The sequence below is a fragment of the Colletotrichum lupini genome, chromosome 3, assembly GCF_023278565.1.
Source record: "Colletotrichum lupini chromosome 3, complete sequence".
Lineage (NCBI taxonomy): Eukaryota > Fungi > Ascomycota > Sordariomycetes > Glomerellales > Glomerellaceae > Colletotrichum > Colletotrichum lupini.
The window spans coordinates 113,953-243,519 of NC_064676.1; the positions used below are offsets into that span (position 1 = coordinate 113,953).

The 129,567-nt window shown below is 45.3% G+C and overlaps 33 protein-coding genes and 3 non-coding genes across 36 annotated transcripts; 24 read left to right on the forward strand and 12 right to left on the reverse strand.

Moving 5' to 3' along the window:
• Positions 1 to 4,459: 4,459 nt before the first annotated feature.
• Positions 4,460 to 4,687, forward strand: CLUP02_04764 (uncharacterized protein; the record flags this gene model as incomplete). The annotated part of the gene is made up of 1 exon (XM_049283775.1): positions 4,460 to 4,687. A coding segment is annotated over one exon (228 nt), but the record flags the coding sequence as incomplete, so codon positions are not given.
• Positions 4,688 to 15,260: 10,573 nt separating this feature from the next.
• Positions 15,261 to 19,972, forward strand: CLUP02_04765 (L-aminoadipate-semialdehyde dehydrogenase; the record flags this gene model as incomplete). Its single annotated transcript, XM_049283776.1, has 13 exons — positions 15,261 to 15,391; positions 15,455 to 15,608; positions 15,662 to 15,719; positions 15,767 to 15,830; positions 15,910 to 16,262; positions 16,318 to 17,521; positions 17,581 to 18,412; positions 18,466 to 19,168; positions 19,254 to 19,424; positions 19,507 to 19,652; positions 19,720 to 19,770; positions 19,825 to 19,862; positions 19,927 to 19,972. 13 exons carry the CDS (start codon positions 15,261 to 15,263, stop codon positions 19,970 to 19,972), a joined length of 3,951 nt encoding a protein of 1,316 aa, XP_049140919.1.
• A 1,131-nt stretch (positions 19,973 to 21,103) lies between these two features.
• On the forward strand, positions 21,104 to 22,852 carry CLUP02_04766 (major facilitator superfamily transporter; the record flags this gene model as incomplete). Its single annotated transcript, XM_049283777.1, has 1 exon — positions 21,104 to 22,852. One exon carries the CDS (start codon positions 21,104 to 21,106, stop codon positions 22,850 to 22,852), a length of 1,749 nt encoding a protein of 582 aa, XP_049140920.1.
• A 626-nt stretch (positions 22,853 to 23,478) lies between these two features.
• On the forward strand, positions 23,479 to 26,389 carry CLUP02_04767 (serine endopeptidase; the record flags this gene model as incomplete). Its single annotated transcript, XM_049283778.1, has 3 exons — positions 23,479 to 23,604; positions 23,668 to 24,427; positions 24,507 to 26,389. 3 exons carry the CDS (start codon positions 23,479 to 23,481, stop codon positions 26,387 to 26,389), a joined length of 2,769 nt encoding a protein of 922 aa, XP_049140921.1.
• Positions 26,390 to 26,880: 491 nt separating this feature from the next.
• On the reverse strand, positions 26,881 to 27,135 carry CLUP02_04768 (uncharacterized protein; the record flags this gene model as incomplete). Its single annotated transcript, XM_049283779.1, has 2 exons — positions 26,881 to 26,976; positions 27,040 to 27,135. The coding sequence occupies 2 exons, from the start codon at positions 27,133 to 27,135 to the stop codon at positions 26,881 to 26,883; spliced, it is 192 nt and encodes a 63-aa protein (XP_049140922.1).
• Positions 27,136 to 27,830: 695 nt separating this feature from the next.
• Positions 27,831 to 28,816, reverse strand: CLUP02_04769 (uncharacterized protein; the record flags this gene model as incomplete). Its single annotated transcript, XM_049283780.1, has 2 exons — positions 27,831 to 28,330; positions 28,417 to 28,816. 2 exons carry the CDS (start codon positions 28,814 to 28,816, stop codon positions 27,831 to 27,833), a joined length of 900 nt encoding a protein of 299 aa, XP_049140923.1.
• A 1,726-nt stretch (positions 28,817 to 30,542) lies between these two features.
• On the forward strand, positions 30,543 to 31,311 carry CLUP02_04770 (uncharacterized protein; the record flags this gene model as incomplete). The annotated part of the gene is made up of 3 exons (XM_049283781.1): positions 30,543 to 30,553; positions 30,759 to 30,873; positions 30,955 to 31,311. The coding sequence occupies 3 exons, from the start codon at positions 30,543 to 30,545 to the stop codon at positions 31,309 to 31,311; spliced, it is 483 nt and encodes a 160-aa protein (XP_049140924.1).
• A 565-nt stretch (positions 31,312 to 31,876) lies between these two features.
• Positions 31,877 to 32,795, forward strand: CLUP02_04771 (uncharacterized protein; the record flags this gene model as incomplete). The annotated part of the gene is made up of 4 exons (XM_049283782.1): positions 31,877 to 32,024; positions 32,142 to 32,240; positions 32,309 to 32,632; positions 32,695 to 32,795. 4 exons carry the CDS (start codon positions 31,877 to 31,879, stop codon positions 32,793 to 32,795), a joined length of 672 nt encoding a protein of 223 aa, XP_049140925.1.
• Positions 32,796 to 32,889: 94 nt separating this feature from the next.
• On the forward strand, positions 32,890 to 35,606 carry CLUP02_04772 (uncharacterized protein; the record flags this gene model as incomplete). Its single annotated transcript, XM_049283783.1, has 9 exons — positions 32,890 to 32,895; positions 32,952 to 33,787; positions 34,215 to 34,330; positions 34,390 to 34,634; positions 34,737 to 34,804; positions 34,861 to 34,971; positions 35,035 to 35,127; positions 35,194 to 35,466; positions 35,519 to 35,606. The coding sequence occupies 9 exons, from the start codon at positions 32,890 to 32,892 to the stop codon at positions 35,604 to 35,606; spliced, it is 1,836 nt and encodes a 611-aa protein (XP_049140926.1).
• On the forward strand, positions 33,146 to 33,240 carry CLUP02_tRNA071. The gene has a single exon. It is a non-coding gene; the product is annotated as a tRNA-Leu (tRNA).
• Positions 33,862 to 33,948, forward strand: CLUP02_tRNA072. Its single transcript has one exon. It is a non-coding gene; the product is annotated as a tRNA-Glu (tRNA).
• A 269-nt stretch (positions 35,607 to 35,875) lies between the features above and the next one.
• On the forward strand, positions 35,876 to 37,659 carry CLUP02_04773 (cytochrome P450; the record flags this gene model as incomplete). Its single annotated transcript, XM_049283784.1, has 3 exons — positions 35,876 to 35,980; positions 36,102 to 36,919; positions 36,978 to 37,659. 3 exons carry the CDS (start codon positions 35,876 to 35,878, stop codon positions 37,657 to 37,659), a joined length of 1,605 nt encoding a protein of 534 aa, XP_049140927.1.
• Positions 37,660 to 39,086: 1,427 nt separating this feature from the next.
• On the forward strand, positions 39,087 to 40,148 carry CLUP02_04774 (uncharacterized protein; the record flags this gene model as incomplete). Its single annotated transcript, XM_049283785.1, has 1 exon — positions 39,087 to 40,148. The coding sequence occupies one exon, from the start codon at positions 39,087 to 39,089 to the stop codon at positions 40,146 to 40,148; it is 1,062 nt and encodes a 353-aa protein (XP_049140928.1).
• Positions 40,149 to 40,480: 332 nt separating this feature from the next.
• Positions 40,481 to 56,357, reverse strand: CLUP02_04775 (uncharacterized protein; the record flags this gene model as incomplete). The annotated part of the gene is made up of 14 exons (XM_049283786.1): positions 40,481 to 41,908; positions 42,171 to 42,239; positions 42,324 to 45,141; positions 45,209 to 45,317; positions 52,269 to 52,673; positions 52,735 to 53,374; positions 53,443 to 54,067; positions 54,112 to 54,381; positions 54,441 to 54,634; positions 54,695 to 54,720; positions 54,777 to 55,438; positions 55,500 to 55,624; positions 55,711 to 55,994; positions 56,051 to 56,357. 14 exons carry the CDS (start codon positions 56,355 to 56,357, stop codon positions 40,481 to 40,483), a joined length of 7,962 nt encoding a protein of 2,653 aa, XP_049140929.1.
• Positions 56,358 to 56,918: 561 nt separating this feature from the next.
• CLUP02_04776 (cytochrome P450) lies at positions 56,919 to 58,763 on the forward strand (the record flags this gene model as incomplete). Its single annotated transcript, XM_049283787.1, has 4 exons — positions 56,919 to 57,135; positions 57,194 to 57,344; positions 57,421 to 58,669; positions 58,728 to 58,763. 4 exons carry the CDS (start codon positions 56,919 to 56,921, stop codon positions 58,761 to 58,763), a joined length of 1,653 nt encoding a protein of 550 aa, XP_049140930.1.
• A 264-nt stretch (positions 58,764 to 59,027) lies between these two features.
• CLUP02_04777 (uncharacterized protein) lies at positions 59,028 to 59,801 on the reverse strand (the record flags this gene model as incomplete). Its single annotated transcript, XM_049283788.1, has 1 exon — positions 59,028 to 59,801. The coding sequence occupies one exon, from the start codon at positions 59,799 to 59,801 to the stop codon at positions 59,028 to 59,030; it is 774 nt and encodes a 257-aa protein (XP_049140931.1).
• A 525-nt stretch (positions 59,802 to 60,326) lies between these two features.
• On the forward strand, positions 60,327 to 60,421 carry CLUP02_tRNA073. The gene has a single exon. It is a non-coding gene; the product is annotated as a tRNA-Ile (tRNA).
• Positions 60,422 to 61,436: 1,015 nt separating this feature from the next.
• Positions 61,437 to 61,679, reverse strand: CLUP02_04778 (uncharacterized protein; the record flags this gene model as incomplete). Its single annotated transcript, XM_049283789.1, has 1 exon — positions 61,437 to 61,679. One exon carries the CDS (start codon positions 61,677 to 61,679, stop codon positions 61,437 to 61,439), a length of 243 nt encoding a protein of 80 aa, XP_049140932.1.
• Positions 61,680 to 61,852: 173 nt separating this feature from the next.
• On the forward strand, positions 61,853 to 63,267 carry CLUP02_04779 (glycosyl hydrolase family 10; the record flags this gene model as incomplete). Its single annotated transcript, XM_049283790.1, has 4 exons — positions 61,853 to 62,107; positions 62,186 to 62,241; positions 62,297 to 62,545; positions 62,601 to 63,267. 4 exons carry the CDS (start codon positions 61,853 to 61,855, stop codon positions 63,265 to 63,267), a joined length of 1,227 nt encoding a protein of 408 aa, XP_049140933.1.
• A 1,562-nt stretch (positions 63,268 to 64,829) lies between these two features.
• CLUP02_04780 (zinc-binding dehydrogenase) lies at positions 64,830 to 66,210 on the forward strand (the record flags this gene model as incomplete). Its single annotated transcript, XM_049283791.1, has 3 exons — positions 64,830 to 64,853; positions 64,972 to 65,209; positions 65,309 to 66,210. 3 exons carry the CDS (start codon positions 64,830 to 64,832, stop codon positions 66,208 to 66,210), a joined length of 1,164 nt encoding a protein of 387 aa, XP_049140934.1.
• Positions 66,211 to 66,755: 545 nt separating this feature from the next.
• On the reverse strand, positions 66,756 to 68,192 carry CLUP02_04781 (oxidase; the record flags this gene model as incomplete). Its single annotated transcript, XM_049283792.1, has 3 exons — positions 66,756 to 67,086; positions 67,155 to 67,329; positions 67,382 to 68,192. 3 exons carry the CDS (start codon positions 68,190 to 68,192, stop codon positions 66,756 to 66,758), a joined length of 1,317 nt encoding a protein of 438 aa, XP_049140935.1.
• Positions 68,193 to 70,098: 1,906 nt separating this feature from the next.
• Positions 70,099 to 71,837, forward strand: CLUP02_04782 (CFEM domain-containing protein; the record flags this gene model as incomplete). Its single annotated transcript, XM_049283793.1, has 8 exons — positions 70,099 to 70,209; positions 70,266 to 70,404; positions 70,461 to 70,645; positions 70,702 to 70,738; positions 70,791 to 70,858; positions 70,909 to 71,291; positions 71,348 to 71,415; positions 71,470 to 71,837. The coding sequence occupies 8 exons, from the start codon at positions 70,099 to 70,101 to the stop codon at positions 71,835 to 71,837; spliced, it is 1,359 nt and encodes a 452-aa protein (XP_049140936.1).
• Positions 71,838 to 73,573: 1,736 nt separating this feature from the next.
• CLUP02_04783 (choline dehydrogenase) lies at positions 73,574 to 75,670 on the forward strand (the record flags this gene model as incomplete). The annotated part of the gene is made up of 4 exons (XM_049283794.1): positions 73,574 to 73,632; positions 73,691 to 73,958; positions 74,018 to 74,659; positions 74,726 to 75,670. 4 exons carry the CDS (start codon positions 73,574 to 73,576, stop codon positions 75,668 to 75,670), a joined length of 1,914 nt encoding a protein of 637 aa, XP_049140937.1.
• Positions 75,671 to 85,179: 9,509 nt separating this feature from the next.
• CLUP02_04784 (uncharacterized protein) lies at positions 85,180 to 88,045 on the reverse strand (the record flags this gene model as incomplete). The annotated part of the gene is made up of 17 exons (XM_049283795.1): positions 85,180 to 85,223; positions 85,286 to 85,325; positions 85,391 to 85,470; positions 85,555 to 85,694; positions 85,754 to 85,805; positions 85,877 to 85,886; positions 85,951 to 86,231; positions 86,289 to 86,394; positions 86,451 to 86,501; positions 86,604 to 86,692; positions 86,873 to 86,924; positions 87,008 to 87,072; positions 87,143 to 87,313; positions 87,415 to 87,615; positions 87,671 to 87,698; positions 87,769 to 87,846; positions 87,899 to 88,045. 17 exons carry the CDS (start codon positions 88,043 to 88,045, stop codon positions 85,180 to 85,182), a joined length of 1,635 nt encoding a protein of 544 aa, XP_049140938.1.
• Positions 88,046 to 88,807: 762 nt separating this feature from the next.
• CLUP02_04785 (glycosyl hydrolase family 3 N terminal domain-containing protein) lies at positions 88,808 to 91,360 on the forward strand (the record flags this gene model as incomplete). The annotated part of the gene is made up of 3 exons (XM_049283796.1): positions 88,808 to 88,976; positions 89,032 to 89,350; positions 89,404 to 91,360. 3 exons carry the CDS (start codon positions 88,808 to 88,810, stop codon positions 91,358 to 91,360), a joined length of 2,445 nt encoding a protein of 814 aa, XP_049140939.1.
• A 1,413-nt stretch (positions 91,361 to 92,773) lies between these two features.
• CLUP02_04786 (uncharacterized protein) lies at positions 92,774 to 93,447 on the forward strand (the record flags this gene model as incomplete). Its single annotated transcript, XM_049283797.1, has 3 exons — positions 92,774 to 92,893; positions 92,982 to 93,336; positions 93,401 to 93,447. The coding sequence occupies 3 exons, from the start codon at positions 92,774 to 92,776 to the stop codon at positions 93,445 to 93,447; spliced, it is 522 nt and encodes a 173-aa protein (XP_049140940.1).
• Positions 93,448 to 94,424: 977 nt separating this feature from the next.
• On the forward strand, positions 94,425 to 95,459 carry CLUP02_04787 (UbiA prenyltransferase; the record flags this gene model as incomplete). The annotated part of the gene is made up of 2 exons (XM_049283798.1): positions 94,425 to 94,517; positions 94,743 to 95,459. 2 exons carry the CDS (start codon positions 94,425 to 94,427, stop codon positions 95,457 to 95,459), a joined length of 810 nt encoding a protein of 269 aa, XP_049140941.1.
• A 468-nt stretch (positions 95,460 to 95,927) lies between these two features.
• Positions 95,928 to 96,342, reverse strand: CLUP02_04788 (uncharacterized protein; the record flags this gene model as incomplete). Its single annotated transcript, XM_049283799.1, has 2 exons — positions 95,928 to 96,268; positions 96,330 to 96,342. The coding sequence occupies 2 exons, from the start codon at positions 96,340 to 96,342 to the stop codon at positions 95,928 to 95,930; spliced, it is 354 nt and encodes a 117-aa protein (XP_049140942.1).
• A 1,124-nt stretch (positions 96,343 to 97,466) lies between these two features.
• CLUP02_04789 (uncharacterized protein) lies at positions 97,467 to 99,975 on the reverse strand (the record flags this gene model as incomplete). The annotated part of the gene is made up of 5 exons (XM_049283800.1): positions 97,467 to 98,555; positions 98,608 to 98,837; positions 98,898 to 99,234; positions 99,289 to 99,429; positions 99,508 to 99,975. 5 exons carry the CDS (start codon positions 99,973 to 99,975, stop codon positions 97,467 to 97,469), a joined length of 2,265 nt encoding a protein of 754 aa, XP_049140943.1.
• Positions 99,976 to 104,309: 4,334 nt separating this feature from the next.
• CLUP02_04790 (uncharacterized protein) lies at positions 104,310 to 106,362 on the forward strand (the record flags this gene model as incomplete). Its single annotated transcript, XM_049283801.1, has 7 exons — positions 104,310 to 104,374; positions 104,553 to 104,663; positions 104,766 to 105,108; positions 105,182 to 105,669; positions 105,729 to 105,793; positions 105,855 to 106,281; positions 106,329 to 106,362. Coding segments are annotated over 7 exons (1,533 nt in total), but the record flags the coding sequence as incomplete, so codon positions are not given.
• A 328-nt stretch (positions 106,363 to 106,690) lies between these two features.
• Positions 106,691 to 107,885, reverse strand: CLUP02_04791 (alpha/beta hydrolase fold-3 domain-containing protein; the record flags this gene model as incomplete). The annotated part of the gene is made up of 2 exons (XM_049283802.1): positions 106,691 to 107,732; positions 107,803 to 107,885. The coding sequence occupies 2 exons, from the start codon at positions 107,883 to 107,885 to the stop codon at positions 106,691 to 106,693; spliced, it is 1,125 nt and encodes a 374-aa protein (XP_049140945.1).
• Positions 107,886 to 109,085: 1,200 nt separating this feature from the next.
• Positions 109,086 to 109,349, forward strand: CLUP02_04792 (uncharacterized protein; the record flags this gene model as incomplete). The annotated part of the gene is made up of 1 exon (XM_049283803.1): positions 109,086 to 109,349. One exon carries the CDS (start codon positions 109,086 to 109,088, stop codon positions 109,347 to 109,349), a length of 264 nt encoding a protein of 87 aa, XP_049140946.1.
• Positions 109,350 to 109,795: 446 nt separating this feature from the next.
• Positions 109,796 to 110,787, reverse strand: CLUP02_04793 (GDSL-like Lipase/Acylhydrolase; the record flags this gene model as incomplete). Its single annotated transcript, XM_049283804.1, has 3 exons — positions 109,796 to 110,252; positions 110,321 to 110,402; positions 110,466 to 110,787. 3 exons carry the CDS (start codon positions 110,785 to 110,787, stop codon positions 109,796 to 109,798), a joined length of 861 nt encoding a protein of 286 aa, XP_049140947.1.
• Positions 110,788 to 113,349: 2,562 nt separating this feature from the next.
• On the forward strand, positions 113,350 to 115,496 carry CLUP02_04794 (uncharacterized protein; the record flags this gene model as incomplete). Its single annotated transcript, XM_049283805.1, has 3 exons — positions 113,350 to 113,966; positions 114,029 to 114,274; positions 114,338 to 115,496. The coding sequence occupies 3 exons, from the start codon at positions 113,350 to 113,352 to the stop codon at positions 115,494 to 115,496; spliced, it is 2,022 nt and encodes a 673-aa protein (XP_049140948.1).
• A 474-nt stretch (positions 115,497 to 115,970) lies between these two features.
• CLUP02_04795 (cation diffusion facilitator 1) lies at positions 115,971 to 117,951 on the forward strand (the record flags this gene model as incomplete). Its single annotated transcript, XM_049283806.1, has 4 exons — positions 115,971 to 116,135; positions 116,439 to 117,537; positions 117,598 to 117,812; positions 117,925 to 117,951. 4 exons carry the CDS (start codon positions 115,971 to 115,973, stop codon positions 117,949 to 117,951), a joined length of 1,506 nt encoding a protein of 501 aa, XP_049140949.1.
• Positions 117,952 to 118,313: 362 nt separating this feature from the next.
• Positions 118,314 to 119,308, reverse strand: CLUP02_04796 (uncharacterized protein; the record flags this gene model as incomplete). Its single annotated transcript, XM_049283807.1, has 3 exons — positions 118,314 to 118,664; positions 118,753 to 119,219; positions 119,269 to 119,308. 3 exons carry the CDS (start codon positions 119,306 to 119,308, stop codon positions 118,314 to 118,316), a joined length of 858 nt encoding a protein of 285 aa, XP_049140950.1.
• Between the last annotated feature and the right edge of the window lie 10,259 nt (positions 119,309 to 129,567).

Below are 129,567 nucleotides of genomic sequence, written 5' to 3' on the forward strand. Positions count from 1 at the left end.
AGGCTAAGGTACAATGAAACCGATATCATCATGCGATCTTCGTCAATTGCGATAGTTGCCACAGATCCGTATCTGATTGATAAGCTGAGCTTTAACTAGCACGACATTGTTCCGCAGCTGCCGTTACGTGGGCAGACTCTCTATTTCTGGCGCGGTCGAGGCTGACAAGCGAAGAGGGCAGAATTCAACTTGTGGCGTGTTGGAGAAGAACAGGGGCACTTCCGAAACCTACTACTTCTCTTGATTTCCTATTCCGATGCAGCTCATCGGGATCGAGGTAACAACGAAAGCGACCATTGTCTATCAATCTTAGTTGAGATGATTTCTACCATAATCATTCCTATCTCAAGGGCATATGCAACGTATCCGCGCCTCTTTTCACATTGTGACCAGAGCCTCACTCGCAGATGAAATGAAAGGCCCATTTCCTGTGGCTCACGGAGAGACTGACGGAGACGTGGTTCATCAGTTGTGTCATGTGAGCACACAAGTGACATGCTAGAAAGGAGTTCATGTAAGGTCAAGCATAACGGTAGACCAGACAGTACGGTGATGTCAATTGGGATCAGATGAGGATGCACAGACGAGTGTCAGAGTATTCCAATACAGCTCCCTTCTCAACCGTTGCGGTTGAGTGCACTCGTGACCTCTACCCATGAGCATTCCTCAGTTTTTATCACACGCCTGGTCTAACTCGAATTCCGAGCCTCGAGGGAACGGTTAAGACACGAGTTTCATGAAATCATCGTTACTATCCCCTGCGCACTGGCGTAGCAAAAATAGATATCCCATCAATTGCTAGGCCAGCACCGTACGTAGTATCTTAAGGTATGTTGACTAATTATGTCGGATTGGAAGTCTAATTTAACCGCGGCATACAGCCGACTGCGCAGGGGCTAATTAGGGGCCCTATTTACGATTATCGTAGCTAGCCTAACCTACGGTTAGAACCTCCTTTTTATACTTACTACGTAGATATTTATATAATTTAATTAATCTTTTTATTAACTACGGTTCGAACTAACTACTTTATAATAGGGATACTAATACTAATTAGTAATTAAATTCTATTATTATAAATTAGTAAAGTATCTCGCTATATAAAAGAGACGACCTCTTAATATTATATAGGATAAGAAATTCGTACTAATTAACCTTACGGAAGTAGACAAAAAAGGAAGCGATTTTTAAATACTATACGGAATTAAGTAATCGTAGCCCTTTACTACTTACGAGAAGTTAATATTTATTATATTAAACTACGTTAATTAACGGAACTACTTAAGCGACTAGCCTTTTACTATCGCCTTAAGTAGCTTTTTTACTAAACGACTTTTCTATAGCCGGCCCGTAATTAGAAATTAACTAGTTAAATTAGTAAAAGTATAGTATAAAAGAGTATTGCGTAATTAAAAAAAGGGATCTCTAAACGTAGACATTCTTATTTAGTAATAAAGGTAACCCTATAGGAGTTATTAAGCTAAGAGATTTATAGTATATAAGAAAGTTTATTATTACGAAGATTTTATAAATACGACCTTAAGCCCGTAATTTAAATAACCTCCTTATAGCTCCCTTAACTACCCCCTAGGTATTACTTAGGAATATAATATAAAGGATAGTTTAATAAAAGAGGAGGGGATTTAAAGGTCCTAATAATATTAAGCTAAGAATATTATAGATCTCGGAGATTAACTTAAAAAAAAGGCGGCTATTTTAAAATAGTCCTATAACTTCTTACTAAAGTTATTATTAGCTTAAGAAAAGGCTAAAAAGATAAGGATTTAAGAGAAAAAAAAAGAATCTTCTAAAGGGCTATTAAAAGGCTTCTTTTTTATACTAGCTCTTAGTACGAGATTACTAATTTTAAGAAATTAATAAAAAAAGCTATTTAGAGATTATAGAGAGTACGAGGCTTAAGAAGCTAGAAGTATATAGGATAACGGAATTCGGTAATTAGTAAAGATTCCGAGACTAATTACTATATCTTTTTATAATAATATAAATATTTATTATTATTATTATTAAAAAGAACTACTAAAACCTACTCTTTTATATTAAATAAAAAGGAGGATCTTAAAAAGTACGATAGTTAGCGATTTAAAAAAGTAGTAATAATCGTTAAAAATAATAAAAACGAGAGTAGTAGCGAGATAGTAAGAGGAAGCGGGAATCTCCTAAACCTTAATAAATTCGTTAAGTAGCGAAAGTATAGATTTATTACGATTAGCGCGCGGATTAAATATATCCTTATTAAAATTAAATATACTAGCGACTACTAAAACGGGTATAAACTAAAGTACGACCCTTAGCGAGTTAGGGTAAAGAAAAAAAGAACGAAACCTAATCCTAAATAGAATCCTAATCCCTTATAAATAAGTAAATATTAACCCGGATTATTAGGGGACGTAAATATATAGAATCGTAAATTAGCTTAATAATAAGTAAATTAACGCGGTATTAATCTATTTAACTAAGGTTTACGAAAAAAAGGGGCTATAGAGGTAACCCCTATTTTATAAAATCGCAAACGACTTTAGTTACTAACTAGATAAATAGTTCGTAAGCGTAAGCTTAAGAATCGTAAAAATAGTTAATAAATTCCTCTATAAGCGAGGGGTATTATTAGCGTAATTATAATTACGAGAGCTATATAAAATACTAATAGTAATAATTATAAAGGAGGAATTCGTATTATAAAACTAAATATAGGTTAATAAAGCGTATAATTACTTTAACGAATTTAGAAAAAGGGTAAACGACCTAGATTTCCTCCTTATAATTACTAACGGAAATCTATTATTATAAAAGGATATACCGGGGCAAAATATAGTACTAGAAGTACGATAATTAATAATTCTACTTATTTCGATTTATAACTTATTACCGCTATTAATACGAAATTCGGCGCCGATCGGCTAATAAAAAAGGAGGTAAACGACCCGAAGTTATTAATAATATATAGTAACGTAGGGTTCGTATATAAATACTAAAAATCTAGTAGCGAATACGAGGTAATTTATAAACCTTAAAAAGATCTTTTTAAAAAAGAAATTATACTCTAGGGGGAAGTATAAGGTCTTATAAAAAACCCTAACGATATTTTATAATTATTACGAAAAAGTCGGAATTAGGGAACACTAGTACTATTTAGTAATTAATATCATACTTATAAGCAAAGCCTTTAATTACTACTACGAAGTAGTATATAATCTCGATTAAAACGACTTTTTTAGTATAATTAACGTAATTTAAAGCCGCTTCGAGACCTACGATAGGAACCTAGAGCTCCTATCTAAGCTACGAGCGATTTCTTTCGTATTTATAACTAGGATAATAAAGGGTAAATCGTAAGTAAAGATCCTTAAAGAGCTTATTAATCGAATTAATAAGCTAGCGAAAACCTAGCTAAATAAGGGGATAAACGAGTAGAAAATTAAATATCTCTATACCGTAGTTTAGCGTATATTAAAAATAAAAATAACCTTATACTAAGTACTTAAAAACTACGAGACGCTCTACTTAAGGCTAAGATCTAACTTTAATATTAAAATAAGAATACTACGCTAAACCTACTTCTAAGTATATAATAGCCCTTATTAATAATATTAAGTTAATTAAATATATATAAAAAAAAAAAAGAGGCTAAATACGGTAATTGCTAGTAAAGAGGCCCAGATTCGTTAAATAGGTAGAGATTTAACTTACGGGTAGGGTAATAAAAAAAGTAATATTATATTTATAAAAAGGATAAATATTAGTTAAATAACTACTCTAAAGAAGAGCGTATTAAATCGTACGAATAGTATAAAAAGTCGAGGGTAATAAACGGCAAAACTAGCCCTCGTTAGTTTAACTAATTCTTTATTATATATAAGGGCAGATCCGGGGGTATAGAACCTAGCGACGGTAGCTAAAGTAGTAGCTTAAAATATATACCCCTTATAAAAATTCGGAAAATAAAGAAGATCTTACCCCCTATACTAACAAATTAAATTATAATAAAATTAACGATATTAACTACTCTTTTTTTGCCCCGTTAGCCTCTAGAGAATATACGAAGTTAAACGAATAAAAAGTAGTAAAAGCTCTTGATAAATAAGCTTTTATTTATAAATAGTAAGGGAAGGTCCCTTAGATAACGGATATAGAGGCGGCTAAAAAGGTAAATTTAATAAGGCTAAAGCCTATTTTCTTAATAATTAAAGAGAAGACGCTATTTTTTTTAATATTTAAAGAAAAGGAATATAATACTAAGTAAATCTAAAAGTAGCTAGAGGGGTCCTTTTTATATTACTTAGATCCCTCGAATACTAAGCTCGTATAAGTATTTTATATAAATAAAAAGTATAGCCTAGACGATTTTTATAAGATTATCCTAGATACTAGGGTATCGTAATAATTAACTAAAAGAAAAGGGCAATTCTAAGCGCTATAAAAGATCGTATTAATAATACTTAATACGTTAATAGCGAGTATTATAAAGATTAGTTTCGGCCTAAGTAAGGAAATCGTCGCCCTAGGTATAATAAAAGTAGAGATATACTTTAGAACGATAACTTTTTATATTTTACCTATTAATACCCTATTTCTTTTATATTTAAAAGATATAGATCGACTAAGTATTATATTTAATAATATAAAAAATAAAATCTCTAGCGGTAAGTACTTCGAAATAGTCGAATAACGATAGGGGTATATATTTATAAAGCTTACTAATAATACGAAGTTAATTAATTACTTAATAAAAAGTAAGCTTAAAAGACTATATTAGAGATTTGGGTACCCGTCGGTTACGAGGCTATATAACTTCCTAAAGTAATTAAGTAATAATAATATCGAAATAGGGGCGCTAGAGTAGTTAATAAAAGTATACTATTAATACTAAATAAATACGCAAAGCCCACGCAGATTTAAGTTTAAATTGCGTAATAAGCTTAACTTTAACTAAGAAATCGTCGTCGATATTTTTTATTTAAATAGTTAGCTAGTACTATATATAATTAACATAGCTATATCTTTTTAAGTAGGGCAATTCCTCTAGGATTTATAAATAAAAATAGTATAAGTAGCCCTATAAAAAAGCTAGATTAATATATACTAAGGACCGCTAGATAGTATTAAAACCGACGCTAGTACTAGCTTTAAATCGGTAGAATTTAAGGATAATACGACGGCTTATAGTATATAGCTAAAAATCGTACTTATTAAAGCGCACTATAATATTAAAAAAGTAAAAAGGGCACACTAATAGTTAAAAAGGGCGTTTAGAATTATTAAAGAGGAAAATCCGGATTTTACTAACGACGAATGCCTCTAAATAGTACTTAAATATTATAACGATACTATAAGGCCTAACGGACTTATATTAACGCTATTAATATTTAGAATATATCTAAGAACGACCTTAGCCTTATTACTATTACTAAGTATAAGCTAACGAGCCCAAGTAATTAAAAAAGTAATATAGGTATTACGCGAGGTAAGTATAAAAAAGTAAGTTAACGAGGTAATTACTATATATAATAAGCTTAATATAGAGGATAATTTAGATATACCGCTAAATTCGGATATATAAATATAATACGAAATTACTTAATAATAAACTAGGCTATATAAGTTAATTTTTATTAACGAGCGCTCTTATATAATTATAAGAGATTGCGACTAGCTACTTAAAGTATTAATTATAGTAGTTAGACCGTATTATATAGATCTTAACGAGGTAATTTCTAACCTATAAAAAGAAAAAGAGCTAGGGGAAACTATATAACTTATAATAGAGGCATAGGAAATTATCCTTAATAAAATCGTCGTAGTAGTATTAATAGATAATAAGGAAGAGGAAATTATTAAAAGGGCACTAATACTACTAGCGAGACGTTATAAAAGGCTATAATAATAAGCCCTAACGTAGCAATTTATTACTAGTAACGAGGTAATTAATACCTTTTATATAGTAAAAGAGAAAGCCGATTTCGAGTTAATAATTAAACTATATAAAAAAAGCGTAATTATAACTATTAAAAAGCTATATAAGGGATTAAATCTTATCGAAGTAAATACTCTTTATAATCGAGGGGTCTATTAATTTATTTTATACGACTTAGAAAAATATATAAACCTCTATATATTTAAATTATAAATAGTTCGTAAGATTAAAAAAAAGGAATACTTTAGCTATATAAGAAGTTTAAATACGTAATTTAGGGATATAGCGACGTTAAAAAGGCGACGCTACTTATATAATTACTTACTATATAGTACTATAGTTAACGATTAATAATAGTACTAATAGTATTGCTATAAAAAAAGGGATATGAGATTTAAAACCGTAATATTACCTAGGCCTATACCTAATTAGCCATAGGGCTCATAAGGAAAATCCTAGCCTATTTACCGAAGGAAATAGCTAGTAAGTACTTAGAAAGCACGATTATTAAAGTACTTAAGCTACTATATAGGCTCGCAAAATCGGGCACTTATTAATAGGCTACTTACTACGATTTTTATATTAATTAATTATTGTTACGAAGGTAACTTTGTTTACCTTATTATTCGCCTTATTATCAATATTACGTAAGCAAACTATATACCATATTAATCTACGATTTCTGTAGATTATTATAGGTATTGATTATGTAAGCAATACTGCTTATATAAGCTTACGTGAGCAGTGGAAAGTACTGGAAGATAACTGAATAATCTGGAATTTACTCGAGGCGGAATTACGTACTACGATTACGCATTCACTTACGTATATGCTTATTAATTATATCATAATTAATAAGCAATGGAATATTCTAGTAGGAGGTTTTTATGCCTATATGTAGGCGTGTATTTGCCTACCTAGACCTTTCGTTAAGCAAGCAACTTCTCATATAGTAATTCAACTATATTACTCTCTTTATTACAAAAACCTCTTTTATATACGCTTATTTCCCCTATATTCATATATTCTTGCTTCTATATGAATATTCACTTTTCATATTCTATATAAGAATATCCCGCATTACCTCGTTAAAGCTATACGTGCTAGAGGTTATGAGCCCAGTTATTATATAACTGAGGTTTTATTTACTTAAGTGAATATTATTCACTTATCCGAGCTCTTCTATTTTTATTTGCCTATATTATACCTATTATCATTTAGGTATATGCCTTTATCCGGTATATGCATATCCATATATCGAGATACCTTACTCCGCCCAAAATCACTTTTTCGAATTCGAAAATTCGAAATCGACCTTTATATTTAATAAAGGATTTATATATATAAAAAGGCAGACGAAGTGTAAGCCCTTTTTATACTATATACTTACTTTTATTAAATATCTATTTATAAGAAAAGGAAGTCAAAATAGACTTTTTCTTATATATATTTTTAGACTTGAAATAAGTCTATTTTCAAGCTTAAAAACAAGCTTGAATTCTAAGCTTAAAGTAAGCTTATTTATACTAGGAACAATACTAGTATATATTTATATTATATATATTCTAAAATATATATAATGGCGGATATTATTAAGGCAATTACAGGCTGCCTTATGCCTGAAAATCAACGCCTAAAAGGTAGTCAAAATTGGACTACTTGGCTTTCTACTCTTCATATTTATCTTCGACTTTTGAAATTAAATACCTATTTCGAAGTTGAAAACGAATATGAAAATATTACTGAAGAGCAAAAAACCCAATCCTTATTATTAATAAGGCAAAATATTCAACCTGAGCCTCTTTCACTTATTTTTGATCAAATTGATCCAAAAGAGGCTCTCAATACCCTTAAAGCATCCTATGAGGGTACAGGACCAGTTCTACGTCAACAATTATACCTCGAATTCCACGCTATTAGATTGGAGCATTTTAATAGCTTAAATGAGTTTATTAGCTCATTTAAAAGCTATATTTCCAAATTAAAAAGCGTAGGAGCTATTATTGAGGATATAGACCAAAAAACGGTCTTTATATCAGCCCTAACTAATATCTTTCCGATTTGGGCTGATCGTCAAAGGTCTAATTTAAGACTTAAAGAGCCCCCTACTTTAGAGGCTCTTATTACGGATATATTAGACGAAAATAGGAGAGAAATCGATACTCCTATGTCTAGTAATACTATTAAGAGTAATAAATACTCTCGAAATAAGTATAATAAGTCTAAGACTTATTATAAGCAAAATACCAACCCAAATACCAACCCAAATAAGCCCTCAAATTACCCAAATAAGCCCTCAAATAAGCCCTCATATCAACCCAAACCAAACCAACCCCGAAACCAGCCCCGAAACCAACCAAACCAGCCCAATCTTTTTACGAAAAACCAACGCCCACATGGAGATTTGAACCCTCAGCCCTTACAATCAAGGAATTATATGGTTAGTGGTTCCGACCACTATACCATAGACCCACTTGATGAAAATTATCAACCTTTTCTCCCTCATATATTACCCAACTCGACTCCAAATGATAATTTGGGCCTTTCGGGAGAAAATACCAATAATTCGGCTAATATGGGCACAAATACAACTGAAAGGTGGTTGTATGATACGGGTTCAACAGTCCATATTACTAATAGTATGGATTTATTCGAAAATTTCGATAATAGGGACAATTTACCCCCTATTCGAACCGGAGCTGGCCCAGTTTACCCACAGGGTATTGGGGACTTAATTTTACCTATCTATTTACGGGGTAAAATTATACCTATAAGGTTAAAAAATACCTTATATATTCCAGAATTCCCACTTAATATCTTTTCAGGTATATTACACTACAAAAATGGTGGATATATTGAAAAGAATTATTTAGTGGATTCTGAGGGCAATGTATTTGCTTATTTGGATTTCAAAAGGCATGGATTTTTCCTTAATATTGCTTGGAAAAATCGAAGGCCTACTACAGGGTACCAACAAAACGATTTGGACCCTAAAAATCAGTATTTGGATCTAAAAAATATTTTAGAATCCATTCAAAATTCTCTTCATAATATTACTATTAATAATAGTAATATAGAGAAAAATACTGATTATTTATCTGAAAATTCAGATAATCAGGCCTATTCAATCACCCAGGAATGGCACGAAAAATTAGGTCATCCTTCTTACCCTTATTTATTAAAAACTGCGAAAATAACTAAGGGAATTCCTTTAGACAAATTAAAGGAAAAAGACCTAAATTGCCCGAGCTGTACTACAGCTAAGTTAACTAGGCAACAGCCTAAAATTAACTATAATCGGGCATTATTTCCACTAGAAAGGGTCTGTATTGATACAGTTAAAATTACCCCTACTACTATTAGTGGAAATAATTACGCTATTCCGTTTACGGATGATTTTACTGGTTTTCGAGATGTTGAATTCTCAAAAACCAAAGAGAATATAATTAATATTCTCAAAAACAAACTGGAATTTTATTTTAACCAGTTTAATTCCTACCCTAAGTATATACGCTTAGATAATGGTACGGAATTCAATATAGGGGAATTATTACCCTATATTAACGAAAAAGGCATTATTTTAGAGCCTTCCACGCCCTATACGCCCGAGCAAAATGGTATAGCCGAAAGGACTAATAGGGCCCTTATCGAAAAGGCTAGAACTATTTTATTAGCAGAGAAATTACCCCTATATTTATGGGACGTAATTTTGAAAGAATTAACTAAATTAGTTAATTTTACCGCTAATATACGCCTTGAAAAGACCCCTATCGAGGCTTTTCTCGATTATTTCTTCCCAAAAAGAAATAATAAGCCGGATTTATCTAATCTAAGAAAAATCGGCTCTAGGGTACTTATTTATTACCCTACTCAAAAGCGAGTCACTTCGAATAAAATGTATACCTATACTCAAAATGGTATATATTTAGGAAAAGAAGGTAATAATATATATGTTATATATTGCCCTTCTAATCCTTTTCGATCTCGATTATTACGGACTTCGCATATTCGATTTATTCAAAATAATAGAATAGAGGGGGTAGAAAGCGTAAATCCTCCTTTATATTCTAAAATTTTGATAAAATCGAAGATATTCAGGAAATACCTTCTAAAATAGAGGTATTAATTCCCAAATTATCTGAGGAAGAAAAATCTAAATATAAAGATTTTACTCAGAGTATTACCCTACCTCCAGAGCCTAATACACTAAAACAGGCTCTAAATAGCTCAGAAAAATCAGAATGGTTAAAAGCTATATATTCTGAGCTAGAGGTTATTATTAAAAAGGGTACTTTATTAGCTATAGACCCAAATAAGGTCTATAAAGCTAATAAAAATCCACTATCTACTAGATGGGTCTTTAAACGAAAAATCAATATTAATACTGGTAATATTGATAAATATAAGGCCCGATTAGTAGTTAGAGGCTTCGAACAACAGTATGGAGTCGATTATTTCCAAACTTTTGCTTCTGGAAGTAATCCTACTACCTATAGGGTACTTATAGCCCTATCTGCCCCTTTAAACTGGCATATACACCAAATTGACGTTATTGGTGCCTTTTTAAATGGGGATTTATTAGAAGAGGTATATATAGACCCTTCTAATATACCTTTAACTGAATTTTTTGAAAAATACCCTAATTTAAATACTATAAATTGGGATAAATCAAAAAATCAGTTATTACAGCTTTTAAAAGCCTTATATGGGCTCAAACAAAGCCCTAGACAATGGCAACTAAAGCTGAAGTCTATTTTTAATAAAATAGGCTTTTTACCTCTAAAATCCGATGAGGCTACCTATTTCAACCAGGATTTCAAAAATCCTGCTTTTATTGTTACCCACGTCGATGATTTCCTTATATTTAATAAAAATATTAAATATATAGAGGAAATTAAGGGTAAAATATCGAAATATATCGATATTAAAGACCTAGGCGAAGCCTCGAATTTCCTAGGCGTCAAAATTACTAGAAATCGGTCTAATAAGACTATTTCTCTCTCTCAAAGTCATTATATTAAGGAAATTCTTAATAATAATGATTTTTCCAAAGCTAAAATCACTAATATACCTATAAATCCGGGTATATTAAATAGTGATTTAGGGAACGAAAAAGATGACTATTTACCTTCAAAAGAGCTATTAAAGACCTACCAGCACCTAGTAGGATCTTTAATGTACGCTATGGTTGTGACTAGGGCTGATTTAGCTTTTTCAGTCTCTTTCGTCTCCCAATACCTCCATAAGCCCACTATTTACCTACTTAAGGTAGTAAAAGGTATTTATAGATACCTTAGTGGCACTATTCACTATAATATTACCTATAATGGTAATATTGGGCCTGTAGAATTAGTAGGCTATACTGATTCTAACTGGGCCGGGTGTAAAAGTACTAGAAAATCAACTTCTGGGTACTTATTTACACTAAATGGAGGTCCGATTAGCTGGAAGTCTAAAAAACAGTCTACTATAGCACTTTCTACTACAGAGGCTGAATTTAATGGACTTCAGGAAGCTATTCGGGAAGCTATTTGGCTTCAGAATTTATTATCGGAAATAGGTTATCAAGTTAAACCTATTACTATTAAAACCGATAATAATGGGGCATTATCTCTTGCTTATAATCCTGAATATCACCAAAGGACTAAGCATACTGCCCTATATTATTATTATACTCGACAGGAAGTAGAAAAAGGGAATATTAAAGTAGAATATCTCCCTTCTACTATAATGCCTGCCGATGGGTTAACAAAACCCTTACCTCGGGTTAAACATAAGGAATTCGTTAAGCTAATAGGCTTAAACGATCCTAATAACCCTATTTAACCTATATTATACCCCTAATATAGGTATTTATTTTCCTTATATTTTTATGAATACTTTAAGGAAAATACTCTAGGGTACCAAAAGATTGTTCTAGGGTACCAAAAAACTATTCTAGGGTACTAGAAATCTACTCTAGGGTACTTGGTTAGCTATTTCAACATAGCTAATAAGGCAAAAGAGGGAGTGTTACGAAGGTAACTTTGTTTACCTTATTATTCGCCTTATTATCAATATTACGTAAGCAAACTATATACCATATTAATCTACGATTTCTGTAGATTATTATAGGTATTGATTATGTAAGCAATACTGCTTATATAAGCTTACGTGAGCAGTGGAAAGTACTGGAAGATAACTGAATAATCTGGAATTTACTCGAGGCGGAATTACGTACTACGATTACGCATTCACTTACGTATATGCTTATTAATTATATCATAATTAATAAGCAATGGAATATTCTAGTAGGAGGTTTTTATGCCTATATGTAGGCGTGTATTTGCCTACCTAGACCTTTCGTTAAGCAAGCAACTTCTCATATAGTAATTCAACTATATTACTCTCTTTATTACAAAAACCTCTTTTATATACGCTTATTTCCCCTATATTCATATATTCTTGCTTCTATATGAATATTCACTTTTCATATTCTATATAAGAATATCCCGCATTACCTCGTTAAAGCTATACGTGCTAGAATTATTAATAGTTACCTTTACGTATAACCCGTACTTATTAATTACGGAGTATAAAAGTAACTAATTTAGGATCGTTAAAATATAAACTAACGATATATTAGGCCTATTTAATATTAATTTTATAAAAAAAGAGGATAAAGAGCTCTAAAAAGCGGGCTTCGTAGCGAAGTTAAAAAAAGTCCTTATAATAAATACCCCCCTAGTATTTAACAGCGGGATTCTTATAATTAAAAAAAAAACCGTCGTTTTTTAATAAAAGGGGTAGGACGAGAAGATTAACCTCGTTAATCTAAACGTAACTAACGTTAAGAAATAATATAAAGCTAAGCTTATATAAGGGGTATATATTATAAGTATTTATTAGCTTAAAATAATTTTTAATTATATTAAGGTAGTATAAGCTATAGATCTAACTAAACGAGACGTCGAGGTACTTAATAAGTAGCTTAAGTAGTAATAAACGAATCTTAATTAAGGTCTCGTTTACTACCCGATCGACTTTATAATTAGTAAGCTTTACGTCTTTATTAATAAGTTATTTATAAATAATAACGACCTTACTTCGTAATTAGGGTATATTATTATCTTAGTTAACGAGAGTATAGGTAAGAGCGAATTTATTATATACGGTAATATAATCTATTATTCGTTAATTAAAAATAAGCGGGTAATAAGAAGTATATTAGTATTAGAGGTCTATAATATAGTTAACGGCGTTAATCTCTTTTATATAATTTTAACGACGCTAAGGAAAATTACTAATCGAATTAGCTTTTTACCTATTTTAATAGTTATTTATACTAATTCCTACTCGCTATACGAATGCCTTATTAAATTAGGAATAATAAAAGAAAAGAGGCTTATAATTAATATTATAGCCCTTAGGTAATTATATAAAAGGCGCAAGATACTTAAGATTCGTTAAATTAATAATAAAAATAACTTTATAGACGTTTTTATAAAAGTAGTACTAAATAAGGGATTTGAGTAATTCGTAAGTAGTAGAAAAGTTATTATATAAATAAAGGGATAGGTTATATAAAAAGAGTAGAGAAAAGGGGGAAAAGGAGACGACTTAGTAAACGGGCCCGAGGTTAAATTATACCTCTAACTATAATAGTTAAATTAATAAAAGAAAAAGAAAGTTAGTATTGAATTAAAAGTCTAATTCGACCGCGGTATATAGCCGATTATATAGGGGCTAATTAGGGGCCCTATTTACGATTATTATAGCTAGCTTAACCTATAGTTAGAACCTCCTTTTTATACTTACTACGTAAATATTTATATAGTTTAATTAATCTCTTCGTTAACTACGGTTCGAACTAACTACCCTGTAATAGGGATACTAACAAATTAGATATCGGCCCGGCCCTATTTCCCTTATATATGCCTATGACTAGTTTCGAAACAAAGTGGAATTTGGGAAAAGACTAAGAGATATATACTGACGCCTTTCAGCAGTTGATGCAATATGCTATCTGAACACCACGCAGTCACAGCATGTTGACACAGAGACACATAAGTGGAATAAATGACATCCTAGCTAGAAAGTTTTCGGACGTATCCATTATGTTCGATTGAAGCGCGCATATGAGTGACATACTTGTGCAGTTCATCGGAGCCTCCTCCGAACCGGTGGGCGTCTTTCCCCGCGATTCGTGTCCGGTGATCACCTTCGGATACAACGCGCAAATCACAGGCAAACCCTCGCGATTATCCTCGGGAGAAGTGATCGATATTTTGGGGCTGACTTGCTTTTATGAAGCCTCAGCCCTGCGCTGAAGATCTCACTCCATCGAACGAGTCCCGTGAGCAGATTGCTCGACTTCATGACGCGAGCTAGAACTCGGAGCCGTGCGAGACAGCGAAGTGAAATGTCAAAATGAAATTAGCGAGCAGTGATCGGCGGGACGGAGAATAAATCGCTATGGTATCCGCAACTTCCCGGTCAATGCTGAGGTGGTCTTTTACCAAGTCAATCAGTGTTGAGAAGAGAGCCTGAGCCACAAGGCCATGTGCCAAAATGGACGCCTTGAGCTTCTGTCGTCTGACGAGGTCGCAATATGCTATCGAGAGGTTTGAGCGAATCCGAGATTGTCACAAGCGATTGTAGCCGATATACTGAAAGAGTTTCGACGGCCTGGATACTCACCAAAAGATTTCCTTTTTCAGGCTGCATTTCATCATGACTTCGCAGCCCGTTGACTTGATCATCTGTTAAAACTAACCACATCAATCTCCTGCCATGGAATCATAATACCATACGCTATAGCTTGTGAATTGATGGCTTGATACGTCACATTGCTTTGATGATCCATGCTATTCCGTCACACTCATGACATCGTGATATTTGGTTACCAGAATGATTGATGGTCTGGATGAGTCAGCTTGGGTAGACGCGATGATGACTCAGATTGCCGAAGCCGGGCCAGCGGTTAATCCGGGTGACATCCCCCACCCCCGGCACTTGACGTCGCCCTATCAGAAGGCTCAACGATGAAAGCTGTTTAAGCTGACTCTGCATTTGATCCCTCAACATCGAAGCACCCAAGAGCTTGACCGCCTAGCGACTACCCCACTACCCCTCCTAAGTCGGAGTCAGTGGCAGAAATTCAATTGATTTGCGACATGACGCATCCAGGCCAAAAACTTTACTCTGTGATTTTTCAATTTTACGGCTTGGTGACCTGATTGAGTCACTGCAAACAATCTTTCCCGCTTTCAATTGACGCTTTCCAAGTCATTCACAGGTTGCCTTTCTCACACCGCGTTGAAGAACTCGAACCCCTCGAAACACCATCATGGTCGACCTCCCCGACCCCACCATCGACCTCGACTGGAGCGGCTACGTCGGCGCAATCCACGAGATATTCCACAAAAATGCCCAGTCGCATCCCGATCGACCCTGCGTGACCGAGACCAAGAGTCAGACGTAAGAAATTCTGAATTCGAGCGCTACTATACGTTGCCCTACGCTTGCTGACCTTTGGACAAGGACGCCAACGAGGACATTCACATACCGCCAAATCAGCGAGGCGTCCAACACGATTGCCAACCACTTGCACGATGCTGGAATTACCAACGGAGACGTTGTCATGATCTTTGCTCACCGCTCGGTTGAGCTGGTCTGCGCGTTCATGGGAACTCTTGTATGGCTCGCCAGTCTCCCGCTCAAGCTGCGCGCGCTGACTCACGTTGATAGGCTGCTGGAGCCACAGTAACAGTGCTTGATCCTCTCTACCCTCCTCAGAGACAACAGAGTAAGTACTCTGTCCAATGTCACAGGTGGTCTTGCTGACTTGATTAGTTTATCTGGAGGTTTCCCAACCCAAGGCTCTGATTTCCATTGGCAAGGCCGTAGACGAGAATGGGTACGTATCTGCCATTCCGCTGGCCGCCACGCAGCGTGTCTCGCTTTCATTTTGCATTTTACTGACCTATCATGTCTAGTCCTCTTGCTCCCGTAGTACAGAAATACATCGACGAGGAACTGTCCCTCAAGACACAGCTCCCGAATCTCCGCCTCAGTGACGCCGGCGTGCTGTCTAGTGGCGAGCAAAATACCGAAGATCTATTCGCCAGCGTAAGAGCCAAGGCCTCGTCTCTTCCCGACGTCATCGTCGGTCCCGACTCCAACCCCACCCTTAGTTATACGTCTGGTAGCGAAGGAAAGCCCAAGGCTGTGCTGGGACGTCATTACGGCTTGACAAGATACTTCCCCTGGATGGCAGAGCGTTTCAACCTCTCATCTGAGAGCGTCTTCGCCTGCCTGTCTGGTATCGCTCATGACCCCATTCAGCGAGGTAACAATGGACATTGGCCCCGGATCTTGACACTCATGCTGACTTGGTGGCTCAGACATCATGACGCCTCTGTTCCTTGGCGCTCAGCTTCTCATTCCTGCCAAGGAAGATATTCAGCATGAGAAGTTGAGCGAGTGGATGAACGCCTGGTCACCGACTGTAACTCATCTGACCCCTGCCATGGGACAGATTCTGGTTGGTGGAGCCACCGCCAAGTTCCCTTCCCTGAGGCACGTCTTCTTCGTTGGCGATATCCTCACCACTCGCGACTGCAAGGTGCTTCGCAAGCTGGGCCCCTCATGCGCCATCGTCAACATGTACGGCACCACCGAGACCAGCAGAGCGGTGTCTTACTTCGAGATTCCCTCCGCCGAGGCCGACCCGACAGCTCTCGACTCGCTTGGCGATGTTGTCCCCGCAGGTTGGGGAATGCACAATGTTCAAGTCCTTGTTGTTTCTCGGGATGACCACAACAAGATGTGCGGCGTCGGCGAGGTCGGCGAGCTGTACATCAGAGCGGCCGGCTTGGCAGAGGGTTATCTCGGCGAGCCAGAGAAGAACAAGGAGAAGTTCATTGATAACTGGTTCGTTGACAACGCCAAGTGGGTGGAAGCCGACAAGGCTAGCGCAAAGGGCGAGCCGTGGCGTCAATACTACAAGGGTCCCCGCGACAGATTGTATCGCACAGGAGACCTCGGTCAGTACCTCCCTTCGGGAGCTGTGCAGGTGTCTGGCCGTATCGATTCGCAAGTCAAGATCCGTGGGTTCCGTATCGAGCTGAACGAGATCGATGCCAACTTGGGAGGAAGCCCGCTCATCAGAGACTGCAAGACTCTTGTTCGCAGAGATCGTAACGAGGAGCCGAATCTTGTCAGCTACATTGTGCCTGAGATCGCGGAGTGGAAGCGCTGGTTGGAGGCTCAGAACCAGGAGGATGTCGAAGACGAGGGCGTTGAGATGGGATCGAGCGTGGTATACCTCAAGAGATTCCGCAGGATCCAGGCCGAGGTGCGAGACCACCTCAAGGCTCGTCTGCCAGTCTACGCGGTGCCCTCCACGTACATTGTGTTGCAGAAGCTCCCTCTCAACCCTAATGGTAAGGTGGATACCCCTGCTCTACCTTTCCCCGATACCACCGAGATGATGGAGGATGCCTCAGAAGAGGATCTCAAGAGCTGGGAAGCCCTGTCTGAGACGGAAAAGACTGTTGCCGCGCAGTGGGCTACTCTCATCAAGGGCCTGAACGAGAAGACGATCAAGTAAGTGGATCGAATGATCGACTACGTCGTAGAGAAAATCGAAGCTAATCCATTTCCAGGTCCGAGTCGGACTTCTTTGACTGCGGTGGGCACAGTCTTCTGGCTCAGCAGCTACTCCTCAACATCCGCAAGAACTTGGGCGTCGACATCACCATTGGTGTCCTTTATGCCAACCCTACCCTTAGCGCGTTGAGCACCCAGATTGACCGCCTCAAAAGCGGTCAGGCACCCACAGTGGACAAGGCCGCCGAAGCCGTGTACGCCAAGTCGCTTGACGAGCTTGTCAACACTCTTGATGCCAAGTACCAGAGCGCCGACCCTGCGGCCTTGAGCCCATCGGCTGGCGCGACGTTCTTCCTCACTGGTGCCACTGGTTTCTTGGGCGCGTACCTAGTCCAGGATATCCTTAGCAGACAAAATACCAAGCTCCTCGTGCACATCCGCGGCGTCAAGGATACTTCTGCCGCGAAGGAGCGCCTTACTAGATCACTCAAGGGCTACGCCTTGTGGCAGGATTCATGGGCCGACAGGATCGACTGTGTCCTTGGTGACCTGTCCAAGCCCCGTCTCGGCTTGGACGATGCCAGCTGGAAGCAAGTCGCCGATACTGCGGACGTGATTGTCCACAACGCGGCGTACGTGCACTGGATTGCGCGCTACGAGCAGATGATGCGCAGCAACGTCCTGTCTACCATTGACGCGATGAAACTTTGCAACGAAGGCAAGCCCAAGATCTTGTCCTTTGTGTCATCGACCTCGACGCTAGACACTGAGCACTACGTCAACCTTTCTGACAAGGAGACGGCAACTGGTCGCGGAGCGGTTCTTGAGGAGGATGACTTGCAGGGTAGCCGCACTGGTCTCGGTACTGGTTACGGCCAGACCAAATGGGTATGTTGATCTAACGTGATTGAATCGGCTAAATGAAGCTAACAATTCTGCAGGTCTCTGAGCAGCTGGTTCGCGAAGCTGGTAAGCGCGGCCTTCGCGGCGCTGTCATACGCCCAGGATACATCCTCGGTAGCCGCCATGGCGGTGTTTCCAACACGGATGATTTCCTCATCAGATTGTGCAAGGGTTGCGTCCAGCTTAAGGCCCGCCCTCGCATCGTCAACTCAGTCAATGCTGTGCCTGTAGACCACGTCGCCCGTGTCGTCATCGCTGCTGGACTCAACCCCCTTCCTGGCGTCAACGTCGTCCACGTGACGGCGCACCCGCGCCTCCGCATGAACGAGTTCCTCTCGACGCTGAGCTACTACGGTTACGACGTCCCCGAGGTCGACTATGAGGAGTGGAAGACGCAGCTCGAGGAGTTTGTGTCGGCTGGTGCGGTCGAGAAGGATCAGGAGCAGAGCGCGCTGATGCCGCTGTTCCACATGGCTACGTCTGACCTGCCCTCAACCACGCGCGCACCCGAGCTCGACGACAGGAATGCCGTTGCTGTGCTCAAGGCCGATGCTGAGCGCTGGACTGGGGTTGATGACAGTGCGGGTGAGGGTATTACCCGCGAGGATATTGGACGGTACCTGCGGTTCTTGGCCGAGACCAAGTTCATGCCACTGCCCACAGGCCGTGGACGCGAGCTGCCGCCGATTCCGGCGGGAGTTGCAGAGGCTCAGGCACAGTTTGGCGTTGGCGGTCGCGGCGGTGCGGCATAAGGGAGATTTGTAGAAGGATGCAGCTTAATTAAAATAGAGCAAAAGAAGTTCAGGTGCTCAACTGCCCATGATAGGATCTAGAACTGTGCTGGTCTTCCTGTCATCTCAACATTGCACTGTCGAGATACATAGTTCTGGAGTGCGGCCAAGGTTACAAGACAACATGCAGTTGAGAATCAAGCGTACCTACCGGATATCCGAGACAAACCAGACCCTGTTGTTCTTTGCGTCAAATCAGATCTGTCGTGTGCTCCCTTCTCACCACAGGCAAGGACTTGGCGTAGAGATTGGCAGGGGATAGGGCAGTATGCTGGGAGCTGCTTACAGAATCCAATGTCTGCTGCATCGCGGGCATCTCTAATCTATCTGAAGGGTACTTGCAGTATATTGTCCGGCCTCCAACTCACTGTACCTATCTGAGTACTTCTGATGGATGGACTGTGTATGTAGAACCACCTTCAAAGGATCTCATCGTGCGTAATAGCGTCGTTGCAGTTGTGGGCTTCGGGGCTTCGGGGCTTTGGGACAAAATCCAATTAGCGTAACGGCGGAGTCAAAGCGCCAATCAGCAGTGGGCGCGCAGATGTCTCGGTGCCATCCGAAGACCCCTAATGCTTGCTTCCCGCCCGTTGTGGGCATCTGGAGAAGGGAACACTTAAAGTTGGGTTTCTGTTCCTTTCTCGGTGAAGCTCGAGAGGTACCTGTTGCATCGTCTTCATGTAGAAAAGTCACCTCATTCACGTGCAGTATCATCATCCTGCCTGGAGCGCCATGTACACCGGATGACATGTAATGCTCTAGCTTCGCCGAGAGAGGTCGGGCTAAGGAGTCATGTGCCGAAAATCCGAGGTTCTGGCCGAGCTGACATTTTAGCGGGGCATCATGACGAATGACGAGTGAGTCTCAGCAGAGAAAGTGATACCCATTGCCCTGCTTTTGAGAGACACCGGTTTACTATCTGCAATGAGATACCACAGACATGGCGTTATCAAGTACTGATCTTTATAGAGACAACAAACACTCTTCGACTTTGACTTTGCGCCACTGTATGTTGTGTTCCAAGAATGCAGAAGGCCGCGGATTAAATCGGCGCTTACGGCGGGCAGCGGACGATCCCGAATTGCGTGATTGGCCACGGTGCTGGTGGGGCGCCTTCTTTATCAGATGATCTAATCTGATCGGTCACCTCAGGAAGGCACCAAAAGGTAAGGTAGGTAGGTGCAGCAGGTACCTAAAACCTGGAAGGAAGGAAGGAGGGACTTGTGTGTTGTCGCTTTTCCCGTCCACTTCAGGCTCCGGTCCTCGCCTGCCGTGCTGCCCACCCGCGACTGCCACGCCTGCATAGCCTGCTGACAGAGCATTCGTTGGTCCCCTGATCATGAGGCCCAGGGTGTCAGAATGCCAGCTGTGGGTGGTTGACTGAAATCCTTCCTGTTTGCCTGCACATCTTTTCACATCATGGCCGCCGGGTAGGGTTGCTGCCAAACGTCGCTTCTGCATCATTTCTCATGGACCTCTGCGGCCGAGTTGCCCATCTAGCTGCGAATCTCTGAACTCGCAAAGGTACGAAGACCTCGAACAACACGCACCTTTCTGAACTTACCTGTGTACTACCTACGCAAATAACCCCTGCTGACTGGACCCCCCCTGAGCAGGCGCTCGATACGGATACACAGCCGAGAAGAATCTTTCCTCCTATTCCCGCCGATGACTGCGTATGCTACGGTCGCGAGCTTCCATCCATCGTTGAACTCGGTGTGCTGCACGGGGACGTTTCGTTAACGAGACATCACGAAAAGAGGTTGCCCAGACCTCTAGTCCCTTACCTCATCTCCGCCCACGGCGCGCGTTCCAGAAGTACCGAGACATAAGGTTTTCGCCAAAAAAACGAAAAACGCAAGGGAGAACAAGAAGCGGCAGAGATATGTCGAAACTATGGTCGAAGCGCCGCCCTTCCCCGGGCGGCGAGACCTCGCCGCTCCTCGAGTCCGACCTCACCGTCGGAGCACCGAGCCAAGCCGACGCAACCCTCCACTCTCATGATGCGCCCTCAGGCGGCGTCGCACACTCCGATACCGTCGCGAACCAGATCAGCAGTGCCGAGCGCGTCTGGCTTTTTGTTGGGATCTTCCTGGTCGGCTACGCCTATGGCCTCGACAGCCAGGTGCGGGGAACATACCAGCCCTACGCCACGTCAAGCCTCAACCTACACTCATCCCACTCAACCATCAACGTGCTGCGGAGTGTTATCGCCGTGGCATCGCAGCCCACTGCGGCCAAGGTCGCCGATATTTACGGCCGCTTCGAAACCATCGCCGCCTCCATCCTCTTCTATGTTGTCGGTACCGCACTCGAGGCTAGTGCGTCTTCGGTGGAAGTCTTCTGCCTCGGTGCCGTTCTGTACCAGATTGGCTGGACATGCATCGTCCTCCTTCTAGAGGTCCTCGTGGCCGACTTCTCGTCGATGCGATCTCGAGTCTTCTTCAGTTATATCCCCGCTATCCCCTTCGTATTCAACACCTGGATCAGCGGCAACGTCACCTCGGCCGTCTTGCGAGTCACATCATGGCGTTGGGGCATTGGAATGTGGGCCATCATCCTGCCCATCTGTTCCATCCCGCTCCTCACTAGCCTCTACACCTTTGGCCAGCGCTCGGGAAAGGCTGATCGTCATGCCGAATCGAAGAAGGCCACCATTGACCTCTTCCATCAACTCGATGCCGTCGGCCTTGCTATTCTCATTGCCGCCTTCTCCTTCACCCTGGCACCTCTGACTCTGGCGGGAGGAACTGTGAGCCACTGGAAGAGCCCGGGAATCGTCGTTCCGCTCGCCTTTGGGCTGCTTTGCATTCCGGCCTTCATCTTCTGGGAGCGCCGCTACGCCCAAGTTCCACTCATCCCCTTCCGCCTCCTCAAAGATCGTGGTGTCTGGTCAGCCCTGGCCGTCCGCAGTCTTCTCAACTTTGCTTGGTCGACGCAAGGGAACTATCTATACACCGTTCTTGTCGTGGCCTTCGACTTTCCTATCGAGACGGCCACTCGCATCTTGTCATTCTTCTCCTTCTTTGGCGTTTTTAGCGGTGTCTTGATGGGCGTCGTCATTTATAGGATTCGAAGACTTAAGGGCATCATCATCACTGGCGCTTGCATTTTCACGGCCTCCTTTGGTCTTCTCATATTATACCCCGGAGGAGCTTCTTCTGCTTCACAGTCTGGTCTTATTGCCGGCCAAATCATTATGGGTCTGGCGGGTGGTCTGTTCGCGTACCCAACACAGGCCTCCATCCAAGCGTCGTCCGATCGGGAGCACGTTGCCGTCGTTACGAGTCTCTACCTCGCCATCTTCAACGTCGGAAGCGCCCTCGGAAACTGTCTGTCGGGAGCCATGTGGACGCAACTTCTCTACCCCTCTCTCGAGTCTAACCTCGAGTTCCAGCCGAACAAAACCCTGGCGGCGTTGGTCTACAACTCGCCATTCTCCACCATCGAAGATTACCCGGTCGGCGGAGAGATCAGAGACGCTATCATTGACAGCTATCGCGGTGTGCAAAGGCTTCTGTGCATTGCCGGACTGTGCATCTGCGTGCCTATGGTTGGCTTTGCTTTTGCGTTGAGAAACCCGAAGCTGTCGGAGGAGCGGGTCCAGCCAGAGGCTTCGGCCGAGTCGGACTGATCCATATGACTACAAGAAAGACGACATAGTGTCTGTCGTTACTGACTTCCTTTTGAGACTGATCCCATTTATCGAATGGGTTACGATACATACCTCAGGTATCAGGATTGTTGCTGCACAAAGAAATCGATAGAGCAAGCGTTGGATTTCTCCATTAGATCACTTTTCGGTTTACCACTTCATATTAAAGCGTAGCCTGCCAACGCCAAAGATTGGCACAAATATTATCTTTATCTATCATTGCTGCATCAAAGTTTTGGCTCAATATTATCACTCATATCCGCTGCTACGTAGTAGCCAATCCCCTGGTCACCCCCTGTAGTGTCCCACCTACATCCCTACTTAGACGGAGCCTTGAAAAGCCCGGATTATCGAGACACAATCTCTCGGGAGTGGCATATCCATGTTGCTTTCAATTAATCTTCTTCATAGAGTTTTGATGGTTTTCTCGGCAGTCAGGGGGTTCTACATAGCGTCCGCGGGACGCGTGGGGTATTTCTCGAGTCCGTCCTCACTCTACCCACGTCCTTCTATATCGAGCGAACTACAAAAGACAGCTTCATCGGCTACCTAATCTACAACGGGCTCTGCCTCTCTTCGTATTGTCTCAGTCACTCGTTCCGAATATGAGGTTCTTGGTCATCTTGCTTCACCTCGCGGTGGCCTTTGCGCTGGCCATCGTTGAGCAGACTACTATTACCAACGAGGTCCCGAGGATCGTTCTGGTAGAACTGACTGAACGCGCGCAACAGGTAAGATATCAAATGTATAATGCATCAACTTCCTTGTCTCACGAGACTCACCTGCCCTTCCAGAATCCAGACATTGTTTTCAACATCATAGAACAACGCTTATTCGAGCACGAATGCATATTTACACGCCGTCACACATTTAGCTCCTCATTCTTTCGCGGCTTCTCGTTCGGCTTGTCATGTGAGGGAGATAGAGAAATGATCCGGAGCGAAATACTGCCTATGATTCAATCCCTAGACGTTGTAAAGAAGGCTTCTTTCGCCTCGCGGAGTCATCAAACGCCTCAACGCGGACAGCAACGTCCCCAACAACAACATGGAGCTCTCCCAGGAGAAACATCACACATAGTCAAACGACAGGCCACCACAACCGCCAACAGCAGGTTGTACGAATCACCCACCCTCCCAACACACAACGGCACAGGTGTATCCCGCCTCCACGCCGAAGGCACCCTCGGGAACGGCATAAACATCGCAGTAATCGACACGGGCTTCGATCTTGCATCCCCCGGGCTCTCTCAGACACGAGTTACATATAACTACAACTACGTCGAGGATGCCTTCAACTTTACAGGTGATAATTGCATCAACTTCTTGCACGGGACGCATGTTCTGGGTATCATTGCCGCCGAGAGCGAGGAAAGAAAGTTTGGGGTCGTAGGCGTGGCGCCGAATGTGACGGTTGAACTGTATGGACTTGATCCGTGTGAAGGTGCTGCGCCGGGTGGGTTGGATGATTTGATGGCTGCCATTGAGAGTGCTAGTAGCAAGGGGGTTGATCTTATCATGATTGGGTATGGGATCGGGCTTGCTTTTGAAGAGGGTGAGTGCGCAGTGTTACACGGGAATCTGCCCAGATTCTGAGTGATGCCGAAGCTGACATTGTTCGGTTAATCTACTAGAACCCGTTGCTCGTTTGGTCAGCCAGGCTGTTGCAAATGGGACGGCGGTGACGGTTGCGTCTGGGAATGCCGGGCCGGGCTTGTTCACGGGCGGATCACCCGCCAACGCCCGTGGTGCTGCGGCGATCGGGTCGGCGGATAATTCTGCGACGCCGTATTACACGTGGCGAGCCAACTTCACATCTGGCGATGATGCCGGTTTTGTTCGTTACGCGCCACAGTTTCCTGCCAACTTTCCTGCTGGGAATAACCTCACTCTATGGAGTCCAGGCCCTGCGGAAGGGTTGCCAGAGGGGTGTAACCCCGCGCCGGGGGGCTTTGTTCCTCCCGCCGACCCTGCGCATACCATTATGCTCATTGAGGAAGATCATTGCTGGTTAAGTCCGGGGAATACGTCAACTCGGCTCGCGCTTGGGTTGGGGATTCCGTACGTGTTGCGGTATCAACCTGCGTCGGCTTCAGTCGTTGATGGAATGCAGTGGCGGCCTGGGTTTGCGGAGTATTCCAGGGATTACAAGGGCATTGCTCGGATCTCCAACGAGGATGGACTTTTCCTTGCAAGCCTACTTTCAAACGGCTCCTCTGTACGGATCTCCGTCCCCTCAAATATCTCCGAGGCGCATGAGGAGGTATTTTACAGAGACAATGATATTTCGGGTGGTTTCGTCTCCGGGTTCTCTAGCTGGGGTCCGACGCCCGAGGGCAAGAGTTACCCGTCCTTCATCGCGCCGGGGGAGAATATCCTCAGTACGTTCCTGCCGAGGTATGGCGGTGTAGCTGTTGTCAGCGGGACGAGCATGTCGAATCCGTTTGCCGTGGGCGTGTACGCCCTGGTGAAGGAACGGCACCCAGACTACGATCCGCAGCAAATCCTCGCGGTGGTGGCGTCGACTGCGAAGCCGGTGCGGTTCATTGATGATGCGAGGCAGAGGAAGGAGTTTCTGGCGCCGGTTTTTAGTCAGGGTGGTGGACTTGTTGATGCGTGGGATGCTGTTCACACCGCTTCGTTGGTAAATGTTTCGAGTTTAGACTTCAATGACACAGCGCATCGGCCCGAAGCCCTGACGTTGAGTTTGAAGAATACGGGGACGGAGACGTTGAAGTACGAGTTGAGACACCTGGGTGCGGCGTCGGGGTATATCCTGAGCGAGACGGATCCGTACGGCTTGTCTGGTGCGGAAGGGCATCCGGTGTATGCGGACGTGGATATCTCGCCGGCAGAGGTGGAGCTTGCCCCGGGCAGATCTATATCCATCTCTGTTTCTGTCCGGTCCAACCCATCGCTTCCAGCGACGTCTAGGGGTATCTTCTTTGGAGGCTACATAGAGATCGTGTCCTCTGCATCTGAGGCGAACACGCTCACGGTTCCATACACCGGCTTCGGCACGGCCTTGGTCGATATCCCAATGATCAACCCCAACGCATCGCATCTCGTCAAAGTCAATACCGACACACGAGTCGACACGGAAGTACCGCCCGATACCCTCTTCACATGCCTCTTCAACGGAACCATCCCGAAGCCAGCGTGGCCGGTCACCTGCGACCTCGGCTTCCCCGGGTTCCGGAAGGTGTTTGTCACGGCGAGCCGGGAGTATACCTACGACCTAGTCAGCGCCGAGACGGGCGAGGATGTATTGGCTGGGACGTTTAGGGGTAGTGCGGGGAATTGGGCTGCGCTGTCGAGTTGGTGGGTTTGGGATGGGTCAGAGGAGAATAGGAAGTATGTGCCGCCTGGTTGGTATTTTTGGAGGGTAACGGCTTTGAGGTTGAATGGGGATGCTGGGAGGGCGGGGGATTGGGATGTTTGGGAGAGTGGGCGGTGGAGGTTGGCTTATGATGGGCGGAGTGTTGGGCTTCCTGAGAACGCGACTGAATTGCCGTAGTAGGTTCAAGATACTTGAGATAGGCTAACGCCGTTTCGTGAGTTCACCATCCCGGTCCGAGGTCAGGAAGCACTGGTTTTTGTGTTGATGAACGATGTTGTCTGACAAGTCGAGATGGAAAGTGTCGGATTGGAAGTCCAATTCGACCGCGGCATACGGCCGACTGCGCAGGGGCCAATTGGGTGCCCTATTTACGATTATCGTAGCCAGCCCAACCTACGGTTGGAACCTCCTTTTTACACCAAGTACGCAGAAATTCATATAGTTCAATTGATCTCTTCGTCAAATACGGTTCGAACCAACTACCCTGTAATAGGGATACCAACAGAAAGACATCGCTTTGCGATGACAAGAGATCACTGTAATTTCACAGGCTTGACCATTCGTCGCGTGGGCAATCTACAACTACGTTCTAGCTAGAGATGGACCGACGGCAGTGTATACGAGCAGACCACATCTGTTGTCTCTCTCTTTCATTCAACTCGGAGAACCTAGCAAGGCACGTCGTTACAGCAAGTTCCAACATCAGTGTCGGTGCACCAATAGCCATTGCAGCAGGTGCCGTCGCAATGGCAGCGAGCCTCAATCTGTACCAGGTATAAATTAGCATTCATTGAGTTGGATTGTTCTATGGAGATGGGTATGCTTACGAGTGCTCTTTCGGCGTGCTGGTTCTCACTCATGGCAACGGCGTTGACGCCAGCGATGAGGGTAGCAAAAGCGGAGAGGATGATGGCGGCTTTCATTTTATTACTGCTATGGGCAGAATGTTGGCGGATGAGGCTACGTTTGGTCGATGAACGGAAGCGAGGGATTGGGTAGGCGATGTTGTGATTGACATCAATCAGCTCGGTGAGGTGAACAGCACATGGTTTTATATGAATCCCAGAACCTGCTTTCCTCAGACGCATCCTAGCTGTTGAAACTTGCGCCCATGCCAAGGAGTTCAACTTCATCCAGGCCCCCTATCTTTTCTCATCCTTCAAATCCTCCGCCAGAGCAGAATCAGAAGGACCCAAGGCCGTGGCTTGAATCCATCAAACCGTTTTGAAGAGAGGTTAAAGAGGAAGAAGGATCCGTAGAATCTTGGCTGTAAGCTGGCGACCAGACTAAGTCGGGATGGGGAAGGTGGCTACCCCGGCAGCGATCCGAAGGATCGGGAGACCCTGGTAGAGAGGTTGTCGGAGGATCGAGGAGGCAACATGAGGAATGTGATACGTGAGATCTCGGTGTGTAAGAGCTAAAGCCGAAAAGGCTTTTACGAACTTCCTGGGAACACGGGGGATGAATTCGGTAACGCTACCTCAAAGACGATTACCGAAGCTCATATACATCACTGCATGGGAGAATATCTCCCTGGGAGTGGTAAGAGAGTAGAGGGGACCCAAACAAGAGACGGCAGTGTCTTATGCTCGGTCATGCAATGGATTTCAACGAATACCTACAATCTCTTCTCAATCTTCTCCATTGCTGTGTAAGCATCGCCAGCATCCCTCCGCGCCCCCTCATCAAGCCCCTCAGCATCCCGAATAACCGCAAACCTCTCCTTCCACAGCTGCCACCGCTCGGCACAAAGCCCATCAGTCCCCTTGAACTTGCGCCTCAACTTCACAGCTTCCTTCTTATCGAGCTTCCACAGGGGTCCAGCTGTTGCCCCGCTCACCACCTCATCGCGCCCGTGTAAGAGGTGGCCGGCGTGGATCATCCAGGCTGCGGCGATACGTGTCTTGCGTGTGATATCCTCTACGGCGGCTGGATCCGAGTCGATCTCGTCTGGAGCGCCGCGAACGGGCTTGACGGTGCCTTCGAGAGCGTCTACGAGCGCCCAGATTGCGTTTGTTTCTAGGGGGACGAGGCCTAGGCCTGCGACGCGGGCTGCGTATGCTTGCAGGTTCACCTGGCGGTCTTTTCTTGCTTCTTCACTGGGAGCTCTTGAATCACCTGGCGGTCTCATTTCAGCAAGTGATCTATGGAGGGAGGGAATCTCAAGGGGCGTCGCGAGACCGGAATCGGGGGCGTGATCTTACCGTCGCTGAGCGTCTCGTTGAAGGTATTCGCGAAGATGGGTAGGCTCTTCCACACATCGACCGAGCTGTCACCTGCACCTCCCCATTCTTCGCCCAGAATGACGTTTTTGGTTGGAAGACCGGTGAGCGCCTTGATGACTGCTGCCAGCTGATCTTGCTCACGCCGGTCGTAGGGGATCTGGCGGGCTAGATCGTGCATGAGGTCCCAGAACCACCAGAGGAAAGAACCTGCTGTGCCATGTTCTTCGTAATCTGAAATGAAGAGTGAGTTTATTGCCGCCGCGGCCTTTTCCGCTGAGGTAGTATTATTCGAGTCGAAGACCGAATTGAGTATCTCGACGACTCTGGCGGCGAAGGGAGGCGCACCGGGGTCTTCTAGTTGGACATGCACTGTCGACATTGTTGGTTGTGAGATAGGATGACTTTGCAATTGACCGTTTGTTACTTTCTGGATTGAAGTGCAGCTGTAAAGAAAGGTTTCTTCTTCCAGATATCGTTGAATCTACTGCTTGACAACGTGTCAACTGGGGCGTCGGGGTGACAGACAGTTGCATCGACTTTTGGTAGTTCAAGTAAAGCTGCCGTCATCCGGCGAACACTTTCAATTAGAGTTCACCCCCTAGCCCATAAATAAAAGCCCGGCTTCTGGAAAGAGAAAGTCGCCAGGCCTCTTCAGGCCCCAGGGATGGCGCCTCCAGGCCGCAGTGCGTGCCAGGATGGGCGACCGTGTTTCGGGGCCCGGCGTCCCCGTCGGCGCCCTGCACAGCCCTACAAGGGGGTCCCCGCCTTTTCCCCTCAAACGGCGCCATGCCGTCAACCCGTGCCGGGGCGCCGGTGCACCATGAACTTCAGACGCCCAGAGCTCGTTTTCTGCTAGGCAACCAAAGTTTAGCAAAGTCTAAAGACGTGATTTGTTTGGGGTATGTTAGCTATACTTGGTCGTCCTATGAACCTTGCTGTCAATAAAAGGGGTGATGGCAATGCCCGGTCCCGTGCCAAGCATGATGTTCGAATCGTCTGAAGGAGGAGATATCTAGGCAGAAGAATGAGGTCGTTCGATTTTTCTGCCTTTCTTAGAATCATGATCTACAGATACCCCGGCTTTCTAGTCTATCTGGAGTTTGTTACCAAGCTGGCGTTGAAGTTTGAGCTATTTGACATGCTATTACGTTGGCAACATACCTAGAAGCAATATCAACACTTAGACTTCCGCTCGTTCCGGATTTCAGGCGAGCCCTGGAGTGCTCTATTACGGCTGATGAGATGATGACTTGTAGCTTGGCATACTTGGATAACAGAGACGGTGTTTGTTGTTTTAGACTCAGAGAACGCATCTTCCAGGCCGGCTATGGAGGCATGAACCCGCTCGCTGCAAGGTTACATTTTGTGGAGATAGCCATGAACACTCGGCGAACATACAGTTCCATGATTGGCAATGTCAAAGTCTCATAAAAATGGACCTGGTGCTGACCGGCGGAGTCATCACACACGCTCGTTCGGCACGTCTAGCCGATGTATTATGGCGAAGGATTAGGGTAACTCACTTTTCAGTCATTCAGGATCTGTCACGAATGACCTTGTTGTATTTCACTCACATATTGATGCTTTGAAGGTGTAAGTCGGCTCGTCAGGGAATATGTAGGCCCGAATTGAGATGGCTGAATGCTACTTTGGGATCCTTCACTCCTTCGATGTTGCAAAAGAACTTCGGCCCCACTGCATGCCGGCATCTAGCCATCAAAGATTGAGATGCACGCAAGTATCAACTTGTCTTCAATGCCAGCATATATTTGAGCAATTTCCTAACACCGTATGGAGAGTTTATGACTTATCATGTATGTCTGGTAACAAGAGATGCGAAGAGTCGTGTTCATGTCTAGTTGTGAAAGTAATTTGGCATAGTCTGTTGAAGAGTTGAGTATATTAAGCCTAGGCAATAACGTGATAGAGTTCATGGTCTACATGATACATCGAAGCTCATCTTATTCTGTCCCGACTGTAGCCAAAGTTGGGTAAGAATATAATTAGGTCTCTGAGACATACCTAAGCAGATCATATTGGCGGCCGTACATTGATGCGTCACTGACTCGCAACGAAGTGTATGTTCACTCGGCTAGACCGGGAACATGGCCGACAAGTTCCCTCGAGACATCTTGGAGGCCTAGAAGAGAAGAAACAACAAGTGCTCAACTTCATGGGATAAATAGCGTCGTCTTGCACCGTCAAAATGATGAAATCTCAAGCTCGCTCCTCATCCAACGGTACTTCAAAGCCTCTTACACTCTTTTACAACTTGAAAACATTCAACCGTTTCTCACACTCACTTCGCAAATCACTTTCAGTAACATCAATCCGTCAAGATGGTTTCCTACACTTACATCCTCACTCTTCTTGCTGCCACCGCCAGCATCGCCAGCCCGACCCCCCTCTTGGGCGAAGACGGCACCATCGAGACTCGTCAGTCCGGCCAGGAAATTACTCCATAGTCTTCCTGCCAACCATCTCTAAATCGCATCAAAACTAATCATCTCTCAATAGTCCTACACCTGCAAGGCAGGAGCCAAGAACGACGGCGCCCTGTACGGAACAGTCAAATACGACACATCCATCGGATACCTCCGCGAAGCCAAGACCACCGCAGGCTCCAGCGGATACCCCAAGCCGTTTGACAACAGGGGCAATGTGATGACATTTGCCTCGGGATGCTCCGGCACCGTCTACGAGCTCCCTGTCCTGGCAGACGGCAAGCGCTACGACTTCAACGCCAAGAAGGGGACTACCAACCGCCCTGGTCCCATGCGTGTGTACTACACCAAGGATCTCAAGTTCTGCGGTATTGGAGCCAAGGAGAAGGCTGACGGTACTGGCAACCCTCACAACTGCGCCGCCAACTAAGGAGCTCTTTTTTTTTTTGGCTTGGGGTATTGGTTTGATAGATGTTTCTTCTATGGTGGAAGAAAGCGACTCATGTTGTTTATGTATAAAGATTGAAACAGATGGCACATAGACAAATATCCAAGTACAATCTTTGAACTTGTCGCACAGGCATCGATATGACAGCTGGTCCCCTCTGAACTGTTCGATTTCAGCCAATGCAGCGCGCTGTAACGAGAATGGCTTCGCCCACGTTTTGGTCGATCAGAGGACTAGGGATGGCATAGAAAGCTCATGGATTCCGAATTGCGGAATCACCTCTAGGTGCTTAGTATTAGGCCGTACATCCAACGAGCTCTGAGTCGCTGGATTCCTAACTTGCTATCCCCCGAGAACGATCGCTGGATGCATGATACAGCTCTATATCACTGACAACCGGGAACGATGCATACCGTACGATGTGGAAAAAAACATGAAGTGATTGAGGTGCTCGGGGCTCCAGGCCGTACAAACGCCTCCTCCCTTTCTTAGCATGCCCTGGATGAGGAGACAGGGGCACGTGGGTAAAAGGTGGCTTGAATGCGTGATGACGGCAGCCACAAGCGAGAGACAATATCGGTTCCCTTCCCCTTTCCTTCCCGCCCGGACGAACCCCTCCGCTCTAGGTATCCTCCTTCCTGTGGCAGGTATGGTGCGCGGAGTACGTATCTGCTCCTGCTGCCCAATTGTTACTGGTGAGAATGGCACGAATGGGAAGGTGCGTGGCTGGAACAACGTTGTGTGATTGCCTGTGTGGCTGGTGACGTCACGATGCCGACGTCACGGGCGACAATTCTCACCACACATGGCAGTCACTGGCGTCGGCTCCTGCCTGCGCCAACCCGCCGCTTTGGTTCGCTTGGGGTTAGCCAAGTCTCAGGCGGCAGCGCCCATCGCGTCACAAGGACGTTGTTTGTCGTCCGCGTGGGCTCCTTTCTTAAAGCTAACGGTGCGGCCAGTTTTCAATCGACCTCTTGAGCTGTTGGAGCTAAATCTGAAGCTCCCATTTATTCACCTTTGCCCATCGCATCCAGACTTCCAACCTCGTTCCCAAATCAGACACTCCAACAATACCAAAACCACAACACTATCACAACCGTCATCATGGCCGTCTCCAACGCAATCCAGGATCTGTTTAGTAGCATCTACGAGCTCCTCTCCTCCATCTTCAACGCCTTTTATCACGTTCTGCAGACCATCTTCAACACCATCATCGGCTTCTTCACCGGTCTCGTCAACCTCATTACCGACGTATTCCAAGGCGCAATCGATGTCGTTGGCGGACTCGGAAAGTTTGTCTTGAGTAAGTCCCACGTCACCAATACAGCTGTTCGTCGTCTTGTTGCTGATCTCCTTTGCCAACAGGCAACTTCGTCATCATTGGCGTCATCGCGGCCGGCGGCTATGCCTACGTCCGGTACACCTCGCAAGGTCGACAGGTCGCTACCGGCAAGAAGACTGCCTAAGCGGGTCGGTTGTACGCAACTCCTCGACATAGGTCCTACACACAAGTCCAATAAGGATAATACGGGAAGTTAAGCTTGGTGGGAGACACACGGGATGAACGTACAGGGATGGGCGTTGACGCAATATCGGAGGATCCGATGATACCACCATTCTAGCCGGTTTTGATTTCAACCAAGATACCTTTTAGCAACGCAATTCATTCGCTCTGTTTTCTCGAGTACTCGTCGTTTGCTCCCTTGTGCACTGCTAGTCACTGCTTACGGAGTCAGCTCCGCCGCGTCGTCTTGAGACCCTCTGGTCGGGCCCCACTCCGCAGCGGGTCCCAACCCGCTCCCGCAATTTGCTTCATGGCAAGATGGCCGAGCGGTCTAAGGCGCCAGCTTCAGGTTAAATCTGATCCTGCTGGTGTGGAAACACGCGCGAGTTCGAATCTCGTTCTTGTCATAATCCTTTTGTTTCGGGACGGACTTGTTGGTTTTTGTCCAATGAAAGTTTGGTCGAGTCGAACTACGGTCCATGGCGATGAGATGGGCGGCTTCGTGATGCGGATGGCGCCCACTTTGAACAGAGATGAGAACGCGATGCATGCTCAGCGAGGCAAAGCAGCCATACATGATGCATTTCTTGGCTACATCGAATGCTGCCTTGGCGTCCTCACATATGATCGAGGACGAAATGAACGGCACCTGGCGCGCACCGGTTGTCCGTTCAACACAATTTGCCCGGAGCCGATTGCGTGCGTTATTACGCCGCTTCTGTTGTACGTGAAGAAGATCTGGAGAGCTCCGTCTAGTAAGCTGTGCATCCACCTTGGGGCTCTGGCACGGAGGACAGCTAATTCTCGACCTTCTCTTTTCCTCGTCCTCGACTTGGTTTTCGTGTCCGGTCTCCATTTCCAACCTGAAAGAGAACATGACAGAGAAGACGATGCGGCTAGCCGCTTTCCTGACACGCCGTCACTGGCACTATCCTTGGGGGAAGGAGACCTAGGGTAAGCCCAGCACCAGCTCCACCCTCAGCACACAGAATACTCAAGCCTCAATCTTTGATCATCTAACATCAATATCCGATATGGTGTAGTGGCCAACATGATGCCCTCTCATTCTCTTGAGAGGTTAGGCATAGCCCCGAGGTCGATTCTCGGTTTCGGAACTTTTGCCTTTTGTTTAGACTAGTTGATGTCTTTTGATGGCTTACGAGTCTAAAGTTTTCGATTTCACATGGAACGTTGAGATTACGTAAGCAAGTACCTTATGTAATTGGGGTTTCACGGTAAATAGCTGACGTTTTGCCGTCAGTTACTAATGCATGAAGCAAGGTACCTACTTATCTACCAGGCTACCAACACAGTATTCACATGCGCCAGCCTGTTCCATCAGTGGAAATGCTCAACTTTGTTGGTGCTGTCAAGATCGTAGCCGCCCTGCCGCTGCCCTAGAAAGCTTAGCATCTGCTGAAGAAGCAGGGGTTCGTCTGAAGTGGTATTTTTTTCTCTTCTTCTTCTTCCCCATCTCAGCCCCTCCTCGCGCACCGAGTACGCATTCGCTTTTACTCCTCTGTGGGTCGCCCAAAGTTCATGCTGCAAGCAGCCAGAATCGCAAAAGATCGCTTTACAGTCGCGGGAAGATGCCGATGTTGGCCTACTTACTCTGTACGAAAATCTCGAATTGCTATGCATAGTAAGCGGTACAACTACTGAACTACAGCATGCATTCATTGGCTTTGAAGCTCGTGTTGACCCCCCGCTGACTCCCCGTCGCGATGGAGAAGACGCAATTCAGCAGCCCAGCCAAGGCCCTGTGGACCTATCCCACCGGCGGGATGTGGATTATGTGGTGGTGGATTGTCTCTGAGAGTGAGGTTCACAGAATTCTCCGTCATTGAGTCTGGCATCTAGCTTCATTGCCAGGCATTGAAGCTTCGGCACTCTTGAGTCTCAGTTGCGGTCGGATTTGAAAAGCTCCCTCCGTGAGGCCAGGAAGAAACCTGACCACGATACTTCAAGGAGGTTGATGAAAGCTAGGCGCACCATCTCACGGTCGAACCTTTTTCGAATCCTTGAAGGTTCCTCGGTCATCGGCCACGCATCGGCGGACTCCCACCCACATTCCGCCTAGCTCTCTGCACGCAAAAACATAATGGATACAACGTACCATTCAGCCAGCGTCAACATTAGTAACTGGCCGCGGAAGTGCAAAATCCAGCAACCGTAAAAGTCGATGAAGAAATCTTTTGCAGTGCTCTCGACATGGGCATATCATCACACGCATCTAGCAGCTTCAGGTGGCTGTATGAAGAGACGAAGCAACGCCGCATCGTCACTGAATCTCAGTGCCGATGAGCGGACCGGACCGTTGACAAAACAAAACTGAATCCTCCGCACGTTGACTGGTCGAGTCCGCCGCGAAAAGCTTGCAAACCCGCGCTAAACAACTTGAAGCCATTGAAACTGGGGCACACGGCGTTTCTGACCACCATCCACGCCCCCTCATTCATCACGACATGGAACCAATTCCGGGAACTTCCTGTAGTTCCTGAGTGGCCTTTTTACTCATCTCACGCCCTCCCCTTCCCACCCATGTCGGCCGTTCTGAATTCATCCAATCCGGGATCACTGATCTCTTTCAATCATCTTATCAGATCATCTAATCTGATCCTCTCGACCCCACCGTTCAACGTAGGATGCAACCATCTTCACGCATCGCACACCCCCTCCCCCCAGCAAGACGCGCTGGCGGGAGGACGATCACATCAAAAAGGACCAAACTTACAGACCCCCCCTTGCTGAAGAAAAAAAAAAGTCAGAGTGAGAGAGAGAGAGAGAGAGAGGCATTTTTCCTCTGGTTATTCTGCCCCGAATGTGACATTACGTAGAGCCTAGGATTGGTAGGTCGTAGATGAGAATTGACCCTAATACCCCGCCATCTCCTTCACTACGTAGGTTTTTTCTCTTCTTTTGTACTGCGCGTGTGGGCAGCAAGAGTTCTTTCGTCCCTTTTTTGTTTCGTTTTCTTCCCCTCCCTTTTGTCATCTTCTCGGGAAATAGCTTGGCGATACCCCCCAAGCTTTGAGGCTCACGATGTTTGGCGTTTCCAACTGGCTCATCGCGGCCAGCGTGGCTCTCGCCACGGCCGTGTACTGGGCTTTCAAGGCCGTGTACATGAGAACCAGATTCAGAGGATTGGTAAGAGCTTCATTCTCAACTCACTCCGTCACGTCCTGCGCCAGCGACCATGCAGACAGGCGCAAAGCATGCAGCTCACGAAAGCCACAATGCTGACTCTGTTGGTGTCTTCTCACGATAGCCTCAACCGCCAAAGCACTCATGGATCTGGGCGCACACAATCATCTGGGAAGAGCTGGCAGCCACCCTCCCGCTCTTCACCCACCCCCAGCACATCTATACCATCATGGCGCAAAAGTACAACCTCGGCGGAATCTTCTACGTCGACATGTGGCCCTTTGTCGAGTCCCAGGTCATCATCACCGACCCGGACGCCGCCCAGCTCGTCCTCACCACGAATCCCTACCCCAAGCACCCCACCATCGAGCAGTTCCTCCGCCCCTTCACCGGCAAGGACAGCATCGCCGCCTCCAACGGCGACCGCTGGAAGTACAACCACCGCATGGTCGGCTCCGGCTTCACGCCCACCTACGTCAAGCCCATGGCCGGCATGATTGCCGAGCAGGTCCTCATCTTCCACGAGCGCCTCCGCGCGTTTGCTGCCAAGGGCGAGTCGTTCAACATGGAGGAGGAGTCGGCTAAGACTATCTTTGACGTTGTCGGTAAGATTGTGTTTGGTGTCTCTCTCGAGGCCCAGAGGTCTGGTTCGCCACTGCTTGAGGATTTGCGAAACTCGATTAACCCCGCCACCACCTTCATCGGCACCCGCAACCCATGGAAGAAGCGTAAGGCGCAGCAGAAGTTGCAGGCGCTCAAGGATCGCGTTAGGGATACCTTGGCTAAGGAGATGAAGGGGAGGTTGCGCATCCTGCAGGACGAGAAGGAGTTGCCTTCGCGACGACAGGTCAAGAGTGTCTTGGACCGTATCGTCCTGGACAGAATCCAGAGCGGACCGGGCATGGGCCTCGACGACGAATTCATCGACACCGCTGTTACCAAGTTAGTCGATTCTTTTCTCACGCATCAGACGTTCATTCTTGCTAATAAACCAAACCAGCCTCAAGGCCCTCCTCCTCGGAGGCCACGGCACCACCACCGATACCTTCACCTGGGTCACAATGTTCCTCTCCCTCTACCCAGACGTCGTCGCCCGCCTCCGCGCCGAGCACGACGAGCACTTCTCCCCGGACCTCGACACCACCGTCGAGATGCTCACCGCGAACCCGCAAAAGACAAACGACATGGACTTCACCAACGCCGTCATCAAGGAGACGCTCCGCTTCTTCCCCATCGGCTTCACCATCCGCCAAGCCCCGCCCGGAACCACGCACCTCGAGTGGAACGGCCGCCGCTGGCCCGTCAAGAACCTCATGGTCATCCCCTGCGCCCACTCGACGCACATGGACCCGAAAGTCTGGGGCGAGGACAGCAAGAGCTTCCGGCCCGATCGGTTCCTAGGCGAGGACGCCAAGGATATGCACCGCTTTGCGTGGCGGCCGTTTGAGCGCGGGCCCAGGGCGTGTATTGCGCAGGATTTGGCCATGGATGAGCTGCGCATCATGTTGTTGCTCACGGTGCGGTGGTTCGATTTCGAGACGATTGTGAATGGGACTACGCAGAGGGTCGATTATATGGATATCGATCACAAGGTGGGCGATTTGGCTTTCCAGATGGTTGGTATGGAGGCTAGGCCGAGGCACGATATGAAGATGAAGGTGCACGTCAGGGAGAGGAAATGAGCGGCCGTCTCGGGCATGCCAGCCCCGACTAAGACGTGGTCTCTTGGAGCGAAATCTCTGTAGGCTCTGCGCTTGGGACCGCCGGCTGAGCGATCTGGGTGTTGAGGTGGTTTCGAGGTCAGCAATGATGCCTTCACCAGGAGAATAGTGTAGTGAGTCGAGGGCACCCAGTGGAGATCATGGTGTTGTACATAATTTGGACCATTGTCACACATTAATGTCATTGTCTCAGAGCTTAGCGGAAGCACCTTGAGGAAGCTTCAAGGTGATGGGCGATGACTGGATTTCTCTGCATACTGGGTTTGAGGGTTGACTAAAGCTAGGACAGCCTTTCAGCTGTGCCTCAGCTAAGTAATCTTACTTGAATCGGTGACAACATGAAGTCACTACCAGTATTGTTGGTATCGCGTGCCAAATGACTACTAATGGTAGGATGGGCGCTGTCCAGGCTGCGTTCGCCCTTGTCGTCTGTAAGCTCGCTTGTTGAGAGGAACACTCAATCTTACCCAAGTTCCCGCGAAGATTGTTATTAGGTAAAGACTTAATGCTAAGGTAGATGGTTTGAGGCAATTGATCATCCAAATACTTTTGCCAATGTGAGAACAGGAAATTTTCTTAAAGTTTGTCCTCTGTCGGAGTCCATTCCGAGCCAGCCGGTCCGTCACCATCGTATGAGAAGGCTACTAGATAAATCTCGTATCAGACATCCTCCCTTGACTCCTGACCACGACCTGTGACATTCAAGCGGGGGCGCATGCCATATGAAAAGTGTCAAGAGACACGGACGGTGACTCGCTAGCATGGATAAAACATTCCGGCCCGAGATGAACTCTGGGGTGAGACCAAAGTCCGATTGACGCACGATTGACGTTGTTGATTTGATAGCCATAGCCGAGATGGCGTACATTCCACTACCGTGGCGCCGACACTCACCCCCTTTCCCTCGCCTCTTCCCCAGGAAAATGGCTAAGACTTTGGCGTTTTAAGATTAAAATAGGCGCGGCAGGATGAAAGAACGCAGAAGAGCGTTAGTCGGTCGGCAGGCATGACGGGAAGAACGCTAGCAGAGATACGAGGGACTAGGAGCGAAGTTCCTGGGAAGAGAATACGAGACGCGACTAAGTGAATTCTTGCTGGAGAGCGAGGCACGACAAACACAACAGCACCGGAATGTAAAATGTCGTCCAGACCGGATCTGATCCGAGTTTTGCCAACAAACTACCCCTTGGCCATCGACGCTAGCTGAAATGTTTACGTTTAATTCGCCGTCTTGGCTTCAACTCGATGTCCTATAAATCATGATCAGAGTTCTCCTACAGACTCAACTTTCTTTCCATCTCAACCCACACACTCATTCACCACTTTGACATCAAGTCATACCACACTCTTTTACACCACACGGTCTTCACCACCCAAACCCCAACAACATGTCTTCTCACGTGGCTCCCCTCCTGGCCGGCCTGATCATCAGCGCCGCCCAGCTCACATCCGGCTCCCCCGTGGCCGACGCCCCCGTCGTCGCCGCCCCGGTCGCCGCCCTCCTCACCAACGGCACCTACACCCAGGTCGTCACCGCCATCACCACCTACTGCCCCGAGCCCACTGTCATCTACCACGGCAAGTTCACCTACACCATCAAGGAGCCCACCACCTTCACCATCACCGACTGCCCCTGCACCATCACCCACACCGGCCCCGTCTCCACCGGCGTCGCCCCTGGCCCCGAGTGCGCCGCAACCTGCGCCGCTGCCTACGACAAGTGCCGCGGCGCCCCCGACGCCAACCGCGCCACCTGCGCCGCAAACTACGCAGGCTGCCTCGGTTACAGCCCCTTCGGCCCCGACGGCTCCCTCGTGACTCCCACCGCCTGCTCCGGCACCGCCGTGGTCCCCACCGCCACTGCCGTCCCCCCCATCACTACCGGCATTGTCCCCCCCACCGGCCCCGAGTGCGCCGCCACCTGCGCCGCCGCCTACGACAAGTGCCGTTCTGCCCCCGACGCCAACCGCGCCACCTGCGCCGCAAACTACGCAGGCTGCCTCGGCTACAGCCCCTTCGGCCCCGACGGCTCCCTCGTCACCCCGACCGCCTGCTCCGGCACCGCTACCGCCGTCCCTCCCATCACCACCGTCGCCCCTCCCACCGGCACCGCCGTCCCTCCCATCGCCACCGGCGTCCTCCCCCCCGCGACCACCGGCGCCGGCTGCGTCGCCGGCTGCAACGACGCCTACAACAAGTGCCGCAGCGCGCCCGGCGCCAACATGTCTACCTGCGCTGCTCAGTACGCCGGATGCCTCGGCTACAGCCCCTTCGGACCTGACGGTTCGCTTGTTACGCCCACCGCTTGCTCTGGTTCTGCTACCGGTGCGGCGCCTACTGCTACTGCGAAGCCTTTGCCTTCTGTTGTGCAGGTTGCGTCTGCTGGGCGTGCGTCTTTCGGTGTCGCTGTCGCGGCTGTGTGTGGTCTTGCTGCCCTTGCGATGTTCTAAGATATGAAGGGGGTGGGAGTGTGTTGAGATTGCATCTCGGGGTTTGTGTATTGGATTCTGTGTATATAGTTGGCTTTAATATATTGTATTCATGAGACCGACCTTTAGACCACCTGACACCTACATGTCGTGAGGTAGAAGTTGCTCCATGATGAACAATATCTCGACGCTCAAGCATGGGCTTGAAAGTTATGGCTTCATTTCTGGTGCCTGGCCTGTTTGCAGTATGTCTCCAAGATAAGAGGTCGATTAAGAATGATGTTTGGGAGCGATTTCTGCTGCACTCCATGTTGCATGATTTACCTTAGTCTAGGTCCTGGTAAAGTACGCATCTATGTCTTATCAGCCACGAGCATCAGGTTCCGTGGCGATATTGCATAATCAAATATCGGCACAACATCGACATGTTGCCCCCCGTTCTCCGTCAGGAACAAATACCGATCTAGAGCAATTACGCTCTCGACAACCTTGCAGCACAGAACACTGAGCGTCCAAAGGATCGCCACTCTGCCTTCATATCCTCGATACCTTTCCTCGTAAGCTAAGAGATCAGCATCGCTGATTTTGCTCTCGTCAACGTTCAGGCATCCCATTGCTCTGCGTGCGAACGCATTAAAGCTGTCCATGTCTCCCTTTCGCACGCCCCACACTGGTCTATCCTCCTTATCGAGTTCTACCCCTTTATCGTGGAAAATCTTCTCCAATAAGGCTCGGTAGAAGCGACGTTTGGAGTACGTCGACTCTGCTTTGCTCGGATCCGCCCGTTCCCAGTTGTTCGGCGCCTGGCAGCCCGTCATGAGCGCCGTGGCACTCAGCGTGACGTTTCTGTCTCGCATCTTTGCACTGATGGGGAATCCATCAGGACAACTGGCGGAACGCGGGACGATGTGGTTGTAGCAGCATCCGACGGCGCCCAGACACACGATGAACGGGACCGTGGTGAAGTACCTCAGCATGTGCTCAGAGAGATTCCCGCACGCGTGGAGGCCGACCAGCATGCACTTCTCGTCTTCAGCCCAGGCCGCCATCTCGTCCGCCAAAGGTGGCGTGCCGTCGATGTAGCGCCGCATATGCTGGATTCTGCTTTCGGGAATACCGAGACTGGCTGCGCAGGCCTCTGAGGCCGCGATTTGGGACTCGCTGCCGTCGATAGCTAGTACGCGGAGCTCTGGGAAGAGGTAGGCTAGTGCGATGGAGAGGTACCCTTGGCCTGAGCCCATGTCGATGATGTGGGTTATGTTGTTTGTTTGGCAGACGTTGTGGATGTATGCGGCGGCGGTGGAGACCTCTGCAATCTTTTTGGTCTTCATGCGGCTTGTTAGGATCTCTGGGAGGGCGATAGTCTTGCCGGGGCGTTGGTCTCGTGGAAGAGCGAGCGACCGGATGCTCTCGAGCCACTTAGACAGCGAATCTGGCCTGTCTGGCAATTGTTGGTGTCGTTGGCTTTCATTTGCTTCCTCATTTGCCAGCGAGGAGGGTCCCAACTCTTCGATGCTGTCGATCAAGTCTTGTTGGGCTATGCGATGATCTGGGAATGATTTCCACCAGGATGTCCATTCCACGGGTAGAGCGTCCCAGGCATTGTAGATGAGTGAGTCGTTGACGTGGATGTCCCCAGTAATCTGGCGGACTAGGGGCGCTCCCATGAATTCGCTGAGATCTTTCGCGTATTCATCGATGCTATTATATGAATTCGGCAACGCAATCATACTTTGGTAAGTATGCGTTGCTTTGTTGATATTGTGTTGCGGAAGGGTGGACTGTCGTGTGAGAAGTAAACCGCGCGTGCTCTCCTTTCTTACGTGAAAGCGGTATGGGACGGCAGAATCCGAGGGTAGTTGGTTTTGAACAGGTCGGTTATAGTTTATGTATGATGAAATCATATACCAATTTCAAATTCTTCCAGGTAATCAACGTGAAAGATTAGAAATGGCAGGATTGGATCTTTGTTGTCATACCAGAAAACCACATGGATGTTTTAGTTGGCCCAGTTGTCCAAAGTCGTGATGGTACACTTCAAACCAGCAGCTTGCAAATGAGTCCAATGAATGATTTCTTTCGCTTTAGCGATATTGCAGTAGACTGTAGTAGCTAACATGATCATTTCAGTACCTTTTATGTGGCAGTACATGATCCTCATCAGAACGGAAATGGCTAGTCATTCTCCCCTTTTACCGCCTTGCCTTGACTCAATTTCAGCGTCTCTATCTCCCAAAACTTCCTGTAACGATCCACAGCGCCCTTCCCATCTTCACTGCCAATACTTTCCAGCCATTCCTCGTCGGGTTCGGAAAGATGATAAAAGTCTGGCTTGGCTCCAGCATCCAGCAGTATCTCGACCAGATCCCAATACCCTTTGAAGATGGCCGCATTGAGTGCGCTTCTGTACTTTCCGCCACGAATGTTGGTGTCGGCGCCCTTCTGAAGTAGCAGCTCAACGCCTTTTGTCTTGCCTTGGGACGTTGCTGCCTGTAAAGCCGTGCCAAATAATCCTCCTGTCATGTTGACGTTGATTTCGGGGCAGTTTTCGAGGAGGTAGATGAGGCCGTAGATGCTCACCTCATATCCATAAATACTAGGCGCTACGCACGCCGACTGCAACGGAAATCCATATTGACCGCTTCCTAAGTTGACATCAGCGCCGCGTTCGAGAAGAAGCCGGAGCCTGGGAACGAGGCTGTCGTGATGCCCCAAGATCTCAAGGGCAGCTTGCAGAGCAGTGCCATGTGGTCGGCCTATGCTGTCAATATCGATACCATGGTCGAGAAGGAGCCTCATCGTTTTGGTGTTATCACTCCAACCAGGATCTGTAGCAGCAGCATGCCAGGCGCTCCCGAAAAGGCCGCCTTGAACATGTACGTTGGCCCCATGTTCTATCAGTAGGCGCGCCATGCCGTAATAGTCCTTTCCCCAGAGCTGACCCGCGCAAGCCGCCTGAAGCGCAGTTCCGTATTTTCCGCCCTCAACATTTACATCTGCACCATGGGAAAGCAACAAGCGAATCGCTCCCATCTTGCCTCGGTCGCAAGCGCCTTGAAGTGCTGTGCCATAGATCCCTCCCTGCATGTTGACTTCTGCGCCTTTGCTGAGCAAAAAGGTTTCGACATCCTCACGCCCGCCCTTGAAAGAGTTTGAGCCGTCGTCTGAAGCTGCCGCTTGCAGCACGCTTCCGAATTTGCCACCGACAGCATTGATATCGACGCCCTGTTCGACCAGTTTCTTCACAATACCTAGCCGGTAGTCTAGGTTGTAGTTGGAACATGCCGCCTGCAAGACGCTTCCAAACTCCCCACCCTCTACCGCAGGGTCAGCACCTTTATCAAGCAAGAAGTTAACCAGCTCTGGGCCCGCTTTCGAGCAGGCGGCGTGTAATGCTGTCCCATAGCGTCCTCCCAGCTGGTTGATTTCCGCGCCTCTGTCGAGAAGCAGACTAATCACACTAGTGTGGCGATATCGTCCACAACATGCCACTTGTAATGCGTTACCGCACTCCCCACCCTGGCCATTCACGTCGGCCCCCATGTCTAGCAGGGCCTCAATCACTGCAATGCTTCGAGACGCGTTACCAGCACGTCTGCCCGTCAGTTTCGTGGGTGGGAGGCATGCCGCTTGGAGCGGGGTGCCATCTCGCCCATCATCCAATGTAATGTCGGCGCCGTGCCCTACAACAAAGTCAAAAAAGCTACGCGTTTTCTGACTTAACCACCTCTTGATTGCCTGATTCAGTGGGCTTCCGTGTCTTGCACACTTGCTGTTGATATCAGCACCGCCGTCGAGAAGAAGCTGCAAAACTTCAGTATTTTCCGGGACATTAATATAGTTCTCGTCATAAGCCGATATCCAGCACGACAAAAGACAACCTGCCGTGCGGACGTCAGCCCCGCGGCTCAGGAGTAACTGTAGTGCTGTCGACTGATTGCCCATGGCCGCGGCCTTCAAAGCCGACCCGAATTCGTCATCGTACGCATTGATATCTGCGCCACTGTCCAGCAAGAGGCTTATGATGGCCAAATGTCCTTGGTATGCCGCAGCCTGGAGCGGCCCGACAGTGATCGCGTCTCGTGCTTTGTCACCTGCACATAGGGCAAGAATAAATTGTACAATATCATGATAACCTGCCTTGGCAGCGACTCGGAGGGTCAAGTTGAGATCCTCCTGAACCGAGTACATGCTGGCTCTCGAAGCTCCACGAAGCAGGAGTTTGGTGAGATTCAGAGAGCCGAGCCCGGCGGTGTAGCAGTACGGCCGCTGCTGCATGTTGATCTGTTCCTTCCAGGTGCACCAATATGCCAGCTTCGTATCATAGGATAGTGGCATTTTCCATATAAGCAGGTTTAAGCTGTTACTGCAGGTGGACAGGGCACGCTCAGCGAGCCGGACAACCTCAGATGACCATTCATGGCGCGGAACTAGGTCTAAGTGCCGTACCCAATTATCGATTGCGTACCTTTTCAGAAGTAGCCCATCGTGATGCTCCTCGGCCTCGGCACTTTGGCTGACGTGATAAGACAGGCAGCAATGAGCGATGTGCAGGTGAGCATTCCTCTCCGTAAACCAGAACTGCTTTGCAGGGCTTTGTTCGATGCGATTGGATATCAAATACTCCTTGACTGTGAAGTGAGCGAGGCGGACACCTGTGGTTGTTTTCCGTCTTCCATTGTGATACCGCTCCTCTGGCTCGGTAGTGACGAGGCTTGAAAAATATCTCAAAACCCCTTCTGGGGCAAAAAGTCGCTCTTCCTTCAGGTCGATGACAGCCCCAGGACGGAAAATGAATATTTCGGCAAGTTCGGCGAGACACAGTGGTCTGCTTGAAAAAGCTAGCCACTTCAGCGAGTCTAGGATCTGAGGTTGAAAATTGGGGTCTAGGTCGAGAAGGAGCCTATTATATGTTGCGTCAAGTCCTGATGGCAAATTCCGAAGTTCTGAACGTATTTTCTCTCTCGAATTCAACTTTTGGAGAACTTCGAACTGGCTGACAAGGTATTGAAACCTAAATCCGTGTTAGTTGCAGTCTTTCGCCATGAAGTCGAGTGGTTCACTCCACTATCTTAACCTACATTCCATCCGCTTTCGCGAGCAATGATTCCTTGGCTTCGGTCTTGATCTCGGGAGGCCAAAGTTTATACGTTCCAGTAGCTAAGGTGGCGTCGATGTACAGACTTAGATCTGTCAGATTAGAAGTCCAATTCGACCGTGGCGTACGGCCGACTGCGCAGGGGCTAATTAGGGGCCCTATTTACGATTATCGTAGCCAGCCTAACCTATAGTTAGAACCTCCTTTTTATACCTACGCAGATATTTATATAGTTTAATTAATCTCTTTATTAACTACGGTTCGAACTAACTACTCTATAATAGGGATACTAATACTAATTAGTAGTTAAATTCTATTATTATAAATTAGTAAAGTATTTTATTACGTAGAAAAAACGACCTTTTAATACCGCACGGGATAGGAGATTCGTACTAATTAACTTTACGAAAGTAAACGAAAAAGGAGGCGATTTTTAAATACCGCACAGAATTAAGTAATTATAGCCCTTTACTACCTACGAGAGGTCGACGTTTATTACGTTAAACTATATTAATTAACGGAACTACTTAAGTAACTAGCCTTTTACTATTACCCCGAGCAGCTTTTTTACTAAACGACTTTTCTATAGCCGGCCCGTAATTAAAAATTAACTAGTTAAATTAGTAAAAAGAAATACTTACGTAACGACTACCTACTTAATTAATTAGTACGATAAACGAGCTTAATAATATAATATAAAAGAGTACTGCGCGATTAAAAAAAGGGATCTTTAAACGTAGACATTCTTACTTAGTAGCGAAGGTAACCTTATAGGAGTTATTAAGCTAAGAAATCTACGGTATATAGAAAAGTCTATTACTACGAGGATCTCACGGGTATAATATTAAGCCCGCGATCTAAACGACCTCCTCGTAGCTCCCTTAACTACCCCCCGGGTATTACTTAGGAATATAGTATAGGGGACGGTCTAACGAGGGAGGAGGGGATTTAGAGGTTATAAAGAGCACGAGGCTTAAGAGGCTAGAAGTATACGGGACAGCGGAAATTAGTAATTAGTAAAGATCCCGAGACTAATTACTATATCTTCTTACGGTAATATAAACGTCTGCCGCTACTATTATAAAAAGGAACTACTAAAACTTACTTTTTTATACTAAATAAAAAGGAGGATCTTAGTAAGTACGATAGCTAGCGATTTAGAAAGGTAGTAATAATCGTTAGAAATAGTAAAAACGAAAGTAGTAGCGAGACGGTAAGAAGAAACGGGAATCTCCTAAACTTTAATAAATTCGTTAAGTAGTAAAAGCACGGATTTATTATAACTAGCGCGCGAATTAAATATATCCCTATTAAGATTAAATACGCTAGTAACTACTAATATAGGCATAAGCTAGAGTACGACCCTTAGTAAGTTAGGGTAAGGAAGAAAAGGACGAAACCCGATCCTAAACGGAATCCTAATCCTTTATAAATAAGTAAATATTAACCCGGACTATTAGGGGACGTAGATATATAGAATCGCAGATTAGCTTAATAATAAATAAATTAACGCGGTATTAATCTATTTAACTAAGGTCTATAAAAAAAAGGGGCTATAGGGGCAACCCCTATTCTATAAGATCGTAAACGACCTTAGTTACTAACTAAATAAATAGTTCGCGAGCGCAAGCCTAAGAATTATAAAAGTAATTAATAAATTCCTCTACGGGCGAGGGGTATTACTAACGTAATTATAATCGTAAGAGCTATATAAAATACTAGTAGCGATAATTATAGAGGAGGAATTTATATTATAAAACTAGGTATAGGGCAATAGAGCGTATAATCGTTTTAATAAATTTAAAAAAAGGGTAAACGACCTAGATTTCCTCCTTATAATTACTAATAGAAATCTATCGTTATAAAAGGATATACTAGGGTAAAATATAGTACTAGAAGTACGATAATTAATAATTCTGCTTATTTCGATTTATAACTTATTATTATTATTAACGCAAAATTCGGCGCCGATCGGTTAATAAAAAAAGAGATAAACGACCCGAAGTTATTAATAATACGCAGCGACGTAGGGATCGTATATAGATACTAAAAATCTAGTAGCGAATACGAGGTAATTTATAAACCTTAAAAAGATCTTTTTAAAAGAGAAATTATACTCTAGGGGGAAGTATAAGGTCTTATAAAAAACCCTAACGATATTTTATAATTATTATAAAAAAGTCGGAATTAGGGAATACTAGTACTATTTAGTAATTAATATTGTACTTATAAGTAAAGCCTCTAATTATTATTACGAAGCGGTACGTAATTTTAATTAAAACGACTTTTTTAGTATAATTAATATAATCCGAAGCCGCTTCGAGACCTACGATAAGAACCTAGAGCTCCTATCTAAGCTACGAGCGATTTTTTTATATTTATAGCTAGGATAATAGAGGGTAAATTACGAGTAGAGATCCTTAAAGAGCTTATTAATTAAATTAATAAGCTAGTAAAAACCTAGCTAAATAAGGGGATAAATAAGCGGAAAGTCGGATATTTTTATACCGCAGTCTAGCGTATATTAGAAGTAAAAATAACCCTATACTAAGTACCCGAAGACTACGAGACGCTCTACTTAAGGCTAAGATCTAGCTTTAATATTAAAATAAAAATGCCGTACTAAACCTATTTTTAAGCGTACGACGGCCCTTATTAGTAATATTAGGTTAATTAAACGTATAATAAGAAAGGAAAAGAGGTTAAATACGGTAATTATTAACAAAGAGGCCTAGATTTGTTAAATAGGTAGAGATTTAACTTATAGGTAGGGTAATAAAAGAGGTAATACTATATTTATAAAAAAGATAGATATTAGTTAAGTAACTACTCTGAGGAAGAGCGTATTAAATCGTACGAATAATATAAAAAGTCGAGGGTAGTAAATAGTAAAACTAACCCTCGTTAATTTAACTAATTCCTCGTTATATATAAAGGCAGATCCGGGGGCACGGAACCTAGCGACGGTAGCTAAAGTAGCGGCCTAAAGTATATACCCCCTATAAGAGATTCAGAAAATAAAGAAGATCTTACTCCCTATACTAACGAATTAGATTATAATAAAATCGATAATATTAATTACTCCTTTTTTACCCCGTTAGCCTCTAGAAGATATACGAAGCTAAACGAATAGAGGGTAGCAAAAGCTCTTAATAAGTAGGCTTTTATTTATAAATAATAAGAGAAGGTCCCTTAGATAACGGATATAAAGGAGGCTAAAAAGGTAAATCTAATAGGGCTAAAGCCTATTTTCTTAATAATTAAAGAGAAGACGTTATCTCTCTTAATATCTAAAAAAAAGGAATATAATACTAAGCAAATCTAGGGGTAGCTAAAGGGGTCCTTTTTATATTACTTAGATCCTTTAAATACTAAGCTTATATAAATATTTTATACGAGTAAAAGGTACGGCCTAGATAATTTTTATAAGATTATCCTAAATATTAGGGTATCGTAATAGTTAACTAGAAAAAAAGGGTAGTTCTAAGCGCTATAAAAAATTGCGCTAGTAACGCTTAATATATTAATAATAAGTATTACGAGGATTAGTTTTAGCCTAGGTAAAGAAATCGTCGCCCTAGGTATAATAAAAATAGAGACGTACTTTAGAACAATAACTTTTTATATTTTACCTATTAATACCCCATTTCTCCTATATTTAAAAAATATAGATCGACTAGGTATTATATTCGATAATACGAGGAACAGAATCTCTAGTAATAAGTACTTCGAGATAGTTAAATAATAATAGGGGCATGCGTTTATAAAGCTTATTAATAATATAAAGTCGATTAATTACCTAACGAAAAGTAAGCTTAGAAAACTATACTAGAGATTCGGGTACCCGTTAATTACGAGGCTATATAACCTCCTAAAATAATTAGGTAATAATAATATTAAAATAGGGGCGCTAGAGTAGTTAACGAAAGTATATTACTAATACTAAATAAATACGCAGAGCCCACGTAGATTTAAATTTAAATTACGTAATAAGCTTAACTTTAACTAAGAAATCGTCGTTAATATTTTCTATTTAAATAGTCGGCTAGTACTATATATAATCGACGTAGCTATATCCTTCTAAGCAGGGCAATTTTTCTAGGATCTATAAGTAAAGATAGTATAGGTAGCCCTACGAAAAAGCTAGATTAATATATACTAAGGACCGCTAGACGGTATTAAAACCGACGCTAGTACTAGCTTTAAATCGGTAAAATTTAGGGATAATATAACGGCTTACGGTATATAGCTAAAAGTCGTACCCGTTAAAGCGTATTATAGTATTAAAAAAGTAAAGAGGGCATACTAGTAATTAAAAAGGGCGTTTAGAATTATTAAAGAGGAAAATCCGGATTCTACTAATAACGAATGCTTCTAAATAGTACTTAAATATTATAACGATATTATAGGGCCTAACGGACTTATACTAACGCTATTAGTATTTAGAGTATATTTAAGAACGACCTTAGCCTCGCTACCGTTACTAAGTATAAGCTAACGAGCCTAAGTAGTTAAAAAAGTAATATAAGTACTACGCGAGGTAAGTATAAAAAAGTAAGTTAATAAAGTAATTACTACGCGTAATAGGCCCGATATAGGGGATAATCTAAATATACTACTAAATTCGGATATATAAGTATAGTACGAAATTACTTAATAATAAGCTAGGCTATATAAGTTAATTTTTATTAACGAGCGCTCTTATATAATCGCAAGAGATCGCGACTAGCTACTTAAAGTATTAATTATAGTAGTTAGACCGTACTATATAGATCCTAACGAAGTAATTTCTAACTTATAAAAAAAAGAAGAGCCAGGGGAAACTATATAACCTGCGGCAGAGGTATAGGAAATTATTTTTAACAAAATCGTCGTAGTAGTATTAATAAACGATAAGGAAGAGGAAATTACTAAAAGGGTACTAATACTACTAGCGAGACGTTATAAAAGACTATAACGGCAAGCCCTAACGCGGTAATTTATTACTAATAACGAGGTAATTAATACTTTTTATATAGTAAAAGAGAAAGCCGATTTCGAACTAGTAGTTAAACTACGTAAGGAAGGCGTAATTATAACTATTAAAAAGCTATATAAGGGATTAGATCTTATCGAAGTAAATACTCTTTGCGATTAAGGGGTCTATCGATTTATCCTATATAACTTAGAAAAATATATAAACCTCTATATATTTAAATTACGAATAGTTCGTAAAATTAAAAAGAAAAGAATACCCTAGCCGTACGAGAAGTCTAAATACGTAATTTAGGGGTACGGCGACGTTAAAAAGGCGACGCTACTTATATAATTGCTTACTATATAGCGCTATAGCTAACGATTAATAATAGTATTAATAGTATCGTTATAGAAAAAGAGATACGAGATTTAGAGCTATAATATTACCTAGGCCTATACTTAATCGGCCACAGGGCTCATAAGGAAAATCCTAGCCTATTTACCGAAGGAAATAGTTAGTAAGTACTTAGAAAGCACGATTATTAAAGTGCTTAAGCTACTATATAAGCTCGCAGAATCGAGTACTTATTAATAAGCTATATACTACGATTTTTATATTAATTAATTATTAATAATTACCTCTACGTACGACCCGTGCTTATTAATTATAGAGTACGAAGGTAACTAATTTAGGATCGTTAGAATATAAACCGACGATATATTAGGCCTATCCGATATTAACTTTATAAAAAAAGAGGATAAGGAGCTTTAAAAAGCGGGCTTCGTAGCAAAGCTAAAAGAGGTCCTTATAATAAATACCCCCTTAGTATTTAATAGCGGGATTCTTATAATTAAAGGGGAAACCGTCGTTATTTAATAAAAGGGGTAGGGCGAGAAGATTAACCTCGTCAATCTAAACGTAACTAACGTTAAGAAGTAATATAAGGCTAAGCTCGTGCGAGGGGTATATATTACGAGTATTTATTAGCTTAAAATAACTTTTAATTATATTAGGGTAGCGTAGGCTATAGATCTAACTAAATAAGACGTCGAGGTACTTAATAAGCGGCTTAAGTAGTAATAGATAAATCTCGATCGAGGTCTTATTTACTACCCGATCGACCTTATAATTAGTAAGCTCTACGTCTTTATTAATAAGTTATTTATAAATAATAACGACCTTACTTCGTAATTAGGGTATATTATTATCCTAGCTAATAAGAGTATAGGCAAGAGCGAATTTACTATATATAGTAATATAATTTACTACTCGTTAACTAAAAATAAGTAAGTAACGAGAAGTATACTAGTATTAGAGGTCTATAGTATAGTTAATAATATTAACCTCTCTTATATAATTTTAATAACGCTAAGGAAGATTATTAATCGAATTAGCCTTTTACTTATTCTAATAGTTATTTATACTGATTCTTATTCGCTATATAAATACCTCGTTAAATTAGGAACGACGAAGGAAAAGAGGCTTATAATCGATATTATAACCCTTAGGTAATTATATAAAAAGCGTAAGATACTCGAGATTTATTAGATTAATAGTAAAGATAACCTCGTAAACGCTTTTATAAAAGTAGTACTAAATAAGGGATTAGAATAATTTATAAGTAATAAAAAAGTCATTATATAAATAGAGGGATAGGTTATATAAAAAGAGTAGAAAAAAAGGGGAAAAGGAGACGACTTAATAAACGGGCCCGAGGTCGAATTATACCTCTAACTATAATAGTTAAATCGATAAAAAAAAGAGAAAGTTAGTATTAAATTAGAAGTCTAATTCGACCGCGGCATACGGCTAACTACGTAGGGGCTAATTAGGGGCCCTATTTACGATTATCGTAGCTAGCCTAACCTATAGTTAGAACCTCCTTTTTATACCTACGCAGATATTTATATAGTTTAATTAATCTCTTTATTAACTACGGTTCGAACTAACTACCCTATAATAGGGATATTAACAAGATCACTATTTAAGCCCGCCTGACTTTTCATGAGACTGATGGTGTTTTTTGTTAGTAAAGACGGCATCTCTTCGAACTTAGTACGAATGTCCGGCTCGGCCCTGCTCGTACAAAAGATATGGAGATTATCCGGCATTTTGGAAATGATCTTACTGAGGCAGTCCATAAGCCTCGTTCGCTCCCCGTCAAGAATCGGGCACTCATCGAGAGCGTCTACAACAATGTATGCCGCTGAAAACCCACGAACGGCAGCTCTAAGTGCATTCTCAAGTGTCTCCGTATCTGGACGCTCTCTTTTGATGATGAAACTCTCTAATTCTTTGATCGGCTGTGGCGTATCGGGACGCCTCGCGCAAAACTGGCCAATAAGCGAAGATAACATAACGGTTACCTTTTGTTGCTCCAAGTTCCCAAAGCTGAAGAAATAGTACGCAAGAGCAACTTGAGGATTCTCTTCTGACTTTTCTTTCAAGTTTTTGATGACCGATGAGCTCAGAATCGATTTGCCGGAGCCAGCTAGATGTTGTCAGCGGTATGAAAAGAATATCACCTATCACACGACTATTGCGTGTCATACCTTTGCCGTTGAGCCACAAGAAAGACTTTGGAGCTGTTTCCCACGTCTTGAAATCTTCGTTATCTTGAATTAGCCATTCGCAAGTGCCACTGCGGTGTTTACTACGCGCGGCATTGTACTGCACAGAAGGGTCAACGGTACAAAGCCAGTTGAGCAATTCTTTGCGCTTCTCATCGTTCTGGATTTCCTCAATCCTTCTTCTCAGATCGGAAACATCTGTACCAATCCTTTCCCATTGGTTCATGGCTTTTTGATGCCGCGCCTCTGCGATTTCCCATTCGTCCGTATACGCCTGGTCCCGCACATGATTGCTTACTTTGTCGAATTCGGTCTCGTGATATTTGATCTGTTCAAGCAGCTCTTCCCAGTCATGATGCTTCACAGAATCAAGCGCCATGCGAGAGGCAGTTTTATGGTTGTGGTAGCGATAGCAAACAATCTGAAACTTGAGGATCTCTCTGTACAGTCTTTCCAAGACGAGTCTGTAAGCAGCATGCGGCTCCGGCGAAGCCTCGCTGGTCTTAGACTCGTAACGCCGGACATAGAGATCTTCCCACATAGAGCTTCGTACTATGAGGGACGATATGTGCTCAAGCCCCTTGGCCAGAGCGGCGGCTTGATCCAAGGGATTCAGAAGCAGCTGTGCAGATCATCCAAGATACGTCAGTCTCCCAGACCAGGTAGCGAATGTGAAAGGTAGTAGCTTACCGGCAGTAACAAGCTCACACCACTCCAGGCAATCGACGCGTATGGATTTGAGACCAGAGCTTTGGCAACGAAATCATTGGCCCAGTCGACCACGGCTAGGACGGGCTTTACAACATCCTGGACTTCCACCTCGGAGCTGCCAAATTTCAACTTCCAAGACTCCCGGTTGACTTGGTCCATCTTGTGCTTGAGGATAGTTGCCAACCAGTCTTTCGTTCCGGCATGTGAACGTACGCCGACACCAAGGCCAGCAGCCAAGTTGCCGCATATCTGGTCCTCGAACTCTTGGACGAGGCTCTCTTCTTGATTTCGCAGGTTTTGATATGCCACGTCCCACAACTGCCGAATAGACCCTTCACTGTTTTGGGAAGGCATTAACTTCGCGGTCGGCTCGTCTCGTGTATCTTCTTGGAGCGTATTTGATGGTTCGCTGGCTGAAATTGATTGCGCTGTCCCCGAAGAATCGGTCGTGCAGGAGCTGGGTGCCTTCTCCGCGAGCGCACCCGCCTGCTGCCGTGGACTCGGGTGGGCGTGAAGTGGTTCTTTGGGTGCGTCATCTTTCTTCGGACCACGGATGAAGTCCTTCAACTTCTTCTTCAGACTCAAACCCATTGTTTCGGATCCACTGATTCAGAAATGATGTGAGAATGGCAAGAAAATGCTGCCAACTGTGGCGGCAAGATTTCGATGAGGGGGAAATGCGGCTGGACTGCCCAATGCCCTTTTGAGTCTTCTTGTTGGCCAATAGAAACAATAAATTCGATTCGAGGTCGCTTGTATGCGGCCAACCGCCGCCCCTTACCAGTGCAGATGGCATGGTCCAACTGGGTCCAACACGCCGAGGAGAGATCAGCCAGCCAGCGTGATTGCTTCAGTAGGGTAGAATCAGTTAATGTCTCATTTCTCAAATGTACAGCGAGAAGAAGGCGTTTTGAACTTCTGGATGCGTATGAAGCGAGCGACTTGTCTCATGACACACTAAATAATGTGCAGTGAACTCAAGAAATATGCTCCTGATTGATTTCGTCCAAGTTGGGTGCTGTTTATCACCACGGTCCAAATAGCATGCCACGTGATCACGGGACACAGCCAAGCCCGGCTCTCCGCAGTTGATGCGATTGATTGCGGAGCCCACTGCCAAATAAAAGGCATATTTAGATCTGAAGGCTTCGTCTGCCTGCATGATATTGACCTAGTCCCTCTCTCGCTCCATCCAATATTGAGTTAATATCGGTCATGTCCTAAGTTTGACCAGCTTTGCGTTGTGTTCAGTCAATACTGAAACATTTATCCGAGACTTAATCAGGCGTATGGATTTTTTTTTCAATTTAAACAGCCGAAAATAGTCTCCCAATGGGGTCGGAAGATGTCTTCGCCGTGGACTATGTCCAGCCAGAGAACACTTCTTAGACAGGCAAGTACACTAACCCAGCTTTTCACTTGGGCCAGTGCCACAAAATCTCTTGCCAAGCCAGTCAACCAGGTGTAGTGCTGGGTTCCCTGCGAGGCAACCATGCCTACAGTCAGAAGCCAAACGAAGAGACTGTTGCTGGAGTGAGCGTATGGTACGAGCTCCGCCAGGCTTTCCATCAGCCGATTGACAATCGTGTTGAATATGACGGCGTGTGAGTAATACGTCGGACCCTGGATGATGAAGATGTAGAGTATAGTCGCCAGTCGGATAGTTTCACTAGATGCCGAATGTGGCTCTACCACTTCTGGGGTTGACAACAGAAGTCGGTGTATGACAAAACATGATAGGTCATGTAGTCTTGTTGGTTGTAGCGGTGCTTTCTGCGCGCGGCGAAAAATACTCCGAAGCCGTATTAAAACATTTTCGACCTCGTTTTCGATCTCAACATCGCCGAGATGAGATAGATCACTGTCCAAAATAGTTGGATCTATCTGCCATTCAGGAGGCGTAGGGACACCGTCGCCAATGCCTACGTCGTTCTGCGTTTCAAACTGAGGCAGTCCGGTAACAATCATCGACACCCTTCGAGGTCAGCCAACGTCAGTACGCAAATGTTGTGCTATAGAGCTTGTATTCAACGTACCAGCTGACCATCCTTGCAGTTAGTGGACTGGTTTGTCTCACCGAGTTAATGCCTCCTCGCATATTGACAAGTCTCTTCACTCCATCAACGTGCATTTTGCTAACTTGGATATTTCCTTTGCCAAACTGGTTTGCATGAAGAGAGTAAGTAAGCATGTGACAGCATCGAATCGTCATGAGGTTCTGGCTGAAATGGACAAGGCCAAGCTCACCTCGATAGCTGCTAGAGTGATGACTGAGTTCATGGTTCCATCTTGAATGGCCATTGAGTCGTCTTGAACCTTCCGGCGAAGTAGAGCAACTGAATCCGCCATCAGAATTTCTGATGACTGAAATCCTTTTTGAGCCAGCAACTCTTCGTCGAGACATGCTGTTTGTAAAGAAACGTGAAATAATGCTGGATCACCGAGAGCTAATGGCCACCATGAGACAAGGAATGGATTTGACGTCGCGTTTAGATCTAGAGGGTAGTATTCGAACGCGATCTTGTGGAGAACTACATGGGTTAATGAGCTAGACGTGGATCGACAGGTTTAGTCGTAATAGGCATACAGCTATGAATAAGACGTTGAACTTGCTGCCGCGGCAGTCTAGTTTGAGGATAAGAGTCAAAAGGATCAAGAGATCCAAATCGATAGTTGGTCAAAGCACCGGATCCGTCCAGCGGAGGTCCCGGCGACGATGTTGCGCTACCCCCCGGTGCGGACCCGGAAGCAGCCGGAGCAGCCGTCAGGGGTTCGTTGGCGTAGGCGCACAGGACCTTGCGCTTGATGCAGCGGGAGCACCGCGGCGTGCGGAGGTCGCAGCTGTGTTTAGACTTTGCACACGCAGCACAGGACCGGCGGAGGGTTTGGCGCATGTTTGTGCGAGATCGACTGGACTGGGGGCGATGAGGACATGGAAGAATTGGACTGGAGTGAGTCGATGGTCCCTCCGTGAGGTCGAAAGGAGAGAGAGAGAGAGATGAAAGTGATCCAATGGTGGAGACAATGGTCTGAGAGCTTCGCCCGCGTATCCGCGAAAGACTGAAGAGCTGCTCCCGCTTGACAGTTCGTTTCTTGCGGTGTCCTGACCGAAAGGGGTTTAGTCGCCGCAGTTTCAATCGTTAGGGATCTCGCTGCTCAGTTCCCTCCCTTGTCAAACTCCAGTTTTGTTTGCTGACAAACATCGAGTTGATTACCGAAAGAGGTTTAGTCTCCGCAGGTCGATGAGATGCCAAGACTTCACAGGGCTGGCTTGTTCCGCGGTTTGGGAAGAGAAACGAACGATGTTCTGCATGTGGTTCAACCAGACAGAGACCAGTTGAAATGAGATTGTGCTTGATGGTGTTTACAGGATACGAATACGCAAGACGAAACCCCCTTTGACGTTTTGATGGGTCTACTGGCTTCCTTTAAAGAGGTGCCGAGATGTCCCTTAGATGCTCTCCTGGCGGGAAAAACGGTCCAGCAACACCGTTGTAGACTTTAACATGGCTTCAGCAATCGTCGACACGCCTATCGTACAGCCTGGAGTAAGGCAAACATGGTCTAATGAGACGGTTCTGTCGCCTAGCACGCTGCCGGCTTTCTTTTCGGGCTGGTCAACATGGCAGTACATCGTCACCTTCCTTCTTGGCGTCGTCGTGTACGATCAGGGTACGAGCAGACCTTGAGCTCCTCGAAGATAACAAGAAAAAGACTGACATATTGCTAGTGATGTATCTCAAGAGGAAAGGCTCAATTGCTGGACCTGCGTACAAGATCCCCCTCATGGGACCCTTCATCCAGGCTTTACACCCCAAATTCGAGGAGTACCTTGCCCAATGGGCGAGCGGTCCCCTCAGCTGCGTGTCAGTCTTCCACAAGTAAGTACTTTAGCTCAGTCAAAGAAGCAAGTCCTCAAGGTCACTTAGGTGCATGCCCTGATCATTGATATCTCAGGTTCGTTGTTCTTGCTTCTGATCGCGACATCGCCCACAAAGTCTTCAAGTCTCCAGCCTACGCCGAGCCATGTATCGTCCCCATCGCCAAAGATATCCTCGGCCACAAAGCCTGGGTCTTCCTCCAAGGCAGAGAACATGCCGAGTACCGGAGAGGCCTGATGCCCCTGTTCACCAACAAGGCAATGGCAACATACCTCCCAGTTCACGAGAAGGTGCTGGGCGAGTACTTTGACAAGTTCGTTGCCGCAAGTGAGGCAAACAACGGAAATCCCATGGCTTACATGGCTCTCTTCCGCGAGAACAACTGCGCGCTCTCGTGCCGTACCTTCTTCGGCGACTACATTTCTCAAGGCGCCGTCAAGAAGATTGCCGACGACTTCTACCTCGTCACCGCAGCACTCGAGCTTGTCAACGTTCCTCTCTCTATGTACATTCCCGGAACAAAAGTCTGGCTCGGAAAGCGCGTGGCTGACCAGGTCCACGCTGAGTTTGCAAAGTGCGCGGCCGCGTGTAAAGCCAACATGGCCAAGGGCGCGACTCCGGCATCCATTGTTGACCACTGGGTTCTGCACATGATGGAGTCCAATAAGTATCGCGAGAAGGTTGCTGCTGGCGACACCGATGCTGTGAGACCTTCAAACATGATCAGGGAATTCACCAACGAGGAAATCTCAGAGACGCTCTTCACCTTCCTCTTCGCATCCCAGGATGCGTCTAGCAGTGCTACGACATGGCTCTTCCAAGTCCTGGCGCAAAGACCAGACGTTGTTGAGCGCCTTCGCGAAGAGAACCTTGCCGCGAGGGGTGGTGACAGCACCAAGCCCTTTGACCTCCCCATGCTGGAATCGCTCACCTTCACCAACGCCGTCATCAAGGAGCTCCTCCGTCTCCGTCCACCCGTCATCTTCGTTCCCTATCTTGCAACCAAGAACTTCCCTGTTACGCCGAACTATACCGTTCCCAAGGGATCCATGATCATTCCGTCTTGCTACCCGGCCCTGCACGACCCCAATGTCTACCCCAACCCCGAATTCTTCGACCCTGACCGATGGATCACTGGAGACGCCGAGTCCAAGACCAAGAATTGGCTCGTTTTCGGTGCTGGACCACATGATTGCCTTGCGAGGAGGTATGTGCCACTGACGATGGCTGCCATGATTGGCAAGGCGGCGTTGGAGATTGATTGGAAGCATCATGCTACGGAGAAGTCGGAGGAGATTAGGGTGTTTGCTACATTATTTCCAATGGTAAGTGTCTGGTCATGTCTCAGTCTCTAACTTCGCAGATGCTGACTCTTTTCTCAAGGATGAGTGCCAGTTGAGCTTTACCAAGCGACAGTGAGACTCGCTTGCTGAGTTGCTACGCTAGCTTTTGCCTGTTTCTTCTATAGAACACGCGGATCTGTCTCTAAGCATGATGACAATGGGGGACTTCAGAACCTCACACGACTATCTTATTTTTAATAACGAAAATATTCCATATGAAGGTCGTCCTGGTAACCTTCTTCACAGTTCCTAATTCCAAACACAGACTCCCTTGCCTTGTAAACGACAACATCTCAAACGCCCAAGTGATCTGATAGCACCATATCCCTCATTTCAGTGATCAACCGCGAGAATTCCACATACCAATAACGTCATCTGCAGTAGCCTCCAGGGCCTGCTGCTCTTCCGGGCTGGAGGTCCAGCTTTCAGTCCCGGCAATGTGCACCAGCCCGGGGTACTGTGGCGGAGGAGTTATCGGGGACACGGAGAGTCGCTGGGAACTGTTGGTTACACTGCTGATCTCTGGATACACCTGCATCGAGGGGACTGCAGCTACATGCACCCTGTCCCGATGAAACATCTCCATCCGTCGCGAGCGAAGAGATGCCGGGGACGGCTCGCTGTGGAACCCAAATCGTCGGCGGGATGGTTCCCAGCCAAGCGTCGGACTGTTCGCAAAGCACGGACGGCCTCGCATAGACTCTCGAGGTGACATGGTTGATCTGTTGGAGGGGTAATGGGTAGGACGACTGATCAAGGAGGGTACCAGAGAGCCTGCATCCGACGAGGTCGCGCTAGTGTTGTTGGTACGAGTCGGACGCAAAGGCGTAATGACGAAATGGCCATCTACCTCACACTCGATCGACATTGAACCTTGACCCAGATAGCACTCTAGGTCAGGAAGTCTGATGACGGTGCCGGTGGTTGCGATCGACTCGGAGTCGTTGATGCCACTGTCTCCTACCGAACTCGCTGCATCGAGGGCAATGCCTTGGATGGACACTCTCAAGGAAAAGTTACCAGGCCGACGACGTAAACGCCGACTACCCGGAAGCGTGCGGTTGGTTGAGGAGGATGGTACTTCTGATCGACTGCGCTCAGAGTCAAACGGCATCGTGGGCTAATCAACGACTGAGCTTGCTATAGCGTAGGGTGCTGTTCAATGTTATTGAAAGACAAGTGTGAACTGGAGTTTACTAAAGCTGTTGTGACCAAGTTTATTGTAGACATACGAGGTCTCTCGAGTTTATCTATATAAGAATCAAACATCTTTCTTTGCTATTCTACCGCGTGGATTCAAAGAGTTGTTGATTCTGACTTGAAGTTGTGAGAGGATTCGAGATAAGCCCAAACAGAAGCGGGTTCTTTGCTGTATGTTCAACCCTTAACTTCTAGACTACTCTGGTAGAGTAGAATCTTTGCTAACTATCGAACCACATATTCATGAAGAAAGATGGAAAAGACATGAAGAACTCGTCAAAGAAGCGCATTTCAGCGAGACATATTGCTGCAGCTTTGTCTCGACTGTGGCTCCTTGCTCTATTTCTGGGATCAACAAGCTGGTTGGTTGTCCTTGTGGAGCCGAGGAGCTCCTCCATTCATAGTTACAATTGAGCACCCTACCGTCAACTCGGAAAAGGGTCGGTTAGCTCAGTTGGTTAGAGCGTGGTACTAATATTTCACCTGAAATGTTGTGTAATGCCAAGGCCGGGAGTTCAAGCCTCCCACTGATCACGAACCTTTTGCCACGAGCGCTATTTACTATTTTGCTGAAATAGCTAGTGTCCATGAGAGTTCCACGAGAGCCATTTGGCGATAGACAATTGTGGTGCGCAAATTTGTGTTGAAGTTTTGTGTGATGTGGGGAACATGTTGGAGACAGACCACCTGAAAGAGTTGGAGAAAAATCGCGGTTACTTCGACTTCCGTCGCGAGAATCTATATGTCTTCTAATTACCATGAGGCCTGTTCATGATGGACATAATGCGCACAAATTTGCTCAGATAGCCGTGACGGGGCTTCCTATCGTTGCGTACTTAGGTTGTTCGCTCCTCATCGCATCCCCCGATCTCTACATTCAGGCAGTAGTGGCCGGCGTTGGCCGTGAATCTCCATTCACGACTTCACACGCGCATATCCGCCTTTCAAATTGGCTGTCCTGCCAAGCACTAGACGCCTGCTGCGATGTAACTCCAGCGGGAAGGCGAAGAAAAAGATATTCAGGCTAATATGGGAATCCGGCATTGGGTCAACCCTTGACTCTCCCGTAGCCACGGTTCTCTAAATATCGACGCGTTCATTAAGGACCCTCGATCTTGGACCTCATTATTGCAGCGTGGGTGGCTACTGGTGGAATTTTCTCAGATCCCGATTTCTGGGCCCGGAACTTGAAATGAGCTTGTCGACGCCAACCACTTGCACATTACGGACAACTTTCCTCTTCTCTGTCAACCTTTTCTTCTGGTTCCCTCCGTCTGCACAACAACCCCGCGCTCACACGCGCCAAAAAAGAAATCTTGGAAATGGGCCTACGGCGCAGGCGGGATGCCCACTTTCTCCCCCTCGCGCTAGCCCAGGCACAGGAATTCTCGGAGCACCCTCCGAGCGCCAAGTCAGTTTGCCAGACATGGCCACGGCACTGCTGCTGTTGCTCCGTCTGACTTGCGCGGCCAGTATGCCTATCTGGTGCAATGAGACATATGATAGTTCTCAGCGAGTTTGCACATGACGCGATCGAGCTGGGAGAGGTTCACTCCGGGTAAAAAGGATGAATGCCTCTGCAGGAGATCTGAGGGTCCTTCCTGCTTGACGCTGAACCACCACGATAATTTCCCCAATATTTGCGTGGGTGGTTAGCAGCGGGAAGCACATCCTTCGGGCCGGCGATGCCACACCCCACGTGGGAAAGTCGAGAATCCAGGAATATTCCAAAGTCATGTTCGATGGCCAGCCAACCTAGTGAGAGCCAAGAGACAAAGGGTGAAAGCAGCATGCAATGTGACCCCAGGTCAGACCTCCCTCGCGATGGAGTTTGTTCAGGATCATGTATAAGTCTACGGTACCCACCCCAGGGAAGATGTCGATAAGAGATGATGCTCTAGTTGTCAGACGTGTGCGCATCGCTCAGCTCATCGACCATCAATCAGAATCAGAGAGTCGAACATCATGTACGCCAAGGCTGTTCTCGCGGTTCTGTTGGGCTCCGGCCTCGTTTCGGCTCAGCTCAACACCCTTGCCGTCCGCGCCGGTCTGAAGTACTTCGGCACGGCCGTCGATGAGCGCCGCACAACTACGGATGCCGCCTACATGGCAATTGTGAACAACACTGCCGAATTTGGTTCCCTGGTACCTGAGAACGGACAAAAATGGGCGTATACCGAGCCTACTCAGAACACCTTCTCTTACACCTCGGGAGACATTGTACGTGATGCGCCAGGGCATGGGGGCTTGGCTAGATCCATTAGACTGAGCGCGGGCTGACTCGATGATTTCGCCTAGATTCCGAATATTGCAAAGGCGAACGGCCAGATCCTGAGATGCCACACCTTGACATGGTAAACTTCCCTTTGGTATGAGCATTGGTGGTGCACAACTCTGACCAGGAACCAGGCACTCTCAACTCCCCAACTGGGTCTCGAGCGGATCATGGACAGCAGCAACCCTGACTGCCGTCATCAACACGCATATTTCCAACGTTCTAAAGCACTATCTCGGCCAGTGCTACGCCTGGGATGTCGTCAATGAAGCAGCAGCAGACGACGGAAGCTGGCGCACCAGCGTCTTCTACACCGTCCTCGGCACCGACTACCTTCCCATCTCCTTTAGAGCTGCCAGGGCTGCTGATCCCAATGCCAAGCTGTAAGCCAGAGAGTCCCCTGCCTCTTACCACTCAATCACTAATGGAAGAACCCAGCTACTACAACGACTACAACCTCGAGTACAACGGCGCAAAGACCAACCGCGTCTACGAAGCCGTCACCATCGTCCAGAACGCCGGCGCACCCATCGACGGTGTTGGCTTCCAGGGCCACTTGATCGTGGGCTCCACCCCGGGCCGCAGCGCCCTCGCGACCGCCCTCCGCCGCTTCACCGCCCTCGGCCTCGAAGTCGCCTACACGGAGCTCGACATCCGCCACTCCAGCCTGCCCGCCTCCAGCGCCGCCCTCGTCACACAGGGCAACGACTATGCCAACGTCGTCGGTTCCTGCTTGGACGTTGCCGGGTGCGTCGGCGTCACCATCTGGGGCTTCACCGACAAGTACAGCTGGATCCCTGAGACATTCAGCGGTGCCGGTGATGCCCTTCTGTGGGACGCCAGCTTCAACAAGAAGCCTGCGTACACGTCTGTTTCCTCTGTACTTGCTGCTGCTGCTACTGGTGCCGTTCCGACTACGACTTCGCGCGCGACGACTTTGATTACGACTACTACATCTGCTGCTGCGACTACGAGTAGTGCTGCCTCTGGCGCCGGACAGGTCCGCTGGGGCCAGTGCGGTGGTATTGGCTGGACCGGGCCTACTACTTGCCAGTCTCCTTACGTCTGTACCAAGGCGAATGACTACTACTCTCAATGTCTCTGAGAGATTACGGGATTCTTCTTTAATCGCCCGCTCTCTATCGTGAGCAACAAGCAAGGGACGGAGAGGGTACGGCACTTTCGGGGATGGCGGGGTAGAGGTGGGGGTGGGTTCAGTCTGGGTTCCATGCCCATTTGATTGAACCAGATGTAAATACTTGACCTTCATGTTCATACTTACTTAGTACTTTGATTCATGAAGAATGAATTCAACTGTTTGCTCCTGGCTAACGTATGCTCTTTCGGCAATACTTGATGTTTTGTGTAACCATTGACATCACGGTTGATGATCAAAGAGAACTGTGTTTTCTTCCACGGGGAAAACCCACTAAATCTCGCTCCCAAGCTCCTAGACCAAGTGTGTGATTGTCGCTACATCGCTCCAGTATGGGAACCAGACGTAAGCACAGAAAAACTAAAATGGTTACTAATTGAGTTTCCTGGTATTATGCTGCACCTCGGCTCGTCGTCGTAGAGTTTAGTGCTCTTAAGTCCGGGAGCATAAGAATAACTTGGTAGATGCTACGGGTAGGCACATTGGAAACGAGAGACTGGCACAAGCTTCACCGCTAAATCAATCATCCATGCAAGGTAAACGCCGATAGTAACCCTCCTCATCGCCTATCACCGATGGATATACCTAGGAATTTGTAATGATGCCGCGGAAGCGGCGCAACTCAAATGGCACAGGCTAGTTGAGGGGGAATCAAAGGCTATTCTGCAAATCTGCGATGCGATCGAATGATACGCGACGCCGTCGTCCCGGACGATCGGCAATAAGCACCTTAGTGCATACCAAGCATACTAACGCACATGTTTCCATGGGATGACAAGGGAACTAGCTAAAGCCAGCAAGCCAAGAAGAACGTCTGTCAGCGCCTCCGTCAGCAGGCTGCAGCAGAAAAGAATGGAAAAGCTCCATGCATGCTGGTGTCTGGCTCGGGAGGAAGCGTACGAAGTACGGAGTACATACGGATTTTACGCTTGGCCTGCATTGCCCCAAGTCACTGACAGGCTGTGCTACGCCGCACAACAGCATGGAATCGAACAGCTGAACCTCATCCACGGACACCGTGGGGCTTCATGCTGGAAACGTCAGCTAATTCACGTAGCTTATCTGACTCGCGCGAGCCCCCGCGGCCAAAGGAAATCCGGACTTTTGACCGTGGAGGGGCATTGGGGTTAGAACAAGTTAATCCAATTACATGTCTCAGTTGCCAAGAACAAAACCCACTGAAGATTTCCACCCCTCCTCTCTGCGTCATCATCTGAAGTGGCGGGCGAAGCTAGTCCTTTCCGGCCCAAGCACCTGCGAGTATGGAAGCTTGACACCGCCAGAAAGGCCAGACCAAAAGCTGAGTAGAACCACCAAAAAAGAAAACGAACCCATCCGCGGCATTGACGGCTGCCCCTGGGCGTCGGAAGGCTCCGTAGATATGCCGGCAAGCTCATTGAACTGCTTAAACTCGGTATAGTGCCGTCTTAACTCCAGCTAGCTCCGGTCAAGAGAGTTCTTGATGACATGATGAACGAAGGGGAATGGGCCCTAGCTCGCAGCATCTGTGGATGCCGTCATGGACCGTGGCCTCGGTGCTTTGTATTCTAAAAGTTCATACATAAACCCTGCCCCCCTCACCAAGTCGCTGATAGTTACTGCCTGATCAATTCGTGCTCTACAAGTTTTGAAGACGAAAATCGACTCCGACAGTACCATATCAACAACGCGAGTCAGCTTATCACAAACACAACACACACAATCATGTCCGACATCAAGTTTGAAGGATGGCTCGGCCACAGCCCCGACAGCGTCAACGGAAAGATGGAATGGGGCGCGTTCGAGCCCAAGAAGTGGACTGAAGACGACGTCGACATCGAGATCTCCCACTGCGGTATCTGCGGTTCTGACCTTCACATGCTCCGCTCGGGCTGGGCTGAGACCCCTTATCGTGAGTTTTCCCTCTTTACCCCGCCTCGACTCAAAACGCGGGGTTTTCAAGCAGCAATTTGTCCATTGTTCTTTGCTAACCTGTGCTCCTTTTTTTTAGCTTGCTGCGTCGGACACGAGATCGTCGGCAAGGCCGTCCGCGTCGGCAAGAACGTGAAGCACGTCTCCGTTGGTGACCGCGTAGGTGTCGGTGCGCAGGCTCGCTCCTGCATGAAGTCCGACTGCCCCGAGTGCTCCATCGGACGCGAGAACTACTGCGGCCGTGCCAACATCAGCACATACGGCTCCGTCTACCCCGATGGTGAGGGCAAGGCAATGGGTGGCTATGCCGACTACAACAGAACCAACGGACACTTCGTCATCAAGATCCCGGATGGTATTCCTTCTGAGGATGCCGCGCCCATGCTTTGCGGTGGCATCACGGTCTTCTCCCCGTTGAAGGAGAACGGCTGTGGACCTGGAAAGACTGTCGGTGTCGTTGGTGTTGGTGGTCTTGGCCACTTTGCTGTGCTCTTCGCCAAGGCCCTCGGCGCTGACAAGGTCATTGGTATCTCCAGAAAGGCCACCAAGAAGGACGAGGTCCTGAAGCTTGGAGCTGATGAGTACATTGCGACCGACGACGACAAGGACTGGTCCAAGACCAACGCCCGCAGCATCGATCTCATCATCTCTACCGTGTCCAGCGAGAAGATGCCCCTGCAACAGTACCTGAGACTGTTGAAGGTCTACGGCACATTCATCCAGGTCGGTGCCCCCGACGGTGGTAACCTGCCTCCCATCAACGCCTTTACTCTGCTCGCCAGCGGTATCAAGGTTGGTGGCAGCGGTATTGGCTCTCCCTCCGATATCAGGGAGATGCTTGAGCTCGCTGTCGAGAAGAAGGTCAAGCCTTGGGTCCAGAAGCGCCCGCTTAAGGACGCCAACAAGGCCATTGTCGACATGGAGCAAGGCCATGCTCGTTACAGATACGTTCTGGTTAACGAGAAGCACGCTAAGTTGTAAAAGTATCAAAAGGTTCGGAATGGACTATGTAGATTAGAAGATGAATGATGAAATGATGATGAGTTGAAGCTGAGTCTATGAATCTGATTGCAAACATGTGCTCGCACGAATTCTACATCGCGTTTGCTTCCACTTGTGGCTATCCGCGGTTTCTCAAGCTCGTGAGCGGTCGGGGCCATGGCTATGTCAACAATTAGGATGATTACCGTAAGCATGCTTACTCGACATGTACTTCACAACGCAATCAATGATCACTAAAACTATGGGGGCGAGGTTCCTACGCCAATACACTACTCTCGCTTCGATAATCAAGTACATCATGATGTTGTGTTATTGGTGTCCGTTTAATCACTCTTTAGTCAAGCACTCCCAAGGGTTAAGTCTTTCCTAGAATGCGAAGAGTAAATAGGGAGCATGGCTACTGCTCCAACAGCATGATTATGAATTAAGTAGGATATATATCGGCTGGTAAAGTCTTGTCGCTTATACAGAGGTGGTTCTACATTACTTGTGTATCATGGCACTCACAGACATGGATGACTATGTCAAAGGATGTTGTCAGCCATCTTCGCGCCGGGGTATTGTTCCTTGAGGCCTTCATCAAGACTCTTTCCGCCTACAGTCATATCCTTGAAGGCCGGGCAGGCCAAATTGAGGATGGCAGCGCCAACAGTGTCGGTGACAAGCTTGAGAGGCGCCTCAATGATGGTAAAGATTGTAGACAGCGAGTTTGGTGAGGCGGTCTTGAGAATCTCAAAGACAAAGCACAGCAGATTGTTGCCTTCCAACAGCTTGGTGAGGTTCAGGACACCACCGGTAAGGTCGGCGAGATTGACTCCCGCAAAGCTGTTGACCTTTCCCATGTTTCCGCCGATACTGTAGTGGGAGACTCGTGAGCATGTTGCTTGATAATCTTTTGACTTGGGTACTTAGAGTACACGTACCTTCCCAACTCAGGGTACTTGGCAATCCAGGCAAGAAGATCCAAGTTCAGCTGAACCAAGCCGTAGTCCACCGGCGTACGGTACCAGTTCTCTGGAATACGTTCCCAGCCTCTATTGTACGTGAGATTGCCCTCTTCGCCCTCTACGGCGAAGAAGCTCTTCAGAGTTGCCTTGTCTAAAGGGAATCAGTACATCAGTCCAATCTCTAACAAAGGCTGATAACTTACTTAAGAGGCCAGTTGGATTCTCCGCGGAGTGGTTCGCAAACAAGCGGCAAGCAAACAAAAAGCCCGCGTTCCGAGAAATCATGCCAGTAAAAGGACCATAGTAAAAGTTCGGGTTGGTTGCAATAGTCTCGTTGAAGCGGATAGAGGCCCTGTCAGCGAATAACTCAAAGTTGTAATCGCCCTCGCCTGACGACATGTCGTAGAAGGACTGGAACTGCTCCATGACCATGGTGGAAGCGTCTCCCGTCATGTACAAGTCGGCTCTGGTGTTGGACGAATCACCCTCGATGATGTTATGGGAGCCATTCAGTCCGCGAGGCGTACCAAGGAGACCGATCAGATTGCCCAAGATGTTGTTGGATCCGCTGGCAGCATCTCCAATGGAGAAACCTGGGTTAAGAGACAGAGGGTTTCCGACAAAAACAGTTCCCATCACTCCTAAAATCGTTGAAAGCTCCAATCCCATGCCAAACACAGTGTTGATAGCGGCCGTGACCTCGACTAAGCTCGTCACACCCTTGCGGCTGATGTAGCCATGGTTCGCCAGAGCGTTGAGCCCCGGGCAGGGACCACGCTGGGCGCCATTCTTGAAGTCGGGTGCGATGAACTTATGGTCGCCGGTTACATCGATAGGTGTTGTCAATGGGTCGAATAGAAGCCTCTTCTCATGTACCTCGTGAAAGGCGCTGGCGATGTGTCCGGAGAGCTTGGATGAGAGCTCCTCTCTGAGAGCATCAGCTGCGTATGCGGGGAACCCAAGGACGCCGCTGCCGAAACAGGGCAGAATGGAGAGAGCGTAATGCAGCTTCATTTTGAAGCGGCCAAGTCAAAAAGAGTGTGAGAATTGAATGATATGACGTGGGGTTGAAAGAGTGACGATGGATGACTGACGGTTGCCGGTGGGCTTGTGTCAATGATCTAGAGGTGGAGGATTGGAAATCGGAACATTATTCTTGGCCAGTCCCTTTTACTATGGAAGTTTGACGGGCCGCTGGTTCCGCGACGTGCGGAAACCAAACATTGGGATCAACTCGAGTTGGCCTAATCGTGGGCATCGGAAGACAGCCGGCCAGGAGAAACACATGGGTGGTCAAGTATCGTAAGCTTCATGGCAGTGGCCCCCAAATCCCACCGGCACTTCGCTTTCCTCATCATGATAGGAAAAAGATCTTCTCAGGCTTCGTAGCTGCTCAATCTCAATTCTACTTATTGGGGATCTGGTATCAATCTGTTGGAAAGGGCGACTCCCATTTCCCAGGATGTTAGTTGGGGTTGCTTGGTTGGTTGTTGTCAAGTAAACTTTACCAGTTTAGCTCGAATAACCCCTGGCCAGCATGTAACCCTTTGAAATTGAGCAATTGTCATATCGAGGCAGCCCAGAATTGATAACTCGAAGGATCTGCATTCGAATTCCCCGATAGCCCCATTTTTGAACTTTTGGGTCTCCAAAAGTTTGACGGACTCTCCGGGAACGCAGCAAACTTCCGTCAACGTCTTCTAGCGTGAGCATCAGCACTTGTGAAGTTGCACAATTTGACTGCCCACTGATCGACTGGTAGGAATTTAGACTGGAGAAGAGCCCAGGCTTACAGAGTTGCATTGAGGTGCCGACGTTCACAAGAGTGCCGATTCGGGCCTCACGCTTCCCGACTAAACCGCACACCGCTGGTCGGTGCCCCTGCACGGTGCAGTGGTTCCGGTTCCATGGCTCAACAGACGCGATGTACTGCCCATCCGCAAGACATCAGGGGCAGATTCCTACGAGCCCCAGCACTTGTGGCAGTGTCAGACGCAATTGGGCAAATTCTCGTCCCCCTTGTGTTCCTAAACCCTATTCGAGCACTTTACAACGAAGATCTCCAACAAAAACCGGGCATGGAATACAAGAAGAATTTGTGATAGAAACATCCACTACGCAGGGTCTTCGCGATTCCTTCGCGATTACTGCATCCCACCGCCCTCGCCGTCTGCTCCCGTGCTGCCTCACCAGCTCAATCCACAGTCTGTGGGCTTGAAGTCGTAATGGCAGAGTCTAGGATGACCAGCACGTGGTCCAGTCGCAGGGTCTGAAACAGATCCCTGTCTGTCATAATTCACGATGCACCCCGCTAGACATGGGATCCCGGAAGGCTGGCCGCTCCATATTTGACGTGTTTGGCAACGGTCTTTCAGGAGAAGAAGGAATGCAACATGCTCGCCTTGCCGCTTTCGAAGTCTGATGTCTAAAATGACTTTCAGAGAGGGTTACATAGATGATTAGGGGGCGTTGATTATGCCCAAGGGTAGATATACCAATCGAGCTAGTAGGGCTTGGTGATTTTCGCCAAGAAGTGGCAAAGACCAACAGGGACTCTCTCGCCATGGGAAGTCAGAAAGATCAGGGCCCGTCTGACGCAGTTGAATCAATGATTCAACGCGTCCCGTGTCTGTCGATGGGCACCCGCCCACAAATCGAAAGAAACCCTGCTGCCAGCTAACTTCCTAGAACCTGGTTTTGTCTTCGATGAAATGGAAACGATAACGTACGCCGGGATGCCGGCAGATGTGGCACAGATTTGGGGCCTCTTGGATCAAAAGATGAAAGAGCATTGAATAAGTCTTCATACCGACGGGATTCAGTCATTCATTCGTTCCTCCTTCTCCGTCTTTTCTCCTTCTTCCTTCCTTCGTCTTCTTCGAATTCCGTTTCCAGCCCTTCAAAGCTGGGACTAGAAACCATGAAATTCTTTGCCTTTATTTTGTTACTTTTGGCGTGGTGTCAAGGCGTGTGGGGTTTGTCCAAAACAGTTGATACCCCCGCGTCCACGGAGACTCCTCCGTTGTGCGGCGTAAGTCATGCATCCGGCTGACTGTTGGACGACTTCAGGAACTGACATTGGAATAGTTGCAATGCATTCAATCAGTCACTTTGGCAACGCAGCTATGCTCGCTCACTAACGCAACTTGCATATGCACCAATGTTGAGCTGAATGAGAAGATTTCACTCTGTGTGCACTCCAATTGCACTGTTCGGGAGGCACTACGTATGTTGCTACTTGCTAGTGATGACTGAAAGTTGATGAACTTACGATCTTTCCAGTGGTTCAAAGTTACTCCAAACACACTTGCGGTGCACCTTCACGAGACAGAACTGCATTAGTATGGGTCACCGGAGTGGTTTTTCTGGTTCTTGGCCTTTTGGCGTTCGTGTTGAGAGTCATGGCTCGACTTTGCCTGGGTGGCCAGTCTTGGGGGCCAGACGACTGGGTTATGTGTATTGCGGTGGTGAGTCAACTCTCTTCTGCCCTACGCAAATTATCGAGTTACTAACAGAATGGTAGGGCATGATGATACCACTCAACGCTCTATCGGTCCCAAGTAAGTCTTTCCATGTCTAGCCAATATTTTATGTTGCTGACTCGTCGCAAAGTCTCTCAAGTTGCTCTGGGCAAGGACATTTGGAACGTGCACCCTGACGACGTGACACAGTTTCTCTATGTAAGTCTTTTTCTGCAGATGTTCAGTGCCTTAACTGACTTTAGTATTAGCTCTTTTACTGGGACGAGCTTCTATACCTCGGCGCTCTGCCAGTCACCAAAATCTCAATTCTTCTCTTTTACCTCAAAATCTTTCCCAAAAGAGAAATAAGAATTGGCTGCTGGGTTCTTATCGGGCTCAACGTTGCATACTTCATCACCTTCGAACTCATCTCGATCTTCCAGTGCCGTCCGATCGATGGGGCCTGGAGAGCATGGGACAAGGAATACCCGGCAAAATGCAACAATATCAACATCCAGGGTTGGGCTGCGGCAATCATCAATATTCTTCTGGACTTGGCCACGTTGATTCTTCCGTTGAAAGAACTGTACAATCTTTCGCTTTCTACAAAGAAGAAGCTCATGGTCATTCTGATGTTCAGCGTTGGGTTCTTGTATGCTTGGCAAATTATCCATCCCGCAGAACTGTTTGCTGACAAATTCTACTTAGTGTCACTATTGTGAGTGTGGTACGGTTGCATTCGCTGGCCAGCTATGCAACTACGAGCAATGCGACGCGTAAGTTTCTACCCAACATACCAGTGGGAAAGCATTAAGCTAATGTGATACTAGAGGACTACGTCGAGGTCGGATACTGGAGCACTATTGAGGTTCCGGTAGGCGTCATCTGCGCCAGCATGCCTGCCATTCGCTCTCTATTCAGTCTGGTCTTTCCCAAGGTGTTCGGCACCACTCAAAGGGGCAAATCAAACTACGCAAATCTCTCTAGCCAACAGAAGGACCTTTCCAACTCCCAGAAGGTTTCATCCAAGGGCTCGTCAAAACCGGCTATTCGAGTGCTCAAGGAGTTCACAGTCCGGTCAAGACATCGGGATGATGTCTCCTACGTTGAGCATGAACTCACGGCAGGGCCGTTCACAGACCCCAGTTCGCGCCCGTCATCAGAAAAGAAGCCCATTACTCCACATGAATCTGTGTGAGCAAGGCATCATGAGGAATTTTACTGGCCGGCGTTTATCTGCTATTTATTACTCTCACTCATTCACCCGCTTCCTTTTTTCGGCAATATTTAGACACACAGAAGAGGATCGATCCTGCTACCATCTTTTTTAATTTAGACAGCATAAAGCTGCACTGAGATACCACATACGAACATAGAACATAAACATAATTCATACTGTCATTATGGAAGTTAACCCTGCCTTGAGACTTTGCTGCAGTCCGCATTACCCGCCAGGTCAAAGTCCGAGACCCATGTTCGACGCCATCCAAATCAAGTCATGTTTCCTTGGAAATGTTTCTCTTGGTTAGCCCTACCCCAGACCTAGCTTACGGATACGCTAAAAACCCGAACGCCACTTGACGGGATGAGAATCCTCTTAACGGCCGTTGACTATTGCGCTAGCCAGTATGAGTATTGAGCAGAAAACACGAAAGCTCGAACAGTGGAGCAAAGTTGTTGGAACAAGGGTCGTTGCCAGGGGTCTCCTCAACGCAATGCCGATCTTTGCCTCCTTTTGTCCTTGAAGGAGCTTCACGTCTCTCATTCCTATCTCGTCAAAACTTTCTCTGCAGAGCAAACCCCTCCGGTAGAGTGCCATTCTCATCTTCATCCCCTGCGAAATCAATCTTTCTCGAAGGTTTCAGTGGCATACGGTGGGGGCTATGCCATTTCCATCTTGGGACTTAATGGGGGTCTGGGCCCCCCGTTGTATCTGTCATTGCGATCGTCTGCCTTGCAGTTTTAGCCCAGCCGGGGGCTAGGAAGCGGTCCGTAGAAAGACTGCCCGCAGCAATGTCTGAGTCAACCTCCCTGCAAAGCCATTGTCAGAGCGCATATCGGCTCCCTCGCGCCCGCAACCCTTGTTAATGCTGAAGCATCACGAATAACGCCAACGTCTAAAGACAAGCTTAGCATTATGGCTGCGTTGCATCGTCAAATTCAGCTCCTTGGCAGCTTTTATGCCAATGGCCACTCTTCATCGCAAGAGGCCTGGACAAACTTTCTGCTGCGTGATCTAAGGTTTCTCGTGGCATTGATTCCTTATCCATCGTGGACTCATGGCTTTCCTCAAGTGACTAACGCTGAATGCGGAAGCCTGCTAAACCTTGTATTCTTCCAGCTCCGAATCAGTTCTCTGGACTTTTCCGCAGTCCCTGAGTTGGAGGGTGGCATTGGCAATGACAATTAACCCACTTACCTTCTGCCCTTGAGATCAAACTTGATGGAGGAGCAGGGCATGGTAAGCATGGATTTTCCTAATCCATGAGGACTTCGAAGGTTGGGATCCTGGCTTACGAAGAGGAGAAGTATAGTTTTCATCGTGGCCATGGAATAGTCCACTCAAAAAGAAGTCGTCATTGAGGACGATCAACATGAAGGGTCGGCATCTTGAAGCGGAGCAGGAACACGGCATCTCCTGAGGCCTGTCACCTCGGACAATTCCCATTCCCTAAACTGACAGTTCTCCGATGGGCCTCACTTCCAAAAGACAGGGCTTTGTTACCAGACCGCCTATCAATACCGCTTAGGTAATGGCTGACCTCTCCTTTCTTTCCGTTCAGGCTGTCTCATCAGTGCCGTTGACCAAGAATATCAAGCTTTCAAATGCGGCTCGTCTTCGATCTGACTCGATGTTCTGAGACCTCTGTATCCATCTGACCCATTGTCACTCTTTCTTCTCTTTTTAGCAGCCCGTGTTGCCAAGCGCTCAAGATGCGCGTTTCACTCTTTTTCACACTCGTTACTGTTTTGGCCGACTCAGCCTCTTCCATGTAAGTCGTTCCGAGCAGAATTCTTCTTGGAGACCTAAACAATTGACATTTTCATTAGCGTTGTCCCAAGGAAGATTGCAAGGCAACAGCCTCGCCATGAGCCCTTCATTGGTCGAAGCGCCGCCAACACCACTCTTGACAACTACGACTATGTCGTTGTTGGCTCGGGTCCTGGAGGAGGCCCTGTTGCTGCCAATCTTGCCATCGCCGGATACAAGGTGTTGCTGATTGATGCTGGAGGAGACTCAGGGGACTCATGGACGGAGAAGGTCCCGGCTCTTCACCTTATGTCAACTGAGTTCGAGGACACAAGATGGAACTACTTCGTAAGTGTTCTAAGTACGCAAAGAGCGTGACAGAAAGTGCCTTGACTAATACCATGTAGGTCAACCACTATCCCGACCTCGAGCAACAGAAGAGAGATTCCAAGATGACGTACGAGATGCCCGACGGCAGTTTCTACGTCGGGCTTGATCCTCCAGCTGGAGCAACCCCTCTTGGTGTTTGGTATCCTCGCGCCGGAACTTTGGGAGGTTGTTCTCGCCACAACGCTCTCATCACCACCAACGCTCATGACAGTGATTGGACGAACATTGCCACACTCACCGGCGATGATACCTGGAAGCCAGACAACATGCGTTCGTACTTCCAAAAGATCGAGAAGAACATGTACCTTCCATCAAGCATCATCGGGCATGGGTACAGTGGATGGCTTGGTACTTCGCTTACTTCTCTGTCACTTGTGGTTGAGGACCAGAAGCTGCTGTCGTTGATTATTTCCGCTGCTACTGCCATGGGGAAGAGCCTTCTTGGATTGGTGCTCAGCACTGTCACTGGTCTTGGCCAGGTCCTCCTTCGAGATCTCAACGCGCCTGGCCAGACTAGCAAGACTGGACTGTACCAGGTTCCGCTTTCTATGACTAATTCCATCCGTGGTGGTCCTAGAGATCTCATTTTGGATACTGCCAACGCTGTCAATGCTGATGGATCGCGCAAGTATCATCTTGATATCAAGCTCGATACTCTTGTAAGATTTCTTGAACCAGAGTTTCATAGAAGTTGATAAATCGTATCGATTACTAACCTCCTTTAGGTCACCAAGATTCGATTTGATGAGAGTGGTGACAAGCCTCGCGCGGTTGGTGTCGACTTCTTGGAGGGCTCCAGCCTTTACCGCGCCGATCCCCGCTCAGGATCTGCTTCATCGACGGGATCTGGTAGCGTTGATGCCAATCGTGAGGTCATCATCTCTGCTGGTTCTTTCAACACACCTCAGCTTCTGAAGCTCAGTGGTATCGGTCCGAAGGCAGAGCTCGACTCTTTCAAGATTCCTGTTGTCGTCGATCTCCCGGGTGTCGGAACCAACATGCAGGATCGCTACGAGGCAACCGTGATCGGCAAGACCAACAGTGACTTCGTCATCACAAGCAAGTGCACTTTCTTGGAGACGTCTCCCGACCCTTGCCTCGAGGACTACCAGAACGGCCTCGAGCCCATCACTAAGGGCGTGTACGCCACTAATGGCATCGCGATCGCCGTCATCCTCAAGTCTTCCGTTGCCGAGAATGAGCCCGACTTGCTCATCTCCGGCGCGCCGGCCAAGTTCAAGGGGTACTTCCCCGGCTACGCCTCTGACTCGCTCGCCGACGCACAGCACTGGGCATGGATCATTCTCAAGGCTCACAGCAGAAATAATGCTGGTACAGTGACCTTGAAGTCGACTGATCCCAGGGACATGCCCCTCATCAACTTCAATTACTACGACACGGGCGTCAACAGCAACGGGGAGGGCGACAAGGATCTTCAGGCTACCTATGAGGGCTTCGAGTTCACCCGAAAGGCCTTCGATAGCCTCATCCCGCTCGACGGCAGCTTCCCCGAGGTTTGGCCCGGTACCAATACCTCCACGGAAGCGGACGCCAAACAATTCCTCAAGGACGAGACGTGGGGACACCACGCTTCGTGCACTTGTCCTATCGGTGCTGATGATGACCCGATGGCTGTACTTGACACTGTTGGTATCCCTATTACAGGGTAGTTGGTTCGAACCGTAGTTAACGAAGAGATTAATTGAACTATATAAATATCTGCGTAGGTATAAAAAGGAGGTTCTAACCGTAGGTTGGGCTGGCTATAATAATTATAAATAGGGCCCCTAATTAGCCCCTGCGCAGTTAGCTATATGCCGTAGTTAAATTAGACTTTTAATCTAATACTAACTTTCTTTTTTTTTTATCGATTTAACTACTACGGTTAGAGGTATAATTCGACCTCGGGCCCGTCTACTAGGTCGTCTCCTTTTCCCTCTTTTTTTTATTCTTTTTATATAACCTATCCCTTTATTCGTACGGTGACTTTTCCGCTACTTACGAATTACTCTAATCCTTTATTTAGTACTACTTTTATAAAAGCGTCTGCGAGGTTGTTTTTATTATTAATCTAACGGATCTCGAGTATCTCGCGCTTTTTATACGATTACTTAAGGGTTATAATATCGATTATAAGCCTCTTTTCCTTCGTCGTTCCTAATTTAACGAGGTATTCGTATAGCGAGTAAGAATTAGTATAAATAACTATTAGAATGGGTAAAAAGCTAATTTAATTAGTAATCTTTTTTAGCGTCGTTAAAATCGCGTAGGAGAGGTTAACGCCGTTAACTATATTATAAACCTCCGACGTTAGTATATTTCTCGTTACCCGCTTATTTTTAGTTAACGAGTAGTGGATTATATTACTATATATAGTAAATTCGCTCTCGCCTATACTCTCGTTAGCTAGGATAATAATATACCCTAATTACGAAGTGAGGTCGTTATTATTCGTAAATAACCTATCGACGAAGACGTAAAGCTTATTAGTTATAAGGTTAATTAAGTAATAGATAAGACTTCGATCGAGATTCGTTTATTACTACTTAAGCCGCTTATTAAGTACCTCGACGTCTCGTTTAGTTAGATCTATAGCCTGCGCTACCCTAGCGTAGTTAAAAGTTACTTCGGGCTAATAAATACTCGTAATATATACCCCTTATGCAAGCTTAGCCTTATACTACTTTTTAATATCGGTTATATTTAAGTTAACGAGGTTAATCTTCTCGCCCTACCCCTTTTATTAAAAAACGACGGTTTTCTTTTTAATTATAAGAATCCCGCTATTAAATACTAAGGGGGTGTTTATTATAAGGACCTCTTTTAACTTCGTTACGAAGCCCGCTTTTTAGAGCTCCTTATCCTCTTTTTTTATAAAGTTAATATCGGATAGGCCTAATATATCGTCGGTTTATATTCTAACGATCCTAAATTAGTTACTTTCGTACTCCGCGACTAGTAGGCACGGGTCGTACGTAGAGGTAACTATTAATAGTTAATTAATATAAAAATCGTAGTAGGTGGCTTACTAATAGGTGCCCGATTCTACGAGCCTATATAGTAGCTTAAGTACTTTAATAATCGTACCTTCTGGGTACTTGCTAGCTATTTCTTTTAGTAGATAGGCTAGGATTTTCCTTATGAGCCCTGTGGCCGATTAGGTATATGCCTAGGTAATATTACGGCTCTAAATTTTATATCCCTTCTTCTGTAGTAATACTATTAGTACTATTATTAATCGTTAGCTATAGCGCTATATAGTGGGCGATTGTATAAGTAGCGTCGCTTTTTTAACGTCGCTATATTCTTAAATTACGTATCTAGACTTCTCGTACGGTTAGGGTGTTCCTTTTTTTTTAATTTTACGAACTATTTGCGATTTAAATATGCGGAGGTTTATATATTTTTTTAGATCGTAGAGGATAAATTAATAGACCCCTTAATTGCGCAAAGTATCTATTTCGATAAGATCTAATCCCTTATACGGCTTTTTAGTAGTTATAATTACGCCTTCTTTGCGTAGTTTAATTACTAGCTCGAAATCGGCTTTTTTTTTTATTATATAAAAGGTGTTAATTACCTCGTCGCTAGTAATAAATTGCTACGTTAGTGCTTACCGTTATGGTCTCCCGCGACGTATTAGTGCCCTTTTAGTAATTTCCTCTTCCTCGTTATCTATTAATATTACTATAACGATTTTATTAAGGATAATTTCCTATGCCTCTGCTACGGGTTATATAGCTTCCCCTAGCTCTTCTTCTTCTTATAGGCTAGAAATTATCTCGATAGGATCTATATAATATAGTCTAACTACCGTAATTAATATTTTAAGTAGCTAGTTACGATCTTTCGTAACTACGTAAGAACGCTCGTTAACGGAAATTAATTTATATAGCCTAGCTTATTATTAAGTAATTTTGCGCTATACTCGTATATCCGAATTTAGGGGTATATCTAAATTAACCCCTATATCGGGCCTATTGCGCGTAGTAATTACTTTATTAACTTACTTTTTTACGCTCACCTCGCGTAGTGCCCGTATTACTTTTTTAACTACTTAAGCTCGCTAGCTTATATCTAGCGATAGTAATAAGGCTAAGGTCGTTTTTAAATATGCTTTAAATACTAAAAGCGTCGGTATAAGCCCGTTGGGCCCTATAGTGTCGTTATAGTATTTAAGTACCGTTTAGAGGCATTCGTCGTCGTTAGAATCGGGATTTTCCTCTTTAATAATTTTAAACGCTCTTTTTAACTATTAGTGCGCCCTTTTTACCTTTTTAATATTATAGTACGCTTCGACGGGCACGACTTTTAATTATATACCGTAGGCCGTTATATTTTTTTTAAATTCTACTAACTTAAAACTAGTATTAGCGTCGGTTTTAATACCGTCTAGCGGTCCTTAGTATATATCGATCTAGCTTTTTTATAGAGCTACTTATACTATTTTTGCTTATAGATCCCGTAGGAATTGCCCTATTTAGAATAATATAGCCTCGTCGATTATATATAGGACCGGTCGACTGTTTAAGTAGAAAATATCGACGACGATCTCCTAATTAAAGTTAAGCTTATTACGTAATTTGAATTTAAATTTGCGTGGGCTCTGCGTATTTATTTAGTATTAATAATATACTTTTATTAACTACTTTAGCGCCCCTATTTCGATATTATTATTATCTAAATACTTTAAGAGGTTATATAGCCTCGCGACCGACGGGTAGCTAAATCTCCGGTATAGTCATCTAAGCTTACTTTCCGTTAAGTAATTAATTAACTTCGTATCGTTAATAAGCTTTATAAACGCGTGCCCCTATCGTCGTTTAACTATTTCAAAGTACTTACGGCTAGAGATTCTGTTCCTCATATTATTAAATATAATACTTAGTCAATCTATGTTTTTTAGATATAAGAGAAATAGGGTATTAACGGGTAGGATATAAAAAGTTATCGTTCCGAAGTGCGTCTCTATTTTTATCGTACCTAGGGCGACGATTTCCTTACCTAGGCCGAAGCTAATCCTCGTAATACCTACTATTAACGTATTAAGCGTTATTAGTACGATTTTTTATAGCGCTTAGAATTACCCTTTTCCTCTTATTAACTATTACGATACCCTAGTATTTAGGATAATCCTATAGAAATTATCTAGGCCGTACTTTTTATTTGCATAGAATGCTTATACGAGCTTAGTATTTAAATAATCTAAGTAGTATAAAAAGGACCCCTCTAGCTACCCCTAGAATTACTTAGTACCTTATCTCTTTTTTTTAGATATTAAAAGAGTAGAATTCTGCGCTATTAGATTCGTCCTTTTACCTACCTCTATATCCGTTATCTAAGGGACCTTCCCTTACTATTCGTAAATAAAAGCCTGCTTATTAAGGGCTTTTACTACTTTTTATTCGTTTAGCCTCGTATATCCTCCCGAGGCTAACGGGGCAAAGAAAGAGTAGTTAATATCGTCGACTTCGTTATAATCTAATTCGTCGGTATAAGGGGTAAGATCTTCTTTATTTTCTAAATTTCTTATAGAGTGCGGGTGCTTTAGGCTACTAAATTAGCTACTTTCGCTAGGTTCTGTACCCCCGGATCTGCCCTTATATATAACGAGGAATTAGTTAAATCGATGAGGGCTGGTTTTGCTATCTACTGCCCTCGATTTTTTATATTATTCGTACGATTTAGTACGCTCTTCCTTAGAGTAGTTACTTAACTAATATCTATCCTTTTTATAAATAAAACACTGCTTCTTTCGTTGCCCTACTCGCGAGTTAAATCTTTACCTATTTAACGAATCTAGGATTCCTTACTAGCGATTGCTATACCTAGCTTCTTTTCCTTTCTTATTATACGTTCGGTTAACTTAATATTACTAATAAGGGCCGTCGTATACTTAGAGGTAGGTTTAGTACGGTATTCTTACCTTAATATTAAAGCTAGATCTTAGCCTTAAGTAGAGCGTCTCGTAGTCTTCGGGTACTTAGTATAGAGTTATTTTTGTTTTTAGAACGCGCTAGACTGCGGTATAGAAATATCCGACTTTCCGTTCGTTAGTCCCCTTATTTAGCTAGGTTTTCGCTAGCTTATTAATTTAATTAATAAGCTCTTCGAGGATTTCTATTCGCGATTTGCCCTCTATTATCCTAGCTATAGATACGAAAGAAATCGCTCGTAGTTTAGATAGGAGCTTTAGGTTCTTATTATAGGTCTCGAAGCGGCTTCGGATTGCGTTAATTATGCTAAGAAAGTCGTTTCGATCGAGATTACGTACTGCTTCGTAATAGTAATTAAAGGCTTTGCTTACGAGTATAATATTAACTACCGAATAGTACTAGTGTTCCCTAATTCCGACTTTTTCGTAGTAATCGTAAAACATCGTTAGGGTTTTTTATAAGACCTTATACTTCCCCCTAGAGTATAATTTCTCTTTTAGGAAGATCTTTTTAAGGTCTATAAACTACCTCGTATTTATTACTAGATTTTTAATATCTATATGCGATCCCTACGTCGCTGCGTACTATTAGTAACTTCGGGTAGTCTGCCTCTTTTTTTACTAGCCGATTAGTACCGAATTTCGTATTAGTAGCGGCGACGAGCTATAGATCGAAATAGGCAGAATTATCGATTATCGTACTTTTAGTACTATATTTTACCTCTATATATCCTTTTACGACGATAGATTACTATTAGTAATTATAAAAAGGAAATCTGGGTCGTTTACCCTTTTTCTAAATTCGTTAAAGCGATTATACGCCCTATCGACTTATACCTAGGTCTATATTACGAATTCCTCCTCCGTAATCGTCGCTACTAGGATTTCGTAAGGTTCTTACAATTATAATTGCGCTAGTAATACCCCTCGCTTATAGAGGAATCTATTAACCGCTTTTATAATTCCTAAGCTTACGCTTACGAACTATTTATCTAGCTAATAGCTAAGGTCGTCTATAATCTCGTAGAATAGGGGTTACTCCTATAGCCCCTTTTTTTCATAAATCTTAGTTAAATAGATTAATACCGCGTTAATTTACTCGCCGTTAGGCTAATCTACGATTCTATATATCTACGTCCCCTAATAATCCGGGTTAATATTTACCTACTTATAAGGGATAGGGATTCTATCTAGGATCGGGTTTCGCCCTCTCTTTCTTTGCCCTAACTTACTAAGGGTCGTGCCCTAGCTTATGCCCGTATTAGTAATTATTAGCATGTTTAATCTTAACGGGGATATATTTAATCCGCGCGCTAGTTATAGCAAATCCGTACTTTTACTACCTAACGAATTTATTAAGGTTTAGGAGATTCCTACTTCCTCTTACCGTCTCGCTACTACTCTCGTTTCTACCCTCTCTAGCGATTACTACTACCCTTTTAGATCGCTAGCTATTATACTTATTAAGATCCTCTTTTTCGTTTAGTATAAAAGGGTAGGTTTTAGTAGTTCCTTTTTTTAATAGTAGTAGTAGACGTTTATATTACCGTAGGACGATATAGTAATTAGTCTCGGGATCTTTACTAGTTACCGATTTCCGCTTTTCTATATACTTCTAGCTTCCTAAGCCTCGTGCTCTCCGTAATCTCTAAATCCCCTCCTCCCTCGTTAAACCGTCCCCTATACTATATTCCTAAGTAACACTCGGGGGGTAATTAAGGGAGCTACGGGGAGGTTATTTAAATTACGGGCTTAAGGTCGTACCCGTAAGATCTTAGTAATAATAGACTTTTTCTATATACCATAAATCTCTTAGCTTAATAACTCCTATACGCTTTTTATTACGCTAACTAAGAATATTTACGTTTAGAGATCCCTTTTTTTAATCGCGCGGTGCTCTTTTATATTATATTATTAAGCTCGCCCGTTGTGCTAATTAACTAAGTAAATAGTCGCCGCGTAGGTATTTTCTTTTACTAATTTAACTAGTTAATTTCTAATCGCGGGCCGGCTATAGAAAAGTTATTTAGTAAAAAGGCTACTTAAGGCGACGGTAAAAAACTAGTTACTTAAGCGGTTTTATTAATTAACGTAGTTTAACGTAGTAAACGTCGACCTCTCGTAAGTAGTAAAGGGCTACGATTACTTAATTCCGTGCGGTATTCGAGAATCGCTCCCTTTTTTATCTACTTCCGTAAGGTTAATTAGTACGAATCTCTTATCCCGTGCGGTATTAAGAGGTCGTCTCTTTTACATAATAAGATACCTTACCGATCTATAATAATAGAATTTAATTACTAATTAGTATTAGTATCCCTATTATAGGGTAATTAGTTCGAACCGTAGTTAATAAAGAGATTAATTAAACTATATAAATATTTATATAGGTGTAAAAAGGAGGTTCTAACCGTAAGTTGGGCTGGCTATGATAATCGTAAATAGGGCCCCTAATTGGCCCCTGCGCAGTCGGCTGTATGCCGCGGTCGAATTGGACTTCCAATCCGATAGACACTAACTTTAAGGTCCGTGGTACCGAGGGCCTTAGAGTTGTTGATGCCAGTGTCTTCCCCAAGATCCCTGGATTCTATATTGCGCTGCCGTTATATGTGGTGTCGGAGAAGGCTAGCGATGTGATTATTTAGGAGGCCAAGGCGTTATCATCTTGAGAACTCAGCACCCATTCAACACTAGCAGGAGTTTCCTGTGCAAATCACACAACCTTCGTTCCAGCGCGCGTAAAGGTCTTAGCTTTGGGTAGAGTACTATTCTAGATTAATAATACAGAGATACCATATTCCTTTCAAAAGCTATTGTGACACTGTGATGCGACTTGAGTTGACGTGAACACGAACTGACATGAAAGAAAGCTATACGATGTTTACATGTAAGAGTGAACTGAGAACCCGGCTGACAGTTGGATGATGTTCCTCGAAAAGAGCAGAATTGAATGATCGGGGCCGAAATCATCGCCGATTATGACGCTTAGAATAAAATGGTATTCTGCAGAGAGCCCCTGGCCTATGTTCATCGTATTGACTAAGAAGTTGAGAATGATATACTGTCCATGTGCTCAATTAAAGTCTTGAGTAAAACAATTCTATGTCGGCTATAATAGTGCATACATGACTTAAGTCAAAGCACCCACTTTTGGGCACCCCCCCCTTTTGGGCACCCTAACAAAACATAGCATCCAAACATCAACACTAACTATAATTAATTAATTAACTACCTTCTACTACTATAATAATACAATTAAAATTCTCCCTAGGTAATTCGACCCCTATGAGTCGATTAGGACTAACTAGACGGTCGCTAGAGTCCTCCTAAGCTTTCTATACGTTCTAAATATCTACGAACTTAGTATTTAGGTCTAGATATATAGTCTTCTTTTTCCTAAGCTTTATACGCTTAATCCTAGCCTTAAAAACTCGAACTTAGTACCGAGATATAGCTAATTAATAGGCCTACTCCCTAAAAGCTTTTTTTACTTTTTAAAATAGTAATTATCGAGTATTATTATCTAAACTAAGCTTTATAAATAGCTTTAAATAATCGCAGAGCTCGCTAGCCTTCTTAGGAGTTAACTAGTTAATAATAGAGGTTATTAATACTTAATTAAGTAGTTTACTAATATTACTAATTATCTACCTAGCTTCTATACCCCTTTTAAATAGTATAACTTATATAAGTAGGACTATTAAGTTAAGAAGTAGCTTAGTTATATTAGGTAGCTATAATCTAATTACTTTCTACTTATTTCGTATATTTAATAACGTTAAACTAGCTAAACGAGCAAGCTAGTAGTAGCTTAAGAAGTACTGCTTTTTAATAATAATAGAATTATTTACTATATCCTCCTTACTAAGCTCCTTTTTATATATAAATTTAATAAGCCTAAAGATAGCTATATTTAATAACTAGAGGATATAAGAAGCGTATAGTAATAAAAATAATAAATAAACGGTATTTTTATAATACTCCTATATAAATTCTATTATTATATAACTCCTATACCTATTTAATACTAATAGTCGAGGCTAGTTTAGCTTACTAAGCCCCTTAATAGGGGGGGTCTTAGTCTATAGTAAGAACACTTCCTTTAGTTAATAAAGGGCAGTCTCGTCGGTCGTCTAGTTATTATTTATTATTATAAACTTCTAACTATTATAAGTAGTAAGTTAAAGAGGGAACTATTATTATTAAACCGACTTTCCTTTATAAATAACTAGTAGTTTAATAGCTCTACTATTAGTAAAAATATACTTAATAATCGTTATCTAAGTACGCGAACTAAGCTCTTTTTTTCGTACTACTATAGCCTCTACTATACCTAAGACTAGCCTATTAGCTCCTTTACCCTTTATTATACTAATCTTATTTATATTATACTTATTAGCTTATTTAATACTACTAATCTCTAGTATATTAAGTAATCTAAACTATTATTTAATTATATTAGTAATAGCTCTATTAATATAGCGCGAATCGATTAAATAACTTTTCTAAACCTTTATTAATAAATTCCTTTTAATAAAAGTATTAATCTATCTCTTACTAAGTAGTTTATTATCCCCCTAGGACCTTAGAACTTGCTTAACGAATTCCCTAACCTATTTATAAATTAATATAATACCTAAGTAATATTATATATAAATTTACTAAGCTAGCTAGTCTTTTTATTATAAAAGAAGCCTTTAAAGCTCTATAAATACCCTCGCCCTTATTTAATAGCCTCTCTTTCGACCCTAAAGTATTATCCTAGGAACCCCGAACTTAATCGAGGCCCTTTTAATAAAGAGACCGTTTTTAATAATATTAAGTACTTATTAGAGCTTATTTTTAATATACGATATTATTACTTATTAATTAGTAAGTATGCTAAAAAGGAATGCATTTAGACGATTTTTGTAATTATTATGTTAAATTAAAATAATAGGTAGGGTTTTAATGTGGTGGCTGGGAGGGATTTTTGGGGGTACCCAAAAGGGGGGGGTGCCCAAAAGTGGGTGCTTTGACTTATTAGTAGGATGTGCCTTAAAGCTCAAGAGCATCCATACCACACTAGATATCAAGGCTAAAATGGGACATCAGTACGTTAATCAAGAATTATCCACCGACAAAAATATCTGGGGGCATAGGACCAAGTCAAAGTTCCGAAATTATGTGTTTTTTTTATTCAAGGTATGTAAACCGCTGGTGATGATTCAAGCACTTTGAGTTACAAATAAGGTTGACTGAACAGAGTCAATGTTTGAACCCGCACGGGTGGGTCTGGGCATCTGTAAAGGCTTAAGGGATGTTGTCAGTGAAGAACCTCACGTCATATTCGGGAAACTTACTCTTCACTTACAGTTGAGCGTAAACCAGCTAAGTTCACTGAGATTAGCAGACTGATATCAGATCCAGGCTCATGCACAATCCGCTGTCACTGGAAGTACTATGACTGAAGGTCCACCTTCTGTGAAATAGGTCGACTAAGCCTTGGTACGGAGATAGAGGCAGACGTATATCCAAGCGGCGGGACCTCGTTAGTGACTGCGCACGTGACGGGATAGTTACTTTCACCAATCGTACCAACATGAGTCAACATCTGCTTTGCCCGTGCTGTTCAAGCATGACCGAAGTACAGGCTGGTAACCTTTCGCTTCATCTCAGCTTTGTAATGACACCTAGATTGGACCCAGTTGTGGATAGTTGTGCTGGTCACCAAGTGCTTGTTACGAGAGCTAAACAATGGGAATATTTCCACGCTCATGTGTCTTCAATCACTCAAGCGTCTCAACGTCTCGTCGCAGAAGCCTGGCAGGCTTCCGAGTACGATATAGTAGCATTCAAAGTGCCGTGGCCTTGAACGCTTGATGCTCGTTGATCTCACACATTGTTGTGGGCGAGGAAATCAGACCTGGGCCCTACAGAGATCAAAGGGCTTACGCTCAGTGACTTGAGTAGAACTGCTCACATGATTGGAACGATTCCTCCTCAGCCACTCCGCTGCTCACACGACCACACACTTACCCAAGCGGGGATAGATCGGAATACTGGCAGCTGGTTTAAGGAGAGCCGCAAACGATCGACGCCAGTGGAAGTCTGCAAGCAGGGTCCACGGAATTGGATTCCTGGCATCTTGCCGATGTCCCATGACGACAATAGAGTCAGGAACATCTCGATGAGTTGAGCCTCAGCGGGGCACTCGTATGTCACATCACACGACGTTGCCCTGCGTTTGCACTCATATGTATGTTCTACTGCTTGATACATCCCGGCATCATGGCACTCATATGGTCGCTCACTAGACTCTTAGTGATAAGTAGTCACGTTTCACCCAGTTTGATAGGTGAAGACTTCTGACTCACGAACATTGAACGGACTGGCGATCGAACTCGTCTCCAAAAACCCCCAATTCTGCTCATTTTGTGATAGAAGTTGGACGTCCAAATCATAGAGTACCCAGATGTAGGACTGCCGCGCAAGTGAGTGGTGACGATCAACTATGGGCCTACAAGGCGTTACCAGACATCATTCAAGAAACATATGTAGTTGCTGAAGATCGGACTCAGTCGACAGTCCTGTCAACACCCATCGTCAGATCGAAAAGAAGGAGAAAAAAATACAGATGTCTTTTCGATTCAATTGCGCAAGTAACGGATCATTCACTCTTGATTCCCCACTTCAGGCTCGCGATGTCGGAACCCGGAAACAGGGCTACTGCCGAGGTTGACCTCGGCTATGAAATGAACACCAAGGAACCTCGATGGCTCTGTATCCGGAAATCACCATTGTATGATTGAATCTGTGCTATGGTATGATATGACCTTAACCCCGGAACATGAGGTTATGGTTAAAAGCTGCGCGTCCAATTTCCAATGCGTGATGAAAAGGGCCGAATAGATCGACGCTTGAGCACTTCGCGCTCCGACCCCTGTATGAAAAGAAGAACCCCAAAACTCCACAATAACCATCATGGGAACAGCATCGGATTCCGAAGGAGCCTCACGAACATGGAGGAGTGCGTGACAGGCAAACATCAGTCAAGGTACCCGCATGGCAACCCAGGCTCCAGCTGAGGGCTGACAAACCCTGAGAGGCGGTACAGGTCTAGTTCTCCAATACTTGCATGGGCAACTCCACAAAACTCAACTGTTTCCCCATGGGTGTGGTCTGCTGGGGAGGAGTGGCACGGTGATTTGATGGGGCCTGGATATCCCACAAATTGCTTTATCCAGCAGTCTACTAGCATCGAATGCCGGCATTCTGCCCGGGCGTGGAATTATCATGACGTAGGCGCCGCTCACGAGACCTCTCACACCGGGACACTGGGGATATCGGGAGGATGAAGTCGCGTACGCAACTATTTTACCATCATCGGCATCGTGAACGGCTTTTCTGCCATGGATCAAGACGGACTCTTGGCGTTAAGACCGGACTCCGCGCTAATCGGCCGATCTACAGTTCAGCGTTACTAAATAACCGTTGTTTTACCGGCGGCAGGCTCCTCGACCTTCTCAATGACATGTTCCAAGGAGCACGAGGCTCGGTTTTCAGCGTAAATCATGACCCGAGGGCGAAGAACAGGGCCGATTAGATGTGCGGGGAAGCCGGGGGCACTGGGACAGAGTATTCTTTCTCTCCGATTTGGGACGACCAGTTCCACGGCCTTGGCCCCCAGAGTCCCCTCAATTTCTGAGTGTTCGTGAAGAGATTCCCCCAAAGAGCTACCTACTCCAACCGCCATCACGAAGAAATTTCAAAGAAAAAACCTGCGTCTAGAGTCCTCTAGTGTCGGCGCAATGTCGGACTTCCACACAAAGTCGTGTGTCCCAGTGGTCCACTCACCTTAACGGCGGGGGCGGGGGTGGCTGGGATTAGGCCGGGGGCGGTCTTCTGCTCTTTGAAAAGCCGGTACGGAGCAAGCTCTGAGTGAGGTGAGAGAGTGTTCGGACCGGGGGTTCGCTCAGGAAAACACAGGCTTGGAGTCTCCAGGTTTTCCAGCTGTCACCCGATCCGCATCCCCCACATATTGGCTCGTGTTCCTTGTCCCGCCCACAGCGGCAGTTCTCCGGAAGTTAACTTTGAATGCTACGGCGCAAACACCGACAGTCAGGCGCGCCATTTGTGATTATTACTCCATTCTACTCCGTACTCTGGAGACTCTGCCCGTCGTCGGTAAAGCGACCCCATGTTGACATCCAGCAGTCGGCCTGATGCGGAGTTGTCGCTGGTAGTTTTGGAAGCCGGGCGGTGAAGGATGCTGAGATCTGATGAAAGAGTCTATTGTTCTAGAGGCCCAATGACTCGATCTTCCCGCTTAACAGCTGTTCCAGCGATTCTATGACTAGTCATACCCGCCGTTAAGAGAATTACACCCCACAACCCATTTGACGATTTGTGGCCACCTCTAGTCAGACTGGAGACTCGGCAAGATTCCGCCTCCCCACGTGTATAGCAGAGCCTTTTCCGGACCTTGCCGTCGTTTTGGCAACCATCTAGAGACTAAGCCTAGTGTAGTCATCGCGTGCGTCGCTGGAAAATCTACGGCTGATTACCCTGCCCAATATCCCACCACTTCGCCCCTTGGTGAGCATCTTTCGGGTGTCAACCGGTGCGGGGCCGACTTCCGGACCATGACGATGTGCATTACCATCATGATCAAGTTTTCCTCGACTTTGTCGTTGCCCGCGCGGAGGTTACGGGGAAGAGGAGGGGTCTAACCAGGCCACCGGCGAGCAGAGTGCGAGGGCGACGAGGATATGGTGGACTGACGTTGCTGCCGACGATGAACAGGTAACATATAAAGAACGGCATGTAACCCCCAATCGATGGAATTTTAGGATCTTCAGCACAAGCCGCAAGTCAACAGCTCAAGGATCTCAAAATGTCCGCAGCTCTGTCTCTCTTCCTATCCGGTCTTCTGTTGGCACCCTCAGTCAACGCTCAGGCGTATGACTCTGGTGACCGATCTGAAGATGCCTTCAGCTGGATTCAGCCGGTGAACACCACCATCCTCGGTCCCTACGGGGACTCTGAGCCAGTCTATCCTTCCCGTAAGTTTCTCGGTTCTCTAAGTTTGGTAACAGATTAACTAACTCAACGATGAAGCCAACATCACTGGTACCGGTTGGGAGGATGCCCTCGCCAAGGCAAGGGAGTTCGTCTCTCAACTGACCATCGAGGAGAAGGCCGACATGGTCACTGGCCAACCCGGTCCCTGCGTCGGAAACATCGTCGCTATCCCTCGTCTTGGTTTCCAGGGCCTCTGCCTTCAGGATGGTCCCCTGTCCATCCGTGTTGCCGACTACGCCAGTGTCTTCTCCGCCGGTGTCTCTGCTGCAGCCACCTGGGATAAAGATATCCTCTACGAGAGAGGTCTTGCCATGGGCAAGGAGTTCAAGGCCAAGGGCGCCCACATTGCTCTCAGGTTTGTCCATCTCCGTACACTCATTATGGCTAACACTTACTGACTACTCAAAGCCCCGTCGCTGGCCCCCTCGGTCGCAGTGCCTACTCCGGCAGAAACTGGGAGGGCTTCAGTCCCGACCCTTACCTGACTGGTGTCGCCATGGAAAAAACTATCACCGGTCACCAGGATGCTGGTGTCCAGGCTACTGCCAAGCACTGGATCCTCAACGAGCAGGAGACCATGCGCAACCCGACTTTCGACCCCAATGGTACCGCTACAGACATCGAGGAGCAGGCCCTCTCCTCCAACGTTGACGACAGAACCGCCCACGAGCTCTACATCTGGCCTTTCGCCAACGCTGTCAAGGCCAAGGCTTCTTCCTTCATGTGCTCTTACCAGCGTATCAACGGTTCCTATGGATGCCAGAACTCCAAGTCTCTGAACGGTCTTCTGAAGACTGAGCTTGGATTTGATGGCTACGTTATGTCCGACTGGGGTGCCACCCACACCGGTGTTGCTGCCATTGAGGCCGGTCTCGATATGGATATGCCTGGCGGCATTGGCAGGTACGGCATGGACTGGAAGTCTGGATCTTTCTTCGGCGGCAACGTCACTACTGCTGTCAACAACGGTACTCTCAACGTCGCCCGCGTTGATGACATGATCGTTCGCATTATGACTCCTTACTACTGGCTCAACCAGGACAAGGACTACCCCACCGTCGACCCCTCCTCTGGCGACCTCAACACCTTCTCCCCCAGATCCACCTGGGTTCGCGAGTTTAATCTCACCGGCGAGCGCAGCCGTGATGTTCGTGAGAACCACGGTGAGCTGATCCGCAAGCACGGCGCCGCCGCCGCCGTCCTCCTCAAGAATGAGAACAAGGCTCTTCCCCTCAAGGCTCCCAAGTCCATCGCTGTCTTTGGCAACGATGCTGGCGAGGACACTCAGGGATTCTACAACCAGGCTGACTTCGAGTACGGCACTCTCGTCGCTGGTGGTGGCTCCGGCACCGGTCGCCTGACCTACCTTGTCACCCCCCTTGAAGCCATCAAGGCTCGCGCTTCCAAGGATGGTGCCCTCGTCCAGCAGTGGCTCAACAACACCCTCATCATCAACTCCAATGTCACCGACCTCTGGGTTCCCAAGGCCCCCGAGGTCTGCCTCGTCTTCCTCAAGACCTGGGCCGAGGAGGCCGCTGACCGCCAGCACTTGAGCGTCGACTGGGACGGCAACGACGTCGTCGAGAGCGTCGCCAAGGACTGCAACAACACCATTGTCGTCACCCACTCTTCCGGCATCAACGACCTCCCCTGGGCCGACCACCCCAACGTCACCGCCATCCTCGCCGCCCACTTCCCTGGCCAGGAGTCCGGTAACTCCCTCGTCGACGTCCTCTACGGCGATGTCAACCCCTCCGCCAGACTCCCCTACACCATTGCCCTGAACGGCACCGACTACAACGCCCCTCCCACCACTGGCATCAACACCACCGGCTGGTACGATTGGCAGAGTTGGTTCGACGAGAAGCTCGAGATTGACTACCGCTACTTCGACGCCCACAATATCTCTGTCCGCTACGAGTTCGGCTTCGGTCTCAGCTACACCACCTTCGAGGTCGCCGACTTCGAGGCCAGCCCCGTCGAGCAGGACATCACCTCCGCCCCTGAGCAGCGCCCTGTCGAGCCCGGTGGAAATCCCGCCCTCTGGGAGACCATCTACAACGCCACCGTCTCCATCACCAACTCTGGCGATGTCGAGGGTGCCGCCGTTCCCCAGCTTTACGTCACCTTCCCCGACTCCACGCCCGCCGGCACTCCTCCCAAGCAGCTTCGCGGCTTCGAGAAGGTTCCCCTTGCCGTCGGTGAGACCAAGAAGGTCGGTTTCGAGCTGATGCGTCGTGATCTCAGCTACTGGGACGTTGTCTCGCAGCAGTGGCTCATTCCCGAGGGCGAGTTCACTCTCAGCCTGGGATGGAGCAGCAGAGACTTAAAGGCTACCGCCCAGATTACCCCTGTGCAGGCGTAAGTCTTTGGTTGTTTAGTAAATATTTAAGTGGAGGATTGATACGATGGACGAATTATGACTCTGGATAATATTAGTAATGTCTGGATAACAGTAAAATAAATCTTTTTCACGTTCAAACAAGTCTGAATACCGACAGTGAGCATCCCATGACCATACCTTAGGTCGTAGCACCTGATAACCTGGAATGCGCGAACACCAATTTGGATGGTGTAACAGGCTGTGCTCAATAGACTTGATCTCAACATTGACTATACCATCTGAGACAACAAAATCGACCCCTCGTGCGAAGTTCTTTCTGTGTATGCCCCATCTCGAAGGACCAAAGCCTTGTTGTGCCTTGCGACTCAGCCATCCGCTGGTATTCTGCGACGGACACATCCAAGGACGAGTAATTTCCAAGAGCAGCCTGCATCTAGCGTGCTTTTGTAACTTTGCTGAGGAAATAAGTCTAGGACATTCGAGACTTGCCACTCGTACAGCCAATCTTTTTTCTTGAGCATCTCCTCTTCACGCGAGTAGCAAATGAGCTTCGCTGATTACCACGGCTGAGACGCAGCCAAGCTAGGAGGTGCTTCCAGCTGAACAACCTAGTGAGATTTGGGTGAGACAGAGTCCAATCCTACTGGCTGTGAACGCCCTACCAATCCTCTAGAGCCTGATAAAGATGTCGTCGACCCTTTTCCCCATTTGCGTAGCACCCGTCTCGAGGTCAATTTCGCATCTCTCATTCTGTTACTGTCCATCCTTCCGGAGTAGACCCTCCATTTTTCTGGATTGACCGACATCATTCTAGAGAGTCATCTTGTACCAGGAATGGCAGCAAATGTTGATGAAGTCAGAAGCCCTGGCGACGTGAGCATTAACGAAACTAGGGCAGTGCCGACTACGGATGAGCAAGATGATCATGATAGTATCAACGGACAATCGCTAAATAACGGGCCACAGAGACAAATATCCCTAGGCAAGCGAGCGCCGACGGAACCAATACCGGAACGGACGTGGAAGTTCTACCTAGATGCCTCTTGGGCACTGTATTCGTACGAGAACATTCTTAGTCAACAAAATCAGTGCATCCGTTCACGACGAGGACACACAAAAACCCAATTTGAGGGTCGCGATGTACTTTCTACTTCTTTCGAGATCTCGTGCGAAGGCAGATTTCCGTATCCAGCCGAATTTCGACAAGTGGCAAAGTTGGATGGAGGGCATGATGTCGAGACAGGGGGTGCTGGTCCATCAGCCGAACGTTTGCCTGAAGGAACTGCGGACTTGAGAACCAAAGGAATGATATTCAATACTCGTATGTTTGGTATATCTCGGACGTCTTTCACAGCTTCGATAGCCCGAGGCTTGCCGGTCTATGTGGTTTTGGGCATCTTTCGCCGCGGCCAACCCAACCCAATCGAAAGAGTCATGTTCTGCCATCAGCCAAAAGGTTTATTCAGAGAGCTCAGTCGAGAGATATTCCGCTTACGCGGTTTCTGGAAAACGTTCTTATCTCTCAGACACGTGAAAGGATTCCGGCTTTATAAGGTAAGTCACTTAGAACCTGAAGCTCTTTCTTGGTTCCTAATCGACGACATCTACGCTGTAATGGACATTTCGCTAATCTCTTCTGTAGTGCAATGCGAAAGAAGGGACTCATGAACGTGTCGACCTTGACAACAACGGTGCTGCAGATCTGCAATTGCTCCTGCATACGTACAAGCAATGGCGAGTCCCTGAGCACATCGCACTTGCCTGGGGTGACTGGATGCACCAGGAACTCAACAACGACTCGCATGACGTACTCAACGGGAAGTACTCACTTGAAATCGTGTTGGGCTGGTCCGTCGCTAGGATTGCCGTCGTGATTCTTATACCAGTGGTGCTCAGCCTCGTCATCGGACTGTGGTTCAACTCAAAGGACTGGACGGACCTGACCACCATTCAGACCGCGTGGTCTATCGCATCCTACATTGTGACAGCAGGAGGTTGTAAGTATCCCATGTTCCGTATTGAAGGAGGTTCAAACAGAGCGCGCTGACTGACCGCTTCTAGTCGTTGCTGCTTTACTTGGTATTATGAGCAGTCTTGCCGATAAATAAGCTTCAATTGCACACCACATCATGACCGATAAATTGCGAAAGACATCATCCCAGCTTACAGGATCTATATCAATAGCACACCTGTATGGCTTTGATCATACCAAGGTACTGGAATTCGATACTATTGCTTGCTCCCCTTGCTTGTGGAATGTGATCGAATGCCTTTCATCTAGCCGAGATATCGAATTTCAAACATCGATGGTGGGCCCGGAGTGCATTCCATCAGTCTCGTTTTCTCAATCTCATCAAGTACACCAGGGTGATGCATGTCTTGACTGTTTAGTACTCTAGCGGTGAACATGTTGATATGTTGTGTGGCGCAGGGCTAGACCAAACGAGACTGTGGCGTCGAACTTGAAAGCTGAAGCTTATCACCGTACTAAGGATGCTCGCTATCTGATGCGAGGCCGCGAACTTTTCAGCTCTCCACAATTTAGGTTAGGAACGTGTTCGAAATATGTAACACGGCCCAATTCGACTCAAGAGGGAAATACTGCGGCGGTGCGGCCAGCCCGAGACAAGCTGCGTTTGCTAGTTCGACCTTCACGCTTAGCTACGAGGCAGCTAGAGTTCAGCTTCCCGAAATCTTATACCGGGATTAGACTTAGTTAAAAGAGTTATCCTCAGCAAATGTCCCCGACTGGACTCTCCTTTGGAAATTCGTCCCGCAGCTTCGGGTAACCCGGCCTGCTTCACGGAAACCCTCCAATCGTCTCTTGCCAGGATACAGTTCTCAATGTTGCGAGGCGCGCAGACACGGAAACATCAGACGATGTCGTCACATCCACAATTTTTGGACTTTCCGGCCAAGCAAACTGCCATCTTCGGCGCGGACTTCCCCACGCCCTTGGTAGTCTGGCGACTGATTGAAATAGCAGGTTGATTTCCACCTTCCAGCCAGCATCAGGAGCATTGACAGTTCATATCCTTAGCGACATTTTGGTTTGGTAGGAAAGATCTGTCATACGACCGACAAAATGACAGTTGTTGAGAACAACATCTTGGCAGAAAAGCCTTCGGGCGCTCCCGCTCCGGAACTTTACAGATCTGTGCCTAAGCGCAGAACTTTGGTAAGAAAACATCTCCGCTTGGACGTTGCGCAAAGCTCCCGTAAGCATTGTATTGATCCTTCTCAGGCACAAACCGCATCCTTTCATCTCAAGACTCTCTATCTATTCACTAAAAGCGATATCAAGACCGTACTAGCGCCTCAAATCATCTTCATCACAGCAGCTGTGTTCAGTCGGGAATCACTCACGACAGCAATCGATCAAACGAAATACTCCAATATTCAGAGACTACCCCTGGCAGTCCTATGGATATGGCTCAACTTGATCGTGTGCGGTATCTCAAACCAGCGACTCGCGGACTCCATCGTCGAAGATGAGCATAACAAACCCTGGCGGCCACTGGCTGCGAAGCGGTTGACGCCCGCACAGGCCCAACGACTTCTTCTCGGCATGATACCTCTCGTGGTTACAGTAAGCGCGTTTATGGGTGGATTCAAACCAACGATATCGATGATGACGCTTCTATGGATGTACAACGATCTCGACGGGAGCAGTATCAATATCTGGGCGCGCAACGCGATCAACACGGGCGGCATCATGTGTTTCAGTGCTGGGGCTTTAGAGGTCATCTCTGGCGGTGATCTCCTTCCGAAGGCGTGGGCTTGGATCGGGGTGACCGGGGCCGTCATCGCCACTACAGTCCAAGCGTTGGACTTCCCAGATATGGAGGGAGATCAAGCTAGGGGTCGCAAGACCATTCCGCTGCTCTATGGCGAGGGTATTGCTCGGGGCGGGCTGGCTGTGATGGTCTTGCTGTGGTCTACTGCGTGTCCACTGTTCTGGAACCTCCAACCGGCGGCCTGGGCGGCTCCTATTGGAGTGGGAGCCTTAATGGCTGCATTGACTATGGTGAGGCGGAATGAGAAGTCTGACGGTATTGTAGCGAAGCTATGGTGTCTGTGGCTGGCTGTCTTATATGTCCTCCCTCTTTTCGCAGCGTAGATACAAGTGCTCAGCACAAGAGCATGTGTGTGTAGGAGAAGATATCGTAACCTCGACTTACATAAACAGAGAATTATAAGCACCGGGCAGGATCGACTGGATAAAGTATGAGAGAAATGGCAACATGATGAGCCAAGGCGAGCAATACGAAGACCTCCTAAATGTTTGGGAAGCATATGTCGCTGAGTGCGTAGGAATATCACCTCAATAGACTGTCCTCATTCAACATCAACGAAGCGCATTGTGCGTACAGGCTATATCCAAGCTTATAGGACAGAGATTGATTCCTTTGTCATGGTAATATTTATTGGTATTCATGGTATAGCGCGAAACTTGTCGTTCTGAGACTTGATCTTTCCTTGTGAATCTTAATCCCGAACTTGACTGCTCCTGATGCACACCCAAGATACCGAGTCTGTCATGCTTTCCAATGATCAATCATCCCTGTGGCTTCCATGCTCAATACTCCTAAGCCTTCTCCGTCTCCTTCACAGACTCAATGCCAGGAACACGCCAGTCGCAGCCGCAGGTACAGCCCCAGGAGGCATTCTCACAGTCAGTATGGCGCTGATCGTAGCGAAGCTTGCCGGAGCTGTCGCAGCGGTAGTTATAAGGGCGGTACTCGCACCAGAGCTTGCTGATAGGGCAGACGATGTCGCATTCGCGAGTCTGGAGGACAGTATCCTGGGCCTTGATATTGATGGTGTCGACTCCATCTCTGTCGTTGAGGTCCTGACGGATCTTGTGGGGGTTCATGCTGGGGCCGGCAGCGACGCCAATGGCAAGGGCGGTAGCACCAGTGAGAAGAACTGTGATTTACTGTCAGGCTTTCTTCATGATGGATACTTGAGTGGATTTGAACAAACTTACCTTGAAATCTCATTTTAGAGGCTGTGCTATCTGTTTCTTGGTTGTGATTGATGATGTGAATAGTGGAAGGAGATCTCGTCAACAGGCAATGGCGGTGGGAGGTGAGAGAGATATCGAAGAAAGGTAGGGAGGTCTGAGAGCTACTGATTCAACGTATAAATACTCAAAGAGTATTCTGTGAAGGCGTTCGAATGCAAAAGAGTGTCTTGTATCTCCAACTGACCGCCTTCGCTGCCTGAAAAGTTGTGTTGACTGAGTAACGACATAGGTGGAAGGAGCAAACGGCGGCCATCAAGTCCATATGCCTTTGTTCTTTCCTTGAAAAAGTCCACTATGAGATGACCAAAAAAATCTCATTAAGGCATATATGCGATGATGATCATGCTAGCTCAGCTACAATACTTTGTCCACGTGTATATCACTTGTGTAACCATCGAGAACCCCTTGCAATCAATCATCAGCACGAACTGAACTTTGGTACTAATTACCCAAGGGGAGTGTAGGAGAAGCACAGTGCCAAGTTGAAGTAGGTATAGAGATAACTTTTGGCAGCTTGAAACTATTTTACTTAGGTAGTGACCGTTCGTTGGTTTGGCCAAATCAAGACAGTTTTCATGTGAGTTCTATGTCACGAGCGTCTTGAGGCACCTACCGATTTTGAACGGTGGATGAAATGATGGCATCTGAATCTGTCACACCAGCAAGAGATCTCAGCATTCTCTCTTTATCTGTGTTAGTAATAGATTGATGTTGGGCAGTGTTTGCCAGGTACATGCGGAGCCACATTAAACAAACACCCGCCATGGTGTACTACAAACAGTGACGCAGCTAGGACACCCGCACAATACTTCAACATGATCACCGTCCATACCTCTTCTACACCCTGCCTCAATAGTGTAGTTCGAAGCTTCAACACCTAAGCGTACTTCAAGTTGCTGATTCGCTGTTGCACGTGCAAAGACAGTATCTCCGATCAACTAAGATACAATTGTCGTGTTCAATTTCTTCAAGTTATGTTCTGTCCGTTTCAATGCTAGATACTTTTTGCACCTCAAATAATGTTACAAGTGCCAGAAACAAATACACGCTATGTCCACTCTAATGCCCCGGTAGACCTATGTTCCACAAAACAAACCATCAACGCCTTTCGCCTCCAGACTTTTGTCTCTCAGCCTGACCAAGCCATGCAGTTTGCTCGTCTAACCGGCTGTAATGCGCATCAATCACCTCCTGGTTCAAGTAATTCAGCCTGTGACCACACCTCGTCCACTTGACGTCATGCGCCGTTGCTGAATCATCGCAGCATCCTCCCCAGCAGTCTCCGATACGGTCAATGACCGACTGGAACTTGGCCTTCTCACTCCTCCGGCTCCGGTCGATAATGTTGAGCATCGTCGGAATTGCGACCTCGTGGAACAGGTCCGCGCAACCGTAGACCGATGACAGAAAAATAAAGTCGGCAAAGAAATGTCGAGGAATGTAGAAAATGTCCGACCAGCCTACGCAAAACTCCTTTTCCTCGATCGTGTAGCCGCGGTTCATCCGGATAATTTCGCCGTTGACGGTGACGGCCTTCTCGTTCCACTTGTGGTACCAACCCCACCATTGCGGAAACTTCTGCCAGTCCGTCATACACATGTACCGCGGGCCGTCGCCCTCGAACTGCCGTGTGTTGTGAGATGTCGGGAACCAGATGGACTCGCGGTTCTCATCGACCCAAGCCATCGGGTCGATCCAGGAGTCGAAGTGGAAGTACATCAACCCTTCGATATCGGGTTGCTCGTCGAGTATGAGCTTCATTGTCCTGGCGACTTGCATGTAAATTGTTTCGTGGTGTGGGTACTGCGAGTGCGTGAGATTGTGCCAGTCTTCGGGCTTATCCTCGACCATCTCCGGCATGGAGATGTGGACGGTGTGGTAAAAGGGCTTGTATTTCATGAGGAGAGGCACGCGCTCCATGCGCTTCGCATTCCAGCGAATCATTGCGAGCGTGTTGCTAAAGGGTGAGGCAGTGAGGTTGCCAGGACCTGTCGAGATCTTGTACGGTTCTTGCTTGTCCGTGAAGGGTGTGATGATTTCGGCCGGGGGTGTCGAGCAGTGTCCGTCGGTGTCATCTCTCATCACGAGTCGGTACTCGGGGGTATGCGGGAGTTCGGAAAGTGTTGCATAGGGGATGATGCCTGCGCCGAGAAAGCTGGCAAGGGTAAGAAGACCGAACTTTGCTTTCTGCAATAGCGTTAGTATGCCTCGATCACAGTACTTCATTAAGATGACCGACCTTGTAGGATGGAGGCGGCGCAAAAGAGTTCGGCACGTCATCCACTGGAGACGAACTAATATACTCTTTCAGGGGAGCATACTTCATGTATGCCAGCGAAGCGATGAAAATGAGCACTGTGCCGGGTATGAGGAACATGCTGTATCGAGACAAGAAGAAGTGCGCGGACACAAGCATCAACACAATACTTGTGGTGTCGTTGATGAACCATCTCACCCATGAGTCGACCCCTGTATAACGTCAGCAATCTTCTTCGAGAACCCCCAAGTGGGACGGTGTCTAAAACGTACTTTTCTGTGCAACCGTAGTAATCAGAGCTACAAGTGTGGTCATGAACACCACTGACAAGCCCTTGCTGTCGTAGCCGCCGAAGAAAGTGGGTTCGAAGGAGCTGTATAGTCGCACAAGTGCATGCACGAGCAGGTTGAGCATCGCACCGAATGCTCCCAAGACAATGTTTGCGCCGTTTGAGCTCAACTCGGTAGCCTTCAAAAGCTTCTCGCTGTGGATGTCGGATAAGGCACTGAAGCTGGCCTGGCCGACAATGCTGACGTAGAGGGGAAGCTGGTATGTCGATGCCCTCGTGCGATGTTGTGGGTAGAACTGGGAGAGTACCAGACCCGACGTCTACTCCTGTTTAGCAGCTGAATTGGAATATCAGAAGCTACGTGAATGACCTACCTGGATCAAGAAAGCCATCCATCGGGTCTTGGGGCCCTTCAGTCCAAGAGCGGGCGTCGTGACTAGAGCTGCTGCGACCATGATGCCGCTCTTCGTGATGGAGACGGTGCCTGGATCGCTGACCAAATAGTTGAGAAACAACTTGAGAAAGAAATGTTAGCTTTTGCCTCATCTAATCTTGCGCCAGCGCCAAGTGCCAAGCGCTTTGACATCGCATACCAAGTTGTTGCTGAGCATTTGCAGTAAAGCAATCCTCATCAGTCCGAATCTCAAGTCCGCGTCTCCCCAGACATAAGACCAGAGTGCCCTCGCGCCTTCAATGCGGGGAGCTTGTCGCGATAGCTTCTCCGCAGCGTACTCGCCAGACGACCGTCCGTCCTCATCAGCGCCAAGATCCAAGTCCTCCGATCCGTTGCCCAGCGAAGAGTACTCGGTGTTGGTATTTCGTCGGCGAATCTCGCGTTTCAAAAGCAAAGTCGCAATCAAGAACCTTAGAAATTCGGATATCGTTAAACTCGAAGATGGCGAAAAGTTGAACTGCCCTCGCTCGCGGGAATTCCAGAGATTGACCGCCGCGCCGACCTGGAGGAGCACCAGCCCGAGCGCGGCGAGACACGGGACCAGCCCGGCGCCACCGGATCCGGCTACCGCCAGCATTCGGCGGAAGATGGACCGGTTTACGGCCATGGCGAAAGAAGAAAGAAAAAAGGAGTGTAAGGCGGCGGCGCGAGTTCGTCTCGATCGCTTTCCGTTGTGTTTTCTACCAGTTTTGACGAGAAATCATGATTTCGCAACCACCGCGAGTCGAAAAGAAGAGGACAGAACGCTTGGCCCTTTTTCCTCGCTGCGAAAATACGAGTCGTGGCGGGGGCGATCAGCGTCGCAAAAAAGGTCCCCTCGGCCTCCAGACAATAGCAGGGCTGTTCGCACGGAATCTGCTGGGGGCCAGGTTAAAACCGGGGACTTGATAGGGGACGAGAATCGAAATCGAGCTTGAATTCCCCAATCTGACCACGCCGCGGACGCCCCAGTACGAGATCGTCAGCGTTCAGCTTCGGTTGCGTGGAGCGAGTACGGATGTGGACGGCTCTCGAAAAAGGGGGGGTGGTGTTCGTCAGTCAGCGCGGGTGACTTCGATGTCGCGAATAGTATCATTGAAGAACACGAAAGCTGGCAAGATGGGAGGCACAATGGTTTTGTCTGTCCTTGAGCTCCATACTCGAAGCTTAATTTGCTGCTAATAAAAAGTATTTTAAGGATCTGAGGCAAAGCAGACCCAGGCAAAGGCATCCCCCTAACATTGCAGTTACAATTCTGGCAGCGAATTAATTAGCACGGCTGTCGCCTGTTTGCATGATCCCCGTCAATCTGGGTGTTGGACTGAACGCCAAGTGGACCGATGAGCTTTGGGAACATTTGGAAGTATCCGTTTGTTAAACCTTCCGGTGTGGGCGCCCGGCAGTGCTTGATTGCAGCTTTGCCCGATCAGTTAGGTGATCACGAAAGAGGAGATTCGACCGCAGTACATAAGGTACGGCGCAGCGCCAGGCTTGCGAAGTTGTGGCAGCGTGAAGGTCGATCCGGCGTTTAAAGAGCAAAGAATCTCTGCGCAAGGCACCAAGTTTCCAAAAGGCCAAAGTTGGCGCGCCGCGCGTCCTGTAACATCTTCTCCTCAACAAAGGCCAGTCATGCGGAGTAAACTTCAAGTTGACAACCACACACACCAGGAAACCATCCGAGGCTACAGCTACTTGTTTCTTAACAGCTGTCTGGCCTTATGAGTGTGTGGAAGAGATGGGGCACGTGTTCGGCCCAAAGAACTAGCTTTTAACATGAGTCGCAACGGCTGTCACGGAACTGCGCATCTTCAAGGACACAGCCTGCGCCAGAAGAAGTGAGACCGGCTATCGAAATGTGGCCTGGCCGTGAGGGGCCACTCTCTTATTGGACCGTCTTATCACTCGGCGCCAGGATTGAGTTCCCAATTTAGGTCGTTTGGAGGGGCCTCCCGGTTCCCCTTGTTAAGCACGGTTCAGCAATGTCGTAGCCGTGACGGCACGCAACGCTGAGAGGGCACTGCTAACAGAAACTGGCACACTGGTTAGGGGCCGATGGATAGACTGAAAATAAGGCGGTGGGCGTTGGTCCGTCCACCTTCAGTCGTTCGGCTGAACTGTATGGTGCTGACAGTGACGGAATCAAGTGAGATGCTCAGCTGGGTCGATACGGGGAAACTCCGCCCGCTTGCCTTGAGATCACGACACATTTGTCCTGCCTTCCACCATGTCGGGAGGCGGTGATCAGGCAGGTTCTAGACCAAGAGAAGGGGAGGGTGGGTTGGAAGGAAACAAGAGTTTACATGTGGCAAGCCGAACATTCCAATCAGGGTCCGACTTGAAACACATGTGCATGTTGACCCCTACTGCGCCGTCCGCGCCCAAGTTTGCTACGAATCGGAGGTCGCTTCACTTGTAAGGCGCATGGCTAGTGTGTTATCCTTCAAGCACTTCCAGGGGCGGCTATTCAAGATCTACCACATTCGACAGCGCCATTTAGGGAAGCTGAGAGGCCTGCAGGATCTCTTGTCTTGACTGCGTGATACTGCATAGGGGAACCAGATGGAGAAGGACTTTCCGATGGTCTGGACACAATGCCATGAGCTTGACTTGACGTACAATCGGTTGAGGTTCCTTCCCCGCCTCACTATGCAACAAGCGACATCATATTCAAGGCTCGCTAACTTCGCATGACCATGGAGGCGAATGCTAGAAGCACCAGAATACTCGGCCACGGCTGCAGATGTGACTTGTGCAAACCAGTCTCCTATGCCAATACAGGCCTCTGTGATTCAGCTGGATTATTGATGAGATGCCGAAGACAGCGGCTCTATGTCAGGCCTCCCCATCTGTCATCCTATATCAAGACTATTGGATTGAAAGGTTTAACTGGTGCAAAGTCTTCCACGCGTCCGACCACGTCACTGGCAGCAACTAGGAGGTGCCATCACCTGCGTTAGCTGCGACGGCAGCGCTAGAAGTTTTCCGCCCGTCTCACTACCTAGTTCAACCGTCAAACACACTCAGCATAGCTCACAAATCCAGACCAGAGCGACGGGTAGACTACTCCGATTCGAGAAGACAGCAAAATCCACGGTCAAACTTTCGAGTCCGGCCGCGAACGCCATTGTTACGGGCTCGGAGCCATGCCCCGAAGCCCCCACTTGCCGCAGAGCGCGTCCGTTTCCCTTTAGTCATCGTCGATCTCACGGTCTCAAACGTAAATGGCGGTTGAGGTTGATATCGGAACAGCAAAATTTGGGATGATGAAAAGCCCAGCTTTTGAGTAGAATCAAGATGCCTCCATTTCAAATTCACTTACGCTGAGCTTAGTGCGTTGCACATGAACACAACTAATTTGCAGCTCCTGAGTCCACATTCATGTTACCCTGAAGACGGGCACAGCTGGGGGAACTTTGCGTCTTTCTGATCCACATCCAAAGAGTCCTGGAACAGTGGCTCAGCCCACGGGCCCTGGTGCCGTTCAACGGACCGTACCGTCTTCCGAAGCCCCGCTCAAACACTGACTTCCTCTCACTCTGTAAGATCGTGAATATGTGTACGATGCCTCGAAGCTGAGCTACTCCAGGAGTTACGGTGTCTGGGATGTAGTTTCTTTCGTGACTTGCACTACTTGGCTATTCTTTCCAAAGTGAACACAACCAGAGTCTTGACAGAGCTCCTGATCGACCATTGAGACGCGAGATGCCAGAAACAACGTCGGAGGATTGTGAACATCGTGAGAGATACATCCCGAGTCCCATCTGTCATGACTGGGAAGGAGTTCGATCGTCCGCTCCAAGTTTCGACGAGAGGACGCCGAAGATACTAGACGAACCTTGGTGAAGCCTCAGTTTTCAGAAAAAGCATATGCCTTCATGCTAGACTTGCCAGTTCAATAGCCGTCGTATCCATCATCCGTCCGACGGTCAAACTATCTGACTCTACCATTCTGATTCATGTACCTAATCGTCAATAAGGTTGTGGCGGAAAATCCACAAGCAGATATTATGCCCGTCTTGGCCATCTTGTTTACCTCAAGGTCCAGATTCGACAGGGTCTAGACGAGATCTGACGCCTCAAGCTCATGCGGAGGCCAAACCCCCGCCTGATCGCGTAAGTCATCACATAAGAATGCCGTGATGGAGGGAACAAGTTTGGGTAAGGCTGCATCGTCTTTTTAAAGTTCGACGTCAACGCCGAGCTTGAAGCGGTTTGAGATGTTGCCAAGAGAACACCTTTCCGTACAGAGGAGGTGAGTGCTCTCATTCGAGACAGCATCTGATGCTCTGCACAGATGTCGCAGTAGCTGACGCAGATCTATGTCCGAGCACTATTTGGATTTTCTCTTCACAGCAAGATAGTGTGCGTCTCGAATTCTCATGGAAGTAAATGAGTGGTCGGTGTGTTCGGCCCAATCTCACCAGCGTTGGAGACGCGGCTCGCTAAAAAGTTTGATTTGTACCGAACTTCGTGTTGATGTTGCGATCAACTCGAACTGCAGTCAGCGGCGACAATCGAGGCCGATACAGATGCATTCCTGGCTCAGATGATCTTGACAAGAGGGGTTTAAAGGGGGATTTGGGGAATACATGGATACAAGTAATGGCCAACTCAAGCCCGACGCCGCATGCAACGCTTGGAGTACTTCAATGTTTCATGGACCAAGAGCTGGTGTGTGATTTGCTCTCGTAAAACTGACTCACTTCCCACTGGCTCATCCTGGATAATCACAAGCCCCTACCAAGCTGGAGCTTTGCCCGGTCTCGCTACCCAATGGCATAAGCCTCTCACATTCCAACTTTGATTTAAGCTCCTGGTAGAATTGATACTGTTCCCGCCATCGGCTCATCCCCCGAGTCCTCCAACCTTGCCTTGTGGTCTGGAACAATGTTTGGATCGACCCGTTACAGCACTGTCACCGAGGACCGCCCGAGGGTCGTCTGATATGTACATCCCCAAGTGGACAACCCCGACAACGGTCTCCCCGTTCGCCGCGATGAAGGTGTCCTCCAGAAGACGGAAAAGCAGTGACTTTTGCCTCAGCCCGAGGAGGATATGTTGATAACCCGCCACCGTTCGCCGCAAGAAGAACTTTAAACAGAGAGGTTTACCCGTGACGGCTGGGGGCGAGGCGCGCCTCCGGCTTTTGCATCCCGCACTGGACAAGTGAGAGCCTCTGTCGGCCCAGTTTGTTTCGATATTTAGAACGAACACACCCGCGAACGCTCACCAATCTCTTTCTCACCACGTCATGGCTCGAGTCATATCCGCTGAAGTATTCCGAAGAGTCTGCATCGGAGTGAACGACCTAGGCATGTGTACGTTACATCGCATTCACGCTAGCATTACACGCCTTACTGAGACCTATCCAATCTCACCCCGACTTCCCCATCCCTAAATCATCAAAAGCTGAACTAGTAACGATCAATGTCTGACCATCTCTTCGCAGCGGCGTTTCCGCCGACCAACCAATAAAGGGTCCCGGCAATTCGGTTCTGGGCCTTGGTCTCTCCTGGGCAGAATTATCACCATATCCTCCGACTACCAGCTTCCAACTCGACTTGCTCGCGTTCGGGGCCGTACCTCTTCTCATCCAAATGCGGCCACGATGACTTCTATTGAGAGCAACGGACCTCTGATAGCGGGCATCACATGTTTTCTCTGCTTCTTCTGTGGCGCCTTCCTGGCGTTACGAGTGTACGCGAAGTTAAGCAGGGGACAGAAGCTGTGGTGGGATGACTACATCTTTCTTTTCTCGTGGGTACGTATATAAATTCTTGACGAGGTATCTGTTTGTCTGACTATCTGACATCTAAACTGACGGTGGCTTGCAGACTTGTCTCTTTGTCGAATCGATCATCACCCAAATGGGCGTCAACTTGGGTTTCGGCCGTCACTATTACGACATCATTCCCCAGGCCAATCTCCTAACGATCGCCATGTATACTTCAGTAGGCGCATCAATATCGTGCTTTGCTTCGACTGGTAGCAAAGTTGGGTTTGGTGTAACCCTCCTTCGGCTCACGACGGGCTGGTTCAGGATATTTGTGTGGTTCGCCGTCGTGACATTGGCGGTGGTCATGCTTCCCAGCGCGACCTTGACATGGCTGAAGTGCACCCCGGTGCAAAAGAACTTCAACAGACAGATGCCAGGGACCTGCTGGGATGAGTCTGTGACGCTCAACTACGGCATCTTTAACGCGGCTTGGTGCGCGTTCATGGACTTTGTGTTGGCGATAATCCCCTGGAAGCTCATATGGGGGATGCGGTTGAGAAAACACGAGAAGCTAGGCGTTTGCTTTGCGATGAGCCTAGGCTGGTTGTATGTTTTTGTTCTCAAGTCGTCGTACTATCTTACCTCATGCTGACTTATCATCACAGGGCAGGCGTATGCGCCATCATCAAGGGCATATATCTTGTTCAACTAGAACAAGGTGACTTTTTCTGTGAGTTGACTAGTTGCTATTGCATTTGGCTTTTGTCATCTTTCTAACATTTGCACCCAAGTCAACGGAAAGGACGTAACTATCTGGACCGCTGTGGAAACGGCCACAGCAATAATTGGATCATCGATTCCGGTCTTACGAGTCTTTATCAAAGAAAAGGCATCTACCCTTGGCTACGACAACAAAGTCAACCACGATGATAGCAACGAAAATTCAAACAACATGGAGCTCAACACGTATCGGAGCGTGATTACCTCTACAACGCGGAAGGGTACCCTATCGACGACGGAAGAGACCGATTTGGATGGCGCACGGAATCTCCCACGGAGCGGAAGCTGTCTTTTGGTGGACATACCAGACTTCAAGCTTGAGGGAATTGTGCGAGCTCGGAGCGTGGATGGAGAAAGTCAAGGCGGGTCAGACGATGATCAGAAGTTTATTAATCATGATCGGGTCGACCACAATGTCCATAGCCAGGAACAAATCAGGTATGTTGGCCCTATATGGCGTGTATACTTTTGCTAACCCTTTCCAGGGACGAGCGGGAGTTTTATGGAAGAGCGCTCTGATCAAGTCGTTCTATTGAGAATGGGAGCCAGAAGCATTACGCGTAAGAAGACAATTACGCGAAGGGGGGAATTACTGACTCTTCTGTACTAATGTTTTTGAATGAGAGCAAAGACCTCTGATGTCGAAGGCTTGATGATACGTGGAGTATTTTCACTCCGCTATAAAGTAATGACAGTAATGAGAATCATGAAGTAATCTTACGAGTTGATACCATCGTTCTCTAAATTGACCATGCTGTTTTGTAAGAATTTAGCCACAAAGAGTTTAGATGTGCCAAAGAGTAAATTGTAAGATACTTTATGCACCGGCATTCTAAGATTACTATGGTCACCGGTATATGGCGTCATATGCCGCTGACGATTTTTCCGGAACGGTCATGAAAGGATCTGCAACAACCGCCTTCTTGATCTCATCCTCCGAGACCTCCTGCTTGAGAAGCCATCCGAGGCCTCTGAAAATGTCAAGGTTTGCCTTGAACGCGGACTTGACACCAGGGAATATGAAATGTCCATGCGGAGCGCCGGGATACACATCTAACCGGGTTTCAACCCCGTGTGCTCTGAGAGCTTTCTCGTAAACCAGCCCGTCATCCCGGAGGAAGTCCAGACCTCCAACCTGCACAACTGTTCGTGGCATTCCGACATGGGGATTCTTCGAGTTGAAAGGCGAATAATCCACTGATTTGATGTCTGCCTTGTAATTGGCAGCAAGATAACCCCAGGCTGCTTTACTGAAGATCGGAGCCTCGGCGTTCTGCTCTCTTGCGAGGAAGATATCTTTGTACTTTGGAGGCACTATATCGTCCTCGAGGAAGAGCGGAGCCAGGAGCCAGACACCGGTGAGAGGAGCTCCGAGCTTCGTCGCGCCATCAACCATCTTCTGTGCCATGACGGCCGCAAGGTTTGCGCCAGCAGATGGGCCTCCGATAACGAAGCCTGCGCTCAAGTCGCCACCTAGGGTGTGCGCATTCTCAGAAACCCACTTGAGCCCATCTTCAACATCATTGGGGGCCGCGGGGAAAGGGTGTGTGGGTGCCAGACGATAGGAAAGGTTGATGACAGTGGCATTGAAGAGCTTTCTGGCGATTCTGGCCCAGGGGCTCATTTGGTGACAGTCACCCATTGTGAAGGCGCCTCCATAGATGAGAACGATGACTGGGGACTTTGCGCCTGTTGACGTGGAGGGCTTGTGGACGCGGGCTTCTTGTTGGCGGCCCCCATCGCGCATTGGGATTTGGATAGTGTACTCGAATTCCGTGTCTGGGGCTGGGGGAGCTGACTCTGGCAAGGGATGCCCACCTGCCAGGTACTGGAGTATGGTTAGTGGCCGAGTCAGTTCATGCCAACGAGCCTTGACTAACCTCTGCGATCTCTGGACTTCAACGAGGGTCAGTCCCTTTGTTCCAGACTTTTGAAATTTTGCTTGCGGTTGATACTCACTCGATGACGCTCAAGGCAGCGAGCTTCTCTTTTGTGTCATACTCCATCTTGTCCACAGACGTCTTGTTCTCAAGAGAGCCCATTGATACAGTCTATTGCCTGAGCAAAAGTGCAAGTGTTGGAAATATGTGGGATAGCGGTGCGCACGAGGGAAAAAAAATTGGATTAAGAAAATCTTCCAACAGCGAGCGGCCACTGTCAATTTAAAGCAAAGCCGCATTCGTTATCTGATGTGACGGAATCTGGTTCCAACAGAGCTAAAAGATTACATGTTTGTCTAGTCCCAACGGCAGCGCTACTATCGGACATGGTCTCCGCACCCCGATTGTCCGAGGGACCACAATGTGTTCGCTTCGATGGTCATTATTGATCTGCTCATGGGTAAAAAGCAAATCCAGCAAATGAAACGAATCCCCCCGCGGAAAACCCCTCTTCTAGTGCAACGAGGCATCCCACGTCAGCACAATAACCATGCGAATTTTCGGTGTTTGGCCAACGAAAAGTCCCTTTTGGCAAACCCAGCCCGACGGTCTGGCTGCAAATGATGTTACATTGAAGATGCGCGTGCGAGGCCCAGTTCGGAGAAAGCAAGTCTTGGCGATGTTTGTGTCCCACAAATACCATTCATACCGAGCAAACGCTCCTCTTCGAGATCATACCTCCCAACATTTGACCAAGTCGAGCCTCTTATCTGTGATACTCTCGGATGCGAAATTTCAAGCACAGTCTTTTCTACCTTATAATAACTTACTGCATGTGTTAAATTAAGTATGCCGTGTGGACATTTCCTTAGCTGAGGAGAACCTTGGCCCGATTTAAAATTTCCTTCATCAGGATACCTTGTCTGCGGTGAAGCCCTCCTTTGTCATGTTCTTTGACCCGAGAACACAGAAATTATCCTAAAAAGATTTTTAAAACAGGTTTGAAGGAGACAACTCGGAAAGACTGATTCAGCCTAGGTGCTCTAGGTCACTGTCCTGTTTCAGAAGAGACAGTTGACAATGGCTTAGTCTAAGGTGTCAGACTGATCCATGGAACAAGACTTCTTCGCACCCATGAGTGCTGGTAAAAGACGACAGGCAACATCAACTTGCCGACTGAAAACGATAAAAGTGCCACTATGGACTAGCTCTTGAAGCTTCCTGCAACCATTCTCGACTCATCATTTCAACGCAACACTCTCAACTTTTAACTCAACGCTCCACAAAGATTCTTCATCTGACATTAGCAGCTTCAAGCATCGATCGAACTAACAGACTCACAACTCAGTTTACATCGCAGCCATGTGCAACTACATCCTCAACGTCACCAAGTGCCGCCAGTGCGGCCGCACTATCAGCTCGTCCCAGTCCGACTTCGTCTACTGCCCGTCATACAGAAACGGCATTAGATGCCAGACCATTCAGCGCGACTGCCGCACTCAACTGGTCTGCTGCTCTAGTTGCCAGAGGGCCTACCACCTTGAACCTACTGTCAATGGCTCTAATATATTCGCTGATAAGGAGTATGGTTCCGACTCTGAGGATGGCTTTGCTCCATCTCAGTAGTGGAAATAGGTTGCGACGGTAAGTAGACTGATCTACGGTTTTCGAGAACTCTTTTCATAAGTTGTTGGCAAGCGGGTGCGATTTTACTTTCCAAGTTTAGTATCAGCCTTCTGCGCAGCTAGAATTCAACTTCTCTTCGCGAACTCAATCAGCAGATGTGAACTTGTAGGTCCCAATTCACCATCTATGTTTCCAATCATGCAGCCAGTGATAAGTGTATAGTGATACCTCTTGCATGTACAGGGGATTTACTGCATTATTTATGTAACTGGCCCTTAGTCTACTTCGAAACTTCACAGATCCCAAATTTCTTATCAATCGAGTTGTTCGTCTTTTGGCTGATCAACTTTCATAAGTGGTAAATGTGATCGTTTGTAGTTTGGCACCACTCTGCCATCAGAAACCAGATGTGAACATAAACCTTCTCTTATGGGTTCTATGGGATATTAAATGGGCAGCGTCGCATTAACCTGGAGGCAAGTTCCCAGTCTACCCCCCTCCAGTCTCGATGTCGCATTAACAACATACTCCTGCAGCGGCGACGTGCCGCACTTGAGGCCCAACACGAAAGCCCCAGCAAACGAATCCGCCAGCTTCGGCGACATGTGCACGGCATCCATGGGATAACCCTCGACAGCCGCCTGCTGGCCCTGCACCTGAAGGGCCTGGGCGCTGTAGTTGCCATGCGGAACGTAGTAGATACCGGCTGCGGGTCCGCCGAGGGATTCGACGACGTACCACGAGTACCACGCGTAGATGGTCGGCGTCCAAGAGAATGTGCCGGTCGAGTAAGGGTTTATGGGGGTTGAGGTTGAGATCACCACGCGGGCGCCGAGGGAGAGGAAAGTTGAGGAGGCGTTGCGAAGGTAGGTAGTGTATGTCTGCACTACTTCCGTTTGGTTGCTAAAGACACATAGTTAGATCGTCATCATTAGGGGGAAACATGACGTTCTCAATATCTATGGACGTACTTAAAAAGCACAGGACAGACATTGTCTCCAATGCCGGGACAGTCGACTCGGTTCTTGACTGTGTCATTGATCGGGTTGCCAGCTAGAATTCTGTCAGAGTTTTTCATACTTGGAGAGTTAGGATCGATGCAGTTCAGATACGTACGTCCATCGTTGTGACCAAACTCAATCACAACCCAGTCCCCAGCCTTGACTTCGTCAATGATCCGCTGGAACCGGCCCTCCCTTGTAAAAGTGCGCGCGCTTCTCCCAGCATACGCAGAGTTATTGACTCGGATCTTTGACGAGTCGAGAGAATAATGCAGGTACTCTCCCCATCCCTGGGTCCCGTTGTGTCCACCGCCCGGTGCCATCGTGCTGTCGCCAGCAAGCCAGAGTACCTGTCGGTCGTCGATATCGGAACGCTCCGTGGGTGCTGCGAGCGCTGAACCAGCTCCCAGCAGGAGGGAAACTGCAGAAAACTTCATGATCGACTTATTCTCGTCCAGACGGAGAGGGCTATATTGGTAGAGACAGGCGCGAGGTCTTTCGAGCTGTCTCCCCAAGCAAGGTCACGAAGGCGTAGCTTCATTTTATTATTCCTCTTCCCATGGCGAGGGTGTCATTGACAGCGGATCTCGGCACCTAGAGCTATCCAGCGTGCCAGGGATGCCATCCTGTCTCCCCGCACCAGACTGAACTGACAAGCCCAAAAGCTGGGCATTTCCCCGCGTGAACCAGGGGTCATTTCGAGGCAAAGGACAAAACGGCGGGACCGCTAAGCTAGATGAATACTGAAAACCCGCTGCTCAATTTGCGCACAAGTGGGAAAGCGATTGAATAGCGTCTGTTGAAGCGCTCCTTATTCGTGGGAAGAAGGTGAGTGGTTTTTGATTCGGGCCAACAGGGGCCGAGTCTACCATTGAGTAGGCTTTCGGTTGACCGTTTGCCGAGTGAACCCGGGCAGATGGATCTTGACTCCGTGGGGAGATGATCGGGTTAAGGGTCCGTCTGATCCGGGGTTAATTAGTTCCGCTGCACCCGGAGCTGCTTAGACTGTTTGTGCTTCATTTGATAAGAGGCGCTTCATACTCATTCATCTAAATGTTTCGTGAGCTCATCTCACTCAGATCTCACACTGAGTGAGATGAGCTCAGAGCGACCACTACTGGTGTAGGATGCAGAGTCTGAACGTGCGATTAATTACCTTGCGAAATACATCGTGATAAATCACTGCCAAACATAAGGACCCAGAGTACATGTATCATAGCCTCCGAGGCAATCCAGAAAATACAAGCTGATGACAAAGTATTGAACTGCTTAGAGTATCGCGGGGTCGGATCCGGTCCTGCTGCTTTGACCTCAATTGAAGCGCCCTCGGATCCATTTGACAGCTTCAGTGTGACGCGGCCCGATCTTGAAAGATGAGCTGCTTGACAGATTGCGACATGCGGAAAGCGGATAGCTATCGAGTTCAGTGCCGTCCGATTGCGAGTCCGACTATCGATTCCAAATGGTTGATTATCGTCTCTTAAGATGGGCTGGAGCATATCGCGATCTCCAGTCCTTACTATTACCACAGGCTTTTTCATGAGGCAATATTACCCTATTAGTACCTTGACATCATGCTACCTTCCGAGTGAAAATCTTTATCAACGACGACGTCAAACCCGAATCTTTGGGTCTAGACGCACAAAGTGAAGTCGTACGGGACTGGCCGTCATAGGAAAGACCGAGGATCCTGGAATGGCATTGGTACGATTACCTGTTTGGGCATTGAGCTCGTGCTTTGACTCGGGTGCCCCTCGGACGTGTTCCCGGTGTGGGGGGCAAACATTGACTTTTGCCATGACAGGATTGAAACCCGGCGCATTCGGTTGCGGGGGTCTTTGAGGGTCGCATTTATGCCGGGGGAAGATGCCGGCCGGGGAACCGAACACGAGGTGAATATTTATTTTGAAGTGGGTAATAAACACGAACATGAGATTGAGCCCATGAGCGCACCGAGCCGGACTCGAGTCTGTGACTGAAAATGGTGTAGAATGAGATCATCTAGCATGTTCGGATAGACGAGAAGGCATCGTCCGTTGAGCTTTTTGCTAGAGATGTGGAATAGCTTCTAATCCTCGCACTGCAGAAGAAGCTTAGCTAAAGTGAGTTTACTCAGCCACAATAGGTTAGTTTCCCCAGCCAAGGCCAGTAGTTTTCCACAGTCTAAGGGAGCTGGATGTGATGAGGCATCCAATCATTTCAGATAACGGACGAAACTTGTGTGAGAAGGCATTGAATGACACGTACTCTGCTTGATACATGCAAGTAATGGGAAGCTGATGTGGGCTGAGCTGAGCCTGCATATGCTCTGCTATGCCTCGGGAATACCACTAGCGCACATGCCATACATGACAATAGGAAGAGAGCCGTGGCAGGAGGCAATGCAGTATTCGTAAAATCAGATGCTTGGAAAGAGTCAAGTCAGATCTGGGAATCTGCACTGATGCAAGGTGCTGCAGATTGCCGAATAAGAAAGGAGGGTCGCCCAGACAAAGCCGACAGGGGCAGGGCAGAGACACTGGAGACACTGACACTTGACACGGCGACTCCCGCGGTCTGTTCACTGTTTCTATTCACAGAATTGACGTATGAAAGAGGACGTTGTTAAGATCTTTAAGTGGTGAATATTCCCCGCCCCTCCCCTACCTCTGCACGAATTCCGAAGAAAAACGAACCAGTGACATACTGTTAAGTCTCGTGACGTCACGTACCCGTGATCCACAATTCAACTGGAGCACCGGTGACCGAACACGATCGTGGGGACCTTCCAGAAACGCAACATCTTTTTGACCTCAGCTAGAAGCCGCGACCACTTGGCTCCTGCCTCCGTACGGAAATAATTCACATCGTCAACTTGGATTGTCGACCAAATATCTTCAACAATTCTTCCGTTGCTGCTTCAACTCACCACATTATCGACATCTTCAGGAGCACACAAGAGTCGGAGGAAGCTCCAGCGATAGACAGCCCTGGGCATATCGCCATTGTGAATTCCCGTCATGGCGACCCAACAGCCCTCAGGCCTCACTGCCGAGCAGATCAAGGCTCTGTTCAATATCCTCACCCATTTCGAGACCTACCACGAGATCGAAGACTTCAAGAAGCCAGAGACCATTTCCGACTATGGCTACCCTTTTGCGCAGAGCTCCAAGCCCAGCAAGGCCGTTACCTATGCTCCAGAGTCCTCGGCACCCCTCCTACAGTCTCTCTTCACCAGATTTATCCTGAAGCTACCGGGCGTCTCCTCCTTTGTTCCCGAGTTTTGGAACGTCCGAGTTCAGGGAATCCTTAAGAACTTTGCCGAGGCCGAGCTGTCCGAGAGCTACGAGAAGGGCGCGCTGGGTACTAGAAAGACCCTGGCGACCGCCTCATCCACTGTCATCGAGACAGTCGCGCGTGGCATGATTGGTGGCGGACCCTATAGCGACCCCTCGACGCGGCTTGAGCAGTACGATCTGAACAGAGCGGAAGACCTGGCGCAGGCCTGGGATGATGCTATGCATGACCTCGTTTACGGGGACCTCTGCGACAGCTTACTTGACCACCTTGCCGAGACGGACGACTTCGAATCACACTCTCCAATGACCCAGGCGGCGAACGAGTACATCATTTTCCAGTGAGTATTGCTCTGTGCGAAGGCGACTTGGAGAAGTTAGAGTGACTAACACGGACTTACAGCTTGGCTGGACTTGCCCACCAAGTGCTGGTTGTCTCACCTGAGGGCCAGTACCTCGTCAAGCTTATGGAGCAAGTTCACAAGATGGTGCCATACAACATGGTACGGCAGACACTCAAGGTCGGTAATGCTGCGACAATGATCGCTGGCATGATGAAAATCTTTCTGGCCAAACTCAGTGTCGGTTCGGTTTCGAACTGGTTTGGCATAACAAAGGATGCTGCAGATGGCATGAATCTTATGCAGAGGTTCGAATTCCTTGAGCTGAGGCCCTCCTACCTAGATAAACATTAAGACTAACAAAGCTGCAGGATCATCTCCGTCATCCTCGGCTGGGACTGCGCAGATTTCAAGAAGACGATCGACAGAATCGCCAAAGACAAGAACAGGCCAAGTAAAGGCGCTCTAGATGCCATCAAGGCTCACACTCAATCCCCTCCGACCGAACGCGAAGTGATCCGAGCCATGAGCGCGCAACAAGACAAGTCCATCATCGCCGTCATCCTCGAGACCGCAAACCCCATCCTACTTTCCGACCTCAGCGAGGACGAGCACACAATGTGCTTAGAATACTACGCAGCACTACTGGCTATGCGCGATCGGGAGGAAATCATCAGCATTCTTTGCAGGCAGAGCCCGGACTACCTCACCCAGGCAGTCCGCGAGGCAGTAGCCGGGATGGATCCCATTATCCGCGCCGTACACAACAAGGTCGACCTCTCAGACCATGTCAGGGACTACCACATGTTCCTCGACCAGCTGATCGCCTGCAGCAAACCAAGGAAGGGGAAGAACAAGGATGATACGGAGACTATGCCCACGGTGGAGGACTACGTCAAGCTGTGCAAGGACAATAAGCATCTCTTGTACAAGTGGCTGCACGCTGTGGGCGGCAAATGCCCAGAAGTCATGGATCAGTTCAGGGAGTGGGCAAAGAACTCCCTGGTTGCATTCCATAAGACTAAGAATGGCGGCGCGAGCATCGAGGAGCAGCTGGGTGACATGTTCAACCAGGTTCCCGATAACAGCAGAGCGGCCCTCCTTCCCATCATCGACGCTCACGCTGCATACCTACGGGACCTAGAAAAACTGTCCTTGACTCGCATGCAGACTATCATCGAGGGCAACTCGACGAGTATGGCTGGCCCGGGTGTCTATTTGGTACGGTGGCAGAACCTGATGGATGACACCCTCATTACGCCTGTGAGGCCCGTCGGTCCGGTGCGGTTGGGCAAAGACGTCAAGGGGCTGGCGCCGACACAAGGCAAGCGGGGTTCTGCTTCAAGTGATGCTGGCGAGATCATTGCGGCCGTCCGCGACATGAATCTGTCTTCCTTACCCGAAGCGCCAGATGTGCAGGCGGTTATCCAGGCGCTGGGGCCTAGGTTCAAGCAGATGCTCACCATAGCATCCAGAGCCAATGGTCCTCCGACGAACGGCACGGCCAACGGACATGCTTCGCCTATTTGAAGTTGGATGGACTGTCGACCAGTATTATGACATGTTTCCTAGGATTTCTTTTTCGGGCTTTGGGGGTGGATTAGCATGGTATCACATGGTGACTACTACAAACGACTTGCATGAGAACATGGATCGATGGCTTCTAGGGATTGGCCTGGCGTTTGGAAGGAATGAGGATTGGTTTGGCCTTGGACAAAGGCTGCATCGAAAGACAGGCGGGATACCTGCTGTAGAGCCGAGCATAGACATTGATCAGAGATGTCGTAAAGTAAACCGCGTATCGCAGTGCTCCGTGAGATTTGCCGGACTGGGAAGTACGTTCAACAGATCAAGAGCTTTGGCATATGCGGTCGAAGCTTATCCCAGTGCTTAATGAAGGTGTGAACAAGTGCCCGCATCTCGGCATTAGTCGAACTTCAATTTGTCCATAGGTCTGGGACTGCGTCATTATGCCGGTCTCTGGGATGGCCTCTCTTCCCACCTATGTTTCTCCTCGCACTTGCCGTGCACCCACACATAGTTGACAACGTACAGGCAGATCATCTTGGCAAGTACGTTGCGGCAATCAACGGCGAGCAAATGTCAGCAAACAAGCATCCCGTCATCCCCAAGGCGCAGCGGCAAAAGTTTGCCGCCAGGCCATACCAAGTCAGGTAGCTCGTCGAGATCATCTTGCGTAGCTAACCGATTTCGCCCCAAGCTCATCCCTGTCTAGCGCCGAAGGGACAGAGCACGAGGGGATGTTTAGACGAATGATGCGCCGTCAGCTCGCTTCAAATATCCCTCACTCATTTCGCTTTCGTCAAAAGTTGCCCTAGTGTAGGTTACCTCCCTGGTCGGGCCCGACTGGACTTTCCCTCCCTTTGAAGCTTACCCGCCTCAACTTTCCCTGCCTTATTATCCCACATCCTCGTCTTAATTCTTTTTGATATTCCAGGACAACTCTCATAGTTCAGAACACTCAACGCAGCATCGGACGCTCGCGGAGATAGTTCATACCTCCAGTTCATCAAGATACTTCATCTCATAATGTCTACAACCACTACCACAACCCACCGTGCCCCAAGCACAGGCATCGACCTCGCCAACCTCTCCCCCAGCAACGACCCAGAATCCCGCTCCTTCTCCTCCTCCGAGATCAACGACCCCTACAACCTTGGCACACACATCAAGTCCGACGCCGACATAGTCCAACTAAAATCTGCATACAACACAGACAAGCCTCGAAACAATAGCAACACCACGCGAAGACGCTTCATCCACCATAGCTTCACCCGCGGCGGCGCCAAAGACGCAAAGCTGCAAGATTTTTATCGCGCCCAAAACGACAAGATCCGCTCCTATCTCAAGAGCGTAGACGACCACGAGCGCGAGGCAAAGGAGACGCAGGGTGATAATAACCTCAAGTATCAGATCGCTGTGAAGGGTAGCTTGGCGGCCAATGTCGTTCTCTCGGCGCTGCAGCTTTATGCTGCGATAACATCTGGCTCGCTGTCACTCTTCACCACCATGGCTGACTCTGTCTTTGATCCGCTGTCGGGAGTCCTGTTGCTGCTTTCTCATCGCGCGGTGAAGAAGGTTGATACGCAAAAGTACCCCTCTGGCAAATCTCGCATCTCTACGGCGGGAAATATCGTCTTCTCGTTCATCATGTTCTCCGTCTCGCTGGTGTTGATTGTCATGTCGGCGCGGGACTTGGCTGCTGGATCTGAGGAGGAGACGAACGAGTTCCACTTCACTTCCGTCATCGCCGTCGCAATTGCATTTGGCACGAAGTTTTGTCTGTGGCTGTACTGCTGGTCCATCAAGGATATTTACTCCCAGGTCGAGATTCTGTGGCGCGACCACCGTAACGATCTCTTCATCAACGGATTCGGTATCTTTACCTTTTCGGCTGGAAGCAAGATCAAGTGGTGGATCGATCCTATGGGCGCCATTCTGTTGTCTTTTTTGATTGCGGGATTGTGGTTGAGGACTGCGTATGAGGAGTTTCAGTTGTTGATTGGGGTGTCTGCTGAGCCCGAGTTCTTGCAGCTCATTACTTACATCGGTAAGTTGATCTCAACTTCTAGTCAATGAGATTTGAGAATGAGAACTGACAGAATGTTAGCTATGACTCATTCGCCCGAGGTCAAGCAGATTGACACCGTTCGCGCGTATCACAGCGGCCCGCGATACATCGTTGAGATTGACGTCGTCATGGACCGTCATGAAAGGCTCGAAATCGCACATGATGTGGCCGAGGCTCTCCAAATCAAGATTGAGAAGTTGCCCGGAGTAGAGAGAGCATTTGTTCACGTTGACTATGAGACGGATCATAAACCTGTAAGTCTTTTTGGCCCTTCTTCGTTGTTGTTGACTCAATCAACGCAGGCTTCAGGCGATATCACTGTCCTAGGCTGTCACGGTTCTTAATTGCTGACGATGAAAACAACAGGAACACGACTTGAAGAAGGATCTGTGACAGCTTGCTACATAGTACTTCTATTGCCTTTAGAAGCCCCGCTACTGTGCACGTACAAGTTGGGATTCCCATGTTTGATGAATCTGGACTTGTACACAGTACTAAACAATACCAATTCAACTGAGATATCCCAACGAATAGGAATTCTGAATAAGCCATTCATATGAATGCTCTAAACTTTTCGAATAAAGATGATATACTGCCTAATTACATCTACGTTTATTCTAGTACTTGAAATACGTACAATGAGGGAAAGACCATGGATTTCGGTCTCGCTAGCAGAATCAGCGTAGAACTGGATTGTTGTAACCCGAGCTCAATCAACTATGTTTACCAACTTTATTCTATACTTTAGCTACTCATTACTCAGTTGTACCAGATCGTACGCTGGTATCATCGACACATATCCAGCTGTCCGAGCTGGCAGAAGATTGATGAGCAAAGGCCACCCGCCGTCCAGTGATGCCGTTGGAAGCCTCTCCTCGTTTCGGAGATCCTTGTCGGAATGATGGTAAAGGTGGCCTCCAGTAAGGATCATCTGACCGGCTTTCGCCGGCTCTGGAAGCGAACTTTTCCAGTTCCATTACCAGCCTTTCGCAGCTGATTCTGTTGTCTCTCTCGCACACGAGGACCTTATGCCCTAGTAGGTCTAGAAAGTCTGTGAGGAAGTTTGGTTCCTCGGTCTTTAATTCTTGATAGAGTTCATCAAGCCACTATGTTGATCCCGGTCAGCGGGCCTTGAGAAAGTAGTTACCTTGACACTGTCGATTCTAGATGAGCAATAGAGAAATCAGAACTTACATTGTCCACGGCAAGTTTCAGAGAAGTTCGAACCGCTCCAGGAACTCCGCCATCATTATAAGTTGCCACAAAGAACTTGTCTTCTGCCCATCGGAACCGCTCCTTAGAGTCGTCCCAATCTCTTTCCATAGCACGGGCTTGTCCAAATTCCCCTACAGCCAAGTGCCCACGAACAACCCAAGTCAAGAACTCAGAGAAGACGCAGCCCAGGCCCCACACATCAGCCTTCCTGGAGTACACTTCCCCAAGCTGCACAAGCTCGGGCGCTTCATAGGTAGGTGCAGGCTGTCGAGCATCGGAACCATGATTGAACGACCGCGTTCGCGATGTGAGCCTATGAAACTCTGTGAGGCCAAAGTCGGCAATCTTCAACGTGCCGATACCCAGTGGTTTGTCCAGGTGATTAAACAACAGAATGTTCTCGGGCTTGATATCGCCGTGGATTCCGTAGATGTCTCTGTCAGTGTCTTCATTTTCGTGTATTCGGTTTGCTCGTTTGAGTGCTTTCACACGAACCTCGTGGATGCTTTGTAGAGCCGCTACTAGCGCATGGCATTGCTCGGCCACCCAACGCAGGAGTATATTAGTATTAGTATCCCTATTATAGGGTATTTAGTTCGAACCGTAGTTAATAAAGAGATTAATTAAACTATATAAATATCTACGTAATAAGTATAAAAAGGAGGTTCTAACCGTAGGTTAAACTAGTTACGATAATCCTAAATAGGGCCTTCTAATTAGCCCTTACGTAGTTAGCTATATATTATAATTAAATTAAACTTCTAATTTAATACTAACTTTCTCTTTTTTTTATTAATTTACTTATTATAGTTAGAGGTATAATTTAACTTTAAGTCCGTTTATTAAGTCGTTTCTTTTTATTTCTTTTTTTTATTCTTTTTATATAACCTATCTTTTTATTTATATATTAACTTTTCTATTACTTACGAATTATTCTAACCCCTTATTAAGGGTTATTTTTATAAAAGCGTCGGCGAGGTTATTGTTATTATTAATCTAATAAAACTTAAGTATTTTATACTTTTTATATAATTACTTAAGGGCTATAAAATTAATTATAAGCCTCTTTTTTTTTATTATCCCTAATTTAATAAAGTATTCGTATAATAAATAAGAATCCGTATAAATAACCATTAAGATTAGTAAAAAGCTAAGTCGATTAGTAATCTTCCTTAGCGTTATTAAAATTATATAAAAAAGGTTAACGCTATTAACTATGCTATAGATTTTTAATACTAATATACTTCTCGTTACCCGCTTATTTTTAATTAATAAATAATAAATTATATTACTATATATAATAAATTCGCTCTTACTTATACTCTTATTAACTAAGATAATAATATACCCTAATTACGAAGTAAGGTCGTTATTATTTATAAATAATCTATTAATAAAGACGTAGAATTTATTAATTATAAGGTTAATTAGGTAATAAACGAGGCCTCGATTAAGATTTAGTTATTATTACTTAAGCTACTTATTAAGTACCTTAACGTCTCGTTTAGTTAGATTTATAATTTATATTACCTTAATATAATTAAACGTTACTTTAAGTTAATAAATACTTATAATATTATAAGAGATTAGGCTATAAGCACTTAACTAGCGAGGCTATAATATAAGTATAAGTATATTATAAAACTAAAGCTTATAGAGTCCTTTATAAGGGCTCTGCTTTTTAAAAAGTTCTTTTATAATACGATCCGTATACTAGTTACTAAGTTATTAGCGTTTTATTACCGGCTATATCCCGAATTTATTATAATTACTCCCCCCTTACGTAACTTTAATCCCTAAAGTTATTACGTAATATCTTTTTTTAATATTAATAATAAAGCTATTAACGTCGTTATTCGTAATAAATTCCGTAAGGCGTTAATAATATCCTTTTTTATTTAAGAATAAGGCATTACTCCTATCTCCTTATTTAATAAATATTTTATTATTATTATTTAGTAATAGCGCGCCGACTAGTTACTAAGTTAGTAATATATATTTATAATAAAGTATTCTAACTATTATAATATATAAAAGCCCGCTTAACCTCGCGGTTATTATTATTACCAAGCTATTAAGTATAATAAAAGATTTTCCCCCCGTTATTAGTTACGTATTTACTTTTTCTTCCCTCTTTTTATTTAGTAACCGTTCTGCGAATTCTTTTTTATATAACTATACTTCTTTTTTTACAATATTCTAATTCCGTATTATTTTTTAATTACGACTCTCTCGCTATACTATTGCTAAGTATTTACCAAAATATCTATTATTTTACGTATTTAAAATATACTTAATATAGAGTATAATTTTAAAAAGAGCTTCTATAGTCTCCGCAGTAGTACTCTTTATATACGCTACTTAGCTAGCCTATATTATAATATTAACGAGCTCGTTTATATTACTAATACTTATATTATTAAGTATATTATTTATTAAATTAATAAGAAGAAGTGTTCTATTATAAGTCGTTAAGTCTTTACTAATTCGTTACTAAAATATTAGCTAATAATATCTTTTAAGTTCTTAAAGAGCTATATAGCGCCGCTTAGTTTATTTAGAATACTCTTATAAAGTTCCGTAATACTAAGGAGTAAGGTAACCTTAACTTTTATAAACGTAGCTACGTTCTCTATATTTTTAGTTATATTATTAGTATATAAAAAAAAGTCGCTATTTATATTACTAACCCGTTAGTAAGTAATAAGGTAAAGAAAGTTTACTTTAAATAAGCTACTTTTTAAGAGCTTATTATTAACTACGAATATCTAAACTTATTAATCTCGATTATAATAAGTCGTTAATAATTATTTAATAAATTTTCTTTTTATTAATTTAGATTTCTCTTCTTAAGTTAGTATCCTTAATATTAATAATAAAACTAAAATTATATCCTATTTTAATTGCCTCTAGCTAGCTTATTTTTATAATAATAGCTGTATAACCGCTCTATAAAATAACCTTAACGCTCTAACTTAGTATTATAAAAAGACTTTTAAAAGCGTTATTATTACGTATATTTAGGAGTTTCTTATTTTCCCTACTTTTCGTAAATACGTTACTAAGTTCTTAATAAATAAAGTACTTATTTATACCGTTACTATATATAGCACTACCCCTATTTCCTATAATCCCGAGACTCGGACTTTTATTAAAAAGCGTGCTCTTATTATTAACTATATTCTTAATAATAATAATAAGTAAAATAACTTTAGGTTTAAGTTTAATAAGTCCTAGTACGAGGATACCGAATTTAAAGAGCTCGGTAATAATTTAAAAAATTCTCTTTTTTAGTATTATAATAAGCGCCGCTATTTTAATATTAATAATTTATTAACCCCTACCTATAACACTCTCTTTAGTATAAATAAGGGTACCCTAGCCCTTAGTTATATTACTTTAGATCTTAATAAGGCTAGTATTACGCTCTTCTCGCTCTAAATAAAAGCTTTATAATAGCTTAACGAGGCTATTACTTATACTAAAATTAAAGCCGTAGGTTATAATAAGTAGTTCGACGTTAATAAGTTCTTTATAAATATTAATATTACTAAGGTCCCTTAGCTTAACTAAGACTACGAGAGTGTTACTTTAAATAACGTCCCCTATCCCCGACCTATTATTAATAATAATAGCGTTACGCCCCTTATTTTACCTCTTATTCCGCTTCTTATTATAGCTCCTATTATACTTCTTATTATAGCTCCCGTTATACTTCTTATTATAACTCCCGTTATGCCTCCTATTATAGCCTTTAATAATAACTAAGTAATAAATACTTTACGAACCGCTATTATTAATATATATAATACTCTATATAACTTCGACTACCTCTCTTTTACTTATCGTAATATTAATAAAGTTAACGGCTTTATTTTAAGTAATTAGCTAAGTACGCATATAAAGCCTCCCCGCTTCTTACTTACTAAGTAAATTACTATTACTAATTATTAAGCTTTAAAAGTATACGCTAAAGCCGCTATTACTACCACTAGTATTATATAAATTACTCCCCTTATATAGCTAGATTTTAATAATCTCTTAATAACGTATTACTAAGGGTTATAATACTATATCTTTTTTTTAAAAATTATACTAAGCTAAATAAAAAGGGTTTATAATATATTATTAATTAACTTATTTTTAATAATCTTTTATTACGAACTTAACGTTTATTATCCTATTTTATATATACCCTTTTCTTATAGCGTTCGAATTTATTAACTATTTCTACTACCCTTTTAAAATACTTAATAAGCTCTTACGTATTATACTTAATAAGCTACTTAGCTTATTTAACGAGATATTATAAGTTTCCTCCCTCGCTTTATATCGTAACGATTTTTTTAACTTTTTAAACGTTTTACTTATTCTCTAACTCCGAGAGATTTACTATTTAATTACTAACCGTTCGGTAATTTCCCTATAGCTTAAACTAAAAAACTAAAAAAATATTATATATTTTTTAATATTACTTTAATAAATATACTTAGTAAGCCTATTTCCCTACCCTTTTAGTTATTACTATTTTAATATATCTTAGTACTAGTTTATTATTTTTAAATCGTATATTCTTCGTTAATAAGCCGACGACCTCTTTATAATTAAACTCCTTTAGGGTAAATGTTTTATTATAATAAGCTACTTAGCTCTTAGAAGCTTATGCCTATACTTGCGTAGCTTAGGCCCTAATTTCCCTAATTTTTTAAACCCTTTTTTAAACCCCCTAAACTATAGCCTTATAATTAGGTATATATTTAATATACCTAGGGTAATAGCTATATAATACTATATACGGGGATACTTTTATAATAGAGTATTAGCTATTATTATATATAAACTCGGCCTTTTTTAATTATGCTACTTACTTATTTAGCGAGCCCTTAGTATAAATCCTTAAATACTTTTTTAATATTTAATAAGTTCGTTCCGTTTAGCTATCCGTTTATAAATAATACGTAATAAATAATTAGTAATATATTACCCGTTCTTTAGCAAACTCTTCTTAAAATATACTTATAAAGAGCTTATTTCTATTTATAATAATATTTTTAAGCGTACTAAACTTATATTTAACCTCCTAGTATAAAATATTTACTATTTATATTATATTAAGTATTTTAATAATAAGTAAGAACTTTATAAACTTTATTATGTAATAAATAATAACTAAGATATTATTATACTTTATATTATTATTATAAGCGCTTAGTAATAGCCCCGTAATAAAGTTTATAAATATTTTTTAAAATAGGTATAAGGGTAGTAGTAATAATTATAGCTACCCGTACGGCTTATATCTTAAGGTTATAACTCCTAAATAATACTTATAGTTCTTAACGTATTCTTAAATATCTCGTTAAATATTTTCTTAATAGAACTTCCTCTAAATTAGCTCGAGAGTTTTCGTAGCTCTTATATAACCTACCCTATAGTCGTTATAATATTAATAAAGGATTTCTATTTAAAAAGACTTTACTTAAGGAATAACGAGTCTTTTTTTAAAAAATAGTATACCCTATTTATTAAGTAAATATACTCTTAGCTTATTAATTATAGCGTAAACTCTTATTAATTATAATATATAAAACTTATTTTTAACTTATAGTCCTCTAACGAGCTCCTTAGTCTTTAATAAAAAATAAAAAGCGAATACTATTTCGCCCCTTATAAGCTCCTTTATAATAGGGCATAAAATATACTATTTTAATATAATAACCCTAGCTCTATCTAACTCTTCTTTATCCTTACCGGACTATTAACGAGCGTTTATTAATAACTCTCTTACTTTTTTACCTCGAGTTATTATAGTAATAACTATTACTATTTTATTAGTGCGCCCTATAATACGTTATTAATATACGAAAAAGAATTCCCTATCCCTAGAGCTAGCCGATATCTAGCCGGGATTATAAAAAGAGGCTTTAACTACTTAAATATATACTTTAATAATATTATTTTATCTTTTTAAACTAATTATCTTTTACTAAACGTTGGGTAGTAGTTTACTAATAAGACGTAGGTTTTAAGCTAGTATAAAGAGGACGTCCTTATAAAGTACTTTCCCTTTCATATAGTTTAGCTTTTTAAATAGACCGTCCGCCGGGTTCGTTTTCTTTAGTTAGTATTCTAAATTAAAGTTAAATATTAATAATTTATATACTTATTTTATAAGCCTTTTCTAAAAGTCCCGCGCTAGTATACTAATTACTCCCTTAAGTACTTAGTAATCCGTTAAAACTATAAACTTTTATAAAAGGCCCTAGAAATAATAAGCTTAGTACTCTAGCCCTTTTACTATAATAAGTAGTTTTTATTAGCCTATAGCCTATTACTACTCCGTATCTATAAGCTTCTATAACTAATAAATAATAAGTCGCTATTTTTTATTAACTTATTACAATAAGATTACTATAATAGCTTTAATTAAAACGTCGGTTTTTACTTATATAATACGTTATAAGTTCTAATATATAAGTATAATTATTAAAATAAAAGCGACCTTTAGCTAATTAAACGCCTCGTCTACTTCTTTAGTTTATTAAAAGTCCCTTATCTACCCCTTTTCTATTTTTAATAATATTATTATTAATATAACGATACCTAAGTATTTAGTAATAAACTTCTAATAGAAGTTATAAAACCCTAAAAATACTTAAATATCCCTAATAGACTCTAGCGCTTTTTAATTAGTAATCGTTCGTACTTATAACGAGTTAATCTCGATTCTTTTTAATATAATAATATAACCTAAAAACTCGACCCTCTTTTAATAAAACGAGCACTTTAATAGTTTAGTAAAAAGCCCGTATAAACATAAATATTAAAGGACCTTTTTAATATCCTCCGTATACTACTCCTTTATTATTAAGTAGATTATTAAATCGTCTATATATACTATATAATAAGTATTTAATAAGTTAGCGAGCGCTTAGTAAATATATACCTAGAACGTTGCGGGTGCGTTCGTTAGCCCGAAAGGTATAATAATATACCTAAAGTAACTATATTAGCTCTAGAACGCTATTTTTTATCGGTCTTTTTTTTTAATTTAGATATAGTAATAAGTATCCCTAATATCTATTTTTAAAATTTATTTTGCTTTGCGAAGCTTATTTAAGAGCTCGCTAGTAAGTAGTAATAAGTATCGATTTTTTATAATTACTTTATTTAGCCCGTAGTAGTTTATATAAAAGCATAGCGTACTATCCTTTTTTAATATAAAAAGGATCGGTACCCTAGCCTTATTAATTAAAAGTATAATATAACTATTTACTAAGTTCTTAGTAATATATATATAAAGCTTATCGAGTTATTTCTTATTTAATAAATAAATAGGACTATATAATAGTTTAGTACTTAGAACTAAGTTAATAAAATATTCTACCCCGCTATATAACTACGGTCCTTTTACTAACTACTCGTTAAACGTCTTTATTTTTAATTAAAGTTTTAGTAATAGACCCCCTCGTAATTTAGTCTCTATTACCCCCGCAATACTTCTTATAATAATAATATATAATATATACGCCCTCTCGCAATTCTTAATAATATTACGAGCTATTACCTCTAGTTTAGTAACCGAAATAGGCTTATATAACTATATATTCGTTACTATATTAATACGAATACCTTCTTAGCTTATTAATAATTATAATAATAAGAGGTTTACTATTCTTTTATCCTTATTAATTATAATAAATAGTTATTAAATCTTTTTTAACTACTTATAGTAGTTAATAAAAAAGAGTATTAACTAATAAGCTTTCCCGTAGCCTACGGCTTTACCCTAAAAATCCCTTAATAAAAGAGCTATAGTAATAGCCGGGGTTAACCCTAAATAGGTTATAAGCTTAGTATTAATAATATTTATCTCGGAGTATATATTTATATTAATTTTTACTAGCCTTTGAGTAATACCTCGTAGAACTATTACCCTACCCTTTATAATTATTCTTATTAATACTTTTTTAATACTTAGTATAAGCATATTAGGTATATTACTTATACTTACTCGTTTTTTAACGAGTCGACCTCTTTAAGTCTTAGCTTAGTAATAACTTATTAAATAGTTATTAACGTTAGCTTTAATTAGGGGTACGTTGGCTTATTATTACCCCTACTTCCCGACTTATTTTTCTAGTACTTATTAAATATATAGCCTATTTTATTATATATAAAGTACTTAATATTATTACTACGACGCTTCTATAATAGCTCGGCGCGAGTACTCTTATTATATAGCTTTTATAATATTATTCTTAATAAGTCCTTAGAGCCTAGCCCCTTAGAGCTCTCCCTACTCTTTTTTTTATAAAAAAGGGATATTTAATATAGTTACTTTAATAACGAATATAGCCTTTTTTTATTATCCTTTTATAACTAGTTGCCGCCCTTTTATTAATTTAATAACTATAGTTTATTAGCCTCGTAAATTATATTACGTACTCTCTTAATTAAGACCTTATAATAAATTAGATCGTCCTATAGCTAAGATAATAGTTTAAAAAAGAACTAATATACCTCTACTTTCGAATTCTCTATATTTTTTATATTAAGGTTATAATAAATCGCTAATTACTTAGTAAGGAACTAAGTAGGGGTCTAGCCCTCTTTTAGCCTCTTTATTCTTAGCTCTTTATAATATTCCCGTTTTTAAATCTCGGGGTTTACGTATTATTAATAAATAAACGCTAAAAAGTCGCCCTAAGAGAGGGGATCCTAGAGGCTCTTCTCGTAATTATATTATTACGTTTATAATAATAAGGATATTTTAAATAGGGCCTATTTAATATACTATTCTATAGTACTTTTTATACAAAGCTTATTACCTACTTTTATAATAATAATCTAGTCTACTACCTAAGTACTTATAAACTCTTTTCTAATTAGTTTATAATTATAAAAAAGAGGCTTTTCGTATTCTTATTAACTTAAATACGTCGCTAGCCGCTTAGTAAGTTATTAAACGAGCTCCTCGTATCGACGCCGTTCTTAGTTTTAATTTTTAATTATTATTTCTATCGTTTTATAAAAATAGGTTATTATTAAGCTTATAAGGTTTACTAAACTAGCTATTTTAATACTACCCGCGCCTTTATATATATTTTAACTTTATATATTTAGTAATTAGTTATTAATAAACGCCCCGTTTATAATAAATAGGGTTTTTAGAGTATTAACGGGGTAACTAACTTATAAAAGTAATTTACTCCGATTATCTTCTTCGTCTAGCTCTTTTATAAATATTAATATTTAAATAGGACTCGCCCTATAATAAGCTCGTTCTCCCGGATAGAATAGGGTTAAATAATCGACTTTAAATAGCTATAGCTCGTTAATACTAACGGCTTTTTATTAATAGCTAAGCGTCGTTTTATTAACGTTCCGTTCGTTTCCGTAATTTATTATTACTTATACTAATTATTCTATGAAAATAGAAGCTTTAGAATTATAAAAGATTAGGCTATAAATACTTAACTAGCGAGGCTATAATATAAATATAAGTATATTATAAAACTAAAGCTTATAGAGTCCTTTATAAAGGCTCTATTCTTTAAAAAGTTTTTTTATAATACGATCCGTATACTGGTTACTAAGTTATTAGCGTCCTATTACTAGCCGCATCCCGAATTTATTATAAATATATACTCCTTATATAAGCTTAGCTTTATACTACTTCTTAATATTAATTATATTTAAATTAATAAAGTTAATCTTCTTACCCTACCCCTTTTATTAAAAAATAACGGGTTCCTTTTTAATAATAAACATCTTATTATTAAATACTAAGGGGGTATTTATTATAAAGACTTTTTTTAGTTTTATTATAAAGCCCGCTTTTTAAAGCTCTTTATCCTCCTTTTTTATAAAGTTAATATTAAATAAGCTTAATATATCGTTAGTTTATACTCTAATAATCTTAAATTAATTACTTTTATACTCTAAGATTAATAAGTACGGGTCGTATATAAATATAATTATTAATAATTAATTAATATAAAAATCGTAATATATAGCTTATTAATAAGTACCCGATTTTACGAGCTTATATAATAGCTTAAGTACTTTAATAATTATACTTTCTAAGTATTTATTAACTATTTCTTTTAATAAATAAGCTAGGATTTTCTTTATAAGCCCTATAACTAATTAAGTATAGGCCTAGGTAATATCACGGCTCTAAATCTTATATCCCTTTTTCTATAATAATACTATTAATATGATTATTAGCCGTTAGCTATAATATTATATAATAAGTAATTATATAAGTAGCGTCGCCTTTTTAATATTACTATACCCTTAGATTATATACCTAAACTTCTCGTATAGTTAGGGTATTCTTTTTTTTTTAATCTTATAAATTATTCATAATTTAAATATATAAAGGTTTATATACTTTTCTAAGTTATAAAGAATAAATTAATAAACCCCTCGATTATAAAAAGTATTTATTTCGATAAGATCTAATCCCTTAAATAGCTTTTTATTAATTATAATTACGCCTTTTTTACGTAATTTAACTACTAGCTCGAAATCGGTTTTTTTTTTACTATATAAAAAGTATTAATTACTTTATTATTAATAATAAATTATTATATTAGGGCTTATTATTATATTCTTCTATAACGTCTTATTAATAATATTAGTACTTTTTTAATAATTTCTTTTTTTTTATTATTTATTAATATTATTATAACGATCTCGTTAAGGATAATATCTTATACCTCTACTACGGGTTATATAGTTTCCCCTAGCTCTTCTTCTTTTTATAAATTAAAAATTACTTTATTA